A 144179-nucleotide genomic window follows, 5' to 3' on the forward strand; every position below is an offset into this window, starting at 1 on the left:
AAAACTCACAAATGCATTTTCATAGGTTATGCTCCTGATTATAAAGCATTTAAACTGTATGGTCTGGATGAACATCACACCATCATATCTCGAGATGTTGTATTTCATGAAAGTGTCTTCCCTTATAAGGCCACCTCTTTTGTTTCCACATCCACACCTGTTATTCCACATCCCATATATTAGGATTCTGATTCACTTGATTCTTTTGTTTTTGCTGAGTATTCTTCCTCTGTTGATTTTATTCCCTCTACACCTTTATCTTCCACCAATCAGCCTTTGTCTGATTCCAATATTTCTGCTCCCATATTGTAGCCATCTCCTTCCACACAACATCTTATCCGCCATAGCTCTTGACCTAAGAAACCACCTAACTTGTTGCAGGATTATGTTTCCAATTCAATTCATTTGTCATCCCCACATATCCCACCAGCTTATCCTTTTGTTAAATCTGTGAATTTTTCTCCCACATATTTGACTTACTTAGCTAATGTCTCTATTGCTCGAGAGCCATGTTCTTATGATGAGGCTAAACTCAGTCCAGAATGGGTTAAAGCAATGGATGTTGAGCTTGATGCCTTAGAAAGAAATGATACATGGAAGTTAACTGAGTTGCCTAATGGTAAAAAGGCCATCGGTTTCCAATGGGTGTACAAATTAAAACTTAAACCGGATGGCACAATTGATCGATATAAGGCTTGTTTAGTGGCGAAGGGGTATAATCAAGTAGCCGGAATTGATTATGTGAATAGTTTTTCTCCTGTTGCAAAACCTGTCACAGTTCAAATTGTTTTGGCTTTGGCCGCAGCTAATCAATGGCCTTTGCATCAATTGGATATCAACAATGCATTTTTACATGGTTATTTCAATGAAGATGTGTATATGTCTTCCCCACCTGGATATCTTAAGGCTGCAGTAGGTCAAATGTGCAAATTAAAACGATCTTTATATGGCTTGAAACAAGCCTCTTGACAGTGGAATTTTGAGCTGACATCTAAGCTTCTGCAGGTTGGTTTTTGGCAATCCACACATGACCACTGCTTGTTTGTTAAGAAGTCAGATTCTGAGTTCATTATTTTGTTAGTTTACGTGGATGATATTCTTGTCACTAGCAGTTCCAAGAGCAGTATTACTTCTGTGAAACTGTTTCTGCACAATGAATTTACGATTAAAGATATTGGTTCTGCAAAATATTTTTTGGGTCTTGAAATATGTCGATCACGATGAGGAACATATGTGAATCAACACAAGTATACTCTTGACTTGCTTACTAATACAGGGATGATTGGTGCTAAACCCGCAAGTATTCCATTGCCGAGAACACAGAAGTTAACACAACAGCAGGATACTCCATTTGCAGAACCTGATAAATTTCGCAGATTGATTGGGAGATTATTGTATTTGGGTTTCACTCGACCGAATATCACTTATGCAACACAACAGCTCAGTCAATTTGTATAGAAACCGTGTGCTTATCACTGGAAAGTTGCATTACATATACTCAAATATTTGAAAGATTCTCCTTCCAAGGGTCTTCTTTTCCCCACTGGTAATAAATACATTTAAGTTGGAAGGCTATTGTGATGCTGATTGGGCATCTTGTGCTGATACTCGTCAGTCCTTAACATGATATTGTATCTTCTTAGGTCCTTCCTTGATATCTTGGAAGAGTAAGAAGCAAGCCACGATGTCCTATTCCTACCGTTTGTGAACTTCAATGGATCCATTATATCCTCTGTGATCTTTGTATACCTGTTCAGTTGCCTATTAGATTGTGGTGTGACAATCAGGTTGCCTTGCATATTGTTGCGAACCCTGTTTTCCATGAACGAACGAAGCATTTGGAGATCGATTGTCACCTCGTCTGTGACCAGTAAGGATGGTTTTGTGCTTCCTTCGTATATTCCATCCAAGTTGCAACTTGCTGACTTTTTTACGGAGTGTTTAGCAGCTCCACAGTTTGCTCTTTTACTGTCCAAGTTGGGGCTTTTTGATCCTCATCAACCTCCAACTTGAAGGGGGATGAAGAATATTATGTACAGTTGTAATAGTCAGTTAGTTGTTTCAGTTTGTACAGTGTCAGTCAGATATTAGAGGTAGTTACAGTGGTTAGTCCTAGTCGGCACTTTCTTGTTAGTTAGTCGGTTATCCTGCATCTATTTATAGCTGTACTGTGGAGCTAATTAAAAAAAAAAAAAACACAGATGCAGTTTCATTTCTTCTTTGGTGCTCCTCTACATTCGTGTTTGCTTTGATCTTGTTCTTGAATATTTTCTTCTGTTTATGATCTTCATGTCACCTCCTAGAGAGTTATGTAGCTCATCAAACAGACATCATCTGAGTGCGGATTCCTGTGGTATCACCCTTCTACCATCCTTCCAAATCAAACCATCCCTGACCTTATATTTTCCCTTATCTTCTCCCATGTTTTCGATTTTCCTTCTCAAAGCCTGCATTTCCGGGTCACCCTCTACTTCTCTTCGTAAGTCAGCAACCCAATCTGCCACCGGCCCAGAGATGGCCGACAGCTCTCCATGACTGCGTCGAGATAAGGCATCGGCAGCCAAGTTGTCTCTCCCTTTCTGGTATTGAATTTCGAAATCACAGCCAATAAGCTTACTTAGTAATTTTTGTTGGAGAGGTGTGGTTGCTTGCTGCCCCAGAAGGAACCTCTGATGATCGGAGCTAACAACAAATTTTTGACCCAGTAAGTAAGGGCACGACTTCTGTACAGCTGCTACCACTGCCAGGAGCTCTTTGTCATAAGTGGGCATGGCTAAATTTCGGGGGCCGAGATCCTAGCTGAAGTAAGCAACCAGCCCTCCTGCTTGGGATAACACCGCCCCGATGCTTATCCCGCTGGCATTGAAGTCTGACAAAAGGTAGATCAAAATTGGGTAGTGCCAAAACTGGAGTGATGGTTACTGCTCTTTTAAGGGCGAGGAAAGCCCTCTCTGCCTGCTCGCCCCATCCCCAAGCTCCTTTCTTCAACAAATCAGTAAGCGGCTTGGCAATCTTCCCCGTAGTTCTAGACGAACTTTCGGTAATATCCTGTCAACCCCAAGAATCCCCTAAGCTTCGTCATGTTAGTCGGTCGTGGCCAGGACTGCATACATCCTACTTTCTCTGGATCCACTTCTACCCCTGCACCAGATATTACGTGGCCCAAATAATTTACTCTATTTACTCCAAATGAACACTTACTCGGCTTGGCATACAACTGATGGCACCGCAGTCACTCCAAGACCTCCTCAAGGTGTCCCCAGTGTTCTGCTTCAGTCTTACTTTAAATTAGAATGTCGTCCAAAAACACTAACACAGATCTCCTCAGTAATCCTCGGAATACGTCATTCATTAATGCCTGAAAGGTGGAAGGGCCATTAGTAAGCCCAAAAGGCATAACTAAGAACTCATAGTGGCCTTCGTCCAGAAGGCTGTTTTGGCAATATCCTCTTCCTTGATACAGATTTGGTGACACCCAGAGCGGAGATCCAGCTTGGAAAAAATCTGCGAACCATGAAGCTCATCTAGCAATTCATCGACGATAGGCATGGGATACTTATCTTTGATTGTCACTTGGTTCAGCCGCCAGTAATCGATGCATAATCTCCATCCCCCATCCTTCTTCTTAACCAGCAAGACCGGTGATGCAAAAGGGTTGTTATTGGGTCTTATAGCAACTCGCTCTAGCAATTCCCGAACTAATCTTTCGATTCCCCCTTTTGGTAGTGGGGGTATCGATGCGGCTTCTAGTAAACTAGCCCGGACCCTTCTGCAAGTGCTATTGCAGGATCACATCTGCGTGGGGGAACGTTCTGTGGGTCGGTGAAAACATCTGCATAATCCCGGAGTAATTGTTGGATGCCCAGTCTGATTGGCCCAACCGGAAATTCAGTTTTCCCAATCGGGTTTCACCACCTGTAACAAGTATAGTTAGCTAGCTTTAGCCATGTGCTTTTGTATCCTCCTTTCGTCGGTCAAGGTTGCCCCTCCTTTCTTCATCCCCTGTAGATTTCCTTGCTCATTCTGAAAGATAAGGGTCATCGTTGAGAAGTTCCAAGTGACCTCCCCCAAAGTCTGCAACCATTGCGCCCCCAGTATCGCATCGACCCCTGGTAACGGTAGTAGATAGAAGTCTACTTGCAGCAGAATCCCCTGAGTTTTGATTGGAACTTCATCACACCTTCCTGCTCCTCTTAATTTTTCCGCTGGCCACAATCACCGCAAATCCGGAGTCCACTGTCAGAGGAACTCTAGCCTTCTCGGCTACCCTTAGGTCTAAGAAATTGTGGGTAGACCCACAATCAATCAGTATAGTAACAGGGTGAGTGCCGAGAGTACCTTGAATTCGCATGGTTTGTGGCGACTCCATCCTGTTAATGGCATTCAGGGATATCTCTGCCTCAAGTTCGGCCTCCCGGTCTTCTTCTTCCCCCTGATCTTCCTCTTCCTCAACTACAATCCAAAATAACTTCTGTTTTTTGCACCGATGGTCCGGGACGTATTGCTCGTCACAGTTAAAGCAAAGCCTCTGGTGACTCGATACGGTGGGGAACCCTATTCAAGCGATCGGTGATTTTAGCAAGCTGGTATAGTATCGCCTCCTGCATCTTCTGCAGAGTTTCCTGAGACCGCTCCACCCCACTAAGCCGTTCTTCCATACCAGACAACTGTGCATCCCGCTGGGTCGCCTGCTCTGATACCACTATGTTATGTACCTATTCTCGTTGTCGAGAAGAGAGTTTAGGGTTTCCCCGAGTTATAGTGAAAACACAGCTCGAAGGGGAAGATGTCGTAGCCCAAAAGAGAACTAAACTCAAAGAAATTTGGATTCAAATGGTGTCCTTTATTCAAACGTCTCTATTTAAAGCCTGCAGGCGGTTACAGAGGTTGACACGTCAGCACAAATCATAACAGAACGAATGGGTCCTGATCGCCCATGATTGAAGTAGTTGTCCGGAGGTCAGGTGCTAACGGTTGGAATATTCCCCTGCTTCAGGCGGTTACATGTCATCTTTTTGGTTGCAGAGCAAATCTGAACAGGATGCAAAATTTGCACCTAGTCCAGTTTTGCCCATCTATTGTTTGCACTCCAACTTGATGCAAATTTTCATGCATATATATGAGGAAAAAACAAAAATTAGGTCACCTTGCATTATATGCACAGAAATTTTACATAACCATTAATAGTTGGCAAAATCTAAGGTGCATGAATTGCGCCATGACACAAAACATAAACCAGTGATAAAATGACACATTACAGCTGACATCTTTAACGTTGTTATACTTGATGGTAAGTTTACATTGTGAAATATGAACCAATGAAAAGTAAATAATTGGTTAAAATCTCAATTTAATTGGTGACATCTTTAACATAATTGGTTAAAATCTCAATTTAGCATATAACAAATATTTGTAAATGCACCATAGTTGAACTCTTAAGAGTTTAAATCAAAGTTGACTTGTATCAAAAAAATCAAAGTTGACTTAGAGGCCATTGCCCAATGTCTGTCCTTGATATCTGGAGTCTTGGGAGGGGTGGACACCTTATCTTTGGCCATTGTTCACAAAGTGACTGCTCTCAGACCCCAGTCTGTGTTCTCATGCTTGTTAGCCTGAAATTTTACCATTTCACCAAGTAATGGCCCCTCAAAGTTGAACTTGAGGCTGAGGGATCTCCACCAATTTGCAATTCATATAGGCATTGTACTTAAACTTGAGAATGAGCATAATGTACCCAAAAAAGGCACCAGGAGGGTCATACATGCATTCAGTCATGTAAGACAAATCTCTGAAATGGCCAATGGTAAAGGGAAAGTTAATTCATGCAGCTGTATCTTGATCACCATAATAAGAATGCAAAAGAAACAAATACAAAATGGCAAACCATACCTACTACAGGATGAATAACCAACACTGAGTTCTTTTCAATAAAGTGATAAATATTGCGCATAAAAGGAAAAGCAAACAGAAGAATGGAACAACCGAACAAGTAGGACTCTGCAGCAGCAGTGACCTAATTATAAATTACACTGGGCATGATGATACAGAAAGGTTTGTGAGTGAAGGAGAACCTTCCACAAATACTCCATTGACATTGTAGATTGGCATCTGTAAAACCTTCAAGGCACAAAATATGCTGAAAATTCTTTTTAGGGAAGGAAAGAGTAAATGATCATATTTCAAGGCAATCTCTTACAGACTGCTCAAAATTGTCAAGAGAGTACATGGTACCCATGAGTTCATCTGCCACCTTCTGTCTGCACAATAACAATGAGTTAAACAGATATTAGGTAAGAGATGTACATGATAAGTTAATGTTCTTGTGATAATGAAGCATATGGAGCAGACTCAGAAGAACGAAACTAGTTATAATTCAAATCAAGAAACCCAAGTTTTAAGACAGAAAATCCTGCACAAAGTAATACAGCCTCATGCCATCATTGCAAACAAGCAAAGATAATTTTGCTGATTGAATCAGAATTTATCTAAGTCAACTTGACTAGGTCGCAGAAGAGAACCAATAATGATGACGCTCCAGGATATAGTTCCATAATTTTTTAACATGTGCCAACTGTGACACATGCTGCATCTAGCCAGTGCACGCTTTGTCCTGGATAACTCATTCTACTTCCACAAGATTTTTTTTAAAGAGCTGGCAAGAACAGTATTTTTGCATTTCACTTTTTCCTCCTTGGTCCAATTTGTATCCATTATCAACAAAACTATCGATTTCTCCACTGACTGCTATTTACTAGAATTGCTAAATAGGAACAGCAAGATGTACTAAAGGAAAAGGAAGCACAATAAATTAGCTAAGTTGAAGTGAACTAATGATGCAACATAATATTAAAAAGAGCTGCTTCAATTTGTGCTTGTCTGTGTAGTGTTTTAAACCAGAAGCACAATACAAGGTCAGTATAGTGTTTTAGATTGCCTATTTCAAGTGAAGTTATTCTTAAAGAGGCAGAAATGCTGACAGTGTTCAGGACAACAATTGTGTATCACTTTTTAATTTTGCCAACATGGCAATTTAATAACCTTATCAAATTAATAATGAGATACAATGATGACACTATCAGAGGTGATTTAGGGGACACTTGCCATCATGTTTGATTTTGTTTTTGCTGATGTAGCAATTGCTTTTGTTTTGAAAAGAAAAATCATACCTATTGATAAACACCCCTTGGCAATTACTGTAGATGGTGGGACAGGATTTGTGTAGCTCACTCCCAACAGTTGGGACTAAGGCTGAGTTGAGTAGAGTATTGTCATAGATGACAATTACTCATTTGAAAATTTCCTTTTGGTATGGCACCAGGTCAGTAAGTGTGTGAAGATGCCTCATAACCCAATATGTTTTATTAGTGCAAATAGAGCTTAGCTGGCATCTTCTCTGGTTGGGAGGATTTAACTAAGCGGATAAAAAATTCAAAATGGTTGATGCAGAATCTATTTGAATGTGAAAATAGAAGAAATGTGATGTAATTATATACACAAATTAATATATGATTGTTCTCTAGATTGTAGTGCTTGTTACAATAAGAATACCTGTCAGAGGCCAGTTGAATGTCCATGTTGTTTGCTGCCTCATTAAGTGAGGTAAAAGATCTGCAGTTATGAGAGAATCATGAATGAGATAATGCCAATAAAAAGTGGTACGTCATTGAAAAAACAAGGGATTGTTCAAATAACACAAATATTAAAATTTGTGCAATGAAGCTGCAAAGTTCTTTTGCAACAGCTTTTATGAATGTAGGCCCATCCCATGAGGGTACATGAACACTTCAAAACAGGTTAATGCAATATCCTTGCTGTATCTGGGCAACATAGGTTCATACCCTTCTCTGTTAGTTAGAATGAGCTAACCATTTAAAACAGGAGGCGATCCAAATCATTCTATCATACATTGAAGGATCAAAATAACACAGGGAAGACTGAAAAAAAAAAAAGGAAAGAAGAAGAAGAAGATTGGATGCTTATAGAAACTTTTGAGAAGGCTGAGAGGTCATATCTTCAGATTTCACAGTTTAATATTTCATCATCATAAGCCTATACCTAAACCTACACACAGATTGGATCAATGGAAGCACATTATCTAGAAACAGGGGCAACATAAAGGATATGTCCAGATTTTGGTGAAAAAGTGGAAGTTCTACTTTTGGCTATAATGCTTAAATTGACAATTCCCCATTGCCATAGTGTTTATATTTTAGTTTTCATAAACGTCAGCATTGGTTAAGGGTTTGCAGGTAAAATTACCTAAAAGGGCATTGATAATTAAAAATATTACATTTTGAGGTACCTCCCTCTAAATTTTTAGCATTTCATTTTCTTGGGAATTTTCTATGAAAAAAAATGACATTAACTGGCCACCTCTATATGATTGTATTACAATATAGAAAAATCCCATCATTGTCTCTTCTTTTCATTCATCTTTAGAAAACTTTGCATTAAAAAAAAAAAAAACTTTTCCTTGTTTCAATGCATTTTTCTTTTTGGACATGAAACATCTTTCATTGATGAATGACAGTTACAAAAAGTGGAAGTTGCAGTTGTAACAAACATTTGATAATCCAGAAAATTCATAGTTGCAGAAAAAAAATGAAAAGAAGATGCAGAAGAAATTGCGCAATCATCAATTATGGAAATGGTTGAGAAAGAACCAAAGGCAACACAAACAGATATATTTACTTGTTCAAAATCTGAACTTTCAACATCCAGAAGAATAAATGTAATCATCTCACTTCAAGTTGTCAATCTTCTAAAAGCAAAAACTGAATTTTGCACCAGATTTGGCTATCCCAAAATCTGGAAACATCAGAGATTTTTTGGTGGAAGAGAGATTCTAATGTCATTCGAGGAGTATCCTTTGTGGGCTACATTATGATGGCTGGAATTAACAATAGTTGAAAAGGGGATACCTCTGAGCTCAGCTACATGAAAAAAATCTGCATGAAAACAGTGGAAGCTAAAAGAGTTTGTGGTCAACTGGTCATATTCTCCCATTGAACAGTTGCATAAAAATGAGAAGAGGATGCAATCAGTAAAACCCTGACAATAGCCAGAAGTAAACAACCTATGGTCCTGATGGAATGGAAATTGAATAATTGCTATAAGCACCACTACCTGAGTGAGAAGTAGAAAATTGGAACAGAAAGCCACAATGGGCAAAATTCTTCTATGGTATTTTTATTACAAAACTGTAATTTCTTTTTTGTATTTGGTAACAAGTACAAGCTCTGATTCTAATAAAAACTTAGGGACAGGGTGGAAAGGATGTCTTTTGATAAATCACAAATGGAGGGTGCACTGATTGAACTGAGTATGCTAAGACTAAGACTAAGAGTGATTCTGATGTGGACGCGTATCGGGAGCAGCAGCAACAATGATGCGGTGTTCTCATCCTATCCCATTCGGCAGCAACAGCCTTATCCATTCGACAGATTAGATTAGACTATCTTGTTATTCTTACCTTATCTTATTAAGTTAGTAGATTAGATTATCTTATCTTATTAGATTAGGATTAAGAGAGACTTATCTTATCTTATCAGTCTTATCTTATCAAGATAGAGCTGGAGGTCTCCCTATTCAGCAAGGAGTTTCCCTAAGAGCAGGACTCTTGTAATCTCCTATTTAAGGAGCCACTATTATTGAATGAAGGCATCGAAAATTTCAGTCAAGAAAAGAGTGAGGAGAGTTGGTGATCTCTTGAACAAATCACCACTAAGGCACCAAAATAGGTTCCTCAAGAAAAGGGAGGAACAAAGGAAAACAGGAGGTTTTCCCCGTGGACCGACCCATGATGAGATCCTATTCCCGGGCCCATAACAGATTCACAGGACCAAACTATAGAGAAATTCAGAAAGTTCAGTTCTGAAGACATTATAAGGAGATGGCAGTATGTGTCTCAGTGTCTGCTAGGAGAGGCATCTCTTGCCATTTCGATACCTCCTCAAGATAATGGCATAAACATTAATTTGATGGCTGTAGCCTTGGGTAACCACAATGGAGAGGTTTCAAACATTTATAAAGGATCTATCAGCACTGAAAATTCCATACATGCAGAATTGTTCTCTAATGAGGCCCTTGGGTGCATGAGATAAGAGAGGCTACATCTTTAGCATCCAGCTTGAAGCCTTGAACACCTCATTCACACAGGCGGCAAGATCTGCAAAATCCATAGCAGATTCCTTGGCATGAGGAGCTAATGGGAGTAACCTGTACTGAGGGTCCGCCATTGGGGGCAGACATTTGTAAAGTTCTCAAGTGTTTTATTGTTGGTTCCGCTTATAAGTTTGTTTTGAGCTAGCTAATTCCTATCGGGTTCTTGTGCAGTTCTGCTGTTTATTTTCATTAGAAATAGCTTCAATAATCTGTAACCAGTCAGGTAAAAATAACCTAGGGATGCAGAGTAAAACTTGTGGCACTTTTCTGTGTTTATGTTGTTGATGTCATCAGTCTATCCTAAGCAACTTAGAAACTGAACATGATTATATTGAAATACCCCCCATTGGACAATTCAGTGTTCAAGTATGTTTTCCAAATATTTCCATGTATTCCTGTGAATTGTCTTACATCAAAGAGACACCAAAATTAACTGGTGGCAAACTCTCAATTTCTCATGCACAAGACATAGACAAAAATAAAGTGAATGCTTAATTTCAAGATTAAAGAGTGTATATTCAGGATGTATTCTCACAAGAATTAACTATCAAATAAAATCAAGAATAGTGATGAATGCTAAAAAATCAACTTATAAAGTGTACTTGGATATGGAAGGGTAGAATCATCACAATGGAGGCATGAACTAACTCAAATCCTTAGTTATGCTAATTTGCTAAAGATTTTTTTTTTTTGAACGGTCAGAGCTACTTGATAGTTGATATAACAACATAAAGAATATATTTAGAGTAATAATTGCAACCTTATAAGATCACCTAACATGGCTTCAGCCTTGAGTTTTACAGGACTAGCATTGTCAAGTAATGAAGATGCATTCTTCACAATCAGACGGAATGTGCAAACCTGCGTATTTGGAATTATGGTTAGCTAAATTATAAACCAATGCCTCCACAATTCATATGTTGCAGATACTTTGCTGTGCCGGAAACCCACTTGAAATCTAATTTTCTAATTATTGTGACTTCTGACATAAACCATATAAAGGGCCTCTTTCTTGAAACCAGTGCTCTGCAAATTTAACGGAATTATAAACAATAAAGTACATAGAGTTCAGGTATGATGACAGTGCCAACTCTGACTTGTTTTAGCGAAGTCTTGGGATCTAATCACACCTTCACCTGAGCCCTGGGAGTTTTGGGGAAGGTTTACCCCTCCTGTAGCCCCATTTGCCTACCAAAAAATGGTATGATTATAAACTATAATATTTTGTTTAGTTTATATGCCATAAAAATAACACTGCAAACTTGTTTTGGAATGTAGTAGGTTGTGGCAGAGTTGTGACTTATCTAATCCCCCTAAAAAAAATGGAGGGGATGGAGTTCGTGCAGGCAGGTCAGTGGAGGAGATCCTTGAAGATAGAAGCAAAAAATCTCCTGTTCGAAGAGATGAGAATTAAGGGGAAGGTAAGCCTAAAGGTAAGGGAAGCGAAAAAGGGTACAATACTGCTGGAAGGATTAGAAGTGATCGAGTGGCTAAGAGAGTTCATAGCTAGAGCCTGTTCAAAAGGCAAGCAGATAAACTGGCAGGATTTTAGTACATTAGAAGGGAGAAGGTATGTTGTTGAATGTAAGAGGAATAGAAAGGGGTTCTTCATAGCTTTGGCTGAATTCTTTGGTAAGGGACAAAGGCAACTGGTGTGTCCACCAGCAGGAAAACAGAACCAAGGTTGGGGGGAAGTTGACTGGTTGCTCAAAGAATTCTTAGCTCAAAGAGTAGCAAATGAGAAAAAAAGCCTCCATAAGGGAGGAGAAGGTATATCTCAGCAACAGCAGGGTAGAACAAGGGCCAGTGGTCATGGCAAAAACAAAAGGCCATTGCAGAATGGTGGGAGGTCTAGAGAGAGAGGAGTGAGATAGTAAGCTTGTGATACAAGCCAAGGAAAAGGTTAATGATTAGAGGAGGGTGGCTGACTTACTGGCAACCAGGTTGAAGCTGAAGAGTGTCTTCATAGTAACCCCCTTCGATAACTGTAAAGCCATCCTAGATCCATTAAAGAATGATTTGGAAATATCAGCTATCAATGTTCAGGCTGAGTTCGGATCATTCAGTCTTCAAATGGAATCCAAGAAATAGGCTTGCCATTCCATCTATGGAAACAAGAAATAGCAGAATTTATAGTTGTGTTGTGTGGAGGAATCTTGAAAGGTGCTTTCTGGGGAGATCTTTACTCAGTAGCAATCCTGCTAAGTGGTGTGAAGCCAGAAGACATTCCACGAAAGGTAGAGGTACGAACAGAGGGGAGCTTTGTCTCTGTATGGTTAGCTTCCTCCATTGAAGCAATGCTGTGGAAGGAGGCTCGTATGGTTGGAGGGGAGAAGGAGGAAGAAGAAGCACTACGTGGACTTGTGAGAGTGGTTAATTCAAATGGGAAGGGATGTTTCACTAAAAAGGGCCAACAAATTCTAGGAAGCCAAAAAGTTGTGGGGCAGTTGGAAAGTCAAACCTGGAGAAAGCAAGAAAAAATTATGACAAATGGCAGATCATTTACGCAGGTGGGGTCAAGGGAAACAAACAAAAATTCACTAGTTTCGAAAGGGAGAGGGCTGAACAAGCAACCTCAGACAGGGAAGGTTGCTGGTTCGACCATTAAATCAGGGGGGCGTGGCCTTTTAAGTGGTCATGTGGGACGAAATGAAGGGCCCAATCGAGTGGATCCACTTGATGAAGGGCCGGAGAAGGCATCTCAAATAAAGGCTGTAAAGGTGGGCTCCCATAGGCTTCAGCCCAAGGCCCATTACAAGATAGATGGGCCGAGGGGTACTTTAAGTAAGCACGTGATTGGGAGGAGGGACGAGCTGATAGACGAAATTAAGTGTCTATCTTCTTCTACCCCGAACCCCTCCTCTCGTTCTAACAGTTCAGACGCAAAAAAATCTCTAGATTCGCAGTCGCGAGGCTCTCTACAGTGGGTCCCATCCATCCTGGCGAACCGTCTCTCACCAGATAGGCGCAACCCGAGATACCTCAAGCCTAGTGATGAGAACAGAACAGGGATTGAAGATTGGTCAAGTGAACAAAACAGCAATGACGATTCTGATAGAGACGAAACGCTAAGTCTGGGAAGTTTGTCTCTGAAAAGCAACAATGATTTTTTTTAAACAGAAAGTTTGCATACAGAGTTGTTGTTTCTAGAGGAAGAGACTGAAGAGGCAGGTGGCGAGAAGGCTAGAAATGGTGAAGAAAATTGTTCTAAAGCTGTGAAAACTCCTCCTCCCTTCGTCGAGGGAGCTGACCCTGAGTCTAATGAACTACAGGATGTTGGTGGAGAGGGGCAAGAATCGGCTGTGAGGATGGATGCGGGTATTCCAGTGTCGGAAACACAGAGAAAGGTCTTCCAAGTGGGTAGGTCATTAGGAAGTGATTCTTTCACCATGTCTACTTCACAACCTTGTCCAAAAAGGGGAAAGGCTTTAAAACCAGTTGTCGCCTATCAGCAAGTCATTTCCAGTGATTCTAGTCCTACCCCTGTTCTATCAAGTATGGGTGTCAATTCTGTTTTAGGTACTAACTTGTTTGCTCTGCCTGTAACAGATATCCCAGCTTCCCATCTTGGAGGTTCTGATGCAAGAAAGAGGGTGATAGTGGAAGGAAGAGAGAGGATTTTGGAAGGAAGTAGTAAGGGGGAGGCGGACAGAATTTGGGAGTTGATATGTACAATGATAGAGGAACAAAATAAAAAGGAAGGACTCGGAGAAAGATGTTGTAGCCAAAATAAGTGTGAGCAGGGTAAAATTCTTCATCAGACATTGGCTGGAAAGGATGGAGAAAAGAAAGATGATGATTGTTGTATTAGGATGGGGGGAAAAAAGGAACAAATAAGAAAAAAAAGATCTGAAGTGGAAAAGCTAATTTCAGACATTGAGGGGGATTTAGAATTCAGTGGTAGAGGGGATAGGAGGAAGGGCCTAAAATAAGGAGAATATGGCCTCTTATTGGGTTCTTTTGCTACTTTGTCTCGATGAAAATTATTAGCTGGAATATAAGAGGGTTAGGGAGTGCAAGGAAGAGAAGGGTGATCAAAGACCTACTCCGAAGGGAAAAACCTGATATTGTGTTGTTACAAGAATCCAAATTGATGGAATTAGATGGGAGATGGGTGAGGAGTTTTTGGAGGTCTAGAGGTTTAGGTTGGAGCTCAGCTCCTTCTTGGGGAGCCTCGGGAGGGATTGTAACATTGTGGAGGGAGGATGTGGTGGAAGTAGTGGAAGAATTGATAGGTAGATTCTTAGTTTCCATTAAGTGCAAGAATGTAGAGAATGGGTGTGTATGGGTTTTAACCAATGTTAATGGCCCTAATTCCTATAGAGAGAGGAATGAGATGTGGGAGGAACTATATGCAACCAAGGGGCTATGGGATGGTCCTTGGTGCCTGGGCAGGGATTTTAACGTCATTAGATTCTCTAATGAAACCAGTAATTCCCAACAGGTAATCTCAACAAGCATGAGGAAATTTAATGGTTTTATTGAAGATTGTGATCTAAAGGAAATACCTCTGCTCTAAGCCAGTTACACTTGGTCCAACCTTCAGGAAACCCCTTTGTGCTCGAAGTTGGATAGATTCCTATTTAACCTTGCCTGGGAGAATAGTTTGGAAAACTTGGTTGCTAGGGCGTTACCCAGGGTCACCTCCGATCACTGTCCTATCCAAATAGGTACTGAGTCTTTTCCTATAGGACCCAAACCTTTTAGATTTGAAAATATGTGGCTTACCCATCTAGATTTTGTGAAAAAAGTGAAGGAGTGGTGGGGTGAGGAGGAGAGGGTGGTAAGATGGAAGGGGATCAAGTTCCACAAGAAATTAAAAAGGTTGAGAGACAAAATAAAAGAGTGGAATAGAGATCATCAGTTTGGTAGAATTGATGAGCAAAAATTGGGCCTAATCTCTCGAATAGAGAACTTGGATGTAAAGGAATCTCACAATGGGCTGACCGAGGAGGACAGAGTGTTAAGAAGACAATTAAAAAAGGATTTGGAAGAGGTGTTATTGAGGGAAGAAATCAATTGGAGACAAAAATCTAGACACAAGTGGACTAAGGAAGGCGATGGGAACACTAGATTCTTCCATGATTTGGCAAATGGGAGACGAAGAAAGAATTTTGTGACCAAGCTAGAGATAGGAGAGGAGGTGTTTACCAACCAGGATGGCATAGCCAGAAAATTTGCGGACCACTTCAAATCGATTTATAGAAGGCCTTTGAGAGAGAGGACAGTCATGGAAAGGGTGGATTGGCCAAGAATTGATGAAGGAGTGGCAAGGTGGCTGGAAAGGGATTTCGATGAAGAAGAGATTAAGAAAGTTGTCTTTATAATGGATAGATCCAAGGCTCCAGGTCCAGATGGCTTTACAATGGGTTTTAATCAAGACTGTTGGGAGGTGTTGAAAGAGGATCTAGCTGAAGTCTTTAAGGAATTTGCAGACAATCACACTATAAGCCCTGGAATTAATGCCACCTTTTTAGCCTTGATACCTAAGAAGAATGATGCCAACCACCCAAAAGATTATAGGCCTATTAGTCTGGTGACAAGCATCTATAAAATTCTGGCTAAAGTGCTCTCATTGAGAATCGAAACAGTCCTCCCTACCATCATTAGTGAAACCCAGGGGGCTTTCATTCAAGGGCGACAAATAACAGATCAGATCTTAATTGCGAATGAGTGTGTGGAGGAAATGAAAAGATCTAGTAAGAGAGGATTCATTTGTAAATTGGATCTTGAAAAGGCCTATGATTTGGTGGACTGGAAGTTTCTATTGGAGGTTATGCAAAACTGTGGACTTGGGGACAAGTGGTATAGTTGGATCTTTGGGTGTATCAGTACTTGTCACTACTCTATTCTGGTAAATGGTACATTGAGAGACTTTTTTCCATCTTGCAGGGGTGTCAGGCAAGGGGATCCACTTTCACCCTTCCTTTTTACCTTAGTAGCTGATGTGATTAGTAGGATCATTACTAAGGCTGACAGCGAAGATGCCATTAGGGGTTGGAGAATAGGGAGACACCAAGTCCCGGTCACCCACCTTCAGTTTGCAGATGACCTAATGATTTTTTGTGAATGAGGTATTAGTGAAAAGGTAGCAAACCAAAAGGAGATGATAAAAGGATTTGAAAGTGTCTCTAATTTGATAATAAATCTGGAAAAGAGCTACATAGTGGGTATAAATTTGGAGGTAGGGGAGGTTGAAGCTATTGCAGAGTGTCTTGAGTGTTCCACCTCTGCTTGGCCTATGTCATATTTAGGGCTTCCTTTAGGGGAAAATCCTAGGGAGAGTAGATTTTGGACCCCAGTGATAGAAAAGTTTGGGAAGAGATTAGCCTCAGGGAAGAGGAACTATATCTCTTTAGGAGGGAGAATTACCTTAATAAGAGCTACCTTGGCTAACTTACCTACCTATTATTTGTCTGTCTTTAGGATACCAGTTAGGGAAACCAGGAAACTGGAGAAGTTGATGAGAGACTTCCTATGGGAGCCGGGACAAGAAAAAAAATGATCACTTGGTTAATTGGGAAATTGTGTGCAGAAGTAAAGAAGAGGGGGGCTTGGGAATTGGGAGGGTAATTAGAAAGAATCAAGCTCTGTTAGGGAAATGGTTGTGGAGATGGCCTTTGGAAAGAGATAGATTGTGGCATGAGGTGGTGGGAAGCATTCATGGGAGGTCAGAAAACGGATGGGATGCTGGTGTATCGAGGCAAGCTAACCTAGCAGCACCGTGAAAGGCTATTCACAACACCCTTCCTCAATTCCTCAATTTTAACAAGTATGAAGTTTGTTCTGGCAACTCTGTTCTTTTTTGGGAGGATATTTGGGTAGGAGACTCACCGTTAAAGGACTTGTTCCCTTCGCTTTTTTCTATTTCTTTGTACAAAAAAGAGGTGGTCTCAAAATTTGTTTCACCTTTGGGAACACCCTTAGATCCTACTTGGAATTTTGGGTTTCGTAGAGGACTTAGGGATGCTGAAATCGAGTCTCTTTCTATATTGCTTGGTTGTCTTAATCAGGTTTGTTTGGATCCCTCCAAGCCAGATAAGAGAGTTTGGACTCCTAGACCCATTGGAACCTTCTCTTGTGCTTCTTTCTTCAAGTCCATCTCTCAACTTTCTTCTCACCAACCCTTTCTGTCCAAAGAAATTTGGGGCAAGCCAGTTAACCCCAAAATTATGGCTTTTTGTTGGGAAGTATTCCATGGGAAAGTTAACACTTTAGCCAACCTACAAAAGAGAAGACCTTTTCTCTGTATTTCTCCTAATTGGTGTATCCTCTGTAGAGCTCACGGTGAGGATTGTTACCATCTACTGGTATCTTGTCCCTTTTCTGCAGACCTTTGGGCTTGGCTACTTTCGTTGTTTGGGGGTAGTTGGAGTCTACCAGCGGAAGTTCACATGCTCTTCAACCATTCTACCTTTTATTGGCCTACAAAAATAGGGAGAATTATGTAGAGATGTGCTCGTGCTGTTTTGACTTTGACTCTTTGGGAAGAAAGGAATCTCAGAATTTTTCAAGACAAGGAAAGGAACAGCCAAGATTTGAAAGACTGTGTATTAAACAGGGCAATACATTGGCTGAAGACCTTGGAAATCTTCCATCAATTCTCCTTTAATGACCTTTGGAGAAATTTGTCAGCAGTAGCAAGGTGCTCATCTTTAAAGGACAAATCAATTACAAGCTGGTCTCCTCCGCCCGAAGGCTCAATAAAGTTGAACTTTGATGGAAGCAGCATGGGTAATCCAGGATTATCCGGAGTGGGGGGTGCTTTGAGAAATGAGAAGGGAGAGATTTTGTTGCTCTACTTAGGTCCCTTGGGAATTGGGAACTCCATCAGGGCAGAACTCTTAGCTGCTGTACAAGGGGTGCAATTTGCAAACCAGCTAGGGGTACAACACCTAATAATCGAGGGGGATTCCAAAGTGGTGGTGGGTTGGTTAAAAAATTCTGAAGAGGCTATGTGGCGATACAAGAATGAAATGAAGAAATTTAGTTGGTTGACAAGGAATATGTTGGTCACTGTAGAGTGGGTGGGGAGATCAGCAAATACTTTGTCAGATGTGTTAGCTAAGCAAGGGGTAAATAGGGAAGAATTATTTTGGGCTCAGTTGTGATTATTGTTTTTCTTTCCTAGTTTACTTGTAAGACTCAAGGAGGGCTGCAGCTCGTGCCTCTCATTGGGATGATGTATGAACTCACTCTAAAGTTGCTTCTGAATCAATAAACTTATTATTATTCATCAAAAAAAAAATAACACTGCATAACTCCTTTTTCGGTTCTCTATTTGGGCAAAAAAATTACCTTTTGACACTTCGTAGGTAATACAAACTTGACCTTAGTTGTCATTATTAAAATATAATACATTATATATAATGTGAACAGATAAATTAAAGGCAACAATAGTCACCTCCCAGCGTTTGATCATCACCAAAAAGGAGAAAAGAAGGTCTTCGGGCTCTCGTTATGGCATCTGATTTCATTTCTGTTTCAGCTTTATCAAATGGAGATTCAAATCATACCCTGGGAAGTTTTTAATTTCTTTATATTTTTCAGAGAAAATTACGTTATATACAAAACTTAAATTACCAAAACAAAGCATGATTCTTTAGGAACTGAACCTCGATTCCTGTATTAGCTTGAAAGGAAACGAATGAATTCCTCTCCTGTGGAACGCAATCCCTCGCGGCTGACCTAAGCAGATTCTGAATCTCTTCCAAGTCCTTCGGATATCCAGAAGCATTTTTCGCTGTTGAAATCGGAGTAAATTAATTCTAAAAGGGAACATCAAAGAGAGAGGGTTGGGGTAGGAGAAGAAATACTTAGTAGACGATACGCAGTGCGGAGACTCTCTCGGGATGCATCAATTGGAGCCAAGATGAACTTAGAAGCCTTCTTCTTCTGCTCCCTCAACCAGTCCTTTGGTCCTGCTGCGTAAGCAATAAACCAATTAGGCTTCCATCAAAAGTTAAAAGAAGTTGACATGGAGGTAGGAGAGGAGACCGTACAGATGCCGATGGAGAAAGCTGTAGCGGGAGCGGGTTGACAGAGGGAGGGAACGAGAGGAGCGATGAGTGAGATTAAAGCAGCATTTCGTCGAGTAGTTTTAGTTCCAGTCAGAGAGTGCTGGAGTTGTGGCTGTTCCGGTTTGTTTAGCGGGAGCGCTGTCGAGGTGGCGTTGGCCGTTATCGGAGGAAGACCGGAGATTGCGGAAGTGATCGAGCGAGCTCCTGTTGAAATCATGGCGGAAGTGATCGAGAGAACTCTTGTTGAACTTAAAGCAGTTCAACATTCAATCACGAAGTTCGCCTTATCCACATGTACATCAATACATCCCATAGATCCCATCCGACCTCACCCGACCCAACCAATTCCTTATTCGCAACTACGATCCGGATATCACGTCCGAACCCACCTACTGGCAACTGCCCAAATGAAGGCTTCAAATAGGTCAAAACCGAAATTTTCAGTTCGGTTTTCGGTTAAAATCGAATTTTAACAATGTATATAATATATTATATGTTATAATATATAATAATAATAATATATGTTATTATATGTTATAATATATACTATATATATAACATATAATATATACTATATAATATATATATATAATAATAATATACTATATATTATAATATATTATGAAAGCAAGTTTCGATATATCATATATTAATACACAAGGTTGTGTTTGGTTGCATTGTAAATCTAAATTTACAACGAAGAGTATTGGCTGGTCGACGTAAAATATATGTTAGGACCTTTGCAAAGATTTGGAGAATATCCATCGATGTAAATATATACCCTTGTTTAAATAACGATGATTGTGGTTGTTGGATCTATAAAGAGGATACAATGGGAAAACACTCTACATTATTAAACTCTCATGTTTTCATACAACCTGCAATAATTAAATTTGCAGATACCATATCGAACCCCACTAGGAATTTCACCGAGAAGCCAACTACCATCGTCAATGTGACTATAGGCACCATAGTTTGCTATCAGAGATGATATAGTGAACGGATATGATTGGAACCCATATTTAATAATGCTAGTGTGGATACAGCTTTCACTTTCAAAATTCAACGATATCTGGTAGGATTCAAGAATATAGATAAGTGTTTGTTCATCAAATTGGGTGACCGTACAGAGAACAGTTTTGTAGTCCCTAAGGGCCTTTTGTGGGGAACCCTTTTCAACGAAGGCTCATATGATAGAACCGCATTGAGATGGTAATAACTCAATAGTTTATGCTTGTGTTGTGTGTTGTGAGGCATTTCATCGAACGATTATGGACTGATCAAAGGTTCAAAAACCATCAAAGTGACGATAGTGGCACTGTTACGTTTTTTAAGACCATAGTTGCAGTTTAAGTTGAGGGAATATACAATACCTTGCACCGAACTGCTTCATAGCATATTCAACAGTTGGAGACAAAAAATAAACAATGGCGGAAACTTTGATCCTCTGACAGAGTGTTAATAATTTGTAATTTATGTTTCGGGTTGGAGACACACACCGGAACCCAACCATCAGAAAGAAAATGGATTGTTGAATGGCAAAAACTTTGATCATGAATCTCATTACCTTATTCAATGGCATTTCCTCCATCTCCCATTTTGGGTCCTGTGTAGTAATAATCAAGTGGCTACAAGTTTTAGAAGTAGGTATAAATATGCCATTGTTGGCATATGGTGGACTCTTATTAGTGGCCAGCTTCAATGGGAGAAGTATTGAGGAACCCGTGCTTGGGTAATTCCTAAAGACTCAATCGGAACGAAGAAACATGGATGAAATGGCGAAGCAACAACGAAGAATCAATGACACCAACGAGCTTTGGTGCACGACGGAGAAGCAATGACATCGACGAAGCTGCTTCAACAGTGAGCTTCGGTGCATGAGGAAGAAGTAACATGGCAAAGCAAAGATGAAACAGAGCAGGAAGGAGACAGAGAAGAGAGACGTTATTACGAGTGGGAGTTTACTTCAATGGGAGAAGCAATGGGGTTTTACATCGATTTTTTTTCAATGTATTTTTCACATTGATTATCAATGTAAAAACCTCTCAAAATTGAATTTTACATCAATACTCATTATTCTTTTACACTCCAACCAAACATCTGCAAAACTGAATTGGAGTGTAATATTACATCAGCCCAACATTTACACCGTAAACAAACACAATCTAAATAATATAATACTAGTGGAGGGCCCTCCTTCGCATGGGTTGGAATGAAATTGTCGACCCATTGACCCGTTGACTTGTTGACCTGGTCCTTGGCCAAAAACCATTGAATCGGTCAATGACCCATTGACCTGAGCAGTTGAACCATTGACCTGTTGACTCGTTCAATGGTTTTTTGCTGTTTTTTTATTTTTTTAATTGAGAACCATCTAGGCAACCGGTTTCATTTTATCCTAATCTCAGTCCCTAGCCAAAAATCATTGAATCGGTCAACAACCCATTGACCAACTATTAACCCGTTCAATGGTTTTTGGTCTTTTTTTTTTATTGTCAGAACAGGGCATCCGTTCGAACTGAATAGTCGAACCGTCGACCTAAAAATTGGTGGCCAGAACAATTTTGTTTTCAGGTTGTATGAGTCACACGCTCGAATGACATAACACGTATGGTACTGCTTAATGGACCTCACACACTCAATTTTTTTGCCTGTAATTTTTGTTGTTGGTATGGGTCGTCCTTTTTGTTTTAATTAGGAACCATTCAGGCAACTAGTTCCATTTGACCTCAACACCGGTCCCTGGCCAAAAACAATTGAATTGGTCAATGACCCATGGACTTGAGTGGTCGAATCGTCAACCCGTTGACCCATTCAATGGTTTGTGGCTATTTTTTATATATTTTTTTTAATTTTTTGTTGTCAGAATGAGTCGTCTGTTCAAACTGGATGGTCGAATCATCGACCCAAAAACTGGTGGTCAGAACGGTTCCATTTTCGGGTCATATGAGGCACACACTCGAATGACATAACATGTATGATACTGCTCAATTGACCTTACACACTCAATATTTTGCCTGTAATTTTTACTGTCAAAATGGGTCGTATGTTCGAACCAGACGATTGAACCGTCGACTTGAAAACCGATGGCCACAACGGTTCCATAATTTTTTACTTATAACTTTTTGTTGTCAAAATGGACCACCCATTCTAACCGAATTGTCAAACTGTCGATCCAAAATTCGATGGCCAAAATGGTTCCATTTTCGGGTCATATGAATCACACGCTCGAATGACATAACACGTATGATACTACTTAATAGACCTCACAAACTCAATTTTTTGCCTATAATTTTTGTTGTCAAAATGGATTATCCGTTTGAACCGGATTATCGAATTGTCGACCCGAAAACCGGTGGTCATAATGGCTTCATAATTTTTTGCTTGTAATTTTTGTTGTCAGAACGGGCCATCCATTCGAACCAAACGGTTGAATCGTCGATTGTCAGAATGTTATTAACAACATTTACCAATAATAGTAAGTAATTATACTATTTAATTAAATAATCATTAATGATAGTTTTAATAAAATTATTTAGTTATTTTTAATATAATAGTAATTATTAAATTTATAAATATGATTTATTAATAATATTCATTAAATTAATAATTGCAAAAATTAAATTAAATTAATAGTATTTATCAGTAATTGGAATATTTTATTAAATAATCAATAACAATATTTTTAATTATTTTTAATATAACAATAATTACTAAATTTATTAATAACAGTATTTATAATTTTAATTTAAAGTAAAATTAAAGTAAATATCTTTTATTAATAATATTTATAATAACATTAATTATTTTATAATCACTAATTATATATTTACTAAATTACTATAATAATCAGTAATTATTAAAACCGGGTTACTAAATTTATTAACAGTATTTTTTAATAACAATATTTACAATTTTAATTTAAAGTAAAATTAAAGTAAATATCTAGTTATTAACAATATAAAATAGTAATTATTAATTATAATCACTAATTATATATTTATTAAATCAATGCAATAATCAATCATTATTATTATTACAGTAACTAATTACTATAATAATCAGTAATTATAATTATTATTTATAGGAAATGGGTGCTCACACATGGGATCTACTCGCACAAGTAGATTCCATTTCATGGATGTAGAGAGCACCCCTTTCCTGTTAATATATACGGTAATTATAATTATTATTATTTATAGGAAATTGGTGCTCGCACGAGTAGATTCCATTTTCTTGATGTAGAGAGCACCCATTTCTTATATATATATATATATATATATATCAAAGTTTGATTAATTTGGTTTATTCGGTTAGTCGTATTTCCAATTCTAAAAACTGATGCCGAAAATCGAATTAATCGAAATGGTTAACCCAAACCCCAAAAAAACCAAACTGAGAAAATGAAACTGAAAATTTTCAATTCAATTATTCGGTTTTAATCAAATTATGCTCACCCCTGAGTATGAGTGAGGAGTGGTAAGGTAGCAAATGAGATTTGAGAGGAGGTAGTCAATCAGAATAGCCCATTCCAATTCCGATTCTAGACCCCTATTCCTGCAAACCAAATGGGGCCATAGTTATGTATTTTTTATATAACTAGTAATTAAGCACATGCGTTGCACGTGAGAAATTTTTCTTCATATTAATTACTTTAATTTTTGACATATCATAGTTAAGATACAAATTGAAAATTAAAAAAAGTAACAATACGATTAAAAATAAACTTAAATATTTATTATTCAATTATGACATCATGCATTTTTTTGAAAAGTTTGATCATTGACCCACCATCTAGATAACAAATAGCATTGCTTTGGGATTAGTTTTAAATTAGGAAAAATTGTAGTTGGAGCCAGCTGTGCATTTAAAATTTGGTTACAAGTTCGTCCATAAACCAACAAAACTCTAACAAACAACTCTACATTTCAAGTTATAAAAACCCTCGCCATATCATTGGAGGGTTATGTAACTATTGCCAACATGGGACTCTTAATCCATATTGGACACCACAAAATGCTTATAGTAAAATTGCCCTTTAATGTTGGGAGATTGGAAAATAAAAAAAGGGTTTTTAGCTCTCTCTCTCTCTCTCTCTCTCTCTCTCTCTCTCTCCTCTCTCTCTCTCTCTCTCTCTCTCTCTCTCTCACAGTCATCTTTATCTGCTCAATGACTATGTGATTTTAAAATAAATAAAAATGGGTTTTGGTTTTCTGTATTTACATTCTCTATATCAATTTATCTCGTTCTCTCTCTCTACCTATTGTTCTCCCTCAATCATTCTCATTTTCTTTCTCTGTCGATCCTTCCTTTTCCCTTAATTTCTATCGTTCTTCATCAGTTTCTCTCCCTCTCCTTCTCTCATTTTTTATTTTCTTATTTTTCTTACACACTTATATGGTATTAATCAAATCCTATAAAAGAACATGAGACCAACTTGGTATGATTCAAAAATTAGTACACCAATTTGATAAAATTCACAAGAAACTCTTGACTATGAAATTTACACAAATTGGAGAACGATAGAGATTGAGGGAGAAGAGATTTTGACCAAGAGGGAGAATGAGGGAGAAAAATGAGAAAGATTGAGGGAGAACAATAGAGAGAAATGTTTTGATTTGGCTACGGATCAAAACAAAGAGAATGGGAGAGACAAAGGGAGCGAGAGATCGAGAGATGACTGTGAGAATAAGAGATAAGGGAGGGAGATCGACAGACAAAGAGAATAAGAGAGAAACTGAAAACCTATTTTTGATATAGGTTTTCCATTGTGTCCAACATGGAATAAGAGTCCCATTTTGGCAACAACCATATAAGCATTTGATGAAATGGCGGGGATTTTTATAATTTGAAATGTAAAGTTGGTTTTCAAAGTTTGATTGGTTTTTAGACCAACCTGCAACCTAATTTTAAATGTACAATCGACTTTGATTATAGTTTTCCCTTTAAATTATATATTTCATTTACATTATATAAAATATTTTTTACTTATCACGCTTAATTTTTGTTTGTCTATGATATCATTTTACTCAAACCACTAACCCATCATCTAAAAATAAAATTTGTTTGATTTCTAGGTTGACATTAAATTTTGTATTACATTTCAATCATTGATAAAATTATTTCTTATGTATAAAATTTATTTTTGTTTAATATAATGAATGTACAATATTAGAGATGTACCCAATATTTTATTTTTTATAAATACAAAACATAAAATATGTACCCAAAAATTTCTCTTATCTGTTTTTTTTATTTTTGTGATTCTTTGTATTTTCTATTATTAAAAAAATTATTATTTGACTATGACATCATTTAATTTCTAGGTAGATTTTGAAATTGGCTTTCCATTTTCGTCATCATTAAAAATATTTCTTACATTTTATAGTTATTTAATTAAAATTTTTATCATTTAATTATGGCATTATTTATTAATTCATTTGACCTCAAATGGTCAAATTGCTTTCCCACCATCGGGAGGGAAGGAAATGGTTTTGTTTTCAAATTACTTTTCAAAATATTTATTTTTATACTATTAAAATTAATATTGTGGATTTAATTACAAGAATTTAATGATGAAAAAATATATTTTAAATATAGGATTTAATGAGAGAGAATAGGAAAATATTTTTATTTCCAATTGGTTTTAAACTTTACATTCAATTTTCATCATTAATAAAAAGATTTCTTATTTAGTATACTTATTATTGTTTAATATGTATATTAAAAATGTTCCCATTTTTTTTAATTTATATATTTTTAATTTTACCATTTAATCATGATAGCATGGATTAACCCATTTCACCCAAAATGATTTAATTTCTTACCACCACTTAGATGAAAACACTATTTTTGCTAGATAGACTTTAAAGGTATAAGCTTCTATGTTATTGGATTTATTAATTTATTAAGTATGGATTTAATTAATAGAACTTAATGATGAGAAGAAATAAAAATGACTTAAATATATGATTCAATAAACATGAATGCAAGTTAATAACTTAAATGTTGGATTTAATGAGAGAGGATTAAATGCATTGAATATCTTTAAATTAACTCTTTTTAACTCATTTAATATCAAGAACCAATTACCTTAATTGCCCTCATTTTTTACCATTAAATTTAAATATAGAAGGGTAAATATTGTCCTCATAAAATTCCAGAAAATTTCTTGAGGCCATTCGTACTTTTTAAAGTAGTATAGATGGGATACGCAACTGGGATAATCCTACTTTCTCTTACAATCAGCTAGAGACTTTACGAGCAGACTAGCTGGCAACTTGCAACTTCTATCATTTGATGCACACTTTTAATCACCTAGACCTTTGTATGGATTCCATATAGAAATTTCCTTGACTTTAATACAATGTCAAAGATTTTATTAGGGGGAGGGGGGCATAGAAGAGAGGGCATGAATATTTTGATTGGATTGGTCAAGGCTTTTTCGGCCTCATTTCTTTTTTGTTCAAAGAATAAAATACATGGGCATTGGTGTATACAGTGGAGGGTTTTTGACATTTTGAATTTTTATAGATCTACAATGAAATTCAGAAATCTGCATTGAGCATGTCCATACTTTTCCGTAAAATATATACAATTATATAATTTGATGAATCGGATTTTTTTTATTTTTTTGACATTGATGTGTTTGGTACAATGGTGTTACCTTGTCATTGCATTTTGAATTGATAAATAAAAATTTGTGAATATAAAAATATTTATAGTTGAAATGTTTTGAAAACATATAAACCTTAAAAAAAGTGCTTCAACACACATTCATTTATAGATAAACATTACATGAGAATTCCTACTCGAGTTGTAGGTAGTTAATATTCTTGCTTTAGAAGCCATATAAGTAAAAACATGAGTTGCCTGATTGAAGTTCCTATGTACAAAAAAACAAAAAAAAAAAGATCTGGTGGAAATTCCTTAGGTTTAGTTTGGAAGGAGTACAAATACAAATATATACAGTGCAAATACATACAAAATACAAGGTTTTGCATTCTACAAATTTGTATTTGTACTCCTTCCAAGGTTGTACTCTTTCCAAGGCTCTGTTTGGAAGGAGTACAAATACAATTATGTGCAATACAAATATATACAAAATACATAGTTTTGCATTCTACATATTTGCATTTGTACTCATTTCTTAAGCTTAATTTGAAAGGAGTGCAAATACAAATACATAGAAAATGTAAGGTAAGGCTTAGATTGGAAGGAGTACAAATACAAGGTTTAAGAGTATAAAATAATATAAATACAAGGTTTTACATTGGACATACTTGTATTTGTACTCTTTCCAAACTTAGTGTTAACAGTTCATAGATATTCGTTTGGTGCAGGGGCTCTATCCACATGGTAGCCTTAATTTGATTTTGAAATAACAATAATAACTATTTACAGTCACTATATACAATCAATGTATTGTTTTGTGTGTGTGTGTGTGTGTGTGTTTATTTTTATTTTTCGAAACTGGTTTAGAGGGGCTGATTTAAAGTCGACCAACCCTCTAAACCACTTGTCGACCCGGAACACCCCCTATAGGGGCATATCAGGAAAGCTCTAATACAATACGTATCAGCCAATACAGGCCGATAAGTGACAACTTTTTTATCATTGTATGCAATGATTTTGTCTATATTTTGTGTTGAAGCTTCTTTGAGACCAGCTATTAAAACTCTTAGTCCTGCATCATATGGATTGATGGCTTTATTGCTTTCCTTGGCTGCCTTAACCTAAACAATACAAATTGTTATTTCTAACTAAAATGTTGTATCTTTTAGGCTGAGTTTGGAAGGAATACAAATGCAAATATGTAGAGTGAAAAACCATATATCTTGTATGTATTTACGCTGTACATATTTACATTTGTACTATTTCCAAACTGAGAGGTATTTCATCCCCAATCATATATACATTTTCTTTTTGAAGTGATAAACATGCATGATGTGATAACACGTATATTTTCACAAAATTGTATTTTTTCTTTGCTCCATAAGTAGCCCATCCCCAAACCCATAACCCCTTAGCACTAGTACAGGTGGGATTTGATCACAAGTATATGCTACTAAGACTAATATGAGATCTTACCAATTGGCTAGCCAATCGACACCTCATCACAAAATACAACAGTAATGCAACAACATCGTACTAACACCCTTGGATCACATAGCATCAATATTCAATTCGTTCACTAAACTGACCAAATTTTTTGTGCTAAACATATTGGATTCGAGTTCTAATGGAATCATCATTCGTTCCATGGGAGTTACTATTTTGCAAGGTGAATCATGTTAAGCACCTAAGGCTCAGTTTGGTATAATTACAAGTAGTTATACAAATGGATACAAAAAAAAAAACAAAATATAAGGTTTTGCACTACATATTTGTATTTGTGATCTTCCAAACTGAGCCAAGTTCCAAATACGCTAAAATTGGGAGTGCTTAAAATTTAGTGTTTATTTGAGTAAACACTTATTTAATTTGTCTTGACTACCTACATCATTTTGATTTTTAAAAATACGTATATTATCCCTATTTGGAAAATAAATGCTTGTTCACCAAATGTATTTATTATAAGGGAAATTGTCTAAAACTTACCATGAGTTTTTAACATTTCCCTTAAACTCACCACAACTTTTCAAAATGTCTAAAACTCACCACGTCACTAAGTTTTTATTTTCTAAAACTCACCTTCTGTTAGTGCACCGTTAATGCTTCTTAACAGAGGTGTCCATGTCAACATAAATAACAAATTTCATGACCAAATTACCCTTGAATGGCGAGTTAGAGGAAAAATGGTCTTTTTTTTAGTTTTCAATTTTCTTGTTTTTTTTTTTGCATTTTCAGTGTTTTGTTATAATTTCCAATGTTTTTTATAATTTCTGTTTTTTTACATTTTTTATTTTCTACAATCTATAAAATTTCCTATATTTTTTTTGTTTATTTATTTGTAATTTCTGTGTTTTTCTATAATTTTTTGTGTTTTTTCTACAATTTTTAATTTCTGTTTTTTTCTTCAATTTCTATAGTTTGAAAATAATTTTTTATTTTGTTTTTAATTTCTATAAATTTGTATGTATTTTTTTTGTAATTTCTATATTTTATATTCAGAAATATTTTTTGAACTTTTTCCTTTTTTTCATGTCTAAATATTAAAATGGTAATATATTAACACCCACCAATTTGTTGTGTACATATTTTATATTTTTCTATGAAGGTTAAAATGGTAATATATTATCACCCGTTAGTTTGTTTAATGTCAAGTTAGTGACATGGTGAGCTTTAGACATTTTGAGAAGTTGTGGTGAGTTTAAGAGAAATGCTGAAAACTCATGGTGAGTTTTAGACAATTTCTCTTATTATAATAATATAAGCACCTATTTTTTAAGGGAAATTTTCCAATTAGTACATTGTACTTTAGGCCTAATGTCATTTTGGTCTTTGAACTTTAAAATGCGACAATTCAATATCCAAGCTTTTAAAACGTGTCAATCTAATGCCTATTGTTAACTAGTCGTTAAGTAGCATTTGAAAAAGACACAAATGTCATTTGAGTGTCATCTAATTTTCTTTAGCAACCATCCAAGTGTTGACAAAAAATTAACAATCCCAAATCCTTACTTCTTCCATTCAAGAAAGTTGGGGTCATGTCTAAGTGGCCATTTTGGACCACAACTTTTAGGACTATTAATTTTTTGTCAATGTTTGGATGGTTGATAAAGAAAATTAGATTACACTCAAAAGGCATTTGTGTTTTTCTCAAAAGTCATTTAACGACTGGTTAACAGTCGGTTAACGATATGTACCGGATTGACACATTTTGAAAGTACAAGTATTGAATTATTGCATTTTAAAGTTTAGGGATCAAATTGACACTAAGCCCAAAGTACGAGATACTAATCGAAGATTTTCCCATATTTTAATTACTAACTAGTAGAATGGCCCGTGCGATGCATGAGGTATTTGATATTGATGGTGATGTATGACTATACTTTTATATCTCAAGCATCGATGGAAGTTTACAAATGTTCAAGTCCTATGACAATTATATAATACATAAAAAAAACTATCCTCACAAAATGCCAAGATCTAAATTTTATAATATGCATAATGTTGGTTGCAAATGCATTAGATTGAAACATTAGTACACCAAATCAATGACAAAATTACATTCAACAACATTATATACAAATACAGTTCATCCCAATGAAACACAAAATTTATGGAGAATAGGAGATGTCACTCTTAACCAATCTCTTGTTTTGTAATAACCTAAAACCTATAAAAGTAATTACTATTAATGGTTAGAAGTAAACAAAGCTATTATGCTAATTTACACAAGTAACCATTGAATAGTATAAGTCATTATCTTAGATGACTATTAAATGACTTACATTTAAGCCTAAAACATTTTCTTATTACTTTTTAACTAAGACGAGAAAAAGAAATTAGTTGAAAGAAAATTTTATCAACCAACAACTAAAGTAACATGTATGCAAACACCTTCTAGGCATGTTGAGCACCTCTGCGCATTTGTACAAGAATAAAACAATCGAACAATTCATAATATGTCACATAACCCATCCAATTTCCTTTTAGAAAGGACAATGGTTTTGTTTTTTTTTTTTTTGCCAACAACAATCACGCACTCTCATATAGAATTTGATGTCAGAATAACAAAAAAAAAAAAAAAACTAAGGGGTAGAATTAGTATGAAAAATCAGGGTCTTTCGACCAAACTAACTGAATCATTCTCATTTTTTATATATGGTAGTGGATATAAATTTTTATTTTATTCTACATTTTTTGTTCATTTTTCTATAATTTATGGTTTTTCTTTCTTTCTTGTAATTTATTTTTTCTTCAAATTTTATGATTTTCTATATTCTTTTTTTGTAAATTTTCTCTTTGTTTATTTGTTTTTGTAATTTATATTATTTTCTTCATTTTATGTGTTTTTTTCATAATGATTTTGCAATGACATACATACAAAAGAAAAAAAAATAGAAATTTGAGGGTAAAGTTGGAAAGTAAAATCAAGGTGTTTTGATCAAACCAATTGCAACATTCTCATTTTTAGTATAGTAGGTAGGTATAGAAATTTCTATGATTTTCTATATTTTTTGTAAATTTTATGTGTATTTCTTTGCTTTTTTGTAATTTATATTGTTTTCTTCATTTTATGTTTTTCATAATTATTTTGCAATGAAAATATATACAATGGGGAAAAACAGAAAGTTGAGGGTGAAGTTGGAAAGTAAAATTAGGGTGTTTTGACCATACCAATTGCAACATTCTCATTTTTTAGTATGGTATATATAAAAACTTTTATGATTTTCTATATTTTTTGTGTATTTCTTTGTTTTTTTTTTGTAATTTATATTGTTTTCTTTATTTTGAGGAGAAAGGTGCATAGGATAAGAGAGACGCCATTTCTACTTCTTCCTTTCTATTGCAAAGAGGGGTTTAAATGAGAGAACTGGGGTTTTAGAATTTATGTTTTTTCGCTTAATCTGTGAATGATGACATTTGGCTTTTTGCCTCTTGTCGTTTTGCTCGTCAATGGTGGAGCCGTTATTTGCATATCTAAACGACTAGCATCAGGATATAGGTTGATCTTGGTTCATTTATATTCAAATTCGAATCAATCATCAGTTTGCTTTATATAAAAGAGTCCAGATCTCCTACCAACAAAATGCATTCCAAACCCCTACGACCCTATCAAGTACAACCCCTACGGTATTACATTGGTATAGGGTGTCAGATTACCGGATTGCCTTGATGATCGTCGAGAAAAAATACCCTAAAACGAATCAATATAATAATAAGAGCATTTCCTGATTCAATACAACTCATTACATTAACGGAGACAATTGAAAAAAGAAGGAGAAAAAAAAACTTCATTTAATCATCTAATCAATTGTTCCATGATGAAAAGAAAGAGGTAGAAAAAAATCCATTCCTCCCTTCAATTCAAATTCTTGGTTTGTGCAAACCATCTGATACTTGACATGTGTTGGCTCTAATCAATGAAGAGGTTCATAAGGTATGTACTTTAGGAGAAGATCATATAAGGTGAGCAAAAGTCACGTGCAAAGAAGTGATGACCCACTTCTATTTTAAGTAGACTTGTTTATTTGGAGGCTTTACATAAAGGCAAAAAAATTCATGGCAATGTATACGTGGTGCGCTACTTTGGAGATTATGATGTAAAAGAAATGCTAGGATATAATTTGATAATTTGAAAATTTTGAAATTATTTTTAATGTCAAAATTATTAAGGTTATTAATAGTTAAAAAATAATAGTAGTAATTTATAAAATGATTTACGATTATTACAAAAATATTGAAAAATATTGACAATTTAGCAATAATTATTGATAACTATTTTGTTATTTAATAATATGATAAATTCATAATTATCATGATCATCGGATTACTAGATTAGCTTAATGATTGTCGAAAAAAAACACCCTAAAACGAATCAATATAATGATAAGAGCATTTCTTGATCGAATACAACTTATTACTTAGTGGAGACAATTGGGAAAAAAACATTGAGAAAACAAAAAAAAAGCTTCATTTAATCACCGATCGATTGTTCCATGATGAAAAGAGAGAGGTTGAAAAAAAATCCATTCCTCCCTTCAATTCAAATTTGTGGTTTTGGCAAACCATTTGATACTTGACACATGTTGGCTCTAATCAATGGAGAGGTTCATTAGGTAGGCACCTCAGGAGAAGATAAGATAAGGTGAGGAGTAGGTTCCATAGCAGCCTTATTATTATTTTATTTGCTAAATATCCAATTACAAGTGTTAACCGTTAATTAAATAAAATTGAAAAATAAAAAACATAACAAAGGGTAAGAATGAAAAATGAAAATCAAGCTTTAAAATAAAAAAAAAACACGATAAAGGGTAAAAATGGAAAGTGAAAATTAGGCTTTTTGATGAAATATTGTCACCATCCTCATTTTTATAAATGGTACAAAGATTATCCAATTACAAGTGTTAACACTTAACCGTTAATTAAATAAAATTGGAAAAATAAAAACATAATAATATAAAGGGTAAAAACGAAAAGTGAAAATAAGCTCTAAAATACAAAACATGATAAGGGTAAAAATGGAAAGTAAAAAATAAGCTTTTTGACAAAACATCTTCATTTTTATAAATGGTTAACTGTTAATTAAATAAAATTGGAAAAATAAAAACATAATAATATAAAGGGTAAAAATGGAAAGTGAAAATATAAGCTTTAAAATACAAAACATGATAAAGGTAAAAATGAAAAGTAAAAAATCAGGCTTTTGATGAAACAATTTTCATTTTTATAAATTGTGTTAACCGTTAATTTAATAAAATTGGAAAAATAAAAGCATAATAATATAAAGGGTAAAATTGGAAAGTGAAAATAGGCTTTAAAATACAAAACATGATAGCCGTTAATTAAATAAAATTGTATTGACTGTTAATTAAATAAAATACAAAGCACAAATTTCATTTTTATAAATTGTGTTAACCGTTAATTAAATAAAATTGGAAAAATAAAAATATAATAATATAAAGGGTAAAAATGGAAAGTGAAAATAAGCTTTAAAATATAAAACATGATAGCCGTTAATTAAATAAAATTGTATTGACCGTTAATTAAATAAAATACAAAACACAATTTTCATTTTTATAAATTGTGTTAACCGTTAATTAAATAAAATTGGAAAAATAAAAATATAATAATATAAAGGGTAAAAACGGAAAGTGAAAATAAGCTTTAAAATACAAAACATGATAAGGGTAAAAATGGAAAATAAAAAATGAGGCTTTTGGACGAAACATTATCACCTAATAAGCACTTATGTTCAGAGGAGCACTCCCAGACGACCCAAACTCCGCCTTAGAGCTCAGAGACAGAGAGCTGGAGGTAGAAACACAAATGGACCAGCTAACGTAAAAGTCGTTACCACTTACCACTAAAAAGAGAGACCCTTTTTGCGGCTTCGGTAATTTACGCGGGATGTTTTGGCCGCCTGTTGAACAAAAGAACCGAGCGTAGGGAGAGAGGGTGAGGAGCGAGGAGAGATAGAGAGAGTGTGAACGCGCGAAATGGTGCACAGTGCGTATGATTCATTCGAGCTTCTCAACAACTGCCCGTCGAAGATCGAGACCGTGGGATCATACAGCTCCAAGCTTCTTCTAGGCTGCACCGATGGTTGTATCAGGATTTTCGTTCCAGAATCCTCAGCATCTGATCGATCGCCACCTTCTGATCGCCTTTACCCGAATCCGGAGATGCGTAAAGAGCCCTATGTTTTGGAGAGAACAATTACTGGATTCTCCAAGAAGCCTCTGGTGTCAATGGAGGTCTCAGTGTCGAGGGAGCTTCTTGTGTCCTTGTCCGAATCTATCGCATTTCATCGGCTCCCCAATGTCGAGACGGTAGCCGTGATTACCAAGGCCAAAGGAGCCAACTTGTTCTGTTGGGATGACCGGAGAGGATTCTTATGCTTCGCGAAACAGAAAAGAGTCTGTATTTTCAGGCATGACGGTAATTCCCTAAATTCAGCTTGTATTTTTGTCAATTTGTATTGCCTGAATTTTTCAATCAATTGTATTATATAATGCTTGCTTAAATTCATACGAGAAAGAAAGGAGCAATTCTTCAGGCGAATCTGTTACCATTTCCTTAAGGTAACATCGATCATTTAGTAACCTTTTTCATTATAGGCGGTCTTCCCGTCATATCATATAGAACAGAGATTTATCGAGAGTTACTTGATTTGCTTCTTTTAGAGGGTAAATAAATATCTTCGACATTTCTCCCTCTTCCTTCTTCCTTTTTTACCCATTTCTTGTATATTTGTAAGTTCTAAATTCATTTCTATCAAAAGCTCTATGTTTTAACTTCCATTCGACTTTCCTTATGGCTTTTTCCAAAATTTAACCTATTCAAAACATTTTTCTATTGCTAAAATTTGCCATGTTTTGGTATAGTATGAATTGTTTTAATGTTTCTCATCACTTTATTAATTCAGTAGAATATAATAATGTTGTATTGGTTGGCCAGGAGGTCGAGGATTTGTGGAGGTGAAGGAGTTTAGTGTTCCTGATTTGGTGAAGTCCATGGCTTGGTGCGGTGAAAATATATGCATGGGAATTAAAAGGGAATACATGATATTAAATGCAATGAATGGTGCATTATCTGAGATATTTCCTTCTGGAAGGATTGCCCCGCCACTAGTGGTCCCTCTTCCTTCTGGAGAGCTTCTTTTGGGAAAAGTATTTTTCTTCTCTGCCAATTGTTTGATTCTGTTTCACTTTTAGTCTTTAACTCATTTTCCCATTTCAACTGTCTAATTCTAAACTTTTATTTTATAAAACAGTTTAAAACTTTATAAAAATTGCATTATAGGTTTTCCTACACCGTTTTGCTTTAAATAATAATTTATAAGAACCTATAGCAAGGGGAACAGACACAAGTCACACAATCATGATTTTCCTACATTGTCTGTGGCACAACGTAAGTTGAAGTATTCATGCTTCATGGTATGCTGGCTGTGGATGGAATGTGGGGTTGGCTGCTACTCATGCTGCTCCTTGAAATGCTAATTCTTCACTCTCTCAGTTTTTCTTTGACCACTAAAGAGGAGGTTCATTTGGGGACCAAAACCAAAATTTGGGCTGATTTGTGGTGGGGGGATTTACTTTTCAAAGATAAGTTTCCTTCTCTTTTCTCTCGTACTGTGTCCAAAAATGCTCTGGTTTCATGTTGTTTTTCTTTGTCCATCAATGGATTATCTTGGAATTTGAATTTCAGGAGGGGCCTCAGAGATGAGGACACTTGTCGTCTGTCTCCTCTCTTATTGAGTCATGGGATGGGGGTGGGTGGGGGGTCACTTGGACTTGTCTAAAAGGGATTGTACAATATGGATGGCTTGTGCATTGAGCTTGTTCTCTTTTGTTTTCTTCTTCAAGGTCATATCCCTTGACCCTTTGTTGAGTCCCAATTTTCCATTGAAGGCTGTTTAAATTGACCCAATTCTACCCAAAATTAAAGTTCTATGTTGGGAGGTGGTACATGAGAAAATTGGTACTTGCAGTATCCTTCAAAAAAGGCCAAATTGGTTCATCTTTTCCAATATGTGCATTCTTTGTAGAACTAGTTGCATGACAATATCTCTTCCAATGTGGCATTCTTACAAGGGATGAGGCTGGGAAAGAGTCCAAGTTACAAAAACGTCATAGCAGAAGTGGATTCTAAGGTTGTATTGGGATGGTTAAGAAGGAGGGCACTATGTTAGTCTACAAAATCCCTCTTGCCATGTAAATTTGTAATTTCTGTTTAAAAGTATTAATAAAATTACTTGGTTGCCACTGATAAAATGTCAGTACAGGAAACCTCCAAAATCTAGAAATGTGAAAGCAACCATATATATGCATATACACATGGACATGCACAGATAGACATGTATACAAGTATGTGTAACTGTGCATTTTGTGTGTTGAATAAATGCAGTAGTTGGCAAAATAACCTACATAATATGTCTTTGAGTATATTTAATGTATAGATAGAGGTAGATATGCCTATATTTGTCCAATATTATCTGGGAAACATGTTTTGTGTTAACGTTTATCTGATGCCCCAACAATCTATGGGAAGATTCAAAAAATGTTCTGTATATACTGGATAAGAGATAACAAGGGACTGGGCCGAGAAGCTAAATAATGATCCTGTACTTGCCTATAGGTAGATACAATACTTATCTCATTTTGACTTGAGATGCCAAGAGGCCCAAGATCAACATTGTAATTTCATGCAATGATGAAGTGGTTCTTGATGATTAAGTCATTGAAATGCATGGAGTCATCCTTTAACTAATGTTGAGACTTTCATTTGATGCTAAGTGTTGGTATAAATGCACAGAATTACGTAATATCATCAGCAAAGAAGTCATTTGGCTGGTAGCATCATCCAATAGGATACACGGACCAGATGATGCATTAAAGGAATGGCATTCATAAAATATTTTCATGTATTCTTCTCTTATATGCTTTTGAACTGTATTACCTTTATTATTTACTCTCAGAGCTCTCAGACCTAAAAAGAAACCCTTAGAAATCATAATTCTCACTATAGGAAAGTTCAATAAACAACTAGTTTAATATATGCTTAAAACAATGATTACATTTATAGTAGTAATTAGCAATTTAGTTGAAGTTCTATATGTACTGAACTCTTAATACTTTTTTATATGTAATGCTCTATAATTTGTGTATTCTTGACATGAAAGTTTAACTTCATGTTTATAGATTCCACACTTTGAATGGGCTCCTTGCTATGTAGTAAAATGGTAGGAGTGAACCATTTCTCATTCAAATGCTTTTATCCTAATTGGTTTATACCTGACTGTTTATAATTATGTTCCACCTACCTGATTTGATGCACTGAATACAATAAATTACAGTCAAATATCCTTAACCTAAGCTCAATTTTATGAGCAATTCTAATTATTTAATGTATCCAATTTGTTTCTTAGGATAATATTGGAGTTTTTGTTGACCAAAATGGGAAGCTTCTTCAAGATGGCAGGATATGTTGGTCCGAGGCCCCCTCAGTTGTTGTCATCCATAAGCCATATGCAATAGCTCTCTTACCAAGACACATAGAGGTAGCAAATTGTTTTTGCACATCAAGAAAACATTTTCACACCGTTTCTATTCAAATATGTTCCACTTTGCCTTGTTAACCATGCATTTATGCTTTCTTATCCTACTGTTTGAGGTTTGCAGATCCGTTCCCTTCGAGCTCCTTACCCATTGGTACAGACAGTTGTTCTCCGCAATGTTCATCATCTTCTCCAGAGCAACAACTCTGTTATTGTTGCATTAAATAGCTCTATCCATGGGCTATTTCCTGTTCCTATTGGGGCACAGGTAAAACTTCTTGTCAGTAATAAGGCTGGTAGTATTTAATTAAACTTTGTTAGAGTAACACTCCAATTGATTGGAAAAGGCCCCTGTATTTCTAGTGGCTGTACAATGGGGAATATTGACACCATCTTTGCCCTAGGATTATGTTATTTGCCTCAAACTATAAGACCAAAGAAGAAAAAGGAAAAAGAAAAGGAACTTAAATTTATTAGCCATCTTGATTATTCTCTAATTAATGCAATTTATAACAAATATTGACAGACCAAAGCCCCTCCACCTGCCATCCAAATATGCTAGATGAATCTCCTATATCACCAAAGGTGACGAATATGATTCTTAAAAAATTTCATACATTGAAGACATGAAAATGAGTTTTTAATTTTTTTTTTAATTTTTTATTATATGCTTAGGTCTCTAGAAGTTTGAGTATATCTCCATTGCCATCAAGAGGGATATCTCTATACTGGGTAAACCAGGTACCGAGAGCACTACCACCGGACATCATTAAAAATCTCCTTGTTCCACGTTTCTAGCTTCTCTCTAATCCCCCTAGTTTTTGAGTAAAAGAAAAACCTATTCAGCCATTCTGTCTGAAATGGCTCCACTATTTCTCCACCCTAGAATGAAAAGTTGGATGAGTTAGCCACATGAATCGATAAGGAATGCTTTCAGTCCACAAGCCACTTTAAATTCCCTTGCATAATTGGAGTTTGTGATTGGAGAGACTGTTAGCCTCTTGAATCATTGTGAAGACTCGCTGCTCACTGTAGTGAGAATGGGCCTTAGTGTTCTTTATTTCTTTTAAGTAGTATTTAAAAGTTATGTTTCTTAGTTATGGGCCTTCTTTTATTTTCTTTAATTATTTCTTTAGTGCTGGCCGCCCCATTAAGGGTATCCGAGTAATTGTACTCAGACATAGAATTATTAATAGAAGTGATGAAAGGGGGCTAGAGAGAGAGGTTCGAATTCTTCTTTTCTTCTTCCACAACCTATTGCTGAAACTTCTTTCTTCTTCTTTCTCTTTCTCTTTTCTTCTTTTCTTGCATTATCCGAATTACTGTAGGTGTAATTTTCAACTTGGTATCAGAGCGGGTTCTTACTTTCGACTTTTTTCTCTTTTCTTTGCCCATACATAGTGTGTATGGAGAACTTATAAGTTGATCAATCAGCTATTTATGCAACCCAGTTAGGAAGGTTTTTGGAGGTTTTTCATCCTTAGTTGAAGCCTAGGGCAGGTTCTTGGAGATTTTTCCCGAAAACCCTAGATAACTGGAGAAACCTTGTTACAGGTCGTAGAGATAGTTTGAACCAGGCGCTTCTGGGAGGACGATTGGTAGATGAAGCTTAGTGGATGGTCTCTACACTCTCAACAAGGCTGGTTTCTCGGTGTCATCCTCAGAGTCACATAGTCAGTCAAATAAGAGTCTTTTTTTGTGGCATAATTGGTTAGGTTATGTGTCTTTTGAAATAGTGAAGTCTTTGTTTCATTTTTTATTTAAGTCCTGTTTAGTGTCAAATTTCCATTGTCAAACGTGTCAGTTAAGGAAGCAATGTAGAACAATATTTCATTCAAGTAATAAAAGATCCAATTTTCCTTTCCATATTGTGCATTCTGATGTGTGGGGGCCTGCTACAATAACTTCGGAGGGCGGGTATAATACTTTATCATATTGGTTGATGATTTCTCCCGTTATACATGGGTATTTCCCATGCGTAGCAGAGATGAAGTCCCAAAGATCGTGAAAGATTTCCAGAGGATGGTGTTTACACAGTTTCATGTTGAAAAAGCAGATCTTTCAATCAAACAATGTGAAGGAATATTTCCATGGGGAGCTCAATGAGTTCCTTGCTTCTCATGGATCCATTCATAGGAGCTCGTGTGCCAGAACACCGCAAAACGGTGTTGCAGAAAGAAATAACAGACACCTCCTTGAGGTAGCCTGAGGGATGATAGTTGATATAACAACAATAAGAAAATATTATGTTTGTTACATCATATTATTCTAAAAGAGAAGCTGGGCGCCGCCAGCCCAACCTTTTGCTTTTCACACATCTTTCTCCCTCTTCCCTTCTCTCTTCTCTCCTCTCTCTATTCTTGTGAGAAAACACCAATGAATGTGTAGAGGAAATAAAGAGAAGGATTTGTTTGCAAATTGGACTTGGAAAATGCTTATGATCTAGCGGATTGGAACTTTTAATAGAGGTGATGCAAAGGCGTGGATTTGGGGAGAGATGGTGCAATTGGGTGTTTGGTTGTATTCGGTTTTGTCACTATTCTATTCTTGTTAATGGAGTGGTGAAAGACTTCTTCCTAGCTTGCAAGGGGTTAAGGCAAGGTGATCCTCTCTCACCTTTTCTTTTTCCTTACTAGCGGATGTTTTTAGTAGACTTTTCTCTAAGGATGGTAGGGAAAATGAGATTAGGGGTTGGAGAGTGGGGAGAAACAATGTTCCAATTACTCACCTTTTGTTTGTAGATGATATCATGATTTTTTGTGAAGAGGGAGATACCAAGAGGATGAGGAGTTTAAAAGAATTGATCAAGTAGTTTGAAAGGATCTCAAATTTGAAAATACGTTTAGACAAGAGTTGCCTAGTAGGGATTAATTTGGAAGGGAATGCCTTAAGTGCGCATTTGACCTACTTGGGTCTTCCTTTAGGTCCCAATCCTTAGGAGAGCAGATTCTAGAACCCAATTTTGGAGAGATGTAAAAGGAGATTGGCTGCTTGGAAGAGAAACTATATTTCCTTTGGTGGTAGGATTACCCTAATAAGATCAGTCTTGGCTAACCTACCAATTTACTTCCTCTCTTTCTTTAGAATTCCACTACGGGAAGAAAAGAAATTAGAGAAAATCATGAGGGACTTGCTTTGAGAGCCGGGTGAGGCTAGAAGAGACCACCTAATCAAATGGGAGGTTGTATGTAGAAGTAAGAAAGAAGGTGGTTTAAGTATTGAGAATGTGAGGAAGAAGAATATGGCTCTTTTAGGGAAGTGGTTATGGAGATGGCCTTTAGAGAGGGAGAATTCATGGCACAAGGTGGTGGGCAATATTCATGGGGGGTTGGAGAATGGTTGGGATGTTGGTGTATCATGTCAGACTACTTCGGCAACATCTTGGAAAGCAATCCATAGTTTTCGCTATTAGTTCCTCAGCTTTGTCAAGTATGATACTTGTTTAGGGACTCAAATCCGGTTTTGGGAAGACTTGTGAGTCAGTGATTGGCCTTTAAGGGATTTGTTTCCTTCTTTGTATTCCCTTTCCTTGTATAAAAATGAGATGATCTTGAAGTTTTTAATACCTCCTATTTTGTCTTTGGATCATAATTGGGATTTTGGGTTTCTAAGGGGATTGAGGGATGAAGAGGTCATTCGCTTGTCAGAGCTTTTACTTCTTCTTGATAAAGTCTGCCTAGAGCCTTCTAAACAGGATAGAAGAGTTTGGTGTCCAAGTTCTAAGGTTTATTTTCTTGTGCCTCTTTTTTCTTGCTCTTTGCCAGTACCCTAGCCCTCTTTCTTTTCCTGTTAAGGAAGTTTGGTGTCAGCCAGTTGCCCCCAAAATTAAGGCTTTTTGTTGGGAAGTGGCTTATGGGAAGATTAACATTGTGGATTACCTACAAAAGAAAAGGCCTTTCTTGTGTATTTCCCCGAACTGGTGCACTCTTTGCAAATCCGTTGGTGAATCTTGTTACCATTTACTAATTTCCTATTCCTTTACTGTAGACATTTGGGATTGGTTTTTCTCCCTGTTTGGCCAAAAAGAAGGGGAAGAATAATGTGGAGGTGTACTAGAGCAGCAGTGATTTGGATCCTATGGGAAGAATGAAATGCAAGAATCTTTCAAGAGAAGGAGAGAAGCAAACAACAGATAGTGGACTGTGTAATGACCAGGGTTATACATTGGCTACTAACTCTGGATTTATTTAGACAGTTTTCCCTTGTTGATATGTGGAGGAATTAGTTTTCAGTGGCATCTAGTTCCGTGCAGAAGATTAAAAAAAGGCCAGTGTGGGCACCTCCTCTTGAAGGTTTCCTGAAATTAAACTTTGATGGGAGCAATCAAGGCAACTCAAGTCCTTCGGGAATTGGAGGAGTCATAAGAAATGAAGGAGGGGTCATACTAGCACTTTATTCAGGACCAGTGGGGATTGGAGACTCTTTAAAGGTTGAACTGTTTGTAGTCTTACAAGGTGTTCAGATTGCCAAAGACTTGAACTTGGAGAACCTGGTAATTGAAGGGGACTCAAAGGTGGTGGTAGGTTGGCTAAGAGATCCGGGCTTAGTGATTTGGTGTTATAGAAATGAAATGAAGAAGTTTCAGTGGTTAACATAGCAGATGAATCTAAGTATACAGTGGGTGGGGAGGGAGGCTAATGCATTGGCTGATTCATTAGCTAAGCAAGGGTAATTAGGAATCAGTTGTATTGAGCGCAATTGTCATTACTGTACTAGCTCTGTTCTAATAGTGATGAGGCTGCATCTCGTGCCTCCCTTTGGGATGCTTGTAACGATGCCTATCATTATTGATTCCAATGAAATTTAATGATCTTTTACTTATCAAAAGAAAAAGAGATTACCACGACTGAGTAGTTCATTGGCTGGAGCTCAACTGCTAAATACCATTTTCGAGTATGGGAAGAGAGTCCTAGGGGAAGTGGATTGCGTAGGTGGAGATTTAGTGAACATGGATCAGGTGATTACTGAAGTGATGGTGGAGTGCAGAAGAAGACACCTGGAGTGAAAGCTCTAGAAATTATTGCCAATTGAATAATGAAGTAAGATCGGGATCCCTACCTTCTCCATCTTCAACTGGCCTAGAGTTGCTGATAGGGAGGAAGACAATATGAGAGCCAAGGTTTAAAATGTCGATGTCGATGGAAATGTCGCTTACCAAAATATAGGACATATATCGGAAATGTCGAGGGGAAATATTGTAAAAATTAGAGACATTGTGGAAATATTATGAAATATGTGGAAATATGCAATGATATTTTGTAAAATGATAAAAGAAGCACTAATACATATTTCTAGACTATTATCTTATTCCCAACCATTATATAAAGCTAAGAAACTAAGATCAATAACAAATTAGTAAATGATGATTTGTTGATTTATTATGCATTTTGATGTTTTTACAAGGTTACCCGATATTTTCTTTTCTTATTTTTAAATTTGATTTATTATAAATTATAATATATTTATTTTACACTAGTAAATCGAAATACATTTATTCTGTTTTTTTTTTAAATATTAAAGTTATAATACATTATGTTTTATTATAAATTTAATAAACTGATTCTCCTTTTTGTAGTATTAAGATTATGATAAATTCTGATTTCTTATAAAACTTAATGAATTTATTATGATTTTTAATACTAAATTTATAATAAATTATGATTTAGTATAAAATTTAATAAATTTATTCTGGTTTTTATATTAAATTTAGAATGTGATTTATTATAAAATTTAATAAACATTTTCTGATTTTAATAAATATTTTAAAAATACTAACTAATTAGTATTTTATTACTTGAAAAATATTTTATGTTTTCTATTATAAATTAATTAATTTATTGTTTTGTTTTTATTTTTTGTTAATTCTTTCTTATAAATATTTTATTTGAAAAATTAAATATAAATTATTAATGGAATAATTTATATTAATATACTATATTATATTAATATAATATACTAATATATTATATTATTGATGTACATTAATCAACATCCTGTCGACATAATAGGAAAACCTGTCTTTTTTTGGTTATTTGGACTGATTTGGTCGAAATTTCCGATATGTAGGAAATGTCGACCGAAATAATGTAATTTTTATATTACCATCCATTTCCATGTCGGTGAGCCTTGACATTGACATATGTCGGGTGACATTAGCGAAATGTTGCAACATTTGAAACCATGATGGGAACTGGGTTTGAAGGAGTTGGGGATGGGGGGAGTAGGTTGAAGAGGAAAAAAATTGTGGAGGATCAATGTAGGGTTTATAATAGGAGAAGAACGGTGATTCTAGGAGGTACAAGGGTTGGGGTTGAAAGGAAAGAGACAGAAGAACAATAGGAGTGTGAGAAGGATATAAGGGAGGGAGAAGAGTTGGTAGAGGGGTTGAAGCGGAAGAGGCTATAGGAGACGTTAACACTAAGAAGAGGAGGGCGGGTATTGAATGGCTAGTGGACAGACAGGTGGTGGTTGGGAAGTCATTTGGGTTATTCTTTTTGGGTGGGGAAGGGGAGTAGAAAGGAAGGATATAATAAAAGTAAAGCTATTGGGGAAGGGGGTGAGGTGTGGGAGGAGGAGGGAAGAAGGAATTGTCAATGAAGAGTGAAGGAGGAGGTTGAAACTGAAGATGAAGTTGGTAGCATGAAAAAGAATAGAGTACGTACAGAGGTTTTCTTAGCATGGCCAAAGATTAGAGGAAGTAAGAAAGCAAGGCTGATTTGGAGTTGCATACCTTTTGCAGTATTGCTGGAACATCTGGAAAGAAAGAAACAGAAGGGTATTTGAAGACAAGGCATGGAATGTTGATAGACTGGTGGCGGCTGTTAGCAAATCTGTTGCAGATTGGGTCTTGGTATTACCAGAATTTAGATAAGTTAACAAGAGGACCTTGGGGAAGTTTGGGATTCCAAATTTGTAATCTGGATAAGTTATTTTGAGTTGTACTTTGGGTGATATTGATGGTTTAGTTTATATTGCAGGTGTTGTCTAAACATCTGGCTAGGCTGTAACGATTTTTTCTTTTTCTAATGAAATTTTATTTTTCCTATAAAAAAAGGCATGGACAATGATGATGACATGTCCGTGATAGTCCATTAAAATCTTGACCTCATATCCAACCAATGACAACAACCTGGAAATCCCCATCCAACTCAATCCAGTAAAAACCAATATAACACATCAACCAAGACCACTCTCTGTTTAATTCACAAGTGATTGTCTAGACAATAAAAATTAAAAAACATGCTGGTTTTGTATTAACAAAGAATAGCAGCCAGGTTAATTTGTTTCTCAATGTTTGGCTTGTCTAGGCACAAGAATGATATCAATCTCTTTCACCTGCTTGAAGGTAACACATATTGGCCTAGTTCCAGTTCACTCCTCCCAAGAGCCCAGATAGCCATGACGAGCACTTGGTAATGGCCTTTTTAGGGATAGGGGAAAAGACAAATAGAGCTGTACTGGGAATTTCTTAATAGTCATATGCAAATCCTTCTATCTAATTTAACTTTCTTTCCTTTTTGAATCAATAAAAAAGAGATTTATTAAAACAAAGGAAAATTGTGCATGTGGTGGAAAAGTAACAGATTCTTAGAACATCAGTGGTTTTATAAGGATCTGGCTCATCAAGTAGCCTGGGACTATCTATATTGTCATTAGCATAATTTAAGAAGTTTAATTAATAATTCAATTTCTTTTCTTTTCTTTCTTTTTGTTTACTAAATTCCTTACTTTCTTTTCTCTTTTTTTAATAATATGTTAGTTTATGTTACAGATATTGGTGGGTAAAATGTTGTACTTGTTGTACCTGTGTTCAGAATTTTTACCAAGGTGTAATACTGTAGTATTATCAATTACACTAAGCTTTACTCCTTGCAGTGGTTTATTTACGTGTTTCTTTTTCTTGTCACATTTAAAATGTAGATTATACAATTAACAGCATCTGGGAATTTTGAGGAAGCTTTGACTTTGTGTAAGCTGCTTCCACCAGAGGATGCAAACCTTCGAGCAGCAAAGGAGAGTTCCATCCATATCAGGTGATGTTTCCCATAGCATTTATATATTAATGGGATATTCATATTTGTATCCAGGATTATTTTCTCAATGCAGGCAGAACATAGGAACACTTAAAATTTTCAGAAACAGTAGAAATTTTCTAATACACAATGCATGGTTGTGAATAAAATGGGAGAAAGGAAAACAAAATAAAAAAATTAAGAGAAAATAAAAGAAAAAGATTTTTTCGTAGGAGAGAGTGGGGCCATTTTTGGTTACTATGACTCTTCAATTTTTGCTTCTGCTTTCTCTACCTTTTTTAGGGGAGAGAATAAAAGAGGTTAAAAAGAAAATGTACCTTAGTATTTTGTCTTGACTCTCTTTTCTCATTTGGTTTCCCTTGTCACACAAGCTAAGGAAAGCCACTTTCTTTTAGATCTTCTTCCTTTTCATGTTCTTTGCAACCAAAAATAGCATTCTTGTATATGTACAAGAAAGAAAATAAATGAATGTAAATACAAGCTCCAAGGCTCAGTATTACCAAAAAATCCAAGACTCTTCTTCACAGTGTAGCCGACCAGAGATAAGTGGAAGAGGAGAGAAGAGAAGAGAAGAGAAGAGAAGAGAAGAGAAGAGAGGAGAGAAAGAGAGAAGGTTTGCAATGTAACAGTACTGGTGGCGCCAGTGTTTATTTTACTATATATAGGGCGACAGAAATAACAAGGGAAAAGACCCTTGTGCCCCTGAGTACAATAACAGACATAATAGAAATAAAAAACGAAATAAAAAAACACTTTAATTAGCCAAACAGGCCCTAACAACTGCAACTAAGTTATTTTAACATTATTCCAACACTCCCCCTCAAGTTGGAGCATAGATGTCAATCATGCCCAACTTGTCACACAAATCTTTGTGCCACACATGATGAAGACCTTTGGTGAAGATATCTGCAAGTTGCTCTTCTGAGCTGACATATGGTGCGCACATTTCTCCACTTTCAAGTTTCTCTCTGATAAAATGCTTGTCCACTTTAATGTGTTTCGTCCTATCATGCAGAACTGGATTAGTAGCAATATTGATGGCAGCTTTATTGTCACAGTAGAGTGACGTAGGATTGCTTACTGCGAAACCCAGTTCACCTAACAGATTTCTTATCCACATGATTTTCGCAACCCCATGAGCCATCGCTCTATACTCTGCTTCAGCACTGGATCTAGCCACCACACTTTGTTTTTTGCTTCTCCATGTGACAAGGTTTCCTCCTACAAAGGTACAATAACCACTGGTAGACTTTCGGTCATTGACTGCTCCTACCCAATCTGCATCAGTATATACTTCCATTTTTAAGTGACTGTGTTTTTGGAACAACAAACCAGCTCCAGGAAACTTCTTGAGATATCTCAAGATCCTCTCTGCAGCCTCAAAGTGAGTTGTCATCGGGCTGTGCATGAATTGACTAAGGACACCCACTGCATAGGCAATATCAGGCCTGGTCATAGACAAATACAGAAGTCTCCCCATGAGTCTCTGGAACATCTTTCAAAAACTCTCCCTGATTGTCTCCCAGATGGTGATTAGGTTCAATAGGTGAATCAGATGGTTTTACCCCCAACTTGCTTGTATCTTCTAGTAGATCTAGTACATACTTCTGTTGGGAAATAAAGATGCCCTTGTGAGAGCCGGCAACTTCAATTCCAAGAAAGTATCGTAAGGGGCCTAGATCCTTCACCTCAAATTTAGTGGCTAAGAATTTTTTTAGTCTCTGGATTTCAGCTTCCCAATCTCCTGTGATCACTATGTCGTCCACATACACAATAAGAGGTGCAATTTTACGTTCACCTCTTTTTACAAACAGGGTATGATCTGACTGACATTGTTTGAATCCCATCTGTTGGACTGCTAAATGGAACTTACTAAACCAAGCCCGAGGTGATTGTTTCAACCCATATAGGGACTTTTTCAACCTGCACACCTTTTGTTCACTGCCTTTGGCACAGAACCCTGGGGGTTGGATCATGTACACCTCCTCTTCCAAGTCACCATTCAAGAAGGCATTCTTGATGTCCAATTGGTGAAGATCCCAGTCAAGATTTGCTGCCAAGGAAAGGAGAATTCGGATGGAGTTCATCTTCGCTATTGGAGCAAAAGTCTCTGCATAGTCCACTCCATATACCTGTGTGAAGCCTCTTGCTACTAGTCTAGCCTTGTACCTTTCAACAGTTCCATCAGCTTTGTGTTTCACTGTGAACACCCACTTGCACCCCACTGGTTCCTTCCCCTCAGGAAGATCTACCAACTCCCACGTACCATTTTTGTGTAAGGCATCGATTTCTTCCTACATTGCATCTGTCCATTCAGGTTTTGACAAAGCCTCTGCCATGGTCTTAGGGATGGGAACACTATCCACAGAGGAGAGAAAGGCACGGTACGAAGGTGAAACATGCTCATAGGACACAAAGTTAGAGATATGATGATTAGTGGTACAAGATCTAACACCCTTTCTCTTAGCAATAGGAATATTAAGATCACTGGGGACAAGTGAATCAACATTTAAAGGAGCAATGGGAGCAAGTGTACCTGGCTGATGAGACGGATCTGCCTCAGGTGAATCCGATGGTGTTGGTTGCATAGTGTACGGCTCCACGGCTCTTGAACTCTGCTGGCTCTTATGGCGACGATGAAAAACCCGGAACGGAGGAGGATCGGGTAAAGGAGGTAGTTGAATCTGAGTCGTCGCCTGTTTCTCCTCAACCCTACTCTCCCCCTGAGGAGAAACCGAGAAGAACGGTTGACTCTCAAAGAATGAGACATCAATGGAAACATAGTACTTGCGGGCAATGGGATCATAGCAACGATACCCCTTTTGAGATGAAGGGTAACCAAGAAAAACACAAGGTATAGCCCGAGGGTCAAGTTTACCACAAGTAGGTGACAGGTTGTGGACAAAACAACGACACCCAAAATCACGCATCGGAATGGTGGACAACGGGGCTGTAGGGAACAAGAGCTGATGTGGGGCCTTATACTCTAGTAGCCGAGAGGGCATGCGATTGATGATATATGTCGCACACAATACTGCATCCATCCAAAACTGTTTTGGCACATTCATATGAATCAACAAGCCATGAGCAACTTCGAGAAGCTGACGATTTTTTCGTTCAGCCACACCATTTTGTTGGGGTGTCCTGGCACAAGAGCTTCGCTGAAGTGACCAACTCGAAGCAAAGAACTTCGTGAGATCACTATGGAAATATTCCTTTGCATTGTCCGACTGGAAAATATGAATTTCCGTTTGGAACTGAGTGAACACCATGCGTTGAAAATCTTTCACAATTTGTGGCACTTCATCTTGAGATCGCATAGGGTAAACCCAAGTGTATCGAGAATAATCATCAATCAAAGTAACAAAATACTTATAGCCAGCCGCAGTAGGTAGAGTAACAGGGCCCCAAACATCAGAATAAACAATATGAAATGGAAATTCAGATCTTTTATTTCTTAAAGGTAAAGAACTTCTACAATGCTTACTCAACTGACAAGTTTGACACTGTAACTGACTCACTGACAAGGACTCAAACAACTTTGGGAACATAACTTTTAACAACTCAAAAGAAAGATGACCTAAACGACTATGCCATAAATAGGCATGACTCTCACTCGACGAACTCGTGGACTCAGTCACCACTAGACCAACATTATTCTCCAACACGTAGAGACCATCCACCATGCTTCCTCTACCAATCTTCTTCCCCGAGGTCAGATCCTGAAACACAGACGGAAAAAAGGTGACTGAGCAGTTCAAAGAGTGAGTAATACTACTAATGGACAACAAATTAATAGGTAATTTCGGAACATGCAGGACATTAGGAAGAGTAAGGCCAAGTGGGAGAGATATTGTGCCTCGGCCAGCTATGGTAGAAAAAGAACCATAAGCCAGTCTTACCTTATCTCTCCCAGAGAGAATGTTATATGTCTGGAACAAATTTGACTTGCCAGTCATGTGATTTGAGGCTCCGGAGTCAATAATTCAAGGTGAATCGGTAGTATGAGATGATACATGGAAGGCTGTGGCATTACCTGATGTAGACGCAAATGAGGTAGGAGTAGGCCCAGAATCCACCTGGTGGAGACTCCTACCATACAATTCCAAATGTTCACGGAAGGAGTTGATAATATCTTCCTTAGGGTCAGAACCGGGATGTCTCTCCTGAGTTACGGAAGGACTAGTCTCTGTCGATGCCATATTAGCTGAGTTATACCTTTTTTGATTCTGCTGGCCTGGTTTCTTGCTCTGATCCGGTGCTGACTTCTTACCCAAATCCTGTGCCCATTTAGGTTTTCCATGGAGATCCCAACATGTATCTTTATTGTGTCGTGTCTTCTGGCAGTGAGTGCACCGAAGCTTGCTTTTATCTTCTGATTTTTTCTGAGTGTTATCCCTTTTAAAGCCACCTCCGACATTTGTATCTGAATTTCCCCGAACCGCTAGGGCAACTGACTCCCCTTCTACACCATTCATCACACTTCTTCTGCTTTCTTCTGATTGCACCAAGGCATACACCTCCTGGACTGATGGTAAGTCTTTACTACCCAAGATCTGTACCCTGATGGACTCATATGACTGATTCAACCCTAGGAGGAAGGCAAACACGCGTTGCTGTGATACAAGTGACTTATAGGCCTTTGCATCTTCATCACACTTCCAATTCACATTCTGATAGTGATCAAGTTCTTTCCATATTGATGTCAAATCAGAATAGTACATCGAGAGACTCCTCTCCCCCTGCTTGCAAGTAGAAGATTCAGCTTGTAGTTGATATATCTTGGCATAGTGTCTCTGTTCTGAATAAGTGGACTTCGCTTGTTCCCATATCTCACAAGCAGTTTCAGCCCACATAAAAGTCTTACTTATTTGTGGCAGCATTGAAACCAAGAGCCAAGACATCACCATACTGTTCTCTTGGTTCCACCTATCATGCTCAGCACTTCCATACTTCGGTTCCTTTACTCTCCCATTGATGTATCCTATTCGCCCCCTAGCAGTGATGTAGAGTTTTATCCCCCTAGACCACTCAAGGTAATTCAGACCATCAAAGGGAATGACAGCCATGGGAAAGCTCATATCCATTCCCCCACTCAATCCATTGTGGCTCCCTGAGATCTCTGAAGTAGCAGAATTCTCAGTCGACATGGTCAAGCAGTTAATCAGTCCCACACACCGGACTTAGGACCCCTCCTTACTCCACAAAACAATGCTCCACTCAGTTCACACCCACACACTCGGGTTTACCAACCAGATTGAGCACAAACAGTACCAAATTCTGGCCAAAGTTGAGGTAATATTTGGCAGTTTCATACCTGTATAGTTTTATCAGTCCCCACCTACCAGAATTCCAGAATGTCTAACAGCCACTAATCAGCAGGAGAGATTCTTCTTACTTATATTCAGCTCAAACCATTGAGAAGACAGGTCAGCATTGACCTACAGTTGTCTTAACACATGAACAGGATCACACGATCCAAGAAAACTAGGGTTACACAGGTTCGACAGCATTCAGCCGCCCCAGATTCATAGGGTTTTCACTCGGCACATGACCAAGGAGAGTAAAGAAGAGAAAAAATAGGGAGAACTGTACCAGTCGTAGCTATTTTGTAGTCCAGAATCAGATTTCCTTTCTGCTAGTCTGTTCGATCTGTTCTTTGGGTTGATCAATCTTCTCTTGACAGTAGGGTTGATCGATCTGCTCTCTTTTAATCAGCATTCCCGCTCTGATACCATCTTGACAGTGTAGCCGGCCAGAGATAAGTGGAAGAGGAGAGGAGAAGAGAAGAGAAGAGAAGAGAAGAGAAGAGAGGAGAGAAAGAGAGAAGGTTTGCAATGTAACAGTACTGGCGGCGCCAGTGTTTATTTTACTATATATAGGGCGACAGAAATAACAAGGGAAAAGACCCTTGTGCCCCTGAGTACAATAACAGACATAACAGAAATAAAAAACGAAATAAAAAACACTTTAATTAGCCAAACAGGCCCTAACAACTGCAACTAAGTTATTTTAACATTATTCCAACAACTCTCATACCCTGAATTGGGTCCCCTAGATAAAATATACAAATAGACCCTTGCCTTAGTAATGAAATAGCCATTAAAGTTCACTCTATCGCAAGTCTTTCAATTAACAATTTTACTTATCTGGGAATACATTGAATCAAGCTGCTCAGTGTGGAAGTCAGAGTTCTAGTAGCCTTTCTAATCAAGCATCCATCTATCACTTTATTATAATGATCCACTCTCAAATAATCTTATCAACTGTAGTCTCCCTAAAGATTTCTAGTTTCCTTGTGTCTATGCCAAAGGGATTAATGGTAATTAACATCTGTCTTGGTTTTGGCTTGAACTGAGGAAGTCAGAATTGTAACCTCTCTAATCTGGAGTTCATCTGTCACTATATGTTTATTGTGATTCACTCTCTAATGATCTTATAAACTGTAATCCCCCTAAACATTTTTAATGTACGATCTATAAACTTTAACATCCCTAATGGTTTTTGATGCATATACCCAACGGATGACTCTACTGTTAATTTACAGCTGTCTTAATTATGGATTGAAGGAATTCACATTGTTCTGAAAGGCCCTTTTTATTCCTTTATTCCATATGATGCACCAGAAGACCACATACAGGAGGCATGTCTAGAAAACCTTTCTCATGGCACCATGGGTCAATATATATTTCATTTCAAGGGAGCTGAGAGCTACATTTAGATGGATACAAAGATCAGCAGATCAGCAAATGCCAAGGCAGACGCACTAGAAGGACTTATTGGGGTCCCACTCAAAGGGAAGCACAATGCCAGATGGAAAGATGGAAGCAAGGTTTTAAAATTTGCAACATATCGGCCCGTACCGGCCGATGTGTATTGTTTCGGAAGAGTTCTAATACATGGAACATATACAATTAGATGGTTTCGTATTTTTTCGTCCGTAGCGGACTGATACAGGTCCGTATCAGCCTTGTATCGGACTGTTTCGGGTATGTATTGGCCAATACAATCCCGAAATGAGCTGATACGCATTATGTTTCACCCGAATTTAATTTCCCTCACTTTTTTAAATTCAAATTTAAATTTAATTAATCTCTTCTTTCTCTCATTAATATCAATTTTAACTAATCCTTTAAATTTGAGATGTCATTAAATACTAATATTATTTAATTAAATGCTCATTTGAGTTACCTTTAATTAAGGCAATTAATACATCATTAAATGTTATTTAAGTTAAATAACTTGTTAAAAATCACAGACCGAAGGTAACAAGTTTTGAACCCTAGTCATTTGCTTACAACAATAATTAATTAATCACTATGCCAACCTTAATTGCTTGTCATAACAACATGTTTTTTTATGCTTAAAGTAATGTTTCTTGCCTTGGTGGATGTTTCCCAACAAATGCTAAAATTTGATTATTAAAGTTTATATAATAGTAAGATGAATACAAATTATATTTATTTATTAAAAATTAAGGTATCTATTGACTTGTATACATAATAAGTATTATCTAAATCTATATAATAAATGGCTTAAAAATATTAACTAATAAATATTAGTATATATACACACACTTTTTAGTTCTTCTATTATTTTTCGATGGTTAGTAATTATATCCTAATACTTTATATAAATCATCAAAGAATGGTTTTTATGTTTATATAAATTAGTCATAATCACATAAAACTCATTTTTATTTTTCATATTTTTAAAGGATTTTTTTTTTTGGATTTTCTAGCTTATCCTTGCATATCTTGATTTATCGTCTGTATCTATTTATGCATTTCCAAAGCGTATCTCGATATGCCTCTTAAAATTACCTTTTTGATACACCTTGCATTTCCGATACTTTGAACCTTGAGTGGAAGTTGAAAATCCAGGTACAAATGGATAAAGGAGGGTGACGACAACGCTAAATTCTTTCATGCTGTGGAAAATGGGAGAAAGAAAAAGAATTTTTTGTCCACATTGGTAAGGGACAGAGTGGAGGTCACTTATCAAGAGGATATAGCAAAGGTCATTGTCAACCATTATAAGCATTGCTTCAAAAAGCCCTTAGAGGACAAATTGAGAGTGGAAGGTCTAGATTGGCCTTCATTAGATGGAGATAGTAGGGCTCTGTTGGAGAGGAGATTTGACCTAGAAGAGACAAAGAGGGCTGTATTTTCCATGGGTAGATCTAAGGCACTAGGGCCGAATGGGTTTACCTTAGCCTTCTATCAAGATTGTTGGTATATAATCAAGTTTGACTTGTTTGAGGTCTTCATTGAATTTTATGATAGAGGCATAATAAACCCAAGACTCAATGCCACCTTTCTTGTGTTGATTCCAAAAAAGCCTAAGGTCATGAATCCTAGAGACTTCAGGCCAATCAGCCTGGTGACTAGTGTCTACAAAATAGTGACCAAAGTCTTGTTCCTAAGGCTAAAAGAGGTTCTTCCCTCCATCACCACTCCTAACCTAGGGGCATTTGTGCATGATAGACAAATTATAGACCAAATCTTGATAGCCAACAAGTGTGTAGAGGAGAAAAGAAGAAAGGAAGCAAAGGGTTTGTGTGCAAATTGGATGTGGAGAAAGCTTATGGCTTGGTGGATTGGTCATTCCTGTTAGAGGTTTTAAAAATTGTAGTTTCGGTGACAAATGGTTTAAATGGATAAAGGGTTGTTGCAATCTACTCACTTCTTAGTGTTGGTCAATAGTGTGGTAAGGGACTTCTTTTTAGCTTCTAGAGGCCTTAGATAGGGAGACCCACTTTCACCTTTCCTTTTCACCTTAATTGTAGGTGTCTTTAGTAAACTGATTTCTAGAGCATACCAAAAATTGTAGTTTCGGTGACAAATGGTTTAAATGGATAAAGGGTTGTTGAAATCTACTCACTTCTTAGTGTTGGTCAATAGTGTGGTAAGGGACTTCTTTTTAGCTTCTAGAGGCCTTAGATAGGGAGACCCACTTTCACCTTTCCTTTTCACCTTAATTGTAGGTGTCTTTAGTAAACTGATTTCTAGAGCATACCAAAAAGGTCTGATAAGGGGGTGGAGGGTAGGAAGTGATGAGGTGGTGGTTACTCACCTACAATTTGCAAACGACACAATGATTTTTTGATGAGTTTAATTTGCAATAGGTAAAAAGGCTGAGGCTAGTGCTGAACCTTTTTGAAACGATCTCAAGCTTGAAGATAAACCTCAAGAAGTGATGTGTTGTAGGAGTAAACCAAGCAAAGAGGGATTTAGAAGCAATTGTGGAGGCCTTAGGCTGTCAAACTAGTGGTTGGCCCTTGAAATACCTAGGGCTACCTATGGGTGTAACCCAAGGGGCTTGAACTTCTGGACGCCAGTTGTAGAGAGGTTTGAAAGAAGGTTGGTAGTGTGGAAGTGGAATTGTGTTTCCTTAGGGGGTGGGTTAACATTAATTAAATCTACTATGGCAAACTTCCCCGTTTATTACCTTTTTGTTTTAAAGATCCCCCCAAAAGTGGCCAATGTGTAGGAAAACTTAATGAGGGATTTTCTCTAGGAACCTGGGGAAGGGAAGAAGGACCATTTGATTAAGTGGGAAATAGTGAGTTTGAGTAAGAAAGAAGGTGGTTTAGGTTTGGGGAATGTGACTTGTAAAAATCAAGCATTGCTAGGGAAATGGTTGTGGAGATTTCCTCTAGAAAGTGAGAAACTGTGGCATAAGGTGATCGCAAGCTTACATGGACTGTTGCAAAATAGCTGGGATTGTTATTCAAGGTCTAAAATTTGCTTTTGGGAGGACCTTTGGATGCTTGACTCAACTCTTAAAGATGCTTTCCCTTCAACTTACTCCCTTTCCTTGCTTAAAAATGAGCCCATCTCTTCATTTTACTCTGGTTCTGAAGAGGGGGCTTGGAATTTGGGTTTTAGAAGAGGGTTAAGAGAGGTTGAGTGCTCCCTTGTTGCTAAGCTGTTGTCTATCCTTGATTCAGTTGGGATAACCCTTCTCTTCCTGATGAAAGAATATAGGAAGGAAAATAAAATGAGGGTTCAAATTAAAAAGTGAAAACATGAAATTAATTAGTTGGAATGTAAGAGGTTTGGGGAGTGCAAGGAAAAGGAGTGTGATAAAAGACCTAATAAAAAGAGAGGATCCTCATGTGGTAATGCTGCAAGAGACCAAATTAACAGAATTGGATTGAAGGTTGATCAGTAGTTTGTGGAGATCGAGAGGAATAAGATGGGTTGAGGCTCCACCTTGGGGGGGCTTTAGGGGGTATAGTGATCTTGTAGGAGGATGAAGTGCTTGAAGCAATGGAAGAATTGATAGGTAGGTATACCATATCAGTAAAATTCAAGAGCGTGGAGGATGGATTCAATTGGGTGTTAACTAATGTCGATGGACCAAATAGTTATAGAGAGAGAAGTGATATGTGGGAGGAACTGTATGCAATTTGGGGTTTGTGGGAAGGTGCTTGGTGTTTGGGAGGAGACTTCAATGTGATAAGATTTTCCAATGAAACTTCTAATCCCAATCAGTCTATCACCACTAGTATGTGGAAATTTAATGAATTCATAGACTTGTGTGAATTGAAGGAGATCTCCCTGTTGCAATCCAATTTCACTTGGTCCAATTTTCAGGAAAATCCACAATGCTCAAAGCTGGATAGATTTCTGTTCAATAGAGGATGGGAAAATCATTGGGAATGTTTGGTTTCCAGGGCGTTGCCTAGAGTCACCGCCCCATTAGATTAGGAACAGAAATCTTCTTACATGGCCCTGTTCCTTTCAAATTTGAAAACATGTGGTTGACACATCCGGACTTTATTCGTAAGTGGATGATTGGTGGAAGGAGGAACTAAGAGGAATAAGGTGGGAAGGAATCAAATTCCATAAGAAATTGCAAAGATTAAGATCCAAAATAAAGTAGTGGAATAGGGATCATTTTGGAAGGTTAGAAGAAAGGAAACTGACTCTAATTTCCCAGATTGAAGAGTTGGACAATGTGGAAATTGAGAGAAATCTCCATGCGGAAGAAAGGGATTTAAGATGGATATAAAAAAAAAAGAATTGGAAGAAGTCCTCAAGAGAGAGGAAATATCTTGGAGACAGAAGTCAAGACAAAAACGGAAAAAGGAAGGGGATGGGAATACACAATTCTTTCATGCGATCGCCAATGGATAAAGGAAGGTGTCTTTGGTATGCTTTGGTTTCTTGCAAAGATCACACACTAACTCCATCTTATCTTCCTGCTTCATATCCCACTCCTTGTCACCCCAAATTTTGGTTTCACTGCTGCTAAGGCTGATTCTATAGGCTGATATTGCAACATAACTTTCTCCTATTTTCTTCATTGTGCACTAAAGAATAGGCTTGAGACAAAGTCACACTTTCTTTGGTGAGGAGTTGTTGGCTCACAATATCATATTCTGAATTCAGACCAGCTAGGAATTGAAAAATCCTTTTGGTCTCAACTTGTTTTCTATAAGTTTGTGCATCATTTTGACTTTCCCATTCAATTGTCTCTAGGTGATCAATTTCATGCCACAAAGATTTCAAAGTGGAGAAGTAAACTAAGACTGGTTTCTCTCCTTGCTTAAGATTGTTTACTTCACATTTCACCTCATAGGCCCTAGCAACATTAAGTGGTTGGGAGTAGGTTTCTTTCATGATGTCTCAAATCTCCTTAGTAGTTTTTGCCCACAAGTAATTTCAGCTGATGTGAGGCTGCATGGAGTTGCACAACCAAGCCATGACCAAATAATTCTCTTGAACCCATTTGCGATATGCTGGGTCTTCCTTGGTTGGTTCTTTTACATCCCCCATCACATAGCTCAGTTTTCCTCTACCCCCAATAGCCATCATGGCTGATTGAGCCCATTTCAAGTAATTTGATCCATCAAATTTAACAACGGTAATCTGAAAAGTGTTCCCAGTCATGTTTCCAGTACTACCAGCCGCCAAAACACTTTCCCCTTGATTTTTTTTTTAATCCAGTTCCTGCCATCTCTATTAAGAAATTTATCAAAAAGGAACTCCTTTAATGCTGAAAACAGATGTAATTACACCCAGAAATTGCTAACAGCCGACCTGGAAGGTTGAAATAGGTCTAACAATCACCCAGAAATTAATATCACTTAATCCGAAGTGCTGAAACATGTCTAACTGTTACCCAGAAACTGATAACAGTCATAGATCTAGGGTTTAAATCTGAGAACTGGTCGTAGGTTTAGAAAAACCCTAAAAAGAAATATAGAGAAAACAGAAAAGTTCCAGCCGCTCCTTCTAGATGACTCAAATCAAATTCTGATTGAAGTTGATATCAAAAACAAACTGAAACTTAACCAGAACAGTCTAGCTGCCACCTCCAATCTTCAGTCTGAACCCTAACCTTGAACTTCCTTCCTTTCCTTTGATTCTTCCTGATCACTGGACACCTTCCAAGGCTCGACAACCCCGCGGGCATCTTCTGCACTCTACCGGAAATTTCCAAGAACCAGCTGATTGACCTATCTTTGCTAAAACTTCCAACCCTAGGAAGTTCTCATGCAGTCGGCCTGATTAGACTCACGTGAGAAACCCCAGGTTGGCTCTAATACCAACTTGTCTAGAAAGATTGCAATCATTCTTAGTTTAGATGTGAATTCAATAAGAAATAATGCAAAGAATAGAAGAAGAAGAAGAGAAGAAGAGAAGAAGAGGAGAAAATTTCAGAAAAGAGTGTGGGTCATAAATGAAGTTGTTGCCCCACTCGACTATTTATATTAATAATTTAAAACATGGTAAAAAACCAGTATTACTCCTACTACATACGTAGGCTAAAAAATAACTGAAATAACTACCAACTAATCCAGCTAACATACTAACAGTAACATGAAGAGACATGCAGCAGTGGGGACTACAAATAATCATATTATTGTACTACATCTCTACAATTATCAAAAAAAAAAAAGGGGTCAAATGGCGTAGGGAGATTGGATACCTGTTGTAATATATTAGGTGAGGCACAACTTCCTTTGTAAATATTACCTATTCTTCCCACAAATCAATAGAAGTTTTCCATATTAACAATTAAAGTATATGAAAGTAGCTTAATGGCTCCATAAGGTCTCTCTCTCAACCCCACCTATTTCCATGTTAACAATTAATAAAATCGTTTACTTATCAAAAAAAAATGTTGTAACATTGGAACATTCCTGGGACATTTTAACTTCTCTAGACACCTTGATTGGCAAAACTATTTTCGTATGTGTAGGTCTATGCCACACAGACATGTGAGTTCTCTATTAATTAATAATGCATTCTACTAATGTAATACTATCTAATAATCCATAGGATCAAACTTTGTTCCATGGTGTGTAGATAATAATCTTTCTGATGCACTAACTGATTATTTTTTAGATGTTATGTCACAGTATACTATTAGTTATTAGAATAAAGTTCTGTATATATCAGTTACATGTGCTACATGTATATACCATGTATGAGTGATATTTATATCTAATGATATGTGTATATATCATATTGTATGTAGCCCATCTACCAAAACTTCTACCTATTGTTAAGACAGAGGAACCATATAAAGTTCATTTTTCATCTGCTTTGCAAAATTAGATCTTGTATTTGTATAATGAAGCATTTTTCTGTCATTGTTAATATATAGAAAACATCTAAAGCTGTACTAGTTATTAACTTTGTTTATCTCTTCATATGTTAATAGAGGGTTGATTGTGTAACTGTGTTGTTACTAACAAGATTCACTTGTCAATTTCTTCACTCGGCACTGCTTTCCAGAAAGAAGACACTTTTTTATAAATAACAGTAAATTTTATTAATTATGAACAGCATTGGATATGTATGTAAATCAACTTTCATACATCCCTTGGAGAGTACAGATTCTTCTACCTTTCCAAATACAAGTATTCACTTTACAACTGAATCCAATAAAATTGATCCATTGTGACCCCTTATTTGGCTAATGCATCAGCCATACCATTAGCCAATCTTTGTACCCATTGGATTTTCAGTTGAATGTTCCTTATCTGCCATTCAGTCTTCTTAAGCTTATTTTTATAAGACATTTATTGATTCTATTTATCTTATGATCGCAACAAATCATATGATTGCTGATGTACAATGCATGATCATTTCTTATTTCTCATTCAGCTATCAATTAGCATAATAATTGTTGACACTATCTGGAGTGGAGTGACTATCCACTTAGATGAAAGAAGGGACTTAGGGTGCTGCTGATGACTTGGGGGGGGGGGGAGCAGCAGTGGGCTGGCTCCATCCGCTGTAGATTGTACATTTCGTTCAGCACCACCAAAAAATAAGTTCCTTGATATTTTTATGTAAGTTATAAACAAAAAAATATATACTTTCGTTCATTTAAGTTATGACCCATCCAATCTCTCTCTCTCTCTAAACCATAAGTTCCTGAGGCATTGTTTGTTTGTAGTGCAATTTTATTTGCACTGGTGCACAAGTAGTGTGGGAGTGCAAATGAATTTTGAGCAAATTGTTGTTTTTTTTACTTTCATTTCAGTTTTATGTTGTTTTGTTTGTTTACAGTGCAAATGAAGTAAAACCTGAAGCAAAATTTGCATTATTCTCATTGACACCCCATAGATTTGTACTAGTGCAAATGAGTTTGCAATGCGAACAAACAGCACATGAAGGTTTTATGCCAGTAATTCAACCTACATCCTCTTTTCTTCTTTTAGAGCCTGCAGCTTGTATCTAACCAGGCTCATAAGAAAAAACAAGAAAGTTCATGAGATTTTCATTTTGTGGTATATATGAGGGATTATTGTATTCTCAAACTAAAAGAAAGAAAGGAGTGGCTTGCTGGTCAATATATGAGTGTCAATCCATGGAAATCAGAAATCTGTCATGTACCCTTGTAGCTAAAGCTGCCTTAACTTCTGTTTCTCTTGATTTGGAGTTTAGGGGATTAGTTGGATGACACTTCTTCATGTGAAAAATACTATATGGAATATTCATGTGATCTTGTATGCTCTGCAGAAATTCATTTACATTATTTGGATTGTGTCCGTTTTTTCTCTAACCTAAAAGAATCTTACTAGTGTGCCATTTTATACATTTATCATAATGTTCATACTTCTTTCAGGAAATTGTTACCTAATTTTAGTTTCAAGTTATTTGGTTTCAGATATGGGCACTATCTGTTTGATAATGGGAACTACGAGGAGGCCATGGAACAGTTTTTGGCATCTCAAGTAGAGATCACCTATGTATTAGCTTTATATCCATCTATCATTCTTCCCAAATCAGAGGTGATTTCTGAGATGCAAAATGTGGCTGAGTTTACATGGGATGGTTCTCATCTCTCCAGAGTTTCTTCAGATGCATCAGATGATATGGAGTCCTCATCTCCATTGCATCTAGTAGAGTCTGATGAGACTGCAACACTTGAGTCTAAGAAGATGAGCCACAATACTCTCATGGCACTGATAAAGTTTTTGCAGAAGAAGAGATACAATATTCTTGAAAGGGCCACGATTGAGGGAACTGAGGAGGTTGTCTCAGATGCTGTGGGTGATGGTCACATTGCTTATGATCTCAACAGGCCTAAGAGTTCAAACAAGGTAGATAACTGATTTTAGTGTTCCCTACCTATCCTCTTCGGCTTGCAGCATAATTTTCTTTTTCTAATTTGATTTGGAAGACATAAATTTATCTGTGTAGAAACACTGAAATGTATTTTCTTAGCTGCCAAGTGTCATAGATGTGAGTCTGTCCTTCAAACCTGATATAAAATCTGTTTTCTACTGTAGCTACAGTAGTCCGAATCAGTAAGGAGAAGAAGAAAGAGAAGGAGAAGAAGAAGAAGAAGAAGAAGAGAAGAAGAAGAAGATGAAAGAACTGTCGAACCTGATAGCTAAACCCTATCAGTCGACCTCTTAATAGTGATTAGGCTTCTAATTAAATGTACAAGGACTAAACTGCCCCTACTTAAGTATGGGACAGAGAACCTCTAATAAGACTGCCACATAAGATCATAACTTAACCAAGGTGAGTTGACTAATCTACCCTTATTCGGCTAACTCTAACACTCCTCCTCAAGCTGAAGAATATATGTCATATAATCCCAGCTTGTTACATATATAGTTCACTCTCCCTGAGCTTAAGGCTTTTGTAAACAAATCTGTCCACTGATCACCTGAGCTTACATGTTCTGTGCTTATCTCTCCAGTAAGAACCTTCTCCCTCACAAAGTGGCAATCAATCTCTATGTGCTTTGTTCTCTCATGAAAAACAGGGTTGGATGAGATATGGAGCGCAGCTTGATTGTCAGAGTACAACTTCATAGGTTTATCCATGTGGAACCCGATTTCTTGTAGGAGATTCCTCAACCACACTAATTCACATGTAGTGTGTGCCATGGCTCTGTACTCGGCTTCAGCACTGCTTCTAGCCACAACCGTCTGCTTTTTACTCTTCCACGTCACAAGATTTCCTCCAAGAAATGTGCAATAACCTGTAGTAGATCTTCTATCAAACACAGAGCCCGCCCAATCTGCATCCATGTACCCAACTACTTCAAGTTTTCCTCTTGGTTTATACAATAGCCCATAGCCTGGAACTCCCTTCAAATATCTTACAATTCTAAGAACTGCATCCCAGTGAGATATAGAGGGTTCTGCATAAATTGACTCACCACACTGACTGCAAAGGAGATGTTTGGTCTCGTGATAGTCAAATAGTTCAGCTTCCCCACTAGTCGTCTATACCTTCCAGGATCATCAAATATTTCCCCTGTATCACTGCTCAACTTAACATTTGGTTCCATAGGAGTCTCAGCCGGTTTTGCACCTAACAGTCATGTTTCGTCCAATAGATCGAGAACATATTTTCTTTGGCACAGGTTTACACCTTGTCTTGATCTAGCAACTTCTATACCCAAGAAATACTTCAATGTCCCAAGGTCTTTTGTTTGAAAATGATTTTGTAGAAAGACCTTGAGTTTGTCGATCCCCAATTTGTCACTACCAGTTATGACAATATCATCCACATAGACCACTAATAAAATCTTTCCAGCTTTTGAGTCATAGCTGAACGCTGAGTGATCAACCTGGCATTGTTTCATTCCAAAATTCTTCACCACTTCACTAAACTTCCCGAACCAAGCACGAGGTGATTGTTTTAACCCATAGATTGCCCTTTTCAGTCTGCACACCTTACCAGCCTCCCCCTGAGCAACAAACCCAGGTGGTTGCTCCATATATACCTCCTCTATAAGGTCACCATGAAGGAAGGCATTTTTTATGTCAAGTTGAAATAAGGGCCAATCATACATAATTGCCAGGGAAATTAACACACAGATAGAGCTAATCTTAGCCACTGGAGAGAAGGTCTCCATATAGTCCACTCCATACAACTGTGAATACCCTTTAGCAACAAGTCTAGCTTTCAGACGCTCCACACTACCATCTGGCAAGTATTTAACAGTATACACCCATTTACAACCCACAACATGCTTACCAGGAGGAAGAGTAGTGAGCTCCCATGTGTGAGTATGCTGAAGAGCAGAGAGTTCCTCCTCCATTGCCTGCCTCCACCCAGGTGAACTAAGAGCGTCTTGGACATTGTTAGGTATGGAAATGGATGACAATAGTGAAACAAACTGGCGATGTGAGGCAGAAAGGTGAGATACTGAAACAAAATTGGAAATGGGATGGAGAGTAGAACTACGTTTACCTTTCCGTAAGGCAATGGGTAGGTCAAGTCCTGAAGGTTCAACAACAGGAGCAACGACGGGATCCGTGGACAAGGTAGAAGCTGGAGGAGGGGCCGGTGTCGTTCGACGTGTATACACTTGCCGAATTGGTGGTCGTTCAGTAGGGATCTGCACTGGATGAGGTGACGAGTCAACTCCAACAGGAACACCCAGAACGGGATCGCTGACCGGAAGAGGAAGAGGAAGTAAAGGTGGAGACGAAGATGCTTCAGTTCCTGAGAAGAAGGGAACAAACTCAAAAAAGGTGACATCAGGACAGACATAGCACTTTCGAGTAATGGGATTGTAACACTTGTACCCTTTTTGAGTCCGAGAGTAGCCAAGAAAGACACACTTAATGGAGCGTGCATCCAGCTTGTCTATTCCAGGACTCAGATTGTGAACAAAGCACACACAACCAAAGATGCGAGGTGTTAATGGAAAGGGAGACAAGGTGGGGAACAAGATAGAGAAGGGAGACCGACCATGAAGAGTAAAGGAGGGCATCCGATTAATGAGGAAACACGCAGTGAGTACAACATCACTCCAAAACCGTTTAGGAACACTCATATGATGAAGAATAGACCGAGCTGTTTCAAGGAGATGACGGTTCTTCCGTTCAGCCACCCCATTTTGTTAAGGAGTGAATGCACAAGAAGTTTGATGAATGATGCCATGCTGTTCTAAATACTGTTGAAAGGAAGTTAGAAAATATTCACGTCCATTATCTGAACGAAGAACTTTGATTGGAACACCAAATTGTGTACGTATTTCAGCATGGAATTTTTGAAAAATGGAAAATAATTCACTCATTTCTTTCATTAAATAAATCCATGTCATTCTTGAACAATCATCAATAAAAGTGACAAAATACTTGTAACCATTATAAGACTCTATTTTGATCGGGCCCCAAACATCTGAATGAACCAAAGCAAAATGACTCAACATACGACTTTCAACTCTAGGATTGAAGGAAACACAATGATGTTTCCCAAACTGACACGACTCACACTGTAACACTGACAAATGACTCAAAGACGGAACTAGTATCTTGAGTGCCTTGAGAGAAGGATGTCCCAATCGACAATGCCACTGTAGAGGAGTGGGTGAAGTCTGAAGTGCAACTGACGATCCACCACCGTCAAGGTAATACAATCCACCAGCTTCATGCCCCCCACCAATCTTCTTCCCCATCCTGAGATCCTGAAAAACACAAGAGGAAGGGAAAAAAGTAACAGAGCAGTTAAGAGTCTTGGTTAATTTACTAGCAGACATAAGATTGAATGGAAACTTAGGGACATATAGAACAAATGATAAAGAAAGAGAAGCCATGTCAACATTGCCAACACCACAGATGGGAGAGGAGGAACTATTGGCAAGGGTAATAGTTTGAGATGTGGAAGTTTCAGAGAGAGAAGAGAACACACCTGGAGTCCCGGTCATGTGATCAGAGGCTCCAGAGTCAATAATCCAAGGAGAGGTTTTAGATGACAGGCAAGCTATACTTGAGTGGGCAAGAGTAGCAGTAGTGTGCTGTGAAGTGGATTGAAGGAACCGCTCATACTCATCACGCGGTATACTCACCATCTCCCTTCTGGAAATAGATGTAGATGTAGAAGGAGTTAGGTCTGCCTGTTGATTATCGCTGACATCAACCCCACCAGCAACAGCATGATTGGCCCATTTAGAGGGAGGGCGGCCATGAAGATCATAATAGAAATTTACGGAATGTCCTTCCCTGCCACAGTGGGTACACTTCCTTGTAGAGCTGCCTTTTTCTTTGCCACGGCCTCCCCCTGAGTCACGACCACCACCACGGCCAAATATGGAACCACCACGACCTCCTCGGGAGGTATGTCCTCCCCCTTTCGTACCACGTCTACCTCCTCTGGCTGTCACAAAAGCTGATCTATCAGACTGTGTGGGATTCTCTGTCTGTCCCAAAGAAATCCTGCGAAGCCGAGCAAACACTTCTTCAAGTGTAGGAAGGGTAGAGCCCCCCAATATTTGGGCCCTAACTGGTTCATACTCTGATTTCAACCCCACTAAGAACCTTGTGACATCTAGTTGTTCCATCTGTTGTTGCTGAACCTTAACATCTGGAGTGAGAGGATGATAGACATTGAGTTCATTTATGAGGTTCCTCATACTAGCATAGTACTCTTCTAGGGTTTTATTTCCTTGTTGCAGATCAAAGTACTCCTGATAGAGTTGATATACCCTTGTAGTATTATCTTCCCCAGAATACAACTTCTTGGCATGTTCCCATATGTCCTTAGCTGTATCTAAGAACATGAAGTTGGCACTTATTTTGGGTTCCATACTGTTCCATAGCCATGTCATGATTTGACTATCCTCCTATTCCCAATCATCAAATCCTGGAGAGTCAGCCGATGGTTTATCTTCTTTCACATGCTTCACTTTTCTCTTTGTCTTAAGAAAAACTTCCACCGACTTGGCCCATGGAACATAGTTCTCACCATTCAGTTTAATTGAGGTCATCTGTACACCTAGATAGTCAGAGGAAACCACCACACTAGGTTTCTGATCACTACAGCCATCTCCCATTGCTGCCATGATACTCTTTCAATGCTGCCTCTAATCTGAATTCCCAATCACCAACTAAGTGCTGTTGTCAAGAGTTTGATGTTCCAGAACCTACAACAGTCCCTAAACACAATGATAGATACACATGCCTTTGTTCTTATCCACACCACTACTGATTTCACAAAAAAAAAACACAGACTACACCGACATTAATTCAGCACTTACTAACCACATGCAAGCTCTCTTACAACTACTCAACAGAGTTTGTGCATCACAAGCACCACCACACAGCCATAGCTGTCACACACAATACAGACCTGCTTTAACGCTTTTAAGAGGGCACCACAAGACCAACAAAAACTCAACTAGTACCATTGCATTACACCTTGCACCATTCGGCCACCTACAGTAGCAGCCCTTACACCATTTGGTCACTGTAAACACAGCCTGCTCTTGGAATTTTTCCAAGAACCAGGGCAACAACCAACCTAGCTCTCTAGGTTCTGATCAGTCATCTCAAGTTCTTGAAGATTTTCAACCCAAAAATACCAACAGCACACAGAGGAGAGATAACCAACCTTCGTTTGAGAGCTTCAACCAACCATTCACTGCTGAAGTTGTTTTCTTAGGAAAGAAGGTTCTGTGCACCAGAAAAAAGAAGAGCTGTGATGTTTCAGGCTTGGGACGAACCATTTTTCTCCATTGACAGCCCAGAGAAGAAAAGAAGAGAACTGAAGCACGAACTGAAGTTGTTTTCTTAGGAAAGAAGGTTCTGTGCACCAGAAAAAAGAAGAGCTGTGATGTTTCAGGCTTGGGACGAACCACTTTTCTCCATTGACAGCCCAGAGAAGAAAAGAAGAGAACTGAAGCACGAACTGAAGTTGTCACAAACTGAGACAGGTCACGAACTGAAGTTGTCACGCTCTGATACCATGTTTCCACTGTAGCTACAATAGTCCGAACCAGTAAGGAGAAGAAGAAAGAGAAGGAGAAGAAGAAGAAGATGAAAGAACTGTCGAACCTGATAGCTAAACCCTATCAGTCGACCTCTTAATAGTGATTAGGCTTCTAATTAAATGTACAAGGACTAAACTGCCCCTACTTAAGTATGGGACAGAGAACCTCTAATAAGACTGCCACATAAGCTTATAACTTAACCAAGGTGAGTTGACTAATCTACCCTTATTCGGCTAACTCTAACAAACTCGATATAAGAAATAAGGAAAAGTGAGAGAGAGAGTTCGATGGATTTTTCTCTCCCTTCACTAATCTTTTATTAAACTTAATTAATCATGCTAATTACAAGCCTGCCCTTTAAGTGGGCAGCCAGCAAAGCAGTAACTTACTTAAAAAGAGGTTAACAGGCTCATTAAGAAAAGGTCCATTAACACATAAAACAGATATAACATTACTTAAACATAAAAGAAATATTAGGGCCCATTTGGCCCAGTCTCTCTACACTCCTCCTCAAGCTGAGCATAGATGTCAGTCATGCCCAACTTGCTTATATAGTCTCTTTTGAAGCAATAAATGGTAAGCAAACTGCCCCTGAAGCAACTCTCTCTTGTATGAAGTGTCTATCAACTTCCATGTGCTTAGTTTTGACATGTTGAACATGGTTATGTGCAATGTTGATAGCTGCCTGATTGTCACAGTAGAACATCATTGGCCTCGCATAGTCAATACCCAACTCTCCCAAAAGTGATCTCAACCACAATAATTCTGACACTCCATGTGCCATTGCCCTATACTTTGCTTCAGTTGAGGATTCGACAACTACAAACAGTTTCTTACTTCTCCATGAGACAATGTTTTTTTTTTTTTTTGATGAATAATTGATAGCTTCATTGAATTTAAAAGAAGGTGTACAAGAGAAAGTGGGAGAGAGACAAGCCATCTTATCTCTCCCCTTTAATTTTAATTATAATTAAAAAACTACATTTGTGCCCAAAATGTTAGAGTTCTCCCAACCCCTTGCTTGGCTAGTGCACCAGCTATCGAATTAGCTATTCTTTTCAGCCACTGTATTCTCAGTTCCATGTCCTTTGTAATCCATTTGAAATTTTTCTTCTCATTGTTGTATTTCCACATCCTACTTTCCTCATCCAGTAGTCAAGCCACTACCAGTTTGGAATCCCCTTCAATGATTAGCTTTCTAAAATTCATGGTTCTAACTCTTTGCACCCCTTCCATAACTACCATTACTCCTGCTCTTGGTGAATCTCCTTCACCTGCTGAGCCTGAGAATATTGCACACACTTTACCCTCCTCATCCCTGAATACACCTTCAATTCCTGACCTTCCTAGGTTTCCCTTGCTACTTCTGTCAAAGTTAAGCTTTATAAAGCCTCTTTCAAGAGGGGCCCAGATACCACCAAAGCACAATATCTTGAGGCAGATATCCTAACATCAATACATCTGGCCTAGTCAGCATCAGTGTATGCCTCTAGCTTCAAGTGACCATGTTTGGCAAATAGAATACCTTTCCCTGGAGTGCCTTTCAAGTAGCACAAAACTTTTTTTGCAGCTGCTAAATGTGTATCTCTTGGAGAATGCATAAGTTGACTAATAACACTTACTGCATAGGAAATAAATGGCCAAGTCATGCAGAGATGTAACAACTTCTTGAGCACTAACACTCCCATGTCAGTCAACAGTTCACCATCAGTAGCAGAAAGCTTATAGTTTAGGCCTATATGGGTGGAAACCGGTTTAGCACCAAGTTTACTAGTCTCTGCAAGGAGATCATGAACATACTTACGTTGAGAAATGAAGATACTATCATTAGATCTAGCAACTTCAATTCCCAAGAAATATCTGAAGTCCCCCAAATCTTTTATCTCAAATTCAGTGTTAAGAAATCTTTTGAGTTTAATCACTTCCTGAGTGTCATTATCAGTAACCACAATGTCATCAATAAAATGTTTACTTTTTATGTTTGTATTCTGCTGAGTTAGGGTCCGTTTAGTCTGGTTAAAGTAGTTTTTTATCATTGTTTATGTACTCTAACTTAAATAGGGGCGTAAGGGTCTTTTCCCTTTTAATTATGGTCGCCCTATATATAATTATAAGCTGGCGCCGCCAGCCAGTTCAGTTGACTCCAAAGCCTTTCCCTTCTCTTCTCCTTTCTCTCCTCTCTGTCCCTTCTCTTCTTCTTCTTCCTTATTTCTCCTCTCTTTTGCTGTTAATATGGTATCAGAGCGGTTCTACTAGGTCTGAGTGCAGATCGAACAAGTTATCTCTTCCTTATTTTGCTGTCTTCTTTGACTGTGATAAAAAGGCTGACCTACGACTGGTACAAACTTGTTCTATTACCTTCTTTCTTTTCTCTTGGTTGTGTACCAAGAAAAAACAAATGAATCAAGACTGCTGAATGCTGTTAGAGAAGTTGTGAGGTTCTAACCTCTTCTTTTATGGATCATGTGATCCATACCTGAAAATACAAGACCTGTAGGTCGTGGATGGCCTGGTTTTTTACCTTTGTGGTGTGACCATACTGTTTTATGACCCCTCTTGGTAGTCGATGTGTTTGGATGGTCTGGAAGTTGGTGGAGTGTGATTGTTAGGGCAGTACAGCACTGAAATGAACCTAAAATTTTGTTCTTTTTTGGACAATCAAAGCTGGTTTGTATTCAGATTGTGTTCAAATTGCAGTGTGTACATGTGGGCTGCATCTTTGGTGTGTTTCTAGGACTGTCTTTTGGTGTCAGGAGGGATCATAAGGTGTGTGTAGGATCTGAAAAGTGTTTGAGTCATGTCCTCTGAGAATTCTGCAACTTTTGGAATTCTAAGAGGTCAAAATGGACTGAGTGGGGGGGATGGATATGAGTTTCCCCATGGCTGTAATTCCCTTTGATGAACTGAACCATCTTGAATGGTCTAGGGGAATTAAACTTTACATTACTGCTAGAGGGAAAATAGGGTATATTAATGGTAAAGTGAAGGAACCAAAGACTGGTAGTGTTGAACATGACGGATGGGACCAAGAAAATAGTATGGTGATGTCATGACTCTTCCATGCTGCCACAAGTAAGGAAGACATTTATGTGGGCTGAAATAGCTTGTGAAATATGGGAACAAGCCAAATCTACCTATTCAGAGAAGAGGCATTATGCAAAGATATATCAATTACAAGCTGAATCCTCCCCTTGCAAGCAAGGGGAGAGGAGTCTCTCGGTGTATTACTCAGATCTGACATCAATTTAGGAACTGGATCATTATCAAAATGTGAATTGGTAGTGTGATGAAGATGCAAAGGCCTGCAAGTCACTTGTTTCCCAACAACGGTTATTTGCCTTTCTTTTGGGGCTGGATCCTACATATGAATCCATGAGGGTACAAATCTTAGGAAGTAAGAACTTACCTTCAGTTCTAGAAGTTTATGCCTTAGTTCAGTTTAAAGAGAGTAGAAGTGTGATGAACTGTACAAAGGGGGAGGCGGTTGCACTAGCTATCCGAGGGGGTACAAATTTAAATGTCAGAGGTTCTTTTAAAAAGGGTGATTCACGAAAGAGAGTGGATGACAAAGACAAGCATTGGTGCACTGTGTTAGAAGTCCAGGCACACTAGAGACACATGTTGGGAATTTGGGATCTACATGATAAGCCTAAATGGGCTCAGGAATTGAGTAAGAAATCAACATCTAATCTGAGTAAGAAGCCAACCCAGCAGAGTCAGAAGAAATATAATTCAACATATGTGGCATCTCAAGAGACTAGTCCCATGGTACCCCAAGCGCGATATTCTGGTTATGACCCCAAGGAAGAGATCATCAACTCCTTTCGTGGCTACTTGGAATTATATGGTAGGACATTTCGCTAGATGGATTCCAGCCCTACTCCTTCTACCTCCTTTGCGTTTACATTAGGTAACACTGTAACTGCTTTTCATGTGTCATCCCATACATCTTATTCCCCTTAGATAAATGACTCTGGAGTCTCAAACCGGATGACTGGTAAGTCAAATTTATTTCAGGCATATAACCTCCTCTTTGGGAGAGATAAGGTGAAACTGGCTGATGGGTCATTTTCCACCATAGCTGGTCAAGGAACCATCTCCCTTCCTCTCGGTCTTACCCTTTCTAATGTGTTGCATGTTCCTAAATTACCTATCAATTTACTTTCCATTAGCAGTATTACTCACTCCTTGAATTGTTCAGTGACCTTTCCTTCGTGTGTGTTTCAGGATTTGGCTTCGGGGAAGACGATTGGTAGAGGCAGCATGGTGGATGGTCTCTACGTGTTGGAGAATAAAGCCAGTCTTGTGGCTATAGAGTCCTTAAGTTCATCTTGTGAGAGTCATGCCTATTTGTGGCATAATCGTCTTGGTCATCTTTCGTTTGAGTCTTTAAAACTTATATTTCCCGAGTTATTTTAGTTTCTGTTAGTTAGTGAGTTGTAGTGTCAGACATGTTAATTGAGCAAACATTGTAGAAATTATTTTCCTTTAAGAAATAAAAGATCTGAATTTCTTTTTCATATTGTCTATTCTGATGTTTATGGTCCTGTTACTCTACCTTCTGAGATTGGAAATAAGTATTTCATTACTTTGATTGATAACTACACTAGATATACATGGGTTTATCCTATGCGATCTAGAGACGAAGTGCCAAAGATTGTGAAATATTTTTTACACATGATTTTCATTCAATTCCAAACTGAGATTCATATCTTCCAGTCGGACAACGCAAAGGAGTACTTCCATAGTGATCTCACAGAGTTCTTTGCTTCATGTGGATCTCTTCATCGGAGCTCTTGTGCTAGGACACCCCAACAAAATGGTGTCGTTGAAAGAAAAAATCGTCATCTTCTTAAAGTAGCTCGTGGTTTATTACTCCATATGAATGTTCCGAAACGCTTTTGGATGGATGTTGTCATGTGCGCTGCATATATCATCAACCATATGCCATCTCGGTTGCTAGAGTACAATGCCCCACATCAAATTTTGTTTCCTACAGCTCCTCTGTCCCCTATTCCAATGTGTTTTTTTGGGTGTTGTTGCTTTGTTCGTGATTTGTCTCCTACTTGTGATAAGCTTGATACTTGTGCCATTCTCTATGTGTTCCTTGGTTACTCTTTATCTCAAAAGGGTTATCGTTGCTATGATCCTGTCTCACACAAGTACTATGTCTCCATGGACGTCTCCTTTGAGAGTCAGCCTTTTTTCTCGGTTTCTCCTTAGGGAAAGAATAGGGTTGAGGGGGAAAAACACACATAGCCTCAAATTCAATTACCTTCACTGCTTGATCCTCCTCCATTTCATGTCTTTCTTCACCGCCATAAGAGCCAGCAGAGTTCAAGAGCTGTAGAACCTAAAATTGTGCAACCAACATCATTAGACTCTCCAGAGGCAGATCCTCCTCGTCAACTAGGTACATTTGTTCCCATTGATATTCTTGAACCTCTTGATTGTGATCCCGTTGTTATTAATGATCTTGATGTTCCTATTTCTGAGAGAAAGGGTGTTAAATCTTGTACTACTAATCATCCTATCTCTCACTTTGTGCCCTATGATCATGTTTCACCTTCATATCGTGTGTTCCTTTCCTTTGTTGATAGTGTTTATGTTCCTAAGAATGTGGTAGAAGCCTTATCCAAACCTAAATGGGCAGATGCAATGAAGGAAGAAATTAATGCCTTACACAAAAATGGCACCTGGGAGTTGGTGGATCTTCCCGAAGGTAAGGAACCAATGGGATGCAAGTGGGTATTCACAGTAAAGCATAGGGCTGATTGTTCGGTAGAAAGGTACAAAGCTAGATTGGTGGCCAAAGGGTTTAAACAAGTATATGGAGTAGACTATGCAAAGACTTTTGTTCCAGTAGCCAAGATGAATTCGATCAAAATCCTCCTTTCATTGATAGCTAATCTTCACTGGGAACTTCACAAGTTGGGTCTTAAAAATGCATTCTTGAATGGTGACTTAGAGGAGGAGGTTTACATGGCTCAACCTCCAGGTTTTTGTGCCAAAGGTAGTGAGCAAAAGGTGTGCAGGTTAAAAAAATCATTATATGGGTTGAAACAATCACCTCGGGCCTGGTTTAGTAAGTTTCACTTAACTGTACAGTAGATGGGATTCAAACAATGCCAGTCAGATCATACTTTGTTTGTGAAGAAAGGTGAAGGGAAAATTCCAACTTTAATTATGTATTTTGATGACATAGTGGTCATAGGGGATTGGAAGACTGAAACACAGAAGCTGAAGAAATTCTTGGCTACCCAATTTGAGGTGAAAGATCTAGGCCTCTTATGTTATTTCCTTGGGACTGAAGTCGCCCGCTCTAAAAAAGGCATCTTTAATTCTCAAAGTAAATATGTACTTGATCTATTAGAGGATACAAGCAAGTTAAGAGTGAAACCAATTGATTCACCCATTGAACCCAACCATCAGCTGGGAGGCAATCAGGGGGAGTTTTTGAAAGATGTGAAGAAGTTCCGGAGACTTGTAGGGAGACTCTTATATTTGTCTATGACTAGACCTGATGTTGCTTATGTAGTGGGTGTCCTTAGTCAATTCATGCATAACCCTAAGACAACTAACTTTGAAGCTGTAGAAAGGATCCTTGGATACCTTAAGAAGTTCCCAGGAGCTAGTTTTCTATTCCAGAAACATGGGCATTTGAAAGTGGAGGTGTATATAGATGCTGATTGGGCATGGGCAGGCGATGATAGAAAATCTACCAGCGGGTATTGTACCTTTGTGGGAGGAAACTTAGTCACCTGCAGAAGTAAGAAGCAAAGTGTAGTGGGCAGTGGCTAGATCCAGTGCTGAAGCAGAATACAAAGCTATGTCTCATGGAGTTGCTGAAATCATGTGGATAAAAAACTTGTTAGGAGAGCTGGGTTTTGTAGTTAACAAACCTATGTCACTCTATTGTGACAACAAAGCTGCTAACCCAATCCTCCATGATAGAACAAAACATATTGAAGTGGACATGCATTTTATCAGTGAAAAACTTGTGAGCGGAGAAGTGTGCATTCCATATGTCAGTTCAAAAGAACAAAGAACAACTTGCAGACATCTTCACCAAGGGCCTTCATCATGTGTGGCATAATAATTTGTGTGACAAGTTGGACATGATTGACATTTATGTCCCAACTTGAGGGGGAGTGTTTGAATGCTTACTTTACTTTTTATGTTTGTATTCTGTTGAGTTAGGGTATGTTTGTCTGGTTTTTTTATCATTGTTTATGTACTCTAACTTAAGTAGGGGCATAAGGGTCTTTTCCTTTTTAATTATGGTCACCCTATATATAATAATATAAGCTAGCACCGCCAGTCAGTTCAATTAACTCCAAAACCTTTCCCTTCTCTTCTTCTTCCTTATTTCTCCTCTCTTCTGTTGTTAATAGACTTCTTCAATTTACACACCTTCCCTTGCATTTCCTTTCCATACATCCTTGGAGGTAAAGACATATAGATCTCTTCATGTAGGTCGCCATTCAAGAAGGCATTTTTAACATCAAACTGATGAAGGAGCCAATCAAAAGTAGTAGCTAGAGACAACAAGACTCGAACTGATATCATTTTGGCCACATGAGCAAAAGTCTCGAGGTAATCAATACCATACATTTGACTGTAACCCTTAGCAACCAATCGAGCCTTAAACCTCTCAATATCCCATGTATGGTTCTTATGCAAAGCATCTAGCTAAGTCATCATTAGCATCCCTCCATTCAGGTTTGCACAAGGCTTCTGGTATAGACCTGGGAATCACATGGGTAGAAACAAAGGCAAGAAAAGAATAATAGGTAGGGAATAGAAGGTTGTAGGACAAATTTTTAGAGATACAATGGGCTGTACACTTCCGCTTGCCTTTTCGAAAGGCAATAGGAAGGTCAATGTCTGGGAAGGTAGTAGGTGGGTCAGAGGAAGGCTGACCTGTTACCTCAATAGTGATGGGAGGTGTAAGAGGCTCTAATGAAGGGGTGGAAACAATTTGCCCATGCCTGAATCTTTGTCTTTCGTACCACCTTTGGAAGTTGGTAGCAAGCTGTTCCTCCTACAAGGTAAGGGTATTGACTAGCTGGGTCCCCCCTCCTCTTGGTTCTTTGAAGCTGAATTTTGATGGGAGTAGCTAGGGTAACCTGGGTCCCTCTGGGATGGGAGGTGTACTGAGGAATGAGGCTGGAGAGGTTGTCTTACTCTACTCTACCCCTTTAGGTGTTGGGAACTCTATCTGGGCAGAACTGTTAGCTGCAATACAAGGAATACTTCTTGCAAAAGAAGTGGGCGTGGAGCAGCTTCTGATTGAAGGAGACTCTAAGACAGTGGTGGACTGGTTAAATAATCTGGAGGATGTCACTTGGGGCTACAAAAATGAGCTAAAGAAATTCAAATGGCTGACAAGAAATATGTTTATAATAGTACAGTGGTTTGGGAGATCAGCTAATGCTTTTGCCGATGTCTTGGCAAAACAAGGGATAAATAGGGAAACATTGTTCTGGGCACAACTGTAACTTGTTGTAGTTTCAACATTCATGTATTCTCTGTTGTAATTTATGTATTTGGAGAGGCTGCTCCTCATGCCTCTGAGGGGTTTTTCTTGTATCTAATCATTATTTTAATGAAAAATGATTTTATTTATCAAAAAAAAAAAAAAGAAGAAGATGGAGAAGAAGAAGAGAAAGGAGAAGAGAGTTCGGTGGATTTCTCTCTCCCTTCACTAATCTTTTATTAAACTTAATTAGTCATGCTAATTACAAGTCTGCCCGTTAAGTGGGCGGCCAGCAAAGCAGTAACTTAAAAGAACTTAAAAAGAGGTTAACAGGCCCATTAACACATAAAACAGATATAACATAAAAGAAATATTAGGGCCCATTTGGCCCAGTCTCTCTTCAGTTATCTAAAATAAAATTATCTTATGTTAACTATGACTGAGAAATTGCAACATTATTCATGGAGAAACATCCAATAACTAGTGTTCTTTTCTTATTATAGTTTACATATTCCATCTTTGAGGCATATATCTGAAATTCATGATGGTAAAACCATTTTAATGTAAACATAGTGGTCATGTCATGTATCTGGTAACTCTTTAGCTTACTCATGGAGGAAGCCTTTCTAACTTGTGATAAGTATCTTTTGAGCTATTTTATCTGTACAACCCTTTTGGCATAAAAGAGGGGTTGATGGTTGTTTTTGCACCATTTGGAAGCTGATGTTTGATTTTAGGGCTGCAAAATAACTAGTACACTATGATATGCAGCCACCTGTGTCAAGAAGTGTCAGTCAGATACAGTTGGACACACATGAATGTGCCTACTCCTATTTACCTCGAAGATGTACACAAAGTTGTGCCCTATATAGTTTATATTGTAATCCACTGCATTTGATTGTTTTTTCTTTTTTAATTTCTATTTGGTAAAATGCAAAGTCCACAAGCATATAAATACATGCCTTCATAGTACATGCAAACATGTTTACATATGTATATGTATAGCCATGTTTAAATGTTTCTGGATTTTGGTGGCTTACTGTGTCTGAAACCCCATGTTCATGTTGAAACATGACAGTTACATCCATGTGAACAGATTGTAGTTACTATTATCTTCCATGCACTACACTTCTATTTGAATAATGTTCTTGTATAATATCTCTCACAGCACCAAAGGAAATAACATTTGATGTATCAGGTATAATGATATGGTTGATCATTGATGCCATGTACTTATCTCTTAGTTTGACACATGAACACCCAAGCCTAAGTTGCACAGATATCAAAATTCTTGATGTTGTTCTATTTTAATGGATTTTTTTTCTATATTATTGGCTTCCATTAGCTTGCAATTATGAACAAGTATTGGTTGAAACCACAGACCTCATGGATTTTGTTGGGAAATCATTAAGTGGATAAATACCTCAGTTTAGGCATATTTTTTTATTTGGTATTTTTGTTCTCTAACCACAAATTATTTTCACCCTTAGGGCCGTGGGAACGTCCGTGTTAATTCAGGGGCTAGAGAGATGGCTGCAATTTTGGATACAGCATTAATCCAGGCTCTGGTTCTTACTGGGCAATTTTCAGCTGCACTAGAGCTACTTAAAGGTCCCAACTATTGTGATATAAAAATATGTGAGGAATTTTTGCAGAAAAAGAGTTGTAACACTGCATTGCTGGAACTCTACAAGTGCAATGAAATGCACCGTGAAGCTCTAACACTTCTGACTCGATTGGTAGAAGAATCAAACGCGGAACAACAACAATCTGATCTCACCCAAAAGTTCAAACCAGAAATGATTATTGAGTATCTGAAGGCAAGTCTTCTCATTCAGAGCATACTTTTTTTCCTAGAGAAGCTATAATTCTTGGGAAGATGATGGAAAAATGAACAAGAGTGCTGGAAAAGCAGCAATATGGATTTTATATTAAATTTTGTTTCATTCTATAACATCCTATTGCATCCCATGGGGTAATGAACTAGTAAGGTATGGGGATTCCAGATCAATAAGGCAAGTTTCAATTCATCACTTTTTGCTTGCTTGTGAAGTAATTTTTAGTTTAGTGACCAAGCAGTATACATATAAATATATATATATATATATATATATATATATATATTGGTGGCCTAAAAGTTTATAACGAAGAAATTGGGGGTTTGATGTACTAAGTATGAAGCTGATGTTTAATTGATCTTTTAACATGTTCTCAATGGATTTTCTTGTGCAGCCTGTCTGTGGAACAGAACCTATGCTTGTCCTGGAGTTCTCTATGCATGTTCTTGAGACCTGTCCAACACAAACAATTGAGCTCTTTTTGTCTGGAAATGTTCCAGCAGATTTGGTCAATTCTTACTTAAAGCAGCATGCACCAAATATGCAAACTACATATTTAGAACTTATGCTTGCAATGAATGAAAATGGAATATCTGGAAACCTTCAGAATGAAATGGTGCGAGAATTTCTCCTTTCATATTCCTCATAGCAGTTTTGAAATAGTATTTCCTTCCTAAATGACTGCCATTATCATGTTGTTATTTTTACATAAAAGAGAATTATATTTATTCATTGGTTCTGTTTCATAGGTGCAAATCTACCTCTCAGAGGTACTTGAATGGTATGCTGATCTAAATTCTCAACAGAAGTGGGAAGAGAAAGCTTATTTTCCAACACGCAAGAAATTATTGTCTGCTTTAGAAAGCATCTCAGGATATAATCCAGAGGGTCTGTTGAAGCGTCTTCCATCTGATGCTTTGTATGAGGAACGTGCAATTTTGTTGGGGAAAATGAATCAACACCAGCTTGCCTTATCTCTCTATGTACATAAGGTATTACTCTGTGATCTCAAATTTGCATCTTATTTGTTCTAGTTATAACAGATCTAGAGAACTTCATTAAGAAGTGAAATATAGAGTACAAAATGAGACTTCCATAGTTGGAGAACTAAGGTACCACTAAAATGACATTCTTTCATCCCTTCATAAAACAATAAACAAAAAATCTCAAGTCTATCCTGAAAGGGCAGTCTCCCAATACAACTGGCCCTGTCCCACTCCTCTCTAGTTAACAAATCGACTAGAGAATTACCTGATCTCTGCACCCACTGGATGAGGTATTCACATTTAAGGACCCTATTAACATTACTTTTCATTTACTCGATTATAGTAGTTATTCTTCAAAACAGTTCAAACTTTTTGCGTCCAACTCATGCATGAGGACTTGAAATGGGCTTCTGAACAGCTGACAATTAGCTTAGTGGTAATTGCATTTTGAACCTTTGTAAATTCAGAATGTACCATGTTATCCCTCATGGTATGTATCGCCAGAAAAATGGCTGAAACAAGACTAGGCCCAGTTGTAAATGAAGCTCTTTATTTATTTCATAAAGCAATCTGTATATCAAATGCATGCTGAAGATAGAGTTAAAAGAGAAAGTTTTGTCCTTTGGGTTGGGTTTACAAGCTTATTTTATCCACACCCACTTGGTGTATTGGGAACTTGCATGCTATTCTTTTGATTATTAGAGTGGATTTCTCCAACCTTAAGAGGGAAACAAGGGACTTGCTCTAAAAGAAATGGATGGAATTCCAAGGGTCATTAGAAAACAAGGTTATAAATTTTGATTTCAAACCGGGTTTTGACCTTTGATTAGGATTGAAACTGGAGTTTTAATTGAAATCGTGGTAAAATTTTTCATTTCATTTGGGATTCTGTAGAACTTTTAAGTGCAATTTAAAAGGAAAGCATGATTTTTTATTCTACCCTTATTTTCTTTCTTTTCCTTTTTCTTTTCATTCTTGTCTCTATTCTAGTTCTTCTATGTATGATGACCATCAAAGCCAAAACAGAATTTCAGAATTTGGAGATTTTGAACAAGACTTTAATCTTTGTTGATAAGTGAAATTGAAGTCAGTTCTGCAGTTTGCATCTAAATTTTGAAATCTAAGATGGGGACCATATGAAAAATTTTCCTTCTTGTTTTGAATAAGCTCTTATGTGGCTATATATATATATATATATATATTGTTTTATACATCTTTTGAACCCCCTATTTATTTGTCAATTTTTAGCTTCATGTTCCTGATATGGCACTGGCCTACTGCGATCGTGTCTATGAGAGCGAACAGCATCAGCCTTCTAAATCTTTTAGCAACATCTATCTAACCCTTCTGCAAATATATCTTAATCCTCTGAGAACAACAAGGGAGTTTGAAAAGCGGATAAAAAATCTAGTATCATCTCAACATACTGGCATCCAGAAGGTTGGTTCAACCAGAGCTAAAGGGGCTCGTGCAAAGAAAATTGCTGAGATAGAGGGTGCAGACAACATTCGTATCAGTTCCAGCAGCAACGGTAGCGGGCGAAGTGATGGTGATGGAGATGAACAAAGTGAGGAAGGGGGTTCTACCATGATGATTGATGAGGTCCTAGATCTTTTGAGCAGGAGATGGGATAGAATTAATGGAGCTCAGGCTCTTAAACTCTTACCAAGAGAGACTAAGCTACAGGTACAACCTGATTCATAAAAAAACTTTTCTAACTTCTAAAATGCCATTGTACTCCATTAAGCTTTTACAATGTATGGAAAACAAAGATATACATGAGAGGAGAGAAAATAATTAAGAAACAGAATTTTTGGTACAAAGATGATCTACTTGCATATTTAGCTTCTCCTTCTACTCTAGTATATAAATGCAAGACATAATATAACTCTTTCTGTATAACATGGCAAACATGTTGACCAATTGGGATAACATCATCTCATGTCAAAAAATTCAAAGTATTAATACATATATTTATATATATGAAAAAAGTAAGTTTTTTCTTGTACTAATCATCTGAGGTATAAAAATAGGGGTGTGCAAAGATATTTCTTGTATTAGATATTAAAAGGGCAGCCCAGTGCACAAGGCCCACCAATGTGGGGTCTGGGGAGGGACAGATGTATGCAGCCTTACCGCTGCACATACAGAGAGGCTGTTTCTAAGATTTAAACCTTGGTCACCCAGGTTGCAATGGAGCAACCCAACTGTTGCGCCAAGGCCCACCCTCATTGTATTAGATATTGTAATTGATAATGTCAAGTTTTTTTGGGGTTTTAATCCTCTAATCAGTTGATTTTTCTTTCTTTTGCATGCTAAATCTCACTTATTATTTTGTATTCTCCTTTTTTCTTTTAATTTAATGAGATGTGCTCTTTATTATAAAAAAGGTCCTAGTACTCATTGTTAGGCCCCACAAAGCCTAACTAGCTTTCCCTCTATCTAGAGAGTTTGCAAAAAGAAATCACCGGTCTTTGTCTCTTTGAACCCAACTGAACAAGGTGCTCATACTAAACACCATTATCCAAGGGTCAAGCTTCCTGAAGATAATGATAGATCTACCAAAGGCCTGAACCTCCTGCATCCACCTAATGACCTCTTGAGTGTCTCCTTGAATCTGCTGCATCCTAGATAAAGGTCCAATGGCCGCCCCTGCAGTGAAGATAGCAATTCAACCCAAATGGAATTCCTGATGCATATGGGTCCTGATTCCTGAATGGTCAATTGATGCCTGATACTCCTTGGTTTCCAATGTTGCAACTGTCAAAGCAGTTATTATGCACGTGTATGTACATGTACATATAGATACAAGGAACTAGTCTGTTTATTGGGTTGTTTAATTAAGTCTAAACAACACAGGAATCTTCCATGCGACAAGATCTTTTGGGTCCCAAAAGAGAAGAAAACACAGATTTGGTTCTTGCCTTCACTTATTCTTTATTCAATGTGGCCTACCTTTTTCCTGGGCCAATATAATTATTAAAAACCTAAATCTAAATCTGATCCAAAATCCCATCAGATTTAAGGGGTCTAAGATCAGATTCAGATTCTTTTGGATTTTGGATTTAATCCGAGTCTGTTTCACCATCTTAAAATAATGAAAAAAACTTAAAAATTATAAATAAATTAACCATTCTTTGACAAACATATAGAATCAATTTGTATAAAATATAAAATGATGGATTTATCAATCATAAACTTATATAATTATATGTTATTATGCATGTTATATACATGATTATATATGCATCTATATTATAATATAATACACACATATTATATAATTATATAATTTCATCAGACTTGGATCTTAATGAGATGAAATAGGTTTAGATCTGCATCCAATCCATTCAAACAGATGCAATTTTTAAAATCTGAATCCCCATCTGTTTATGTAAACAAATGGCCAAATAGGAAACAATCAAATCTTGGACTTACGGACGTAGCAGTATGTCCTAGTGATATTTGCACCTTTGAATGGGATGCTATTCATCAATTTACTTTTGTTTAATTGTGCTTATGAGTCATATAATTTGATTCTGTGTCATTGAGGAGTTCTGTTGTTTTGACAGAACTTGCTTCCATTTCTTGGACCACTTCTGAGAACAACCAGTGAAGCACACCGTAACTTCTCAGTGATCAAGAGCTTGCGACAAAGTGAGAACTTGCAGGTGAGTGTGAGTGCTGAGTCAAAATGTGCAGTATCCATTGCACATTGTGATTCTTCTATACCAAACATTAATTCAATTGCAATATTCTATTTCAAGTTCTTCTGGACATTGCCAATCACAAATAAGGGTAGGAATTTTATACAAAGAAGATGAATAATTAATGGTGACAATCATCTGTTCAACTCAACTAAATGGTGGAGGTTTTGTAAGTGACCATATAATGGTTGCTCAGACCAGCCTGCTATGTATACTATGTGTACTGGCATGCCTTAGACACTCTAGTCTGTACAGGACTGAGCCTAGACCTCATTGAAGTCTGAATCTTAAACAGACTAGTAACAGACTTATAGTCTGATTTTTCAATTTCTTACTTTGATGCCCTCTAAATTTCTATAGCATTACTTGAAACCAACCAGAGAATTTGCTAAATTGAGGTATTTAGGAAATCTACTTGTTTTATGAAGCAGGTGAAAGAGGAACTGTATAAACAAAGGAGAACAGTTGTGAAGATAAGCAGTGATAGCATGTGCTCACTGTGCAACAAAAAGATAGGGACTAGTGTTTTTGCAGTCTACCCCAATGGAAAGACACTTGTGCATTTTGTTTGCTTTAGAGACTCACAGAGTATGAAAGCCGTGGTGAAAGGGTCACCTTTAAGGAAGAGGGCCTAATTTAGCTTTTACATTCCTGAGTAAGATCGCATCTCCTTGTTTTTCCTGGAGTGAAGTTGGTGAGAGACATGATGTCATGTGAACCTTGTTATATGACATCTCATGTCATTTGTTTATCCCTCTTAATACAGGCATGACTAAGAAGTAAAGCATCTCATTGCAATGCTCCCTAGTGCGACATGTGAGAATTATAACTAAGTTTGTACATTTGGTTTCTATGAAAATGGAGCTTTGTGTGTGTGGGGGGTGGGGGGTGATGCTGGTGGGTGGGGGTGTGCTTTATTTGCATCTATATCAATCTTGTTATTCAATGTGTGTGTGTGTGAGAAGCATCGAGTCTAGCAATCTTATTATTCAAGTTGGTTAAAGGATGTGATTTAACAATGTTCGTGCGATCAACTAGTCCTGCATGGCAAGATTTAGTCATCAGCAATGCCACCGAAAGAACTGTAGTGCAAAAATGTTTCAGGAAGAAGAAACAAAATATATTATCTTACAGCTTTTTTTTTTTTTTTTTGTTTTTAACCAACTAAAGCTACATTTTGGGAAATTGGTTGTGAAGTTTATATATTTAGTGTTCGGGGAGAGGCGGGATTTGTATCTGTATATTTCCCTAAATTAAATGCAAAATGATATGCTTGATAACAATTTTTTAATGCACATATGCATGCATATATACACCCATATATACTTGCACATTGATACGCTTGTTAACAAGAACTATCCAAAAAAATAAATAAATAAACAAAAAGCTTGTTAAAGGGAACTTTCAGGCTACTGTCGATTTAGTGCAGCAACAATTCGCAAATTGGGTGTATCATACTGATCATATACTCTGTCCACATGCTATTTAAACAATCACTAGTACCCAGGATTCCTCATTATTAGGAAAAACAATAATTCCAGATGTGCGTTGTAAATTTTGAAAAATTTCTCCCTACTTCAACTTGGTTCAATGCCCCAATCTAGTTCATCATTATGTAGGGAGCAAATACAAGGTTTAGAAATACAGTACTGTACATATTTATACGTACAAAGTTTTGCTATCTACATATTTGTATTTGTATTTCTTCCAAACTGAGCCAGAATTTGGGCATTAGATGGAATATTTTCTATTACTTGACAAATTAGCACAACCGAGGGAAGTAAGACCATATAAAAGTGAAAAGGACAGGGCAGAGCTCGGATCTTCAAACTTTTTCCACATCCCCAATTCTCTACCCACAGAACACTACAGGGTACAGGCACGTGTTGGGGAATATCTCCCTAAGTCCCTTGCCATACATGGGGAGATGTTCCCATTACACTGTATTGTGGGTAGGAGATAGAGTGGTTCAAAACAAATAAACAGGTGGTTCATCATTTCTTCGTTGTTTGAAACAAGTGGAATGGTAGGTAAATCTGGTCGAACTGTGGATCCTACCTTTTTCTATACTCTATAGTGGCACTGACAGCCAAGGTATTTAGCAGCTTTTGTGTTGCTTCCCAGCATTCCTAGCAGAAGGTATTCTGGTTACTAAGGAAAAATGTAATCTAACGGAGACATATGTAGTTTCATCCAAGTTTGATTATACTTTATTACAAAATAATTTACAACCTTAACCTCTGTTTGATTACGGTACAAATCTGATCCGAATGCAAAATTTGCATTCGGTTTAATTTTGTATTCATTTGTTTGTAATTATGATTTGTGTTGCTATTCAAGATTCAAAATATTGCAATGTTTTGGTGTGCATCAAGCCATCAACAAATGTGTTCACAGGATCACTCTTTTTTTTTCAAACGCTAATAAGTGATGTAATATGCCACCACTCACCAGTCAAAATTTTAAATAAAAAAATTGAAAAATAAAGCATTTTGATCAAGACAAACTTGAGATATGCAAAATTTACATATGGAGAATATCGATAATTTGAACCTTGTTGCTATCTCATACAAAATTTGTATTTTTGGCTCAGTTTGAAAAGAGTACAAATGCAAGTATGTACAGTATAAATAGATACAAAATATTACAAAATACTAGATTTTTCATTCTACGTATTTATATTTGTACTCCTTCCAAATTAAGACTTTGTCCCATTTGCACATTGGCAATACAAATCTTACCTCTTAAAAACTGATGCAAAATTTGCACTACCTTCTACCTCAGTTCAATCTCATAAAAATTGGGGACCGCATCATTTTACTTCTTCCCTCACTCCAAATGAATAACCCTCTTACCTCCATCCTCTTTTCTTATAAGGTGAGAACAATCAAGTATCAACAACATAATTTTACTTCTCACAAACAAAAACTTGTAGTCAATCATCCAGTATCATTAAATTGGTAACCAATTAATTAGTTTTTTTTTTTTATCAAATTTATAAGGGGATTTTAATTTGTCAAAACCTTCTCATATCATGTCTTTCCGATATCATAATTTTTTCTCACAAAAAAATACTTGAACTTTTTTTACCGAATTGGATTACAAGGCTGAAAAGATATGATGCAAAAAAAAATAAAAATAAAAATAAAAAGTGATAAACAATCAAGTGGATTTTCATAAAAATTCACGGAGTTTTTTTTATTAATAAAACCCTTTCCCATATTTCCAGCATCATAAACTTTTCCTTTTCATCATATTGGCGATTGCACGAAGTTCCTTTTTATCACGTGACATCATATTGGGTATCATACTTTCCGGCATCATAGAAATTGCTAATAACGAGACGACAAATACAAGTTTGTTACGAAAAATAAAAAGCAGTTAAAAAATGAACGCTGTGGTGACGGTTCCAAGGCAAGGGCTTGATATGATCCAATGCCTCCTCTTTTGCCGTGACGCCACTTGTCCATCTCATCTGCAAACAATACTTCCGGTTCTACCATTTTCATGCTTTCATCAGCCGGATTGTTACACGTGGATCCCACATGTCACGCTTACGTGGTGTACCTTGACTCGCGTGTAGGATTCAGACATCATCACCCACCCCACCCATAATCTCATTCTCATCATTTTGCTTCTGCTCCCTGCTGCTCTGCCCACTCGTCTAGCAGTTTTTGTTTGTTACGGTACAGCTGGACTCGATGGCCTCTTACATGAGCCACATGGACAATGATGAGCCCAACTACACTCTGTCACTCTACACATACATTCAGTCTGTTTAGGGGAGTAGGAACATGTTGATTGTTACTCCTCCCGTATCTCTATGACTATGGGACCTTTTTCCAATAAATATACTGCCGGGAAAAGCTTTCCCACCCTCCAATCTTGTAATTTATAAGAAATAAAAATTAATGCTGGAAATAATCGTTCTGGGCATTACTTCTCTACTTCTCTTCTCTCTTCTTCTTCTCGGGCCGTTGACCTTTACAAAGTTAGAACGGTGGAAATGTACAGCTTCTTCGCCAGCCTTGAGCGAGGGAAGTCGATGCCCGAGTCCGTTTCCGCCAAGTCCTAGCTGCCGTCTGGAAGTTTCCCTGCCGGGATTTTCTATAAACAATCTCGATGATTTGGTAAATAATTCGAACCTAATCCTAGTTTGGTTTCGGAAAATGTCCAAACACTCCAACAGAATCAAGTATATATTTCTTACTCTTTTTTTTTTATAAATAAATAAAATATTCATATCCCGAAAGCAATGAAGCATATTCTCCAACTAAATGCTTCTCCTTAACAAATGGAATTTGTTTTTTTCCTTTTCTGGAATTAGATGCTTCTGAGAATATGAGTTGTTTGTTCTTCCTTTTTTTCCTTTCTGCTGAGAGGAGACTCATTTTTCTTTTTTCTTTTCTTTTTTTTTTTTTTAATTTATCCATTCACGCAATGGGTTGAACGCGAGGAGTTTTATATCCAGTTTTGTCTGTCTTATCCATTCATGCAAAGAGAATTGACTTTTTCGCATGTGTGTGAGCTGGAGGGTGCGCAATGCGCACGATGGAGATGCTTTTTCTTCCTCGGTTCCACTCTCCCCGTCAGCGCACTGCGCCACTTGCCACTCCCAAAAGCTTGGTAGTTTTTCCGTAGACAGAAAACGTCATTTGACAACCACAGCCTTCGGAGTTGTGGATCGATCTTGATGACTGTGCTAATGATATAGCCATGCATCCACGGCGCAGGTTATAGGCGCGGGCGCACGCGAAGCAAGCTTTCTCTCTCTCTACTCCCCGCCAAAACCACGTGGCGCATCGTAATTGTTAAGCCTGGCCTAGCGTAGCGTAGGACTCGACTCCCCCACAACTCAACTACTTCATCTTGCTCTTCCAAATGCAACCAGAGTTGACGAGAATTTAGGAGGAAGCTCCCCTTTCGAATGTGGTTCCCTCCAATTTAGTCTCTTTTCTTTCTGTTGCTCTCTGTAGTTCTTTTCCACCTAAACAACATGAATTAAAGATTTAATGTCTCCTCCAATATCTTCGTCATCGTCATCATCATCGTCAACAACAGCAACAACTAGTCGAGCGACAACGTTTCAAGGAACTGATTCGATTTATCCACTCACGCACACTGCTCCGAGATGCATCTTTAAATTCAAGATGCGAATTCCAAAGAGGCCGTTTTCAATTTGCCTGTCTATTCTCTCGCTTGATCTCTCTCCTCCTTTCGCCTCCCGAATTGGATTTAATTCGGGAGTTCTTGGTTCTCGTCTCATTTCTGGAGTCGACTGTCCATCTCTAAGGAGGCGAAGAGGGATATTCAACTTAGGAGGTTCGTCATTTTTACTCTTTGTTATTTTTATTTTTTTTTTCCATCTGCCTTTTCTTACTATTGGGTTACTTGGAGCTCATTGTTCACGCTAACTTTGGTGATTTCTAGAGTATTTCTTTAGGTTTAATCGGGTTTCATAGTTGAGTTGTTTATGTTGAGAAGGAGAGTGTAGAGATAGTAAATTGTTTTAGGAGGAAGGGCTGCTTTTTACTTGGAAACTTGAATTTTTAGGTATTACTGGAGCGGGTTCGAGTTGGAACAGCCGAACAGGGCATCGTGCACTTTGGGTTGTTTCTATCAATCATTAAGGTAAGTTGCATACTATGTTGTTTCTAGGCTAGTTTGCTAAATAAGGGTCGGTAGAGTTTCTTGTCCAATATACGGGATTTAACCTTTCCAAATTTGAGAGATACGTGGTATTAGGATTTAGAAGTGGTTGTTCTGTAAGAATTAAGATGCTGGGGGAAAATAAGAACAATTTTTTATTTGGACTCCATGTGTTTACTGAATAAGTAAAAGGGATTTGTTGGAATACATGGAACTAGTAGCTTTCTTGTAATTGATTTAACAACTCATTTCTTGGTGCCTGATTAGAGGCATTGCTTCAGCTGTTGTTTATGGAAGTGTGGAATGAGTATTGATGATGCGGTTGAGCTTATTTGGTTTGCTTGTGCTAAAGGAGGCTAACTCTATCCAATTGTTGGCCTGCCCATTTCCTACATTTTTTCTGTGAATTTCAAATTTTAACTTTACTTGGTCTTGAATTTTGATCTTATATATGATATCATCTACAGACATCCATATGACCTTAAGATTTCATTTATGTTCAAATGAAATCAAGAACTCCACTATTTTTAATAAATATAATGCTATGGAACTTTCCAAAGTTTCTTTTGATTATGTACACAGTTCTCTCTCCCCACCCCCACCCAATACACACAAAAGTCCATTCACTTTTGATCACTGATAGATTCTTTATGTTGGAATGGTACAATTTCTGTATGATATACAACAAATATATTGTGAGAAGGTCATAGTAGAGAGAAGGGGAATAATGAGCAAAATTCATCAATTTCAAATCTAACAAAAGAGAAATGTTTTCATTTGATTCTTGTGATGACACAGCAACTTGTGGCTTGAGTTTTGTTAAGGATGGATATACAAAAAAGAGGTTGGATGGGTAAGGTTTTAAGAAAAAAACCTGTGATGAGGAGATTGAAGATGTCATTCCTGTCTATGAAGTTTCTAAAGTTAATAACAAGCTAGATATGAATCTTGTGGTTGAAAGAGAAGTTCAAGTTGGCAAGAAGCTGGGGTTATTTTTCTAGGTGGTGAGGAATTTGCAATAAAAGTTTTTAATTTTTTAGGGCTAGAATGGAAAAAGAAAAGGCAAAAGTTAGGGTGTGCAGTTGAAGTTTAAGGAAAGGCATGTGATCCATAGTAGAGAGGTGAAAATTTTAAACTAAATGGGGTGAAGATGGAAGACGAGGTTTGAAGGAAGATTAGTTTTATTTTCTGACACTATGAGGGTGATGACTCTAGGATTTGGTTGTTTTGAGCGTTGTTGTTAGTGACTGCTGTTGTACCTCTTTTCTCTTTCTTATTGTAGCTCAAAAGAAAGATTAACAAAAAATAAAGAGACTTATACTTGAAGGGGACTCTAAGGTTATTATCAGCTGGCTGAAATGAAATGAGAAGATTCCATGGTGCTTCTGGAATGAATTTAACTGGTCTCTCAATGGATTCCAAGATCAACCAACTGCCTAGCAGATCACTTAGCTAAGCAAGGGGTTAACAGATAGCATTGTTTCTGGGCTGAATAGTAAAATAAAAAAGTTTAAAGTTTTCTGTTGTTTAACGTTTCCGTGTTAAGTGTGTAAGGGGTAGCCAAAGCTACCTAAAAGCTGTAATTTTTTCTCTTAATTAATAAATTTTTTGTTGCTGATCAAAAAAAGAAAAAAAAAAGAGACTTATACTTATCTGTATGTGTTTGCATGTGCTACACCTTGGAATTGCCTAATGCCTTGAGATTGAGGTGTATTCTTTGACTAAATGTAGGCTTAATTGTAATTGTTTTGAAACATTGAATTCCTGGGCCTTATTTATTTGCATGTGAAATAACAGAGAGTAACAACTGTATGGTAGGTCCTTGTCCAGAAAAGACAGATTGTTTTCAGAAAAAAAAAAACAACAATTTAGTTTGTAGTCACTTATGCATAAAAAAAAGTTTGTAGTCACTTTGTGTTCAAGAATGAAGTACAACCAGGCATGTGCAAATTACCTTTTTTTAAAAAAACAATCCTTATGTATGTATTTATGTTTGTATGCATGTATTAACTATTAAATTGAAGTATACTCTAATTTACCGTAAACAACCATTTTCTGTTTTTTTATATGCAACCATAAACAGGAGTGCAATAGATAGAGGTAGCTGTATGGAGTCTTCTATTGTATTCATTATTCCCCTCTTCTTGTTTCTTGTCCTTGTTTTCCTATGATCAGCTATTATATTACTCTCTTTTCATTTCTCTCCCTTTCAATGAGGTTTGTCATTGTTGATTAAATAAGATTTTTATTGTCATACTCACAGTAGTTTACAATCCCTTTTGCTGTTAATGCTATTTTATGATCACTATTAGGATATGGCGATTCACTATATAAATGTAACAATATTTGGTTGTCATAAAATCAAATTGTTAGTCTTCTAGATTTAAACATATTACATGTTGATTTATTTATATATTTTTATGATATATCACACATATTTATGTTTACACATATTTATATGATATTATAGTACCATTTAATGCTAATTTTGCAATCAATTTCAGGGCTTAATCGATTTCATACAAATAATATAATGGATGGGATGACATCACAGTATCAGCATCCCATTTCTAATGATGCTGCTCAGGATCGATGTATTTGGTCATCTCCTGAAGGGGGGCACAAAATTGATATAGGAAAACAGATCTTTTGCAACAGATCTTTAAACATGAAAAATATTGTTGCAGTTGGGTTTGATATGGATTACACTTTAGCACAGTACATGCCTGAAACGTTTGAATCCCTGGCATACAATGGCACAACTAGAAAGCTGGTTTATGATCTGGGATACCCTCCAGAGGTTTGTGTGCATTGTGCGCTTCATCTATATTTACCTTTTCATGAATAACTGACAATGTTGTCATGTTTTCTACATTTATTCAATTTTGAAAGATTATGCAAACTGATATGGAGAAAAAAACTTCCCCAAATGATTAGCTACTAAATCCCATGGCTTTTCAGATTTCATCAAAATCACTGTTTTCTAATGGAGTTATGTAGGTTTAATTTACTAATCAGATGATCCTAGCATGACATTTTGTTGTTGGTTGATTTCTTATGTGTGTAAGCTTTTCTGTGACAAGCAAGCTATGTAATCTTTTCTTTAATAAAATGTGAAGTTAACAATAAAAAAGAATCCTAGTATGATCTTCAATGATCTTCACTTAATGTTATTTGGTGTCCAATTTTTAATTGAAAAAGAATGAAATAAAATAAAAGAGAGGTTTCACTTGTTATAAGATGGGGGTCGGGTGAGGTGTAGAGTATCTCAATCCCGAACCAGTCCAACCTCCCATAATATATTTACCACATGCATAAATGTACATTGTGTATTGTGTTATGCATACATGTATATATTCACACTATTATGTTCCCTTTAGAGTATATGAGTGTGATTATATGAATTATGTAATGATATTTGTATAAAATTTCCTTTTTTATAGTTCTGAATTGGGCTATAAAGAAAATGAAAGAAGTGAAAGGCATGAGTAAGAAGACTTTCAAACCTAACAAATCCATGACGCTTGGGGCCATGCATTTCCTCATTAGTTTAGTTTGTCTTTCGATGTATCCAAAAGAGAAACCTGACCAATCCACCTAGGCTTGATTGAACCTCCACCTAAGCCCCCACAAGCCTGAGTCTGGTGTGGATTGTGTTGGGTTTAGCTTGGGGTGGTCTTGGGTCCTCAGGTGGGCCAGAGGTCCATGTCTTAGGGTTGGACATGGTTTTCCCCAAATCTGGTCCAAGTTGCACCAGCAATTTTATTAGATAAAGTTGAGATGGATTTAGAGAGAGTTAAGAGGAAAGAAACATAAGGGCATGGGGAGGTTCTAACCATAGATTGTTGGAGAGAGAGGTAAGAAGGATAGGAGGAGGTTTCTACATTCTACCCGTATACTATTGGAGAGAGAAAGAGAGTTAAGAAGGATTTTAGTATGCTTTTTGTTAGAGTTAGCCGAATAAGGGTAGATTAGTCAACTCACCTTGGTTAAGTTATGAGCTTATGTGGCAGTCTTATTAGAGGTTCTCTGTCCCATACTTAAGTAGGGGCAGTTTAGTCCTTGTACATTTAATTAGAAGCCTAATCCCTATTAAGAGGTCGACTGATAGGGTTTAGCTATCAAGTTCAACAGTTCTTTCATCTTCTTCTTCTTCTCTTCTCTTTCTTCTTCTCCTTACTGGTTCGGACTACAGTAGCTACAGTAGCTACAGTAAAAACACTTTTTTTTTTTTAAATTTCAAACAATAAATAAACCACATATGTATGAAGGAGAGGAAAGAAAGGTCCATTCAAGCATTGAGGTTGGAAGACCCCTTGCCTCCCACTTTTCCCTCTTTCTACTATAATATATATATTTTTTGATAGAAAAATCAAAAGAAATTTATTAACAAATCAAAAAATGAAAAGTTACATCTGATGAAAGGTGTTAAAGAAACACCTTGATACATTAACATTTAACATTTTTTTGATAAATGAGAGTGATTTTATTAATTCAAATAAAGAAAGTACAGTCAGCCTAGGAGGAGGCACAAGGTGTTACCTTCCCCAAGGACTGAACCATAAGCATTAAACACACACAAGCCAGAAACACAGATCTCCCCTTGATACCCCTTGCTTGGCCAGAGAATCAGCCATTGCATTTGCTGATCTGCTAACCCACTGAACCCCAACTGTCATATTTCTTGTCAGCCATTTAACATTTTTTAACAGATCCCTGTAGCCCCAACAAGCTGTTTCTGGACTTGTCAGTCAGCCCACTACTACCTTGGAATCCCCCTCAACTATCAAATTTTCCACTCCAAGTTGATTGGCTATCTGTATACAACATTTAACATTACAATACGTTCAAAAATCTATTGCTAAACTTTGATCTAGTGTCTGGGCAAAATCTGGTAGAACCAGCACCCAAATCTATAGTCATTTTAGCAATATCAGCCACCACTCTTTTGATTCTCCTATGTTTATCTCCAGACCCTTATATTTCTCTCCTTGCATATTCCCCAAAAGACTGAAAAAGGAAGACATCTCCAAACTATTACAAATTTCTTTATGTTAATTAACACCCACTCTAGTTTTGGTATACATATTAAGGGTCATTCTATTAGGACACGAATAATTAAGAGAATTTTATGTTGTTCATGATTTTACACAGCTTTTCTTTTAGATAATAAAATGAATTTTCCAAAGAAAAAGAAAAGGAGATTACACAGTATTTGCTTGGTATAAATTCACTGAAATTTCTAATATTGATCCCGTTTCTCCTGTTTCTACTACATTCGTTCTTTAACTCAAAATATTGAACCAATAACATTATTTGAAATCCTACTGTTTACGCTGTTATTGCACAATTTCAATCTCAACTTACTTCTCATGTATTCTTAATGAATTGATTGATCTTTCTCTTGCCTTATGTATAGTCATTTAAAATTTTCTTTGATCTAGTTCTAGAGCAATTCCATTTTGTATGGCTGTTATTTGTTGAAGCAAGAGATAGCAGGTTGGTTGATGGACATTGCTTATGCAGTTACTGGAGTGGTCATTTGATTGGAAATACATGGTCAGGGGTTTGGTTCTTGATAAGAAGAGAGGCAACATCTTAAAGGTTAGTCACTGGTTTTGATATGTAAATTCTGTTTGTTAAGGCACTTGTGCAGTTATTGTGCCCTTTTGCATTCTGCTGCATGCATCCCGTTCTTCTATTCCACAATTTTAGATGCTTGGTTTACACTACCTTTGCTAATATCTTGGATTAATTCAACTTTTGACTTTCAACATGCTTCAGTTCTTGTATACAACAAATTCTTCTTTGTTCTTTTGCAGATGGATCGGCACAAATATGTGAAAGTAGCCTATCATGGCTTTAGAGAGATGTCTAAGGAAGACAAAATTGCAACTTATGGAAACACATTGTTACGAGATTCATTTGATGAGCCTGATTATGCTCTTATTGATACTCTTTTCTCACTAGCAGAAGCTTACCTATTTGCCCAACTTGTTGACTTCAAGGACAATAATCCTGGAAAAGTACCAAATAATGCTGAGTATGAAAATTAGTCATTAACCTTTCAATTCAATTGTTTCATGCATTTCTTTCATCTTGTTATTTGTTATGGATCGATTTTGCTACAGTTATTTGGTGCATAATAAACAGTATAGTCATGCTATTTTACATTCATTTGTTTTCAAAGTTGGTTATTTTCCATGATAAATTTTAAATGGGTAAATTGATTCTTGTTTTTTTTTTTTTTTTTTTTTCTGCCCTTACTTATATATTGTATTACATTCTTCAAGCTACTCCCGGATGTATAAAGATGTTCGAGCTGCAGTTGACTTGTGCCATCGTGATGGAACTTTGAAGCAAATGGTTGCAAAAGATCCTAAAAAGTAATAAGTATATGCATTGGTTGAGCTGTTTTAAAATAAGGAAGAAAATGAGTAAAATTGTCGTTAAGAATATTTATATTATCATATCATAAATTTAGTAGAAAATCTTCAATCATTTGTATTGATGTAATATCATTTTACTGTGGTATTGTTTATTTATTAGGTACATAAATGAGGATCCTTCAATAGTTCCTATGATTAAAATGCTTAGAGATTCTGGTCGTGCCACATTCCTGGTGACAAACAGGTAATGATGTACTTTTACTAATTCTTTGTAAGAAATACATGCATGCATGCATACACACATACACAAATACACAAATACACGCATATGCATATAATACATATTGCCTATAATATGTATGACACCTAGACAGCTTTTCTGGTTGATATTTGGTTGGTTTTAAAATACATATTGCCTATAATATGTATGACACCTATAAGTTATGTATAGCAGCAGCTCATGGTGTTCTTATTTTTAGTTCTGCCGATTGAAGTTGGCAGATCAGTTGCAAAGGGTAATCCTATATTTTGCTGTTTCAGTCTATGGTTGTTTTTAGCTGAATGCAAAATGAACCAACAAAATCACTTTATTTTTTGATCACTAAAAAGAACTTTTTTAATTTATGAAAGGAATTGAGAATTGTATACAGTACAATATGATTACACCCCTCAGTTTGGGCTAGCATTTTCTACCCATCCACAGTCCATCAAACATATGAATTACATATCATTCATCCCTTCCTGAAATAATTCCCAAGTACATTTGAGATCTCTTAGTCCCCTATTTAGCTAACCCATCTGCCAAGTGTTGAGAGACTAGGCCAAATGGGTCCTAATGCTTTTTTTTTTTTTGTTAAGTAGTGTTCTTTTTATTCTTTATTTGTTAATGGGCCTGTTAACTTTTTTGTAATTCTTTTAAGTTATTGATGAGCTGGCCGCCCACTTAAGGGCAGACTTGTAATTAATCCTAATTAAGTTAGATTAATAAAAGATTAGTGAGAGAGGAGAGAACATCATTGAACTCTCTTCTCCTTTCTCTTCTTCTTTTCTTCTGTATTCCTCTTTTCTTTCTTCCTTTTTATTTGCTGTAATCAGAAATTAATATCAGATTTAGAGGACAGAATCACATCTCCAAGCAATTAATTTCTCTTGGATTCCATTAGAACGTATCTCCTAATGCTCTTGCAAAATGCTTAATCTCCCTCATTATATGTCTGTACTGCCATGGTTCCTCACTCCCTTGCCTGAGCCACCCAACAATAGTCCTAGAATCTCCTTCCACTACCAACTGGATAAACTGCTCTTATAGTGTTACCAGTTCCAATAGGTCCTGACTCCTGATATAAAGCAACTATCTTGTCATCATGGTGTCTAAAAACTCCCAAAATTTCCGTCTGCTTAGATTCTCCAAGCTACAACCATCAAAGTTAAGCTTGATTTGGCCTTCAAGAAGAATAGAGTGTTGGCATCAAGGATGTGTATGAGGAAGAAGCAAGAACTTGCCAATTTATCATAAAAAAAAGAAAAAAAAATTCTAATAAAGTCATCCACTGAGAAGGAATGGAAAGTAGGTATTGTTTTAGCCCAATGAATAACCTTGATCTTGATGTTGTCAGTCAACACCTCTTTGGTAAGATCTTCCCCTTGAGACTCTTTGCACTTCTCTCCTCTCAAACTGACCAAATTATGACTGCCCTAGTACATCTCCATAAAATCTTTCCTCTTCTTCTCAGGGGGAGAAGAATGAATCATCAAACAAGCCTTTCATGTCTCTAGGAGGGGCCCACCTACATCCAAAGATAGAAAGTAAGTGTACCCAAATGCTAGAGATATAATTGCAGGAGATTGGTAAGTGATGCATAGTTTCACTACTTTTCATACACAACACAAACATGGGGGGGGGGGAGATAAACACCAATTGTGTCTTGTTCTTTGAAGAACCTAATAAATGTGGATTATTAAGTGGTAGACCTCCCAATGAAAAGCTTTAATCTTAGGTGGGACAGGTTTGCTCCAGATAGCTTTTGCAGGGAATGTACCAATCAGGGAGGAGGAGGCACAATCAAAGAACAACACACAAGAAAAGAATCCAGAATGGGTAAGAGTCCAAACCCTCTTATCAAGGGATGCAGTATCAAAGAAAATTCCTTACACTGATGAGATAAGGTCTTGAACAACAGGAAGCTCAAAATCCCTTAGACCTATTCTCAAACCCAAGTTCCAAGTATGGTAGCCAATGGATAATAGTCTTTTTTATAAGTGGAAATGGAGTAAATATAATGTTACTTGTCCCTTAAAGCCATCTCACCCACCAAAGATATCCCCAAAATCTCACTTTGTTTCCACATGAGGCATCATAATGAATGAAGGACAGAAAGGAGTTAAGAAGGCCATAAATGGATTTCCAAGGAGAGGATAGGGTGGTCTTGGCAGCAGCAACACTAGCATCCCAACCATTCTCAGCAGAGCCATGTTTACTATTAATTATTTTACGCCACAATTTATCAGAATTTAACAGAAACCTTTCCAGCTATTTTCGTAAGAAAGAACAGTTCCTCTTTACCAGTTCTCCCACACAAAGTTTCCCCTCTTTTCTTCTTTTACAAACTATGCCCCAAAAAATGAGGTGCGTCTTCTTAGACTTAGAGTCATCAAGATCCCACAAGAAGTCTCTCATAATATTCTCTATCCTCTTTGCTACTATAACTGGAATTTTAAAGATGAAGAGATGATGCACAGGTACGCTTGAAAGAGAAGATTTGATCACTTTTTACCTGCCCAATGTGGCAAACCAATCTTCCTACAAGGCATCCTATGAAATGTCTGTAACTTCTAGGTGGAAAGTCAGTTCTTTAAAACAGGTCCAATATCCGTACAAGTTTCTTATATGATGTTCTCTTTTCTTGTTAAATGAAGAGGAGATTCATTGTCTTTCGAAGATTAGCCTATTCCTAATACTACACAGTGCTTATGTTGAAAATTTAGGTGTTTTTTCTCTATATTTCTTTCTATTTGTTTTTTTGTACTGCTTGATGTTGGTTTTACTCAGTGTATGAGACAATGATGGTATCTGTTAAATTTCTTATGCAGTTTATGGGACTACACAAATGTTGTGATGAATTTCCTCTGTGGGAATCAAACTACAGATGGTATCCATTCTTGCAATTACAGTTGGCTTGAAAATTTTGATGTTGTTATCACTGGCAGGTTATCTTCTTCCCTTGCGTATCTATATTCTGCTCTTTTGGACTTGCAAAACAGTCTTTCTGCCCATAATTTGTTATTAGTTTTGTGATTTCAGTGGTGTATGCTGTGCGTAGATGATATAGTATTGATTGATAAGACTATAAGATGGGCCTAATGCAAAGTTTGAATAATTTAGAGTATCTTTAGAATCAAAAGATTTCAAGATCATTGCCATCATCGTTGTCGTCATATATATATATATTTTTTACACTTAATATAATTACTCTTTTCACCTTTCAAAACCAAAAAAAAAAAACATTGTTGTTGTTGTTGTTGTTGTTGTTGTTGTCTGTTGTCATAGCCTTGTCCCAACTATATGGGGTCAGCTACATGAATCCTGTTTCACCATTGCCATTCTGTTGTGTTTAGTGTCATATCCATAATTATATACATATGCATAATACATTGTATGCATATGTGTATAAGTTGGACTAGGACAATACATATTTTATAATTTTAGTAAGAATAGCAATAACCATAGGGTGCAATTAAAATTGATTAGGTGATACTCCAAACTAGTTATTTTTGGTACCTTGGACAAATCATCCATAATGGGGGAGATTTTTATGAGGATGCTTCACAGATAATTAGAGCATGGTGGTTGAAGTGGAAAATGCATCTGGTGTGCTTGCAACTGGTGTATATCAATGAGACTAAAAGGAAAATTATATAAGACAGCTATAAGACCAGCATTCTTGTATGCTGAGAAGCCTGAGATTGATAAATGAGACTAGAAAGGACACAATTAGAAATAGGCAAATAAGAGAGAACTTGGGAGTGGCCCCAATTGGTGATAAGATGGGCCAAAGTTTATTGAGATGGTTTAATAGATAAATATTCAATGCATTAATGAGAAAGAGTGACTTGGTACAACTATGCAAGTAGAAAGCTTAAAAAGAGCAAGGGGAAGACCAAAGAAAACATGGGATAAGTGGTAGTAAATGATCTATGGACTTAAATAAACGGGCTTAAGGCTGAGATGAGTTGAGTTTTCTTCTGCGATTGATGGCTTTGATATTCTTATCTTTTTGGTTTCCATTTTATTAGTTTTTTTAATAAGTAACAACTTTTGATATGGCATTGTTTTGTTTATACAACATGTAGCTTTCATCAATTGTGAGATGAGCTATTGCTTTTGTTGCAAGAGAACATTTGGTGGTGGTACCTGAAAATTTTCTCTTAATAATTTGATATATGTATGTCATCAATTAAAAAAAGTGATATATGCATACCATAATGAAGAACATCCAAAAGAGTTTCTGTCTCATCCAGAACACAAGTCTTTTAAGAGAAAGTAATCTTCAAAATTTACCACGTGAATCAAGGAAAAAGTATGGGTCCCACTATTCTCATGTTTCCCTCCCAGACTCATAAGTGTGCATTTCTACCATAGATTTTCTCTGTTGCAAAAGGCTTGCAATCTTTTTGGCCAAAGGGAGGGATCAGTCAAGCACTTATTAGTACATTGCAATATAAAGATCACATTCAAAACTTGGGGCTATTTAAGTGGCAATTGGTAGTGCTAGAAGATCTATCAATGCTGATCTCATTGTGGCTGGTGAATGATTTTAATGTTTGGGGAGAGATTCTTTGAAACTTGTTGAGTTTTGCTCTATGCTGGACTATATGGAAGGAGAAGATTGTCTACAATGAAGGTGGTAATTAGAAGGATTGAAACAAACCTAGATGCTGGGTTCCATCCTCAAGGCCTTTGCAATTTTAAGACAGTCTATTTCAGGGGACAATGGGATAACATCATTTTCTGTTCTTCTTTCACTGTACAGGGGAGAGTACATCTCTATATGCTACTCACGGTCATTTTGGATTTCTATTAATGCACATCTCTACCTATTTTCCATACAATTTATTAAAAAATTCCCTGTTTTCCCCCTCTTTTATTCTTCTGATCTAATTACATTGTTTTCTATTTCTTATGCTGGCTTCTTTGTTAAACCAGAATATTTCTATTTTTTCCTCTCTTATATCTATCTGATGCTGATGTGGTTAGAAAACAACTTACATGCAACACTTCAAGTATACAGCAATAAGCACAAGAAATACCAAGCTGAAGTAAGCTGGCCTCCCGCGCGGACATGCAGTGATGGAGGGATTGAAAGGTGCCAAAATGAGTTGACTCCTCAAAACCCAAGCTCCCAATACTTAAAAACCCTAGCTGGGGCTGAGCTACAACTCAAACAAGAGAGAAAGAACCAAAAAGACCCCTCCAGAATCCAGAAACAGCCCCCCTTCTCTTTTAAGACCCAATGGCTTGCTGGAGAAGCCAATTAAAATATTTACACATAAAGCCCTAGAATGTTTCCCTCTCACAAGCAACTCCTTAAGAACAAAACTAACTTCAAATGAACCCCCAAAAGATAAATTTTGTTACAAAAAGACCCAAGAGACCAAAACCCAACAGATATGCACCTAACTGCCCCTGACCAGAATCTGGCTTATAAAATGACGAAAATACCCCTGGTCCCAAACTGTCAACAAAGCTACCAAAAAACAACAATTTGGGATCCTAACACAAAAAACATGCAAAACAGAGTACGCTCACTTTTTTTTTTTTTCAATTTTCTTCTTTTTTTTTTGCCTCATCAGATGTTCTAGTTAATGGAATTCCACTTTTATGTACATACTATCCAGCCTTCTTTTCTTTCTGTTGTAGTTCTTGGACAATATACAAAACATTAAAACCTTATTTCATCGTTGGATATTTGCACATCCTACCACAGCTCTGATTATAGCAGACCTTATATCTTTGCTACATTGTACCTCTTTTATCTATTTCTAGAAAACAACAAATCATGAAAAACCAGTTAAATGAGGATAGCTGATCAGGCTCTTTGAGGTTATGAGCTCATTTGGGAGGTCTTCAGCTTTGTTTGAGCTGTGTTGACTTAGCCGCGTTGAACAAGTTACTAAAATTGACATCCCCGGAAAGATAATTTATCAGCTCAATTTAAGTGCATTTGGGTTTTCCAGGGCCCCGTTTGGTGCGTCTTTTCGTGTGAGCTGTCAGCTTTTTAGAAGCTCGGCAGCTCGTGTTTTGGTCTTTTCCCGTTTGGTTGGGAAAGATCTAACTGCTGAAAGCCACAGCCTCGAAAAGATGCGAGAAGCCCATTTTGGGCTATTTTCGGGAAGCTCCAAATGGAGCTTTTCGCCTTTTTTTTCAACTCATCTTCACGCAGATAGACATGCCTTAACCAAACGGTCTTCAAGCTGTTAAGATCTTGATGCAAAAGCTCACATCGTCTTTTGATTATTAGAGCTTCCAGAAGATCTTTCAAAAAAGACTTGCCAAACAGCCCCCAGGTTTTTCACCAGACATAGCTTCTATGCTTTCTGTGTGGGGCCCACCATGAAAATCCAGAAGCTGCTGTGTGAAAGCCCTCCCAAACAGGCAATATAACATCAGATGACCAGAGAGCTAAGGTCCCTGAGTTCCAGGATGAACCCCTTGTTTTTCTATGTTCTTAGATATACTAATTTGATGGCTAACTTGCTTCACATGGAGAAGTGTTCTTTTCCAAGGGCCTTTTTCTAGCCAGGGTAGGACTTGCAGCTCTGTATTTTACAAGGGGACCCTTTTGAATGGGTTTGGTTCTCTTGAGACTTTTGTACCACTGGCCCTTTGTGCTCTATTTTAGTTAACAAGGAGAAGAATTAGTAAAAAGTTAGTGCTTGCCCACTAATTTTTCTGGTTTGAAGAAAACTACCACTTGGCATTAGAAAAATGCCATTATGTTCAGAAACTGTATTGTGCTACATTAAGATATCTCAATGAATATATGCAGTTCCTTATTGATAGTACATGGTTTTTAGCCTAGTCAATTTACTCTTTTTTTTTTAATTTTTTTTATAACTTAAAGGAGTTGTTTATGCCTAGCATAAAAAAACTGCTTATCATCTTTGGTTCAATGTCTACAGCTCAAAGCCAAGCTTTTTCCATGAAGATAACCGTGCAAATCTATTTGAGGTTGAACCAGAGTCCGGAATGCTACTTAATACAGATAATGGAACTCCAGTACCCCAGGTTAGTATTTGTAATTCTCATGCTATTCTTTCCTGTCTTTGGATTCCATATTAAATCTTATTTATGTCTCTACTTATTTGTTGATCTTACTTTTTGGCTAAAAGATTGGAAACTCATCACCAAGATTACCATCTAAAGAATCAAAAAAGGCTTGTAGAGTTTTCCAGGTATTCACTTAACTTATTTCTTATCTAACCTCTGATAGATGGCCATATATTAATGGCAAAGTTCTATGATGTATAAATTAAATTCTTGTTGGTTAATGATGATGTTCTGGAACTTGCATTTTCTAGGGAGGAAGTGTTGGCCATCTTCATAAACTACTTTCAATTGAAGCAAGTTCACAGGTGCTGCATCACTTGGTCCAACATTCTTTTTATCAATAAAATGGTCAAAGGAATTCATTAGTGATTGCTAATACCCTGCTGTTCTGAAAATATAACAAGGACATTACAAACTTCTTTACTATCATTGATTTATCATTAGTGAGATGCTTCATATGTACAAAGGCCTAATTATGAATTATATAAACTTTTAATTCTATCATTCGTAACAAATTAATTCAACATAAAAACTTCTTTTCTTTTCAATTTCTTGTCTTATATGCTTATATAAAATTGAATATGAAAGAGAGTTGACCTTTTTGAAAGTCTATCCTTTATGGAAACTTATTAGAAATGCTTTTCCTCTCAGTTTTCCCCCATGAATTCTTGTTGTGGCTAGAATGAAAACTGATTAGAAAAGCTTCTTTTTTGGATTTTATTGTATTATTTACAATAGATATTTTCTCCCGCCATTTCTAAGAAGTTCTGTTTATATGAACTAGGTTCTTTACGTTGGGGATCACATATATGGAGATATTTTACGCAGTAAAAAAGTTTTAGGTATAGTTTCTTTTCCATTGTTTTTTCTTGTATTGGTTTCTTTGCTCTTCTTGATAACCTTTGAATTTATTAGAATTATTCTAACTGCTACTTAGTATTCATTGTGATATGCAATAGCATATATAATTATAACTTGTTTAAAACATAAACTATTACTAATTTTTCTTACTAGTTTTGTAATTTGTAATTAGATATTATGACTAACCATAGTTTTCAAGGCGCCAAGGTGAGGCTAGGCGACTGGGGGGCGCCTAGTCGCCTAGGCGATGGATTTTTTTATGTTGAAAAATAGATCCTAGGGTAGTTCCCTAGGTACCATAACCATATTTCTTTAATAATTATTCATGGTTTTCATAAGAAAAGTATAAATTTCATATTTAAGTATAGAAAATCAACATATTCATGAGAAGAAAAGGAAGAAGGAAAATAAAATTCAAAAAATATAGGGGCTGAACCCTTATTTTTGTTATAGGAAAAGAAGAAAATAAAAGTATTGGTAGTAGTAGTAGTAGAAGAAGAAGAAGAAGAAGAATATACGGAAGAGGAAAATGTGCTGATTAGATAAAATTTTTAGTTCTTCCTTACTTAACGGTTCAGGTTTTTAAGTCTTTGAGGGTTCAGTGCAGAATTTAGCAATGTTTGTGTTGATTAAACCCTAATAAATAAGAAAATAATAAAAAGAAATTAGTATATAAACAGACAAAATGATTATTTTAGTTTAATAATGTCTATTTTATAATTATCATCTCAAAAAGGAATGAATAAAAAAGTATTTTATAGTAGGAAGTAGAAAACTGTTAGGCGATTGGGTGAGGCGAGCCTCAAAGGGCGCCTTGTTGCCTAGGCGCCCGCCTAGGCGTTGCCTTGACAACTATGTGACTAACCATTTGATTACAGATTTTTGAATTGTTTGGATAATTTCTAAAATAATTTCAAATTGCTGATTTTCCATTCTTTTGTAATGAAAAGTATAAAAATAATTTTTTTATGTTCATGGATGTCAAGGTTTTAAATGTCAATTTCCATGTCTTTGCTTTTTGTTTGAATATAGTTGCATATATGCCACGTGGGAGATGGAAATATATCTGAGAATTTAACTGAAACATAATGAAAGAAGAACAAAAATTAAGAAATGTGTAAAACTGTTAAGGTAATTTTCATAATTACATATATAAGGAAATTGCACCATACATCTCTTATATTCTACCAAAGTAAAAGATGCTGGCATCTATATTATGTTTCTTGTGATTTTGATTTTAGAGTCCACCTCAATACAAGCTTATCCTTCTTCTCCCCCTCCACACATACACACCAAAACCAAAACAAAGAAAAAAATGATGAAAAGTCATCATTATGCATAACTCGTACTCTTGACAATAAAATGAAACTAAGCAATCTAGGTTGGTAAAACTATTTACTGGGATATAAGGAGATTGCATCAATTAGAATTTCACAAACATATATTGTGAAATGCACTTTAGAGTATTTGTTATACTTCTATGATTGATTTATCCTTTTTCTCTGTATAAGAATATAATTTTCTTGCTTCTATCTTTTAATGTATGACATATTTGAGCTAGTATCACTCATCTGCAATTTATAGATGACATAATCATCTGGCTAGAGAACTAAGATCTTTTGTTTGGACCCAAAGATCGGTCAGTTGTAAGGCTGATGTGGTAAGGCAAGGTGTGAACAGAAATCTGCTGTACTGAGGGGTACTAATCAGGCAGTATAATTGTATGGGAGTACAAGTACTCTGGTTTTTGTGTTAGACTGTTAGGTAGCAAAAGCTAGCCTAAATTTCTTTGTGTGGAGCTTGGGACACTTCTCTCTTTGTATAATACTATTCTTTTACCACAACTAATAAAATGGATGACTTACCAATCAAAAGGAGAAAAAAAACATTGTAGGGAAACCTAGTACATTAGTTAACATGAATTGTGTGCTTTGATAGTTTCAAAGTGGTTTATTTTTATCAGAGTAATTTATATGGTGCATTCAGGTAGTTGATGTTTCAAAAATCTAGCAAAATGTTATTTCATCCTATTTAGTCATGCGATTATTGTTTTTTTTTTTTTTTCTTTTCTTTAGGGGGTGTGAATCCATTTATACTCATGGTTGTTTCTTTGTATAGTTATGGTTTGTTTCTTGTTTTAAAGGTTGGAGAACAATGCTTGTTGTTCCAGAGCTGGAAAGGGAGGTGGAACTCCTTTGGGAGTCCAGGGAGACTCGTAAGGTGTTCATAACATGCCTTATTTGCAAACCATATATGTTACTTGAATGCTGATTATATTCTCTATATTCGATTCTAGATGTTGGCTAAAGATTTATTTGAAAAGCAGACACAAAATATGGTTGGCAGCCTATGTGTTTTTAATGGTTCAGGACTTGTTATGTATTTTTCGTGCATAACTTTATCTATGCTTATCCATGGTTTTTAACTGTTGTTTTTTACTCAGAAATTCCATCTTGCTTGATTGTCATATCATGCAACTTGATTGCTTAAATTATGTTATATGTTGTTAAGATGATATCAACTACCTTCCTACTTGAGAATTTGTTGATTCATTTTATTTTTGCTTTGATACACCATAGACATCTTTGGTTGTTTGTAAATGGTTAAGTGAACCAGAAAGTCTTTACAATTATCTTTTTTAACTGACATTTCTCTCATATTTCTATATGATGATACTTATTTGATCTAGATGGTGCTTCTAAAATTTTGATTTTTTTCCATGGGTTACAGAACGAAATTAGGCACTTTTACCTTCATGAAAAATATAGACAGAATGTTGATGAATTCAACTTATTGTTCAATTATTTTAATGATGATGATGATGATTCAGTTATGTTATTTTTCTAATCTCTAAATTGTTTTGACTAGAATTGATATCTTAAAATTGTCTCTTTATAATTAATATTAAAATAAGGCAATTCTTATTCAAAAAAATAATATTGCTGCAGACCAAAAGTGAGATGGGATTTATCTCTAGATTAAATTTGGTAAAATAGTCCTTTCATGCAAACTAGCTTTAAATAAAAAAATTAAATGTGATCCATACAACATCTACCCCTAGTTTTCAGTCCTTTAGAGGCTTATTTTCTAGTCTAGAGAGGTCTTCATCAAGGAAATGCACATTCTCCCTTTCTTTTGTTCTCTAATAGCTTATGCTTTTAGTCATTTGATCAATTCAAAGAAGAAATTATGTGAATTTGGAGGAGAGTAGGAATATGCAGGAATCCTTAACTGAGAGATCTATTTGTGTCCTTTGACCTTTTTTTTTAATAGCTTTCATGCCTTATGATATTAGATTCATTTCCAAACCACTCCAGAGTCTTGTATTGTAAAATAAAAAAAAAATCACAGTTGTTATTTCAAACTTGATGAGATACTTTACACAGTCTAGGGCAAAGGGTACTAAGCATTTCTGTACAACTGAAGTTGTCCCCATGATGCATCACCTACTTTAAATTGTTTTAGAGACAAAATCTTCATAGACTTCCATAATTCCTTTCCAGAAATTGACCTCACAAGAATCTGATACTGATCTTGATGCCCAAACATTAGTTGACTCTCCATATTCAGTAGGTACTACCCTCTTCCATTTCCTGGAGCCATTTACCAGGAAGAGCTTTATTCATCGCATTCATCTTTTGAACACCCAAACCTCTCAATGTTTTAAACCAGCTAACCCTTCTGTTCCATAGAAAGTCCCTTTGTTCCAACCTTTTGGAAACTGAGACTGTTATTGTAAACAGAGAAACAAAGTATGCTTGTGGAAAAAAAAAAGAAAACAGAGAAAAAAGTAGATGAGAATACTAAGAAAGGCACTTTTAATCAGAGTGATATAACCCACAAGAGAGGGGAATCACCCCTTACAACTTAAAAGTATTTGGTCCATCTCAATGGTTGTGTAAAGCTTTCTAAGAAAACAGTTTAAAAGGGAATCCCATTTAGGAACAAGTGAACTACATGATAGTGGTGGGCTGGTTGAGGAATGGCCACCAGGGTTCTTGGCAACACCAGAATATCATGAGGAATATCGAACAACTTGACAGTTGGCTATCACATTTACATGGATGCATTGATCAGGAACAATGCTTCTGACTCGATGGCTAAACTAGGGGTGAACTGGGTGGAGAAGATTCACAGGTAGGGGAGAGTGAGGATAAAGAGGTGTTAGATCAAACAAGGCTAGTTGAGAAAAAAATTGGATCTGGATAAAGTGGTTGAGACAGTGCAGGTTAGAAAAATTTTGGGTCTGCACTTTTTTGGAGGAAAAGAGTTTGCAAGAAAAGTTTTTCTGGAGGTGAAAAAGGGTGAGTAAAGTTAATCAGTATTCTTTTGGCAGTGAGGTGGGAGGATTTTGTTTAAGTTGTGGTTTTAGTTGGCGAGGCAAGGGTTCTGAAAGTTGAGGTTAATGTTTTTGGCTGGCTGTTGGGTTGGTTTTCTGGTTGGAAGGCTGTTGTTTTGTTTTTCTTGTTCTTGTTTTGTAAGGAAAGGCTCCCTTGTGAAGGTTTTTTCTTGTCTTCTGGGAGTTGGAGGGTTGGAATGTGTTGTAGTTTTTTGCTTATTTCTTCAGGGCGATTGCCCATCATCTGCTGTTTACTCTTTTCTTAATAAATTTTCTTTATTTATCTCCAAAAAAAAGAAAAACTAGGGGTGAACAGGGCACAGTGGTTTTGGGCAACCATATGAAAATTATGTATGTAAATAGTTAAATAGTCATTTTGGGGTTAGGTAGTTGTGGCTGGCCCAAATTATGTACAATGTACATCTCTAGTGATACCATCATTGAATCAGGAAGCAGTGACAAATTATTCTTCTTTCCCTAATGAAATGATTTTATGTTGTTTTTTATTGACTCTTACTGTTGAATCAAGGTCCATATAGACATGATAGTGTACAATTAGTCCCCGCCCCCCCACCCCCACCCAAAAAAAAAAAAAAAACTTTTTGACTGCCTTTTGTTTCTTATCTTTTGTAATTTTTGTTGATGCAGCAACTTCGGTTGTTGAGGAAAGAGCGTGATCTTGTTGAAGACAAAATACATCATCTAAAATGGTCTCTCAAGTAAGCATTATGCAAAGGATAGACTCTGCTCTGAGTTGATCATCAGAGACATGACAAGTCTGATTCAGCTCCATTTCATAATACTTATTCCTTTTATGGTGGCTTTTAGAGTTATCTAGAATTTTTTTTAGAATTTAAATCTAGCTTTAAAATAAAATATTATTTTTAGGAGCTTGTATTGATTACTGAAACCCCAAACAGACAATGTGATGAAGGAAATGAAAAAGTAAAAATTCATGGAACATGTTTATATTAGGAAAGTTTTAGGGATAAAGATGTAGTCAAATCAATCTCAATGAACAACATAAGGCTATATTTTATCAACAATGTAAAGATCCTGAAATTCAATATCAAGAACAATAATTCAGATTTTTGAGATTAAGTAATTAAGAAAATAATCTCAAAATAAATAAAGAAGATTACCTAGAGATGAACATAAAAAAAAACTAAATCTTTAATACTCATGCATGCATAATTTAAATACTTAAAGGCTTAAAAGTAGAAAAAAATAGCATATTTAAAGTGCATACATAGAAAACCTGGCTATCATGTTTTGGCCAGCCCAGGAAAGCACTCAAGGTTCTAGGAATGTGGTTGCTGCACCCTATAGAAAGTTACTATAGAGCAGCAACACCTCTCAATAACTGTTGTGGATTCATGCTGGACCCATTACAGCTTCATTCAGTCCCTCTGGATCTATGTTTATGGACTTTTAGGGTTTCTGGACTGTCCTGGGCTGTTAACTGCAGCCACCATTGTTCCTCAGGAAAATTGTTTTATTTATTTATTTACTTTTTCTTTTTCAGATTCAAAGATGTGAATGTTGATGAAAAGCAGAATTTTTTGTCTGAACTGGAGGAATTGGAGGTTAGCCACATTGACTTTTTCTTGTGCAACTTTTCAAAAATATATTTTCTTTTTTTCTTTCTTAATTTTTAAGGGGCTGTTTGTTATAAAAAAAATCACATGCTTTGATGAACAGCCCCCAAGTATCTTATAATTAGAATATGGCAAACCAAAGCAATTAAAAGAATATAATTAGAATATGAACAGCCCCCAAGTAAATATCGCTTGAGTCAGGCATTTAGTCATAGTCCTACCCTTAAGATCTCAATGGTGCGGTAACTTGGCTAAAATTGTAGGTCTTTCCCAATGGTAACAAGGAGCCTGTGGGCTGTGGTGTAGGGTCTTGAGAGGGCCCAAATGGTCATTTTAGGCCAAACCGCCGAAGTGCGCACAATATCATACAGCTTTGAGACATAGTGACCATCTGTCTCATGTCTATTATAGGGATGTTTACCTAGAAACAGTCTTTATTTTTTTTAACGTTTTTCTGCTTTTAATTAATTAGTTTAAATTTCCAAAAGTGAGAGCATTCCATGGAAGCTTGTTTAATTAGGTTTTCAAGTTTGTAACTTAAGCATGTACATGACAAGTTCTACATGGAAAGAAGATACTCAATCCAGATATTACAAAAAGGAAATAAATCAGTAACATAAATTTAGTTGACCGATTGGGTGGTGTTGTTTTTGGAGGATTAGCCATTTGTTTATTTCTTGCAGTTTCATCTGAAGCTCTCTAATTGTCTTTTCTCATCATAATTTTTTGGGGGTTTCATCTGTTATTTTCTCTCTCTGCTTCTCTAATTTTCTTTGTCATCATAAAGAAAGCAAAGAAAAAAAAACTGTATTAGGCCCAGCAAATTATTTATATGATTTTCTCAATCCTTCTGATTGATAGTCTCAAAGGGAGGAAGTTCGTCTTCGCCATCAACAGGCTCAGCGAAGTTTTCACCAATGGGTAAGTAACCTTTTCTTCAACCAGGTAATCTTTCATGTTAAGAAACTATCACTGGAAAAATAACTGTGCCATTACATTTTTATGTGAAGTGGGTTTTCTGAGACTCCATTCATCTATTATGAATCATGAGATTGTTTGCATATTGAGCATGAGCATACTTACAATCAGATGGATTTGAAATTACGGGTTAGTCGTTAGTGTACAACCTATTTTTATGCTTTCCATTTGAGAACACTTCTGTCTATAAGGAAGAGGTTTGTAATGTAAGGAACTGATGGATTCGAAATTCATTTATCTGAGTGTTTGGAAAATTAGTTCTTTCAAGATGGAAAAATCTCTTGAAGGATATCTTTTGTACAGACCCTGCTTATGTAACAAGATGGCATTTTGGTGGAGGGCTTTCAGAAACCCAAAAATGGGTTGAATTTCAGATTCCACTCGAGTTTGGAAAATATTGATTTCAAATATGGAATTGGGTCTTCTGGAAACTCCATTTGTATGTATTTTTGTCAGCCCAAACTTATTTTTAAATTTAATGTTGCTGGGATTAGAAGCAAGGTACCTGAGGCATTGCCAGATTTTGCAAAGATGGTCAATATTCACTTTTGACCAAAGGGTTCAAATGAATTAATTGGCTAACTACATGATACTTATCTCCCTCTATGCTAATCAGGGAGGACATCTTTCCGTCTATATGATATTGTAGTCTGAAATAGCTGTTGCATGTTCTATGTTTTGTCTCTATATCTGGTTGTCTTTTAGCTGCTGCATTGTTAACAAGTACTCTATGTACTTATGTTGATGGATCCTCTCCCTCCAATTAATCCAATTTCCTATTCACTTACCAAAACATAGTTGATTTTTGGTTCTTCATATGTTAGTTAACTTTAGATATTTAATTTTTTGTCCTTAGTGATGAATGCATACATGTTCAAATTCTGTCCTGCATTTTAGTTTTTTTTTTTTTTTTTAAATTCTCTCTTTCTGCTGTTTACTTCATTATATATTTATCACATTTTTTTGTCATCTGTATCAGTTTCACAGGGTCTGGGGACAACTCATGAAGACTGGCTACCAGAACTCTCGCTTTGCACATCAGGTCAGTCTTATATGGATTTCAAACAACTTATTGAGGTTTCTTCACTGTACTCTGAAGATTCTATATTCTTCAATGTACTATTGTACACCTGCCAGGTAAACTATGAGTTGCCCATTACAATGGTATTGGTATATGCACAGGGTGAGATACCATACCATGATTCCAACCTGGATCTAGTAGAAAAGTTTGGATGACCTGTTTTGATATGAAAACTGTAAAAGAAAGAAGAAAAGAAAGAGAAGAGAAATAGAAGAGAATTGGAGAAGCCAAAGTTAGGTATGGCTGCCCCTTTCATTAGATTATATATTCACAAAAAAAGAGAGTACAAAGACAAGCATGCCCTTAGTAAGTCGGTTGCTTGTAATAACTAAGCATTCTTAGTTTAAAACATAAACTAATGGGCCTAAGGCCCAATAACTCCCTGACTATGCTATGCAAATAAAAACAAGTAATATCAGCCCAAAACTCAACACTCCCTCTCAAGTTGGGAATAAATGTCATACATTCCCAACTTGTGTAGATCATGCTCCAGCTTGTTTCTTGCAACACCTTTTGTAAGAACATCAACAAGTTATAAGTCAGATGTGACATATAGTAAGCAAACTTCTTCGGATGTCACCCTTTCCCTTATAAAGTGTCTATCTACTTATATATGCTTCGTCCTATCATGTTGAACTGGGTTGTGGGCAATGTTAATTGCTGCTTGATTGTCATAGTATAGCATCATAGATTATTCGGCTTCAACTTCAATCTCCCCTAACAAGGAACGAATCCAGAGAAGCTCTGAAACACCATGTGCCATGGTTCTGTATTCAACTTCTGCACTTGACCTTGCTACTACTATTTGTTTCTTACTCTTCCACGAAACTAAATTACCTCCAATAAGAGTGCAAACTCCTGATGTAGATCTCCTATCATCTAGACACCCTACCCAATCAACATCTGTGTAAGCTTCTAATTTCAACTGTCCATGGTCAGCAAACAATATGCCTCTACCTGGGTGTCCCTTTAAATAGGAAAGTATCCTATCAATAACTTCCCAATGCTGAACTCGTGGCGCATGCATGTATTGACTCACCACACTCACTGCATAAGAAATGTCTGGTCATGTCATACATAAGTATGACAACCGACCCACTAATCTTTGATACCTTCTAGCATCCTTCACTAGTTCACCTTCTGAAGCATTTATCCTGTGGTTTTGATCAACAAATGTATCAACTGCCCTTGCCCTAAGTTTTCCTGTCTCTTGTAGTAGATCTAGAACATGCTTCCTTTGTGAGATGAAGATCCCATGCTTGGTCCTTGCCACCTCAATGCCCAAAAAGTACTTCAGCTCCCTAAGATCCTTAATCTCAAATTCTTTGTGTAGATTCTTCTTCAAGGTATAAATCTCACTTGGATCATTTCCTTTGACTACAATGTCATCCACATACACTATCAAAACTGACACAAGTGACCCTTTCCTCTTCACAAAAAGAGTATGATCAGATTGAGTTTGAGTATAGCCAAATACAACCAATGCACTTCTAAACCTGTCAAGCCAAGCTCTGGGTGATTGCTTCAAACCATATAGAGACTTCTCCAACCAGCATACCTTTCCCTTTATACATCATTGTAGAAGCTAGTTGGAAGATCCATATACACCTCTTGCAAATCTCCATTAAGAAAAGAATTCTTCACACCAAGTTGAAGGAGTGGCCAAGAGTATGTAGCTGCTAGTGATAGAAGAATCCAAACTAAGCTCATCTTTGCCACTAGTGCAAAAGTTTCCAAGTAATCTATGCCATAAGTTTGAGTGTATCCTTTTGCAACCAGCCTCGCCTTGTACCTTTCTATACTCCCATCAACCTTGCACTTCACTGTATAAACCCATTTGCATCCAACTGTCTCCTTGCCATCGGGTAAATCCACAATCTCCCATGTCTGATTTTTAATCAATGCTTTCATTTCCTCTTACATAGTTGTCTTCCACTCAGGTTTGGAGAGAGCCTCACTAACACTCTTGGGTAGGAGTTGAGGGAGGAAAGGAAGGCTCGGTAAGGAGATAATCCATTGTAGGAAAGATAGTGTGAGATGCAATGAGTAATACACTTCCTCTTCCCTTTTCTGAGTGCAATAAGGAGATCAAGGTCATTTGTAATGGTGTTAGGAGCAGGAGTAGTAGTATCAATAGGAACTAAACCATCATGGGTAACAAGAGACATACTTGGGTCTGTGTCAATCGAACCTGGAATCTTTGATGAGCCGATAGGAAGTGACGTGGGTTCCTCTACTATGGATTCAACCACCTTGTGCTGTTGTAGGCGCTGTCATATAAAACACTGAGAGATAGGACACAATGAAAGTGGTAAAGTGGGTCAGACACTGGAGTGGACAAAGGAGCTAGAACAGGAAGTGGTAATAGATTGCTCACTTCCTTCCCTAAAACACTCCCCCTGAGAAGAACCCGTAGAGAAAAAAAGGTGTGGACTAAAAAAAGGTGACATCCATAGTAACGTACTGACTCCCAGAGATTGGACTATAGCAACAATATCCCTTCTGGTTTCTTGCATACCCAAGGAAGACAGACTTCTCTGCCTTAGGATCCAACTTTGAGCGGTGAGGGCCAAGAACATGGACAAAAGCATACACATCCGAACACACTTAAAGGAATATGAAACACCTCCTCAAGAAAAAGAAGGCTAAATGGAGTGCTATATTCAAGAACACGAGAAGACACCCGATTAATCAAGAAAACTATTGTAAGAACTACATCACCCAAAAAACGAACTGGAACAGTAGAGCTCAACATCATACTTCTTGCTACTTGTACAATATGTTTGTTCTTCCTTTTTGCTACAACATTCTGTTGTGGAGTGCATGTACAACTACTCTGATGGATTACTCCATGTTCCAATAGGTATGTGCAGGCTTTTTTCAAAGTATTCATTGGCATTATCTGATCTAAACACTTGTACCCCAAATTGCGTCAACACCATCTGATGGAATTGTTGAACCAAAGACGGTACCTCATCATGGGATCTCATCAAATATATACAAGAGTATCAAGAATAATCATCCACATACGAAAGAAAATATCGATAACCACCCATAGAGGAAACATGGTTTGGTCCCCACACATCGGTATGAACAATATAAAAAACAGAAAAACATCTTTTATTATTTGCTTTAAAGGAATGCCTACAATGCTTTCCAAGTTGACAACTCTCACACTCTAAACTGGACAAATTGATAAACTCAAACAATTTTGGAAACAAAAAATGCAAAGAAGCAAAAGACAAATGCCCTAACCGATTTGTCAAAGCATAACCTGACCAACTGACTCTGACTCAATGCTCCTACTGACATTATAACTCTTGATGATTGGGAAGTGCATCAAGAAGGTAGATTCCATTCACTTCACAACCACTCCCAATTGTCCTCTTTGATTCCAGATCTTGCAAAACACAACGACTAGGAGAAAAAATCACTGAACAGTTCAAATTCTTTATCAAGCTACTAACAGATAAAAGATTAGTACTTTGTCTAGGAACATGAAGGACAAAAGGTAGGGTAATGGTATCAGTTATCTTGATGAACCTTTTCCCAGCAATGGGAACATGTGATTCATTGGCTGTGGAAACTCTATCTCTACTAGAGCAGAGGTGGTATGAGGAGAAAATGGTGGAAATGTTGGTCATATGTTCTGAGGTTCCTGAGTCTATAATCTAGGGAGGTCCCACTTACCTGTAGTGGATACATAATTTGCAGTGGCATGTGAACTACTTGTATGTGCAAATGAAGTAGAATGGCTACCTCTTGATCCACTTGCACCTTGCTGTCCACCTGATAATGAGTTGGAACTAGTTGTATCCCTTTGACTCAGAAAATGCCCATATCTTTCTAATTCAGCCCTCACTGTAGCTATTGAAACAAACTCTAGAGAAGCTATAGTGGGTGGTCCTGATAAATCACTAATCACTGCCATATTCACATTGCCCTTCTTGTTTCTGAGCCAAGTCAGTACAAGGTGTAGGTAATGCTTCGAGCAGTTATCTCTGGTATGTTTAGGTTTCTTACAGTAGTAACAGATCAGATCCTTCTTGTCCTCCTTCCTCAATTCATTTCCACCCTTGTCCCCACTCGGATTAGGTTCCATTGTGCTAACCATAGCTGATTGCTCAAGGCCTGGGTTCCTCATCATCACATTCCTCCTACCCTCCTCTCCATACATAAAGGCATATGCCCGAGAGAGAGTTACACTATTTCGGGAAAGAATATGTTGTCATGCAACGTCATACTCAGAGTTAAGTCCAACTAGAAATTCAAAAACCCTATTCTTCTCTACCAGCTTCTGATAAGTTGTTGCATCCTTGCTATTTTCCCAAACCACATTTTCCAAATGATCTATCTCCTGCCATAAGGTTTTGAGGGCTGAAAAATAAATAGCAACAGACTTATCTCCTTGCCTAGTAGTAATCACCTAGTTTCTCAACTGGTAGGCTTTAGCAACATTCTCATTTTGTGAATAGGTTTCTGCTATTCCATTCCAAATCTCTTTAGCTGTGTTAGCCCATAAAAAGTTCTTACTTGTATGGGCCAACATGGAATTGCATAGCCAGGCCATCACCATGTAGTTCTCCTGTACCCATCGAAAGTAGTTAATTTTAGGTTTCTTTTCCTCACCGGTGACATACCCCAATTTCTCACGAGCACCAATGGCCATGTTTACAGATTGTGACCATTCTAAGTAGTTTGTACCATCTAACTTGATTGTGGTGATGGTCCTGGCCCTAAAGAGGTCTACAACACTTCCTTCCATGGTCCCATTTCACCTACAAATTTGTTTTCAACTCCATAGCCCTCCATAACTCCCAGAAGAGATTAGGAAATCAATTTGAGATGAAAAGAAAGGTATCTATCTCCTTTAGAAACCTTAAACACCTTCTTGGTACCCTAGAAGCCCCTTCCTCAAAAGATCCTCTTTTCCGAAGGAGTAAGAAAAGAGAGAGAAGAGGTTGTTGCTCCCTCCAGAGGCCTCCAAAAAGGCTGGGACTTGAACCACCCTCTTCAGAAAACCTCAAGGAACCCTAGAAAACTAGAGCACCACTTCCTTGTTAAAAAATGAAGAGTCCTACTAAATCAGGACTTTCTCCCTTTCTCCAGTTCTTCTTGATTTTGGTGTCAAACCCTAGACCAGTTACAAGGAGTTGCAAATCCACCAAAAAAATCCAAAAACTGGCCTGAAGTCTTCGATCAGCCCTTTACCTCATCATGCAGTCAACCGATCTAGGGTTGCATGATGGAGCATATAAAAAAATCTTTGAACTTGCTATGAAACCTATTTTGATATGAAATCTATAAAAGAAAGAAGAAAAGAAAGAGAAGATAAGGTTTCTGCAAAGAAAGAAAGAGAAGAGAGATAGAAGAGAATGGGAGAAGCCAAAATTAGGTCTGGCCGTCCCTTCCATTAGATTATATAGTCACAAAAAAAAGAGTACAAAGACAAGTATGCCCTTAGTAAGTCGGTTACATGTAAGAACCGAGTAAGCATTCTTAACTTAAAACATAAACTAATGGGTCTAAGGCCCAATAACTCCCTAACTATGCTATGTAAATAAAAACAAGTAATATCAGCCCAAAACTAGGCAGATCTCATGGCCAAGAATGAACTCAGTCAAAATACTCCTTCCGGATATTATGAAAATAATCAGAAGAAAAGTTGGGACTCTTAAAAGCCGGGTCCTACTGTTTGCCACATGATCTGCTCAATATCTGCCATAATTTCTAGGGACATTTTTCCCTGTTGGTATTGGCACTTCCCGAGAAAATCTGTATGAGACTACGGATGCTTTGCAACCCATGAAAAGTGAAAGGAAACATGTGAGAAGTCTATCATGGACAAGGGAACTATCAAGAATGTTTGGGATGTTCTTGGGAAACTAATTTCCCAATGAAATAGCAATCTTACTTATTTCTTTTTTCATTTATGCTTTCGTTCTTCTTGGGACAGTGGGATGCTTTTCTCAGGAATGCTTATTTCTCTCTGTGGAACATGGTTGTATTTTATGAAATTTATCAACGAAACCAAATTCCTTGGTAATGGTTCATGTATATTTGTGCAGGTTGAGAGGTTTGCATGTCTTTACACTAGCCAAGTGACCAACTTGAGTTTGTACTCTCCAGACAAATACTACAGACCCAGTGAAGATTTTATGCCACATGAATTTGACATTCTTACGGTGTGAATAATTTTGTCCATTTTGAAAGTTTGGTTATTCATTTTCAGATGGTGTCTTGTAATTCATGTACTCTGACATTGTACATCAATGTCTTGCCGAACAAAATGTGCAAGAAATTCGTTGAACTTATCATGAAAATGTGTTTCACGCGTTACATATAAAGCAGCCTTATGAGCACTAGTTGCATACTTGCACCATTAGTTCAATTTTCTACGTTTCTCTGGCAGTGCAGATCTGCAGCCTAGCTGATTTGGGTGATTGGGTCTGGATCCATTGCTTGGTAAGAAAAGGTATAACTTTCTATTCGTCTTACAGAATGGAATGGACATGGATGGTGGGCAAGGGACCAGGTTGTTCTTTATACATTGTTTTTTTTAAGTGCAATTTCATTTGTACTGGTACAAAAGTATGGGACTGCAAATGAGTTGAATCCAAATTTTGGGTTATAGGTTTTATTTTGTTTTGTTTATTCACAATGCAGATGAAGCAAAAATAAAATAAAACCCCAAGTAAAAATAAACCAAAATTACAATTTTCTTATTTGCACTTCTATGCATGCATTTGTATTAATACAAACAAAATTGCACTATAAACAAATAAAGCCTTGGTTTCAAATGACAAAAAGGACAACCTTGTTCATAGAGAGAGCACAGGTCAATTGTCAGCCTGGAAAATAAAACTTGACTCTTCTTCACGCTAGAGCCTACCCTAGCTGAGATTATGGGTTTGAGGCTTATAATAGTATGCAACTGATGGCTCGGCCACTGAATATATTGCTAACTCACACTTGAAGGAGTCCAAAGGTCTAGACCATCCTGTTTCTTCTGCTCTGCCGAATATTGGCCTAGAATTTTTCTTGGTAAAATTCCACTCCGCCCCTTGTAGTGTACCTGTAATTGTTTCGTATTTACTTTCGTAAGATTGGAAGATGAACACTTGTAATTTTATACATGCTGGGTTTGGATTTTTGGTCCTCAAGCTGAGCCTGGGTCTAAAAGTTTGATTTTTTTTTTTCGTTTTTTGAGTTGGGCTTAGGTTTAACTCTTAGGCGGTCCTAATCCAGCCCGATTGTACATGCATATATGTATATGTTGACACATTTGCATGCATACATGCATATGAATACTTTTTTTGGTAAAGCATGCATATATGCATACATACAAACATATACATGTGCATTTATATCAATTTTTAGTGTGGACTGATTGATCAATTCGACCCAAAACTCGGCCAAAGCCCAACCTGAATGCATCAAATTTTATTGTGGGCTGGACCCAAGTTGAACAGTTCAAGCTTGACCTCAGATTCAGTCTGAGCTTGGACGTTAGGCTCAATTCTTAAGAGTGGGCCTGGTTTGAGCTTAAATCCCACTTGCACCCCTAGCTTTAACAGCCTGAATAATTAATTTCTTGAGTGAACCATTTCCCATGAAGTGCCGAAAATTTGAAAGCAACTAATGTTCTATAAATATTTATCGTTATAGGGTTATCTTATGTTTTTCATTTGGGGTCTACCACTTGGGATCTAGTGTTCACCATGATGTGTGTAAAATGCTAAGTAACCAAGCACAAGTGGAGACATCTATCAAAAAAGCACAAGTGAAAACGCCAGTGGTTCCATATCGTGATTGGTTAATAATTTTTTACACACAACGTGCCAGAAGCAGATCTGGGCTCGGGTTCTACCATATTTATGAGCTGGGGCTAAATAAACAGTGATAGTTTGCCCATATCGAAACCTAGAAATGGAAACAGGTTTGTATATTTGTCCAAAACTCCAAATTTTAAGGATGACTAGGCCCATGATTTCAATCTAATGACTAGACATCACAAAATCTATTTAATTTGTATAACATTAATAGGGCTGCAAACAGACTGGATTAAATTGGATATACTTCGATCCAAATGTGATTCGATAACATTCAGACTGATCAAATCTTACCTGTTGGGCTTAATATTGGATTCAGTTTGAATTTGGATTATAATTGGATGTTAAATTGCATGGCAAAAAAAAAAAGTAGAAATGATCAAAATATCAGATAAGAAATTTTGACAATTGTTCTAAAGAAATGACTTCATCCTGTTTCACCATTCCTCTCTGTTTAGTGCATATCATCATCATCATCATCTCTACAGAGTTGGTGATTACAAAAAAAAAAAAAAATTATATAGAATTGGTAACATGAATCTTGTTTTATCATTCTATTTTGTTTAATGCTATATCTATTGTTAAAATCATTTTCTTACTACTACTCACTTCTTACGGGTGTTGGATGGTGATCAAATCAGTTTAGGGAGTGTTCTATAGTGTGGTTGAGAAATTTGGTAGTGTGTTATCAACCACATTAAATAAAGGCATGGTGTGGTTGAAACACACAATGACACAATAAAATGTGTTCTATACTGTAACAAAAATTGGTAGCCTGAACCACACCACACCCACATAGGCATTCTGCAGGGTGTGGTGTGGTTTAGGCCATACCTTATGTTTTGATTCCATGTATCTCAGATAGACAATATGAGATAATGTACGTGATGTGGTCCACGCCAAGAGATAAGTGGCTTGGTTCACACCACGAGTTCTTGGTGTGCCTGATATTTTTGAGCGTGGTGTAGTCCATGCCAAGAGATAAGTGGGGTGGTTCACATCATGAGTTATTGGTGTGTTCGATATTTTTGAACAAGAGATAGTGGGTTTGGGACCACACCACATCATAACCGATGGAGCGCGATCCGGTTGGTCTTAGCTGTCCGCTGCCTTGCTTCCGAACGGGGTAGCAGGGAACCTGAAACAGAGGAGATGGGAAAGCTCCGGGGGGAACCCGGAGTAGAGGCTCCGAAGCTCAAGTTAGAATCTTTCAAAAGCAAGGTAATACCAGATAGCGCAAAGTTTGCATACCTCCGTTGTCGGGGGGCAGGGGGCTCTTATAGTCACTTCGTGTACTCGTCCCGAGGCCCTTGTCAGATTGGGTATGATTACCCTTGTGCTTGTCAACTCGGCCGTCGTCCTTTCTGCTGAGACAACCGTCACTGCCTAATCGTCTAACTGGAGATGGCGGCGTCAGTGGCGGTGGCAGGTGGCCGTTTAGAGTGCTGCTGCCAAACGTCAGATCCCAAGTCAGTTAGGCGTGGCGCCCTCGGGCACGGACTTCCCTAGTGTCAGGCATGGTACGACTTGTTTGGCTTTGGTGCCCAGAAGATGATGCGAAGTGCTGAGCAAGGCGGTCTTGAGCTCAGAGGTATCCCGAACTGTTACAAGGTGGGTCAGTTCGGCGAAGCGTATCCCGAACTGTTACAAGGTGGGTCAGTTCGACGAAGCGTATCCTGAACTGTTACAAGGTGGGTCAGTTCGGCGAAGTGTATCCCGAGCTGTTGCAAGGTGGGTCAGTTCGGTGAAGTGTATCCCGAGCTGTTACAAGGTGGGTCAGTTCGGTGAAGCGTATCCCGAACTGTTACAAGGTGGGTCAGTTCGACGAAGTGTATCCCGAGCTGTTACAAGGTGGGTCAGTTCGGCGAAGTGTATCCCGAGCTGTTGCAAGGTGGGTCAGTTCGGCGAAGTGTATCCCGAGCTGTTACAAGGTGGGTCAATTCGGTAGTGTCCCCTTGTTCCCGCCTAGGCTTGGCCCCTTTTGCCGAGCTGTCGTTTCTGCCACGTATCACATAATGAAGAGGTCGGGCCAAATCTTCCTTCATCAATTGCCCCCCACTCCTTGCGCCGAGGGTCTTGCCATGGAGTGGGGAGTTTTCGTGAGGTAGCCGGTGGATTTGTCCCGTCCTTCAAACCTTCACTGTACGAGACGCTTTTGCTAGGGTTCTTTCGGTTTCCGAGGAGGCTGGGAACGTGCTTACTCAAGAACGCTGGTGGTTGACCGCGCGTTTTAAATTTCAAACCAACTCGCGCCGCTGGGACGTGACAGCGGGTCATTTCAAAAAGGCGTGCCACTGCTGTACGTGCGTGGGCGACTGTCAGGGAGACGTGCGGCGCGTCAGTTTCGAAAAGACGCGTGTCGAAGCGACGTCGGTTTCAAAAAGACGTGCGCTGACGTTTCGCTTTTTTCGGAAAGACGTGCGCCAATCACGTCTCGACCTTAAGGGTTGTGCGGTCGGTAAGAACGTGGGCCGTCGGATCGTCTTCGGTCTTGCACGGTCGATTCTTGGTTACTGTAGCTATAAATAGTGGGGGACCCCTGTTGTTGTCACTTCTGCGGTTTGTCTACTGAGTTCGCGTCCAACCTTTCAGCTCGCGTCCAAGTCTTGTCCAGCTCGCGTCAAGGCTGGTTATACAGTTCACGGTTATTTGGTTTTTCTTCAAACTTTCCAGTGAGTACATTCTTGAATTCGTCTCTTCCCCAATGTCTAGCTTTGATAGCTCAGACGATTCTTCGAGTAGGGCCGATGTAGGATCCACCAACCGAGCCGTGTCCCCAGACTGCCTCAGTGATCCTGAGGTGGAGTTTGAGGACTACGAACCAGTAGGTCGAGTCGCTTCGGGCAGTTTGGCGTCTACCTCCCGCCGAGGTCGGATGCTAGACCGGTTTGGCCCTTCGACCATGATGCCTGAGGGGCTTCAATCCATACTTCTGTCTTATAATCTTCCTGGGGGGTACACATATTTTATTCCTTCGGGTAGCTTTCCTTGGGAACACGGTCCCAACGAGATCGTGATTTTTCGAGAGCAGCTTGCTGCAGGGTTGTGACTTCCTTTCCATCCCCTTCTCGTCGAAGTCATAAACCACTTCGGTGTGACCATTGGCCAGCTTCATCCGAACTCTATTCGGAACCTGGTGGGGACAATTTCCCTTTTTTGCGAGCAGAACTTTCCCTTAGACTTAGAGATATTCTCCTCTATCTTGATGCTCAAGAGACAGGCGGGTTCTCTCCCTAGGGGGAGACGGGCATATTACCTTTCTCCTCGCCAGGGTTTCAAGCTTCTGCACGATCTTCCTAATAAGGTCCCGGCTTGGAAGTGGGACTACTTCGGCGTGCAAAGTGCACAAGGATGGCCCTTTCAGACCGGGTGGGGTGAGGCCGCTCCCGATTTGGGCGTAACTCTTGATAAAGAGACGGTGAAGGGTCTCCGACAATGGGCACGGCAAGGCTTAAAGTGCCACCACTACTTAACGGAGGCTAAGCTTTTTGCAGCTGGCCTGAGTTCGGGTAGGTTTCTGGCTATGCGGCTTTTTTTTTTTTTTTTTTGATGTCGAACTCGTTTCTGTAGTTGTGATGGATGCAGAGAGAACTCGTGGGGGGCGTTTGTTCCAAGGTATGAAGAGGAGGAAGCGGGTCGCCAAGCGAACTCGTAACGAGCTGCCCCTGGATGAGGAGCAAGCTCCAGACCATACGCCAGAGGATCTGCCCAGGGAGCCCGAAGTGACTCCACTGGTGCACGAGACTGCCGGGGCGCCTTACGCTGAAACCACTCATACGGGCGCTCTTGCGTACTCAAGTGCTCCTGCTCACTCTGGGTCTGCTCATATGCGGGCTGGGCCCTCAGGCTCGGGAGCTCAAGGGGAATTTAGAAGCGTGTTGACGCTGAACTACGCTCTTCAGAAGAGTAGGGACGCTACTTTCCCCGAGGAGGTTGCGGCGTAGACCGATCTTCCCTTGAATCAGGTCGCTTGCCGCGCCGTAACACATGCCATGGTGGTAAGTTAGATTCTGTCTTCCTTTTTTATTCTGTTGCTTCTGCTGTCATTTTGCTCACTTGTTTCTTTTGGTAGGTGAATTTTTCGATTCATGCCTTGGCGGTCCAAGTGGAGAGGAGCTCGCGACAGGCGCGAGCTGCTGAGGCTGCTGCTCATGCTGCTGAAGAAGCCTTCCGTGCTGCAGAGGGAAATACCCGGGCTGCTGAGGCGGCTGCTTATGCTGCTGAAAAGGCTGCTCGCGTCGCGGTGGCCAGACAGGCGAGGTCTCAGCGTGACGCCGAGGCCATGGGGGTAGTTGTCAAGCATATGGCGGACTTGAAGTTGGATTTGCAGCATCAAGTTGAGTATCTTCAAGAGGACATTAGGGAGAGAACACGGATTTTTTCCCAAGGCATTGAAGACGCCAAGAAGAAGGCAGTTGAAGACTACATTGCCTCCCCGCGTTTTGACGATCTGATGGTGGACTCTTATAGGAGGGGGTTCAAGTTGAGCCGGTGGATGATCCGGAATACATACCCCGACCTCGATGTAAGTGCCATAACCACTTCGCGTATAACTCAGGAGATGGCCAATGCTGCCGATGGCGAGCCGGACTCTGAAGGAGAGGCAGGGCCTTTGAGTGTTGTTGAAATGCCTTCCGATGGCGAAGAAGTGGCTCCGGGCATGTAAAAATTTTTTTTTTTGCCAGTGTACTGTTTCTTGCAATGGAGTGTCTTTTTCCCCTTGCTCATCTTCCCCGCGAACTGATTTTTTGCCGAGCTGATAATGTGCTGAAGTTCCTCGGCTTGCCTTGTGGCACATGGCCTGATTTCGTCCACTTCGCTAGGTGGTTTATAGGTAGTATCGCCTCAAGTTCACGATGTTCCACGTTCGGGGTACTCGTTTGCCTTCCAAGGTTTCGAGTTCGTATGCGCTCCCGAGCGCTGTTTTTACTTTATAGGGCCCTTCCCAATTAGGTCCAAGCTTGCCGACGCCGGGTTCGGGCACCATAATCTTACGGAGGACCAGGTCGCCGACTCGGAAGCTTCATTGCTTTACTCTGCTATTGTAGTAGCGAGCTACCTGCAGCTGGTATGCCGCTGTTCGGATGTGCGCGAGGTCCCTTACCTCGTTCAGTAGGTCAAGGTTGGTGCGTAACTCGTCTCCGTTCGTCCGATCGTTGTATATTTCTAATCACAACGTTGGTATTTCGATTTCCGCCGGGATCACCGCTTCAGTGCCGTAGGTGAGGTTGAAGGGGGTTTCTCCCGTGGCTGCTTTTTCAGTCGTTCGGTGAGCCCATAAAACACTTGGTAGCTCTTCGGCCCACAATCCCTTAGCTCGATCCAGACGTGCTTTCAGTCCGCGCAGGATGGCTCTGTTCATTACTTTCGTCTGACCGTTTGCCTGTGGGTGCGTGACTGATGTGAAATTTTGCCGAATCCCCATGTTCTGGCACCACTCTTGGAACTTGATATCCTTGAACTGTTTGCCGTTGTCGGAGATTAGAACCCGAGGTAACTCGAACTGACATACTATGTTCTTCCAAAAGAAGTTCTGTATGTTTCGAGCCGTGACGGTTGCCAGAGGTTCGGCTTCTATCCACTTCGTAAAATAATCTATTGCAACAACTAAGAATTTTCTTCCGCCTGTTGCTGGTGGGAATGGCCCTAGGAGGTCGATGCCCCATTGTGCAAAGGGCCACGGGCTGGCGAGGTATTTGAGATCGGAGGCAGGTTGATGGTGGATGTTAGCGTGCTTCTGACACTTGTCGCATTTTCTGATGAGCTCGACAGCTTCTGCCTTCATCGTTGGCTAGTAGTATCCTTGTCGGAGTGCCTTTTGGGCGAGTGCTCTGCCCCCCAAGTGTCCGCCGCACAGGCCTTCATGAGTGTCGCGGAGTACAAACTCGGCTTCGGTAGGTCGCAGGCACCGCAAATAGGGGAGCGTGTACGACCGTCGGTATAACCGTTCGTCTATTATGACATATTTGGCCGCCTAGCGCTGCACCCTCTTGGCCGCATTGCGTTCTGCAGGGAGGGTTCCGTCTATCAGGAAGCTCGCGAGTGGATCGATCCAGCTCGGCTCTGCTTCTAAGATGGGAGCGACCTCCTCTGTTCCCCCGAGAATACTAGGCCGAGGTAAGTCCTCTATGTACACAGTTCTCATATTGTTGTGACTCGTGCTGGCTAACCGGGACAGGGCGTCGGCCTCAGTGTTTTCGGACCTCGGGATTTGCCTGATGATGTGTGACCGGAAGTTGAGATAAAATGAAGATATTTATATGATGCAACCTTCGAGGTTTGTGGACTTTACTCGGCCCAATTATGTTTGTAAGCTTCATAAGGCCATGTACGGCCTCAAGAAGGCCCCTCAAGCATGGTTCTTCCAGTTGTATGCTTATCTCTTGCAACTAGGCTTTCACGAGTCCACATGAATCCCTCTCTCTTTCTTTTTCATGATCCAGGTATCACCCTCTATGTTTTGGTTTATGTCGACGACATCATTGTCACTGGTAATCAGTCCACTGCTGTGAATTCACTCATTACTGCACTATCTAAGTGCTTTGCCATCAAGGATCTTGGTGAGCTTCATTTCTTTCTTGGCATTCAAGTGTCTCATATGTCCTCTGGGTTTCTTCTCTCTTAGCACTAATATATTGTTGACTTACTTTAGAAAGCTAGTCTTGCTGATGCTAAGCCCATGGACACACCCCTCGTAGCTAACTGCAAGCTCTCCAAGACCAATGACACTCCCTTGCCAAGCCCAACAACTTACCGAAGCATAGTTGGCGCTTTCCAGTACATCACCATTACCAGACCTGATGTAGCCTTTGTGGTCAATAAAGTGTGCCAATCTCTCTTAGCCGACAACTACACATTGTAGTGCAGTTAAACACATTCTTTAGTATTTGAAGGGGACTCTTGCCTATGATTTCCAACTTCAGCCCTCACATTCCTTCCAAATTCATACATTTACTGATGTGGATTGGGTAGGCTGCCCCGATGACTGCCGTTCTATTGGTGGCTTTGCTATATTTCTTGGGCCAAACTTGATATCATGGAGTGTGAAGAAGCAACCAACTATCGCTCATTTCAGTATGGTAGCTGAACTTCGGTCTCTAGCTATTGCTGTTATAGAGGTTATTTGGGCACAACATTTGCTGAAAGAATTACACATTTCTTCACCTATTCCACCAATCTTTTGGTGTGATAATCTTGGTGCTTTGTGCCTTAGTGTGAATCCTATGTTCAAAGCTTGTACGAAACATGTGGAATAGACCTGTTCATGGGTCGGGCCGGGTTGGGCTCGTGCCGGGATTTTACTCTTCATTACTGGAAATTTGTTAGGCCCGAGCCCGAGCCTGGCCCGACCAATGGGCCTACAACTTGGGCCTGAGCCCGACCCTGATAAAAAGCCCGAAGCCCGAGGACTCACCGCCGGTGATTGTGTTCGCTGGAGCTGAGTTCGCGGTGACTATGAGTTGCGACCTGCGATTATAAGCAAGAGAGAGAGAGAGAGAGAACTCACTGCTGTCGCCGGAGTCTGAGATTTGAAAGAGAAGTGAGATTTGAGAAGAGAAACGAGAGAGAGAAAGAAAGAGAGAGGAGAGAAAGAGAGATAGAGAGAGAGAAGGAGAGGACTCACTGTCGAAGTTGTTGCACCGATGAATGTTCGCCGCTTTGCCGGTTGTGTGGCTGCCTGAGAGTGTGAGGACTGAGAATTATGGAGGATGTGGAGAAGAAATGTTCGGCTAGAAAAAGAGGTGAAAGAAAGAGGGGTATTTGATGAGTGCACAAATTACACATATTTTATGAGGCTTTATGCATGGTTTTTTATGCTAGTTTGTGTGAGTTTTACCCGAATTCAGCTTAATTTTAGGAAATCATTAAGGGAAGCCAACTTAAGAGAAAAAGAGCATAAAACAAAGAAAAATGAGCTAAATTGGAGGTAATTCAGCTCAACTGGAACAAAAGCCCAGCTGAGAGGTCAAGAGAGGGTCATTCGGCTCATGCAGCCCATGCTGCACTTTTTGGGAGATGCCCAAAGAGAGAGCCTAGTCGTAGCCTTCCAAGGGAGCCTATTCGGCCCAGCAAGGAGGAGGCCCATTAGCAGTTCAAGAGCAGCCCAAATTGCAGCCCAAGAGAAGCTAGGGGCGGCAACTTCAGGTTCAAGAGAGGTTAGGGGCGGCAACTTATAGAATTCTTGGAGAGATGAAGGAAAAACTATTTAAGGAGGTTTTTTGGAGGGAAAAAGGGTTCAAACACTTTGAAACTTCAGCCCTTTGGGGAGATTCAAACATTGAGTTCGAATTCTTGGAGAGAGAAGAGAGAGATAGGCGCAAGAGAGGAGAAGAAAAGAGATTCAAGCAACTTCAAGAGAAGAAGAAGCTGAATTTGAAAAGAGAATAAGCTATTGGAGATCTAGGTTGTTTCTTCCTTGATTTCTGCACATTTGGTAATCGAATCCAAATAGGATATATGTGTAATTTTTCCATTAATTTTTCTTTCTTGCTGTAATTGAAGCATGGATTTTGTAATTCGCTTTCTATGTAAATTCAAATAGAGTAGATGCAATCTTGATGTTTCTTGATTAGGAATTTGATTGTAGAACTGCTAGCCGAACTGGTGTGTTGTAATTTTATATCTGTAACTTTAGATCTTGATTTTATAATGTCTGAATTGCTTGAGAAAGAATTCAAGCAACATTAATTCTGGTTGGCCGAATTGTTCTTCATTCTTGGAAGTTCTAGAGTGCTTGAGAAAGACTCTAAAATTTCGAATATGCTAATCAAGAACCGAATTGAGTGTGAGTTTAGAGATAATTTGCACAATTCGGTTGGTGTTTAGTCAGTTGAATTGATGCCCTAGAATTGTTAGATCTTAATGCATACATGAGGATTAGATCATTGTTGGAGATATAAGGACCATCACTCATGCATAGATTGAACATGCGCTTAAGAGAGGCTATTCATTGCCTTGGGGTTTCACCAAACCAAGTCTGAATCCTGATCTACTCGAATGACCTAGAGAACTAATTGTTGAATCAATTCTGTGCATATTTAACTTATCTTCTCAGCTTGCATGTAAGGTGTCTGATCCAATTTCTTAGAGATAGGTTGTTAGCTAGGATTTCAGTTTTGAAATAGGCATACAATTTGGTTAATCAGATAAGAGTAGGCTAATATACAACTACTAGTTGCTACATAAGTCCTCGTGGGAAACGATACTCTATTCATCAATTTATTACTTGTGCGGCTAGTGCACTTGCTAGTGTAGCAAATATGCATCAGTATTCGACTAGGTTTTTTAGCTTTAATTATAGGTCAGGCTGGGCCGGGCTTGGGGCGGGCTATTTCAGCAAATCACTAGCCCAGCTCAAATTTATTGCGGCCTGAGCTTTTTGGCCCGAGGTTAAGCCCGGCGGACCCATTTCCGTGTTCAAGCCCGTCTGGGGTCGGGTCGGGCCGGCCCGTTGGGCCACCCGGCCCATGAACAGGTCTAATGTGGAAGTCGATTTTCACTTCATCCATGATCTTGTTCTACAACGGGCACTCTCTATACGCTACTTTCCAACTGAAGCTCAATTTGCAGATATTTTCACTAAGAGTCTTCCGCACTCCCGGTTTGTTGTTTTCAGAGACAAGCTGAACATATGTTCCTCCGTTAAGCCTGAGGGGGCATGTAAGTGAGATAGTGGGACATGTTTCTCACATGATAGAGATAGCCTGGCCAACCTCTCACAAGATAAGGATACAATCCATTAAGAGCCACAGCCGCCATGGACTCTCCTGTGTTCATCACCTTCGGATGTAATCTTGTTTTGATGTAACTCAAACTCTCTGCAAAAGCCTATATATACATGTAAGCTCTCGGATAATAAATCAAGTCATTAGAAACTCTCTTTTGAGCATTCAATCTATTTCTGTTTCACAGTAGAACTCTATCTATAGTGAGTTGCAGATCTGAGAGGGAATCCATCAAGATAAGCTTGCTCTAATAGCTTCAAAATCATACTAGGGATTTGGTTTAAAGATTCCATGTTGAGAGCGGGTTTCCATAGCACATCGAGGGTGTAGATGCAATGGGTGGGTTCTTGGTAGGAGATGGAAGTACTAGGAATCATAGTGGTAGCATCATCTAGTGAGGTGACAGAGGACAGTAGAAGAGAAACTGGTAAAGTCTTAGCTGTTAATGAAGGACTGAGCACTGCTGATTCAGGAGAGATAACCAACGGGGTCCAATAGCTAAACCAGGAGAAGTAGATGGTGGCGAGATAGACAACCCAGTAAAAGTGGCAAAAGGAAATTTATTTTCATTGAAAACCACATTTCTAGAGATGTATACAAACACTTGTAGCTTTTATGATGGAGGCTATAACCAATGAAAACACACTCATTAGAGCAAAGTTCCAACTTCGAGCGTTTGTATGGTCGCAGATTTGGAAAACATGCACAACCCAGAACTCGAAGCAAACTAAGGATAATTATAATTAATTAAAGCCCATTTTCAATTGGTCCTTGAAAGAGAAGCTTCCCCGTCTTCCAATCCTTAACATGAAATACAAGAGAATCAAGTATAAATATAACGTTGTTGTCCTTGCAAAATTGGCTCACAAAGAGGAGATTTTTAGTAAACGTAGGCACCCTTAAAATGTTCTTTAACATATAAAAGAACCATTATCGGTTTGAAAAGTACCATAACCAACCTGTGAAATAGATAGGTGAGAACCAATACCACCAACAATTTCATCAAAGCCAAGATAGGGCTCATGAATGGAAAGGTTGCTTAGATTTTGGCGGTAAGATGATTGGAAGCTCTAGAGTCTGGATACCAGCTGGTGGAGTCACTGGTTGCAGATGTTGAGGAAATTGTAAGAGCTGAGCCTTTCTTGGCAGATTCCTTGACCCCAAGAAGTTCTAAGTAATGCCTGCAAGTGGCTGATATATGTTCATTGTATCCACGAATTTGTATGTAATTACCATTGATAGGAGGCTTCTTACCATCATTAATGGAGTGAGGAAACCAAGGAGGTTTGAATGTATAATGTTGTTGTGAAGATCCTGTGTTTCTCTTTCTATTAGCAATATTGGTTGATGGGAAATCACAAACAAGAGAGTGACAAGCAAATTTCTTTAATTTTCAAAAGTAAGCAACGAGCTTTGAACATCGGGAAATGTGAGTTCAAAAGTCAAGAGTCCAAAATCACATAGCCCGATGCTATAAGAGCATCAGATAGAGACTTCACCTTCTATACGTAATCAGTGAAAGAAAAATTACCTTTATGAACAAGCTCTAACTTCACATCGTGAATCCTGGATTTATTAGAGGAGCAAAGGAGGTAACTGTGTCAGTCAAGTTTGACAAAAACTAAATTCGTGAAGTTGGATAGGGCTATATGACGGGTACGTGATGGTTCGTGTAGCAGTACTTCAACTCTCTCACCTGAGTTGGAATGATTGCCATATGGAAGATATATACTGAGAGGAAACATGTGCCAAGCAAAGGCTTTGATACCATAATAGATCTAGTGAAGCTTGAGGTGTGAATCTATCAATTTGTTTTATTGATTTTGATGAAGGAAGATTTGGCCCGAACTCGTAATCACTCAACACGTGTAAAGGCAGCAGTTCGGCATAATAGTACGCCCAAGGCGCGAGTTCCGAAAAGAGGAACCCGCGGTCTGAACTTTCCACAAAGAACTCGACCTCTCCCTTGGACCCCGAGCCTTACAAGCACAAAAGGCAACAACTCGAACTGGCCTGTCCCATGGCAGTTCGGGCCACATCTCTATCCGAACTAAAGACTTCACCTCGCACACCACTCCAGCACTTTGCCTCCGGGATGCCGAACTGAACAACCACACCGTACCTGACATCGAAGGAGTCCGTATCTAGAGGCGGCGCACCTGGTTGACTGGGACCTGACGCTTGACAGACGCATTCCAACGGCCACCTACCACCACCACCACCTGCCACCGCCATCTCCAGTTACAGAGACAGCTCCGACAAAGAGAGCAGTGGCGGTTCTGCCCCTGCAGAGGTGAGGACACCCGAACTGGCAGAAGCGCAGGTAATCATACCCGACCTAACAGAAGCTTAGGAGTGGGTGCGCGAAGTGGTTATAAAAGGCTCTCCACCCCCCAAGAACGAGGTATGTGAATTTTGCGTCATCTGGTTTATCATCTTGCCTTTGAGGATACTAACTTGAGCTTTGGAGCATTCTCACTGGGTCCCTCCCCGAAGATACTCGCTTTCTTCCCCATTTCAGGCACCTTCTGCTCCAGCTAGAGGCAAGATCGTTGACAGCTAGGACCAGTCGGATTGCGCACCATCAATTGGCGTCGTTTGTGGGAAAATGCTTCTAAAAGCCTCTCTCTAAAACTCTTATAATCTCCTTTTTCCAAGAAACCCCAACACTCATGGCTTCTTCCAGCAACGCCGGATGTAGCATGGAGATGAACGCCCCTGGGGAACAACTTCAAGTCCCTGTGGTGTGCATCAGACAGTTCACCATCCCCCTTTCAATGGATGGGATCCCCAGCCTGAATGCGCCACGAACAGTGGCGCCAGCAAACCTACCCGCCGTGAACGTCCCCCTTCCTCTCCCTTTCGAGACAACCTCTATCGGACCAACTGTTGTTCCCCTGGCGACTAGCCAGAGCCAGTTCGATGACCTGATGCAGTGCATGCGGGCAATGCAAGCCCAAATGCAGCAGTTCCAGTAGCACCAGCTACAGCAGCACCAAGTACTGCACCACCTCTCTCAGTATCACTATTAGCAGCAATTCCCCCAACTGCCTCTGAACCAACCCCAGCTTCCACCTCAGCACCCTGCTCCAAAGCCGGTTAAGCCCTCCCCTTAGGGTGGGCGGCTTCACCGAGGAGAAGCTTCCCAAATTCAGAACCCCTCTAAGAGCCAGGCCTCATCCCCGGGCTGGAGGGAAAGAAGGATCTCCCCTACCTTGCAGCTCGCCGGCAGATCGGGAACCTCGCTCGCCAAATCAGCACCTCAGCACTCCAAGCCTGAGCTCCCGCCCACAGAGAACCGATTCAGCATCCTAACGGCGGACTACCAACATTTTGGGCCCATCGAGCTTGGCAACACAGAGGCCACCAGTGCCAATACCAGGCCCACTCAGCAACGAAGACACCAGCGAAGTCGTCGAACTGCCACCCGTGTCCTGCCCGATCTCAGAGGTAAAGAAGTGACAAGCTCGGACGAGGTAAAAGTTGTTCCTATTCTCTCAGTTCCTTTCCCCCTCTCATCAGAACTCCTTGCAGTCTTCATGCCTAAAGACTTCAAACTCCCCCCTTTAGACAAGTATGATGGGTCGTTCGACCCCAACGACCATGTCGATGCCTTCTAGTCCCAGATGCACCTAGCAAGGGTCAGTGACTTGTGCATGTGCGTGGCCTTCACCACCACCTTCAGGGGGGTGGCCCGCACTTGGTACAGGAACCTGGCCCCTAGGTCGATAAGAAGCTGGACCCAGTTCGTGCAGGTCTTCATCGCACACTTTGTTACTAGCAAGCGGTGTCTCAAAATCGAGGAAAGCATCTTCAGAGTAGTCCAGATGGAAGGAGAATCCATTCGGGGATACATCAAGCAGTTCAATGACGCGTGCATGTAGATACCGCGACTGGACCCTACGGTGCAGCTCATGGCGGCCAAGAGAGAAGCTACACACAAGGAGTTCAAATGGCACATGGTAGCTAGCCAGCCCACAACCGTAGCCGAATTCCTCAAGCTCGCAGATAAGTTCATGAGAACAGAGGAAGAGATCAACCAAAGGACCGAAAGCAGGATCGAGAAAAGGAAGAGGGAAGGTGAGCCCTCCAACCCAGTTGACAGAAGAAAAAACCCGGCCTGGGAGACAAAGTCGAGCTACCAGTTCTGAGCTCCCTTAGCAGCTCGGACGGACTACACACCCTTGAACGCGAGGTGGACTGAGATCTTGATGACGATCAAAGACGCCCCATAAATGGCCACCACGCCTAAAAGGGAACCCAAACAAGAGGAATAAAAACTTGTACTGCAGTTTCCACAGAGACCACGATCATAGTACCAAACAGTGTAATAATCTCTGGGACGAGATAAAGGGACTCATCCGTCGCGAGTACTTGAGAAATTTTGTACAGCATGGCAAAAATAATAATAATAATAAGACATGTTGGAAAGGGGAAGCACAATAAGGATGCTCCCGAGTCCAGCGGTAGGCTGGCCGAACCGCTGCAAAAATAGCCTCCAGAGGAGAGGCCAGTTCGGGGAACCATCAACATAATAGTGGGAGGTTCGATAGTCACGGGTTGCACTTTAGCAGCAGCCCGGGCATCAGTTCACGAAGCTGCTCGAGAAGAGTGGAACCCTCCAAAGAGGCTGAAGCTGCCCGGGCATCTTCTTCACGGAAGACGATGCGTAAGGGGTCCACTACCCCCACGATGATGCCCTTGTCATCAAATTAAGGATCAGCGACTTCGAAGTCAGGCGTGTGCTTGTTGATTCAGGCAGCTCGATGGACATCCTCTTCAAGTCAGCGTTTGACTAGCTTCAGTTGTAGAGAAGCGAGTTGAAACCTGCAAATACTCCTCTGATAGGCTTCAACAGAGAGGAAGTCAGGCCCCTCGGGAAAATAATAGTAGTAGTGGAAGTCGGCGCATGGCCCTGCGCGGTCAGACTCGACCATGATTTTCTGGTGGTTGCGACCCCCTCCCCATACAATGTCATAATAGGGCGGCCAATCACCCATGTCCTGCGGGCAGTGGTCTCCACCTATTACTTGGCAATGAAGTTTCCTATAGACTTCGGTGTGGGGGTAGCGCGGGGCGACCAACTCGAGTCCCACAAGTGCTATGTTGCCACCCTGAAGGGAAAAACCAAGGTGGTCGACAACCTCGAACTGGAGCGACCTACGGAGCAAGGTGAGGAACGAGCTGTGCCCACAGAAGAAACGGTCACAATTTCAACTTCAGTTGCGGACCCAGCTCGGACGCTATAAATCGATGCTTCTATCCAGGAACTTCTACGAACCGAACTGGTGAGTTTCTTACTTCAAAATTTAGATATTTTTGCATGGTCTACTTCCGGTATGCTCGGCATTGACCCCAGCCTTATAACTTACAAACTTAATACTGACCCTATAGTCAGACCCATTAGACAGAAGAAACGCAACTTAGCCACAGAACACTAGAGGGCGGTCAACGAGAAGGTCAAAAAGCTCATCGCAGCAGACTTCATAAGGGAAGTTCACTACCCGAGTTGGGTAGCCAACCCAGTGCTGGTAAAAAAAGGCAAACGACAAGTGGCGCATGTGCGTCGACTACACCGACCTGAATCGAGCCTGCCCGAAAGATTGCTTCCCCCTCCCCAGAATTGACAACCTAGTGGACGTGACCTTGGGGCATGAGTTGCTATGCTTCTTGGATGCCTACTCGGTTTACAACCAAATCAGGATGGACCAGTCCGATGAGGAAAAAACCACCTTCATAACTGAGTTCGGCCTGTATTGCTACAAGGTCATGCCCTTCGGACTGAAGAATGCTAGGGCAACCTTCCAAAGACTTGTGAATAAGCTATTTCGGCCCTTAATTGGCATGAAAATAGAATGTTATGTAGACGACATGGTCGTCAAGACACAGTTTTCATAGGAATTAATACAAGACATAGATTCTGTCTTCCAAATTCTGCGTCAATTTAGCATGAAACTGAACCCAAACAAGTGTGTCTTCGGTGTCACCTCGGGTAAGTTCCTAGGGTACATTGTCAACCGGCGCGACATTGAGGCCAACCCGGACAAGATAAAGGCCATCCTAGATATGAGACCACCCCGAAGAGTAAAAGAGGTTCAGAGGCTAAACGATGGCATAGCCGCTCTGAGCCGCTTCATGTCCAAATCGGCAGACCGCTGCCTGCCTTTCTTTAAAGCAATCAAAGGCAAAGGGTTCGAATGGACCCAACACTGCCAGCTTGCGTTTGACGAGCTAAAAAACTACCTCTCTAGTGTGCCAATCTTAACCAGGCCTAAGGAGGAAGAGGTCTTAGAACTGTACTCTCAGCAAGCAACGAGGTGGTCAGTTTGGTACTAATAAAAGAAGTAGATCGGGTTCAACGACTCATCTATTATGTTAGTAAAATTCTGTAGGGAGCAAAGACAAGATACCCGCAGATAGAAAAGCTGACATACGCATTGATAATTGCAGCTCGAAAACTCCCCCCATATTTACAGGCTCACACTGTCATCGTCTTGATGGACAAACCTCTGAGGCAAGTCTTACTCAAGCCCGAGGTTTCAGATCGACTAACGAAGTGGGCCATCGGGCTCAGCGAGTATGACCTCCAATATAATCTACGAACTACTATTAAGGCCCAAGCCTTGGCAGATTTTATTGCCGAGTGCACGTTCAGCCTAGAAGTCCCTAGGCCGGTTGGGCCCGAGATCCCTAGTTTGGGTGAGCCTGGAGCTCCCAAGCCAATAGAGTCTAAACCCCGTGAAGTAGCAACTAGGGTGGCATCTCTCCTGGTTAGGCCAAACACGAACTAGGATGAGGAGCCCTGGATCCTTCACGTAGATGGCTCTTCGAACCAGTAGGGCAGCGGGGCTGGAATAGTGCTACGTGGCCCGGATGGCACAGAATTGGAATACGCACTATGCTTTGAGTTTGCGACATCCAACAACAAGGTGGAGTATGAGGCATTGATAGCCGGGCTAAACCTAGCACAAAAGGTAGGAGCAAAACACATAGTCATCTGTATCGATTCCCAACTCGTGGTCAACCAGGTTAAGAGCGAATATGAAGCACGCGAGCTAACTATGATCGCCTACTTGGCAAAAGTAAAGGATGCTCTGCTCAACTTCTAGTCACACTTCATCAAGCAAATCCCGAGGTCAGAGAACACTGAGGCCGATGCCCTGTCCCGGTTAGCCAGCATGAATCACAACGCCATGAGAACCGTGTACATAGAGGACTTACCTCGGCCTAGCATTCTCGGGGGGGCAGAGGAGGTCACTCCCGTCCTTGAAGCAGAGTCGAGCTGGATCGACCCACTAGTGAGTTTCTTGCTTGACGGGACCCTGCCTGCAAATCGCAATGCAGCCAGGAGGGTGCAGCATCGAGCAGCCAAATACGTCATAATAGACGAACGACTGTACCGACAGTCCTACACGCTCTCCTACCTGCGTTGCTTGCGACCTGTCGAGGCTGAGCTTGTACTCTGCGACACTCATGAAGGTCTGTGCGGCGGACACTTGGGAGGCAGGGCCCTCGCACAAAAGGCACTTCGACAATGATACTATTGGCCAACGATGAAGGCAGAGGCCGTCGAGCTCGTCAGAAAATGCGATAAGTGTTAGAAGCATACCAATATCCACCATCAGCCTACCGCCGACCTCAAGTACCTCACCAATCCATGGCCCTTTGCGCAATGGGGCATCGACCTCCTGGGGTCATTCCCGCCAGCAACAGGTGGGAGAAAGTTCCTAGTTGTGGCAGCAGATTACTTCACAAAGTGGGTAGAAGTTGAACCTCTCGCAACAGTTACAGCTCATAACATATAGAACTTCTTTTGGAAGAACATAGTATGTTGCTTCGGGTTACCTCGGGTATTGATCTCCGACAATGGTAAGTAGTTCAAAGATATCAAGTTTCAGGAATGGTGTCAAGATATGGGGATTGGGATGAACTTCACATCGGTCACACACCCGCAGGAAAACGGTCAAACAGAAGTAATGAACAGCGCTATCCTCCGCGGACTGAAAGCGTGACTATACCGAGCTAAAGGGTTGTGGGTGGACGAGCTACCAAGTGTTCTATGGGCTCACCGAACTATGAAAAAAACCGCCACGGGAGAATCCCCCTTTAACCTCACCTACGGCACTGAAGCAGTAATCCTGGCAGAAATTGAAATACCTACACTGCAACTAGAAGCATACGACGATCAGTCAAACGGAGATGAGTTGCGTACCAACCTCAATCTATTGGACGAGGTAAGAGACCTCGCATACATCCGGACCGCAGCTTACCAGCAAAGAGTAGATCGGTACTACAACGCTAGAGTAAAAAAGCAAAACTTTCGTGTCAGCGACCTGGTCCTCCGTAAGATCATGGCACCTGAGCCCAGCGTGGGCGAACTTGGACCGAATTGGGAAGGGCCCTACTAAGTAAAGAGAGCGCTCGAGGGGGCATACGAGCTCGAAACCTTAGAGGGCAAACAAGTACCCCGAGCTTGGAACGTCATTAACTTGAGACGATACTACCTATAGATCACCAAGAGAAGTGGACCAAGTTGCTACCAGAGCCTAAGGGCTAGGATGCCGAGCTAACAAGGACCTTGGCATGGGCAAGCAAAAGCAAAAAATGCCAACTAAAAGCTCAGGCAAAGTGCCAACAATGAACTAATAGGGGCATTGGCATATGGTCAGTTCGGCAATATGGTCAGTTCGGAAGAAAGAGTGACAACAACACTTAACCAAAAGAACATTCCATTGCAAGATACTTTGTTTACATTCAAAAAAAAAAGAAAAAAGAAAAAAAAAGAAAGAAAAGCGAGCTCACAAGCCCGTAGGTACTTCTTCACCATCAGAAGGCACTTCAACGACACCCAAAGGTCCTGCCTCATCCTCAGAATTCGGTTCATCGTCAGTAGCGTTGGCCATCTCCTGAGTAATGTGCGAAGTGGTTTGGCCCGGAGTACGTATTCTGGATCATCCACCGGCTCAGTTTAAAGCCCCTTCTATACGAGCCCACCATTAGGTCGTCAAAGCGCGACGAGGTGATATATTCATCGACAACCTTCTTCTTGGCATCCTCGATGCACTGAGAAAAGATCTCCATCCTCTCCCTAATACCACCACGAGTCTTCTCTGAGTCCATCACACCTACAAAAAAGAGCTCGACATCAGAAAAATGAAAGAACAAAGCAAAACAAAAGGCAAGCCTCTGAGTAAGGAACCTACCCGAACTCAAACCGGCCTCGATGAGCTTGGCCTCCGTCAGATAATGGTGGCATTTTAGCCCAAGTCGTGCCCATTCCCGAAGGCCCTTCGCCGTCTCCCTATCAAGCGTAACACCGGCATCAGGGGCAGCCATCCCCCACCCGGTTTGGAACGGCCACCCCAATGCACTTCGCACCCCGAAGTAGTCTTGTTTCCACGTCGGACCTTGTTGGGAAGATCATGTAAAAGCTTAAACCCCGTGTGAGGAGACAGGTAAGACGCCCGCCTACGCCCGGGAAGGGGACTCGCTTGCTTCTTAAGCATTAGAATGGAAGAAAAGATCTTCAGGTCTAAAGGCAAGACCTGCTCGCAAAATAGGGAGATTGTCCCCACCAAGTTACGAATAGAATTCGGGTAAAACTGGCTGATAGTAACGCCAAAGTGGTTCATAACCTCAACAACGAGGGAGTGGAAAGGTAGGCGCAACCCAGCCATGAGCTGCTCCCGGAATATAACAATCTCATCAGGACCATGTTCCCAAGGGAAACAACCCGAGGGTATGAAGTAGGTGTACTCCCTAGGCAAGGTGAACTGGGTACTAAGATATTGAAGCCCCTTAGGCATCATGGTCGAGGGCCCAAACTTGTCTAACATCCGACCTCGACGGGAGGAGGACGCCAAACTACCAGAGGTGACTCGGCCTACGAGTTCAAGCTCCTCCTCGAGCTCTACCTCAGGTTCACTAAGATTGTCGAGGGATGTGGCTCGATTCGTAGAACCTGCATATGAGCCCCTCGAAGAATTGTCTGAGCTGTCCGAGCTAGACATCAGGAGGAAAAGGATACCAGGAAGAAAGAAGACTCACCCGGAAAAGGCAAATGAACTACGGAAACTTGGACGTGAGCTCAAGAAGCAAAACGTGGGAGAATGGCAATGAAAAGCGATTGGGGTCCCCCACTATTTATACCCATAGTAGCCGAGAATCAATAGCTATGATCAAGGCCAATCCAACCGCCCGCAGTTGTGTTGACTGCATGTCTCCTGAGACTGAGATGTGGCTGGCCGTATGCCATTCGAAACTGAAAGAGCGCCGACACACGTCTCCCTGCGTTAAAGAGAGCAACGACGTGATTTTTTTTTAATTTTGAAATAACGCTCGTTGTCACGTCTCCCAATGACATTTTTTAAATTTTGAAATAAGTGTGCGTTGTCACATCTATAAGCATTTATAGACGGATCAGTGCATTTCCCGACTTTTTGGCACTCAAGAAACCTTGAAGAACCCCGACGAATGCGTACTCCATGCCATCAGTCAAATAAGTCCGAAGTACAGGTCAAATCCACCCACCACCTCGCGAACTCCTCACACTAGGGCAAGTCCCTTTGCGCGAGGAGTGGGGGAAAATTGATGAAGGAAGATTTGGCCCAACCTCGTAACCACTCAACACGTGGAAAGGCAGCAGATTGGCACAATAGTACGCCCAAGGTGCGAGCTCCGAAAAGAGGAACTCGCGGTCCAAACTCCCCACAAGGAACCCGAGCTCTCCCTTGGACCTCGAGCCTTACAAGCACAAAAGGCAACAACCCGAACTGGCCTGTCCCATGGCAATTTGGGCCACATCTCTATCCAAACTCAAGACTTCACCTTGCACACCACTCCAGCACTTCGCCTCTGGAACGCCGAACTGAACAACCGCACCTTACCTGACACCGAAGGAGTCCGTATCTAGAGGCGGCACACCTGACTAACTTGGGACCTGACGCTTGACAGCCACATTCCAACGGCCACCTACCACCGCCACCTGCCACCGCCATCTCCAGTTACAGAGACAGCTCCGACAAAGAGAGCAGTGGTAGTTCTGCCTCAGCAGAGGTGAGGACACCCGAACTAGTAGAAGCGCAGGTAATCATACCCGACCTGACAGAAGCTTAGGAGTGGGTGCGCGAAGTGGTTATAAAAGGCTCTCTACCCCCCAAGAAAGATGTATGTGAACTTTGCGCCATCTGATTTATCATCTTGCCTTTGAGGATACTAACTTGAGCTTCGGAGCATTCTCACCGGGTCCCTCCCTGGAGATACTTGCTTTCTTTCCCGTTTCAGGCACCTTCTGCTCCAGCCAAAGGCAAGATCATTGACAGCTAGGACCAGCCGGATTGCGCACCATCAGATTTGAATTGTATACATACATGTATAGAGATTAGCTACAAGAGAGAGAGAGAGAGAGAAAGAGAGAGAGAGTGAGAGAGAGATAAGTACAAAAAGATAATGATAAGCATAGGATAAATTGTTATACTAGTAATTGATGTGAGCTCCATGCAATACGTAGGTAGTTAGGCTTGAGTCCATGATGTGAAGGTTATTTATTGACAAGAACACTCGCGATCTGCTATATATCTTTGCATTTGGTAAGCTACATTCCAAACCCTTTGTATTTGGTAAGCTATATCTTTGTATTTGACAAGAACACTGATGAGACCAAAATGAACCCTAATTTTATCCCCTAATATTCATTCTTTTACATTTATTTATCACTTAAATGGACTCATTACTCTTGTATTTCGATTTAGGGCAATAAAGAAGGCAATTGGAAGAAAACAAGACAAATCGGGTGATTTTGCACAGTTTCGGCGACAGTCAGTAATCTGGGCCTAACTCTCAATTCCGGACACCGAATTGGACAATTCAAGAAGCATTAGAAAGAAGAAATGAAGGCCCACAACTATTATGTTTTGGGTTTTGACAGATTCGACCCGCATCGAGTACGAAAACGAGCCCAAAGTCGGAGCAAGTTCGTAGCCAAGCCCATTTCACAACTTAAGCCCAACTCGAATTCAAGAGTTAAGAGTCCGAATTTCGAATGTAATCTCCAAGGAGAGAGTTTTATCAGATCTAAATTCTTGAATGTAATCCTAGATAGATAAGAAGATTGAGATTAGAGCATTAGATAAGAGATAGGATAGGATTAGTTCAAGATAAGATCAAAACTCCCTAAGGATAAGATGATCTCCTAGAAGGAGTTGGAAAACAGCCCTCTCCTTTGGCTATATAAAGAGGGGGACGAACCAGCTCTAGGAATCACTCATTCCAAGATCCAAGAGATCATCAAGAAGACCAAGAAGCAAGAAGGCAGTTCGGCTATGGAGAAGAAGAGCATGGAGATTGCGCAGATCATGAGCAGCTAAGCTTCTTTTTCTAGTTCAAGTGGGGAGGTTCGATTGTGTCATTGTGAGGTTCTGTAGTTACTTTATTTTCTTTCTTTTTAATTCAAGTATTCATTGGTTATTGTGCACATTTTTTATTGGATATTAATGTTAATTAGTCTGACAAACTGAATTAATGTTGATTTTCCTATTGCTATCCATGATTTCGGTGATCCGTAATTGTCACGAATAATGGTACAAGTAGCAATTAGGTTGATATCTTTTTGGGCCAATTGTTCGTGACAGCCTTTGACCAATGTTTTAACATGGTTCAACCTAAAAGAATTGATGGAACAAAATTCAGTAATTGCAGCTATCTCAATTATTGTTATTTTGGTTTAACTGTTTTCACAAATCTTAATGCTATCATTGTTTAACATGGAACGCTATCGTACCCAGTTGAGTGGTGATAAGTGTTGATCGAATGCTGGGTTTGGTCAACTGAATTAGGAAAACATAAGGTTTATTATGGCTATCCTAATAAATCTAAGGTTAAATGCTTGAATTGCAAGAATGCTGAATTGTACCTAGGATCGATGGCCAATCGATTCAACCCGAACCCTTGAACCAGAATTCGGTAAGACTGATTTTCTCTTGTTTGTTTAGTTTGTTATTCTTTTAATTTTAGTTATTTAATATTCCCACATAATTACTTTATCCATTCGGCTAAGAGATTACTGATTTGCTCCCTGTGAGATTCGACCTAGAACCACTTTTATTGCAAATATTTTATTGTGGGAATAGTACTAATTTTGAGGGCTTTGACAAACCCGTCAAACACTCACAATTCAATTTGATTTTTGCCTAGTTGCAATCCACTATTCATTCATGGATTGGCTAGAAAACTTGATTATATATGTAGATTTTCAATCATATTTGTTAGGTTTAAGAGGTCAGGTTGCTTAGTTAACAAATGCCTGTTATGTTCATGCACTGCTATATGTAGCATGTAAATATGATTGATTTGTCAGTTTATGGATTATATTATTATTTCCATACAAATTTTAGGTGTCTAATATATATCTATACATGAATGTGTATAGTCCGTGGATCAGGTTTGGATTAATTAATGACTAGTCTCAGCTTCAACCCAAAAAACAAAAAGCTCAAAATCTTAGATCCAAACTGAACCAAGGATCAAAAGTCTAAGTCCAACCTATATAAAATTGGGATTCTAATTGATAAGGGCAATTTTTGAGTCTTAATATCAATATAATAAGGGTAGAAACGTTGTTCATCTCCTTCTTCCCCCACACCACCGAACAAATCTCCCCCACCTCTCTCTCTCTCTCTCTCTCTCTCTCTCTCTCTCTTTCTCTCTCTCTCTCTCTCTCTCTATCTATCTATCTATCTATCTCTATCTCTCTCTCCCCCTTCTTCCTCCACACCACCGAACAAATCTCCCCCACATCTCAGAGCAAAACTGCTATGAGTTATTCTTCTAAAGCATTTAGAATAATACATGAAACACCATACCAGGTACACAAATCGGTGGTTTGGTTCCACCTACTAAGCCTGTTAGAGGTACCTAAAGCAGTTTTGAATGCCATTAAAGCCTGAAAATCAGGATTGGAAGAGGTCTACGAGTATGCTAAGTGGAGAAGTAAGATACACATAACGAAATGCAAAAACGCAAGAGTGGGCTTTGCCATTTTTGCTTGCAGCAAGCCAATAACTAAAAGGGTGAACAAAAAAGTAGAGATCTTTGATCAATATTTATTAATCTTGTGGGAGATTTGTTCAGTGGTTTTAAAGAGAAAGGAAATGAATAGTATTTCTACCCCTATTTGATATTTTTTTAAAAAAATTAGCCTATTTTAATTAATAATTATGTTAAAAAGATTATCTTTATTGATATTAGGGCCCAAAAATTGGCGAGAAATGTAAGCTGTTACCCATTAATATATTCTTGACAAAGAGAGAGCAAACTAAGAGTTGATAGGTTTGTTGTGAAAATACCAAGCTAATTTAAGACCTGCCAATTAGTGTAATCAAATATTTAACAAGTTACACTTACACCCAGAGCTCGATTTATTATAGTCTCAATTATGGGCCTAGGTCAGCTTTGGTCTCGGCTCAGCACCTCAGCTGCTTGAGAGACCTGCAATCAAAGATAATCGAGCTTAAACTTTCGAGCTTTTGACTCGAGCCAATCTCGAGCTCGAGCTCAAGTCTCTAATTCGAATTGAGCTTGAGCTTGATAATTTATGAGTGAGCCCCTGCAATGCAGGGCCCCCTCCGCTAGTATATATATTAAAACAAAACAGTCAAGAAATTTTTTCCATTTTTTGAATTTTTTGTTTTTTTATTCCATATCATTTTTGAACCAACCAATGAGATGCACTTTCCCAAGAACCTAAATAATCTCTTCTCCTAAAATTTAGGGTACAATACAAAAACCTCCCCTAAAGTTTCTAATAATCATAAAAACCTCCCCTATAGTTTCATTTTAGCAAAAGTCTCCCTTCTATTTTTGATAAAATTAACAAATACCTCCCTTCCATCAATAACCAGGATGGAAAACGTTCAAGAGATGATAATATTTTTTCAAATACCTATTTTACCCTTTTTCGAACATAGTCATCTTCTTCCCCATTCGAACCCAGAAGCAGAGGCAGTGGCAGCACCCCTCTAAATCCGATCTCTTCCTCTTCTGTCATCTTCTTCAGCTTCTTGTTCTTTTCCGTTCTTCTTCATCTTCTTCTGGCATTGTCCCCTTCCATCGTCCATGTTTTCTATCACCGCCATTGCAACTCTCAGCAGCGGCGGTGCTTCATGTGAAACCTCTCCCTTTCCTCCATTCTGTCCCTCTCAATCTCTCTTTCCTATTGCCCCTCTCCCCCTTAACATGAATCAATCGAAAAGGCACTATTCCTCCCCTTCCCCGTTCGAACGCAGAAGCATAGCAACGGCAGCGGCACCCCCTCTCAGCCAGTCCCTTCATCCCTCTCTCCCTTCTCTCTCATTTTCTTCTTCTTCTTCTAGTCAGTTGGAAATATCCCCGGTTCATCACCTTCCATTTGAGACCGAGTGGAGCAACGGTGACAGTTGGAAATAATTTCCAATAGAATGCCTTTTCCTATATCGCATTCAAATTATGTTTTTTTGCCTATAAAAGGAGATGAAGGCAGGATGATAACAAAGCCTGAGCCCAGAAAAAAAAAGGGTATAGAGAAACTAAATACAGCAAGAATAATGGTAGATCCAGCTGATGAGAGGAAAGAAGTTAATGGAGAGAAAAATGAAACTAATCTAGAGGAAGAAATAGAGATTACAGAACCAGAAAAGACTGCAAGACCAGAAGTTGTCATGGGCGAAGCTTCGCCGTGTAGACTTGCTCCACTTGGAGGCTGGGAGAGTTTCAAATGGTTGGATGAACCACACTACGAAGGTCTGAGAGTAATTCATCTATTTTTTTTTCTTTGTTAATCTCTGTTTTTGGGCTGAAGAAATACAAATTTCTGCTGATTGACTAACTGTGTGTGCTATATATAATTATATATAACAGATGGATTAGAGAACGACGTTGAATCTGGCATTCCAGAGCATAGGAGTGGTGTATGGGAACATAGGGACATCTCCACTTTACGTGTATGCAAGCACCTTCAGCGATGGAATCCAGAACAATAACGACAAACTGGGCGTGTTGTCACTCATAATTCTGCTACTGCTGTCACCGTTGCTCCGCTCGGTCTCAAATGGAAGGCGATGAACAGGGGGTATTTCCAACTGACTAGAAGAAGAAGATGAAAATGAGAGAAAGGGAGAGAGGGAGGAAGGTAGTGGCTGAGAGGGGTGCCGCCACCGCCGCTCCGCTTCTGGGTTTGAATGGGGAAGGGGAGGAATAGTGCCTTTTCGATTGATTTATGTTGAGGGGGAGAGGGGTCATAGGAAAGAGAGATTGAGAAGGAGAGAA

The 144179-nt window shown here is 38.7% G+C and overlaps 3 protein-coding genes across 13 annotated transcripts; 2 read left to right on the forward strand and 1 right to left on the reverse strand.

Annotated features, from left to right (window-relative positions):
- Nucleotides 1-5261: 5261 nt before the first annotated feature.
- Nucleotides 5262-19576, reverse strand: LOC148877050 (plasma membrane fusion protein). Of its 6 annotated transcripts, none has more exons than XR_016110697.1 (7): nucleotides 19167-19576; nucleotides 18981-19088; nucleotides 18780-18907; nucleotides 10925-11025; nucleotides 7549-7608; nucleotides 6072-6257; nucleotides 5262-5788 (listed from the first exon to the last, which is right to left on the reverse strand). XR_016110697.1 is itself a non-coding variant. In XM_088980785.1 (6 exons), exons 1-6 carry the CDS (start codon nucleotides 19399-19401, stop codon nucleotides 6173-6175), a joined length of 717 nt encoding a protein of 238 aa, XP_088836911.1. In that variant the 5' UTR covers nucleotides 19402-19576; the 3' UTR covers nucleotides 5870-6172. The 6 variants fall into 6 exon arrangements, 2 of the variants coding, with proteins under 2 accessions (XP_088836911.1, XP_088836927.1); XR_016110695.1 differs by having other exon boundaries at nucleotides 5890-6257; XR_016110702.1 differs by having other exon boundaries at nucleotides 10938-11025; nucleotides 19167-19575.
- Nucleotides 19577-34043: 14467 nt separating this feature from the next.
- Nucleotides 34044-83384, forward strand: EMB2754 (Vacuolar sorting protein 39). Of its 2 annotated transcripts, XM_088980832.1 has the most exons (13): nucleotides 34064-34733; nucleotides 35253-35464; nucleotides 37723-37854; nucleotides 37976-38119; nucleotides 45772-45884; nucleotides 61020-61455; nucleotides 77061-77390; nucleotides 77803-78024; nucleotides 78158-78400; nucleotides 79643-80080; nucleotides 81967-82065; nucleotides 82533-82756; nucleotides 82868-83384. In XM_088980832.1, the coding sequence occupies exons 1-12, from the start codon at nucleotides 34292-34294 to the stop codon at nucleotides 82734-82736; spliced, it is 3015 nt and encodes a 1004-aa protein (XP_088836958.1). In that variant the 5' UTR covers nucleotides 34064-34291; the 3' UTR covers nucleotides 82737-82756; nucleotides 82868-83384. The 2 variants fall into 2 exon arrangements, with proteins under 2 accessions (XP_088836951.1, XP_088836958.1); XM_088980825.1 differs by having other exon boundaries at nucleotides 34044-34733; nucleotides 82533-83384.
- A 2601-nt stretch (nucleotides 83385-85985) lies between these two features.
- Nucleotides 85986-116670, forward strand: LOC148877052 (HAD-superfamily hydrolase, subfamily IG, 5'-nucleotidase). Of its 5 annotated transcripts, XM_088980933.1 has the most exons (18): nucleotides 87362-87423; nucleotides 87655-87732; nucleotides 90255-90550; nucleotides 93277-93354; nucleotides 93573-93793; nucleotides 94044-94136; nucleotides 94300-94383; nucleotides 97230-97346; nucleotides 101319-101424; nucleotides 101529-101591; nucleotides 101718-101771; nucleotides 102251-102308; nucleotides 104471-104547; nucleotides 107315-107385; nucleotides 108192-108252; nucleotides 109126-109185; nucleotides 110222-110284; nucleotides 116392-116670. In XM_088980933.1, exons 3-18 carry the CDS (start codon nucleotides 90284-90286, stop codon nucleotides 116512-116514), a joined length of 1596 nt encoding a protein of 531 aa, XP_088837059.1. In that variant the 5' UTR covers nucleotides 87362-87423; nucleotides 87655-87732; nucleotides 90255-90283; the 3' UTR covers nucleotides 116515-116670. The 5 variants fall into 5 exon arrangements, 4 of the variants coding, with proteins under 4 accessions (XP_088837069.1, XP_088837049.1, XP_088837042.1 ...); XM_088980943.1 differs by lacking the exons at nucleotides 87362-87423; nucleotides 87655-87732 and adding an exon at nucleotides 85986-86231; XM_088980923.1 differs by lacking the exon at nucleotides 87655-87732 and having other exon boundaries at nucleotides 86693-87423.
- The last annotated feature ends 27509 nt before the right edge of the window (nucleotides 116671-144179 follow it).

This window comes from Nelumbo lutea, chromosome 1 (assembly GCF_056320005.1).
Source record: "Nelumbo lutea isolate HS-2025 chromosome 1, American lotus-T2T, whole genome shotgun sequence".
In the NCBI taxonomy this organism is placed as follows: Eukaryota; Viridiplantae; Streptophyta; class Magnoliopsida; order Proteales; family Nelumbonaceae; genus Nelumbo; species Nelumbo lutea.

Excerpts from the sequence above, each read along its gene's own strand:
- LOC148877050 (XM_088980785.1), bottom strand. The coding sequence starts at position 19,401 with ATGATTTCAACAGGAGCTCGCTCGATCACTTCCGCAATCTCCGGTCTT. Across the intron at positions 11,026-18,779 it reads AAGCTAATACAGGAATCGAG|GTTTGCACATTCCGTCTGAT; the intron begins GTTCAGTTCCTA and ends CCAAATACGCAG. Across the intron at positions 6,258-7,548 it reads ATTCAACTGGCCTCTGACAG|ACAGAAGGTGGCAGATGAAC; the intron begins GTATTCTTATTG and ends GTTATTGTGCAG.
- EMB2754 (XM_088980825.1), top strand. The coding sequence starts at position 34,292 with ATGGTGCACAGTGCGTATGATTCATTCGAGCTTCTCAACAACTGCCCG. Across the intron at positions 34,734-35,252 it reads CTGTATTTTCAGGCATGACG|GAGGTCGAGGATTTGTGGAG; the intron begins GTAATTCCCTAA and ends TTGGTTGGCCAG. Across the intron at positions 77,391-77,802 it reads TGATTATTGAGTATCTGAAG|CCTGTCTGTGGAACAGAACC; the intron begins GCAAGTCTTCTC and ends TTTCTTGTGCAG.
- LOC148877052 (XM_088980923.1), top strand. The coding sequence starts at position 87,114 with ATGTCTCCTCCAATATCTTCGTCATCGTCATCATCATCGTCAACAACA. Across the intron at positions 101,772-102,250 it reads CAATTGAAGCAAGTTCACAG|GTTCTTTACGTTGGGGATCA; the intron begins GTGCTGCATCAC and ends TATATGAACTAG. Across the intron at positions 102,309-104,470 it reads ACGCAGTAAAAAAGTTTTAG|GTTGGAGAACAATGCTTGTT; the intron begins GTATAGTTTCTT and ends CTTGTTTTAAAG.